The sequence below is a fragment of the Mustela nigripes genome, chromosome 11 (assembly GCF_022355385.1).
Source record: "Mustela nigripes isolate SB6536 chromosome 11, MUSNIG.SB6536, whole genome shotgun sequence".
Taxonomy (NCBI): domain Eukaryota; kingdom Metazoa; phylum Chordata; class Mammalia; order Carnivora; family Mustelidae; genus Mustela; species Mustela nigripes.
Window position 1 is genome coordinate 26,642,648 of NC_081567.1, and position 141,508 is coordinate 26,784,155.

At 51.6% G+C, this 141,508-nt stretch overlaps 3 protein-coding genes across 7 annotated transcripts in view; 1 reads left to right on the top strand and 2 right to left on the bottom strand.

Annotated features, from left to right (window-relative positions):
* Window positions 1-2,805: 2,805 nt before the first annotated feature.
* LOC132026872 (BOS complex subunit NOMO1) lies at window positions 2,806-57,478 on the bottom strand. The gene is made up of 31 exons (XM_059415243.1): window positions 57,236-57,478; window positions 54,854-54,943; window positions 53,335-53,380; window positions 50,272-50,372; window positions 49,015-49,121; window positions 46,836-46,908; window positions 44,942-45,094; window positions 44,266-44,403; window positions 43,857-43,946; window positions 41,078-41,183; window positions 40,526-40,676; window positions 35,853-36,027; window positions 34,101-34,242; window positions 32,730-32,861; window positions 31,583-31,719; window positions 29,999-30,086; window positions 28,657-28,720; window positions 27,548-27,643; window positions 24,798-25,016; window positions 24,625-24,707; window positions 23,387-23,546; window positions 23,141-23,267; window positions 21,542-21,655; window positions 20,571-20,698; window positions 19,235-19,376; window positions 15,833-15,916; window positions 14,529-14,639; window positions 12,394-12,495; window positions 10,822-10,941; window positions 6,165-6,257; window positions 2,806-3,452 (listed from the first exon to the last, which is right to left on the bottom strand). The coding sequence occupies exons 1-31, from the start codon at window positions 57,398-57,400 to the stop codon at window positions 3,321-3,323; spliced, it is 3,669 nt and encodes a 1,222-aa protein (XP_059271226.1). The 5' UTR covers window positions 57,401-57,478; the 3' UTR covers window positions 2,806-3,320.
* Window positions 57,479-60,420: 2,942 nt separating this feature from the next.
* On the top strand, window positions 60,421-105,966 carry ABCC6 (ATP binding cassette subfamily C member 6). 5 transcript variants are annotated; one of them, XM_059415244.1, is made up of 31 exons: window positions 60,425-60,583; window positions 61,665-61,847; window positions 63,677-63,802; window positions 63,941-64,069; window positions 65,710-65,835; window positions 66,994-67,055; window positions 69,600-69,731; window positions 74,019-74,222; window positions 75,683-75,860; window positions 78,946-79,107; window positions 80,570-80,662; window positions 82,025-82,228; window positions 83,437-83,583; window positions 84,213-84,300; window positions 84,711-84,786; window positions 86,471-86,597; window positions 86,794-86,970; window positions 89,191-89,358; window positions 89,807-89,981; window positions 91,416-91,491; window positions 91,599-91,725; window positions 93,188-93,395; window positions 94,221-94,531; window positions 95,921-96,120; window positions 98,131-98,257; window positions 98,985-99,086; window positions 99,838-99,984; window positions 101,688-101,846; window positions 101,927-102,093; window positions 104,769-104,963; window positions 105,324-105,966. In XM_059415244.1, the coding sequence occupies exons 1-31, from the start codon at window positions 60,548-60,550 to the stop codon at window positions 105,430-105,432; spliced, it is 4,521 nt and encodes a 1,506-aa protein (XP_059271227.1). In that variant the 5' UTR covers window positions 60,425-60,547; the 3' UTR covers window positions 105,433-105,966. The 5 variants fall into 5 exon arrangements, with proteins under 5 accessions (XP_059271231.1, XP_059271227.1, XP_059271228.1 ...); XM_059415245.1 differs by lacking the exon at window positions 74,019-74,222 and having other exon boundaries at window positions 105,324-105,965; XM_059415246.1 differs by lacking the exon at window positions 60,425-60,583 and having other exon boundaries at window positions 61,720-61,847; window positions 63,715-63,802; window positions 105,324-105,965.
* A 4,578-nt stretch (window positions 105,967-110,544) lies between these two features.
* ABCC1 (ATP binding cassette subfamily C member 1) overlaps window positions 110,545-141,508 on the bottom strand; it is a 128,834-nt gene continuing 97,870 nt past the window's right edge. Inside the window, exons 19-31 of the mRNA XM_059415249.1 lie at window positions 140,187-140,370; window positions 130,878-130,968; window positions 128,685-128,820; window positions 127,053-127,260; window positions 125,572-125,882; window positions 121,330-121,529; window positions 119,698-119,830; window positions 119,072-119,173; window positions 116,738-116,884; window positions 114,787-114,945; window positions 113,958-114,124; window positions 112,695-112,889; window positions 110,545-112,192 (exon numbers count right to left, since the gene is read on the bottom strand). Of these exons, the coding sequence (XP_059271232.1) occupies window positions 112,084-112,192; window positions 112,695-112,889; window positions 113,958-114,124; window positions 114,787-114,945; window positions 116,738-116,884; window positions 119,072-119,173; window positions 119,698-119,830; window positions 121,330-121,529; window positions 125,572-125,882; window positions 127,053-127,260; window positions 128,685-128,820; window positions 130,878-130,968; window positions 140,187-140,370 (2,142 nt within the window). The 3' untranslated portion in view covers window positions 110,545-112,083. The remainder of the gene's footprint in view (window positions 112,193-112,694; window positions 112,890-113,957; window positions 114,125-114,786; window positions 114,946-116,737; window positions 116,885-119,071; window positions 119,174-119,697; window positions 119,831-121,329; window positions 121,530-125,571; window positions 125,883-127,052; window positions 127,261-128,684; window positions 128,821-130,877; window positions 130,969-140,186; window positions 140,371-141,508) is intronic.

Here is a 141,508-nt window from a genome sequence, read left to right on the forward strand (position 1 = left end):
ATGTCGCCTGGGGCTGCACCATCCAAAGGCTTGACTAAGGCTGGAGGGTCACTTCCAAGGTGCCCCACATGGGTGGCTGGGAGGCAGGATGGGCTACTACCCATAGGACTGCATGAGGACCCCAAGCCAGGGAAGCAGGCTGGCTGCACCCAGAGCCAAAGTGGGAAGTATGACGCCTTTCCTGACCAAGCCTGAGAAGTCACATATCACCACCTATTTCTGTCTCATTCCATCAACCACACCAGGCCAGCCCCAATCCAGCATAGAAAGGGACCACATAGGGTCCCTGGGTCCCCTCCTGAGGCTGGTACCTATTCCAAATGCCTACCACATGCTGGGGGCTGGAAATGCAGGTGGCTAAGACAGGGTCCGCACCCATCATGAATGCTCAGCCTCAGACTCAACAGAATGCAACCACTTTGTCCCCCAGATCCTGACTAACTCTTCCCTTCAGGATGCTCCAGCTTTTAAGGAAAGGGAAATCCTATTAAGGAACTGGATTTAAGTATCCAGTCATATAGTTCTTTGGTCCCAGAAACAATGCTGACAGTCCCTCCCTGACCCAACCCTCTGTTGCACACATTGCTACGTGTCGCCAGGCCCTTACTGACTTCACCATAGGTATGCTTGTCTCTCCTGCACACGGTGTTTCTTCTCTAAACCCCTGAACGAGCCCCAGACAACCCAGCATGGAACCACACCGTTGCTTTTGTGTAGCAGGGGGCAACAACTCTTGGGCCTGGGTTCAAATCCCAGCTCTGCCACTGAGTAGCTGTGAGATCCTTGAGTCTCAGTGTCCTCCTCTGTCAAATGGGACTGAAACATGCATGCTTCACGACATCATGAAGTTCCAATGAACCACGCATGTGGGGGCCCAGCGAGCACAGTGCCCTGCACAGGGTGGCCACTTTCCTGCCAGTGTTCTTCCCCCAGGACAGCAATCACTCACCTCAGCCTATTCTCATGAATCTTCTTTCCTCACAGGGAGACCCTGCAGAGTTAACACAGGACTGCCTCCTCCCTCTGTCCTCATGTGCACCCACAGACCCCGGCCCCCACCAACAATCCACGTGGGTGGCTTGGTAACATTCAATACAAGGAAACCCACAGGAGCCGAGGGAAGCCAGGACCTGAGAATCACACTTCCCTGAAGGTATTCAGGGGTCCTCCGTGAAGTTTTATGGACACTTCCATAAGCAAAAATGGACAAGTAGTGGAGTGAAGAACCCACCGTTTTGAACATTTAAGAAATTTCCCAGGGTGGGGGGGAATCTCTTGGGGACCCTTCGGTCCCATTCAAAATCCTCTAACACCATTAACCTGTCCACCTCCCAGGGGGGAATCATAAGAATTCAGTCCAGAGATTGCCCAAAAATGAGAAAATTACAGGCGACAGAGTAAGCCCACTTCAAGTGGCCTGAGAAATGCGTCCGCTTTCCTCCCCACACCAGGAGCAGAGCCCTTTCGAAGTGCCGGCCACACCCAGGGTGACCCGTGACCAATGGTGGGGGAACACTGCCACTTACCGGCAGCGGCCGGAACTGGCTGGAACCTAGTGACATTTCCTATTATCTTCCACAATCTTAACCTTTACACCACGTCAATAAAAGGCCCCATTAACATTTGAAAGGGATGTTTCTGGGTGTCCACTTGGAGTAAGAGTTAGAAAACACTCCAAGAATCGGATTATGTAGCTCATCTGTCCCAGATCTCAGAGAGTTGACTTCCTGTAGTAAAAGAGCGAGCCCAGGAGGGGTGCCTGGCGGCTCCTTGGGCAGTGTCTGACTCCTGATTTCCAATCCCATCATATCTCAGGGTCCGGAGATGGAGCCCCATGTCAGGCTTCCCGCTTGAGCATGAAGCTTGAGATTCAGTCCCTACCCCCCTCCACGCGCTTAGGTTCTCTCTCTCTCTAAAGAAGAAGACAAGCAAACCTATGAAATGGCAAACAGCCAGGAGCCACCAGCTAGAAATATGGCGACCACCAAGGTGGCCACCGAGACCGGGGAACCCCCAGGCTGACCTGCACCGGTGACCGACACCTAACCAGACTTAAACGGCACGTCCAGGAAGGCCCCGTAAGCCCTCAGGGGGATTCAGACCTCTGCTCTGGGCCCAGACCCCCACGGCCACTTGCACTCCCTCTGCCAGGAGACCCTCAGGTCACCACACGACCCTTGTCCCTTGAGCGGCAGGTCTTCCACTGGGTGATGGGTGTGCTCTGCGAAGGCAGGCGCCATGTGCCCACCGATCTGCGTGTGCCTGTGTGCGCTGGTCCACTCCGTACAGATGCTAGCCCATACCACGCACTGGGGATACGATGAGAAACGAAGTAGACATGGTCTGGGCCTGAGTGTCGCCGACTCCCACCACCTTCGTATCCCCAGTGCCGGTCAGCCACGGTGCTCAGTGAACGCTGGGATTTCCTATGGATCCCTTACACAAACACGCAGGCTTCAAGCCTCACCTGTCTCACAGATGCATTTTGTTCAGTTTGTGTGTGTTTTAATAAACTGAATTGGTCACTAAAATTTTTAGTTTCACCCAAAACATGAACAGCGGATACATGAACGTACCTTCTGACAGAGCACTGGAGAGCTGAGGCCCGATGCTCCAGCACCTTTAGAAAAGGTGGGCACAAGCCTCATGTTGCCACAAATCCTTCCCTCCCCCTTTTCTCCTACCACTGAAACCAGAGACAGCTGCCATGGGTCACTCCCCCTTGCCAAGCACTTTCCTGCCTCTCAAGGCAACAGTTTACGACCCCTGCTTTATGCCTGTGTCACCGAAGAGATACACCCAAGATGCACTACAACACACATGAACGGGGACTTTATTGATTTTTACCTCCTCACAAACCCTCCTAGTAGTAGCTACAGGCCGTGCGGTTTCCAGCAGGGATCGCAGACGCAGAGAGAAGTCAAAGGACAAGGTGAATCCAATAGGTCCTTCGTGAGTGGACCGAAACCTGTAGTTCACTGGAATTCCTGTAAACTGAATGCTAAAGATTAAGGGATACATTCTCACACCACTAGCACAGCTTAAATACTTTTTGACAAAAAATAATAATAATAAATTATCTTCAACTCAGAAAATAAATTGTGCTCAGCAGAGTGACAGGAGGGTCCATTCATTGCATTGCACCGAGGGGCTGGACAGCGGGGGACGGGGAGGGCAGAGCTCGGGCAGTGAGGGCCACGGTCTCGTGGGGCAGACGGCTCGAGCCGAGCTTGGTCGAATGCACACTTGACGCCAAAGGCAGGTGGCGGCCCCTTGGCAGTGGCCCGTCCCGACTGAGATGCACCTGCCCCTCTTCCTCCTCACGTCCGCCTTGTCTTCTGTTTCTTGGCTTGTCTCTTTGCATCTTCTGGGCCGCTATTGTCAGAGGCTGTCTGGCCAAGAGCTCGGACGCCCTGCAGTCGACTTGTCAGCTGCAACAGCAAGGGAATGAGCTAGAAAGAAAGACAGAGAGAGTGAGAGAGGGGGATGCTGGGAGAACACTTCTGCCCAGGGGGACACTGGAACCTCACACATCAGGGCACCTCCCTCTGTCCGGCCACCACCCAGGTTCCAGACAAAGCCGAGACCTCTAAATGGGGAGGGTCAGCAGAGACAGGGCCACGGAGCATTAAGGAAGATGTCACCAGAGGTTAATGGCCTTGAAAGGAGGCCTGGGATTTGACAAAGTACTGCACCCTTTCTTGATAAAAACCCTCAACAAAGTAGAGCTGGAGGGACCATACCTCAACATCATAAAAGCCACATATAAAAGACCCACAGCTGATATCGTCCTCACGAGGGAAAAACTGAAAGCTTTTCCTCTATGGGCAGGAACACGACAGGGATGTCCACTCTCACCACTTTTATTCAACATAGTACTGGAACTCTTAGCCAGAGTGATTGGACAACAAAAAAAGAAGAAAAGGCATATAAATTGGCAAAGAAGAAGTCAAAGTTACACTAGTCACAGATGACATGATATTCTACGTAGAAAACCTGAGCAACTCCATGACAAAATTCGTAGAACAGATACATGAATTCAGTAGAGTCAAAGGAAACAAAATCAATGCACAGAAATCCGTGGCCCTTCTATATGCCAACAATGAAGTAGCAGAAAGAGAAATCAAGGTATCTATTCCATTTACAATGGAATACAATGTACAATGGTTTTTTACAGAAACCCTAACATACCTAGGAATAAACCTAACCAAGGAGAAAAAAGACCTGTATCCTGAAAACTATAAAACACTTATGAAAGAAATTGAAGAGGACACAAAGAAATGGAAAAACATCCCATGCTCATGGATTGGAAGAACAAATATTGTTAAAATGTCTATACTACCTAAAGTAATCTCCACATTTAATGCAAACCCTATCAAAACACCACCAGCATTTCTCACAGAGCTGGGACAAACAATCCTAAAATTTGTTTAGAACCACAAAAGACCCTAAATAGCCAAAGCAATCCTGAAAAATAAAAGAAAAGCTAGAGGTGTCACAATTCCAGACTTCAAGCCGTATGACAAAGCTGTCATCATCAAGGCAGTACAGCACAAAAACAGACACACAGATCAATGGAACAGAATAGAGAGCAGAAAGGGACCCTCAATTCTATGGTCAGCTAATCCTTGGCAAAGCAGGCAAAAATGTCCCATGGGAAAAAGACAGCCTCTTCAACAAATGGTGTTAGGAAAATTGGACAATTACATGCAGAAGAATGAAACTGGACCATCCCCCCTACACCACACACAAAAATAAGCTCAGAATGGATGAAAGACCTAAATGTGAGATAGGAAAACAACAGAATCCTAGAGGAGAACACAGGCAGTAACGTCTTTGACTTCGGCTGCAGCAACTTCTTGCTGCACACGTCTCCACAGACAGGAGAAACAAGCAAAAATGAACTATTGGGACTTCCTCAGGATAAAAAGCTTCTGCACAGCAAAGGAAACAGTCAACAAAACGAAAAGGCAGCCTACGGGAGGGGAGAAGATATTTGCAAATGACGTATCTGCTAGAGGATTAGTATCTAAAAATCTATGAAGAACTTATCAAACTCAACACCCAAAAAACAAATACTTCAGTTGAGAAATGGGAAGAAGACATGAATAGACATTTCTCCAAAGAAGACATCCAGATGGCTAAGAGGCACACAGAAAGATGCTCAACACCGTTCATCATCAGGGACAGACAAATCGAAACTACAGTGAGGTATCCCCTCACACCAGTTGAATGGCTAAATTTAGCCCAGGGAACAACAGATGCTGGTGAGGATGTGGAGAAAGGGGAGCCCTCGTGCACCACTGGTGGGAATGCAAACTGGTGCAGCCACCCTGGAGATGAGTTTGGAGGCTCCTCAGAAAGTTAAAAACTACCCTACAATCCAGCAATTGCACTACTAGGAATTTACCCAAAGGATACAGAAACACTGATTTGAAGGGGTGTGTGCACCCCTATGTCTATAGCAGCATTATCGACAATAGCCAAATTGCATAAGCACCCCAAGTGTCCATCAACTGATGAATGGTTAATTGCGTGTGTGCACATGCGCGCGCACACGCACACACACACACACACACACACACAGGAATACTACTCAGCCATCAAAAAGAATGAAATCCTGCCATCTGCAACAATGTGGATGGATCTAGAGAACAGAAGGCTAAAAGAAGTAAGTAAAAGAAACACCAATACCATATGATTTCACTCATATGCGGAACTGAAAAAACAAAACATATGCAAATGGAGAAAAAAAGAGAGGGAAAGGGAAACCAAGAAGCCGACTGGTCACCACAGAGAACACGCTAAGGGTTGCTGGATGGGAGGTGGGTGGGGGCTGGGGAAACGGGTGGTGGGGATTAAGGAGGCACTTGTGATCAGCACTGGCTGTTGTGTGCAACTGAGGAGTCACTAAATTCTACACCTGCAACTCCTATTACACTGTATATTAACTAACTAGAATTTAAATCAAAACTTGAAACATTAAAAAATAATAAAAATTTAAAATTTTAAAAAGAAAGATAGCAAAAGAAAGAAAGACAGGAAGCTGGGAGACGGGACTTGAGGCCTTCGCGTAACTTCCATAACACGCGACAGCTGCCGGTGGTGTGGGACAGCGCTCCCCCGCACACGGTGCTTTCTCACCAGGCCTCTGGGTTTCCTACCTTGTCGTGGTTGTAGCCGGCCAACAGGACAAGCAGCGTCAGAGGCAGGGCGATGTAGGACCCCTGTGCGATGTCTTGCTCAGGCAGTTTCCTCTGCAGACACCAAGAGAACTGTCACTGCTTTACACACTTGCCACTCCTGCAGCCCACACCCCCTCTCTCCCCACCGCACTGCTTCCGCCCACCCCGCTGGGAACCCAGGCACCCCGTGTGACCCAGCTCTTGCTCTCCACAAGCAGCAAGGGCAGTGACCGGGATACACTGTCAGGTGACTCTGCTCCCCACACTCTCCCGGCTTGCTCTGTGCCGCTCTGGGGCAGACCGAGGCCGGTAACCAGGCACGTTTCCTCCCCTACCCGAGGAAAGCAAGAGCTGTGGAGAGCAGGCCATCCCCGTGGCTGAGAAGGGCCACCTTGCGCAGAGCCCCAGCCACACACAGGGGCTCTTTCCTACAAGGGAGTACTGGGAACCAGGGGTGCTAGGCTCAGGTCCCCAGTGACAAAGGATATGGTCCCAGAGATTAATCCCCATGAGGAGAAGAGGCAGGCTGCCACCTGTGGCCTACTGGCCACTTGCTCCTTCTTCCAACAGAACCCCAACCTTCACCTGGGCCATCAGACTACACACACTTCCCAGCCTCCCTTGCAGCTAGGACAGCCGTGGAATTCGGCTAAGGCTACATGAACAAAAGTATTCCGTAACACATCCATGCCGTTCCCTAGAAGAGCAGTGGTATGTCCTCCCCTCCTGCCAGTCAGATGTGTCATCTGTGAGAAGGGGGAAGTGCCATGGGATGACAAAGCCCCAAGAGAGGGGGAGGCTGGGTCCCTAATAAAGTTGGGGCTTCCACACCATCCCGGGACTCCTCAGTCCTAGATACTGACAGAAGACAGAAACCTCCATCTTCCTAAGCCCCCTGAGATGCTGAGTCTCTGTACTGGCAAAGGAACCTGCACCCTAGCTCCCTCCACCCGCACAAAGGGAACAAATAAATGGAAATTTTCAGATAATTACAGAACAAATTAAGGGGACAGAGCACTGGTCCTCAAAGTGTGGTCCGGGAAAGCCCTTTCAGGGGATTTTTCAAGGTGAAACTATTTTCATGGCTATGCTAAGAAATCATGCGTCTTTTTCACTCTTGTTCTCAAACAACTGAACAGTGGACTATTCCAAAAGCTACATGATGACTTCGTCGCTCTGACAGCTCATGGAATATAATAGAGATCACACACACATAAACTAAAGCTCTCTTAGATTCTCAACAACTTTGAACACAGCAATAGTATCCTGTGACCAAAACATCTGAGAGCATCTGGGCTGGAGAATGACGATGGGGCCATTTTACCCGAGACGGTTGAGGCAGAATGGGATGGTCTCTTAAAAGTGGAAGAATCAGGGGCGCCTGGGTGGCTCAGTGGGTTAAAGCCTCTGCCTTTGGCTCAGGTCATGATCCCAGGGTCCTGGGATTGAGCCCCACATCGGGCTCTCGGCTCCGCAGAGAGCCTGCTTCCTCCTCTCTCTCCCTGCCTGCCTCTATTGCCTACTTGTAATCTCTGTCAAATAAATAAATAAAATCTTTAAAAAAAAAAAAAAAAGGAAGAATCAGGGCAGGAGCAGATTTCCACCTCCCACTGCCTACTCCTGGATTATCCGACACGTCTTGGGTCCCAGCACCTTCTCCCCGGAAGTAAATACTTAATGGGGACACTGCAGAGGGATACAGGCTTTTGGGTTTGGCCACGTGACCTTGGGCACTCATGGGAAGCCGCGGTTCATTCAGTCTTAAGTGGCCCTGATCCGAACAACACCCACGGCAGGGGAACATGAGGTTCAACGAGACCAGCTACGTAAAGTGCCAAGTAGTGCGTGAAATACTGAGTAAAAACATCAGTGAGGTGGCTCTCGGTCTGCACGTCAACAGAAGAGGAAAGCGGAGTGCTTACGTGTGCCCTCGTAAGCGCACAACACGGAGCCACCCGTCACCAGGCTGCAGTGTTCCAGACACCGCGGGATGTGAGACAAACCACGTCATTCTGAGTCCTGGCTTTGCTGATGAACCGCAGGGACATTACTTATTCTCTCTGAGCTTCAGTCAAATGTGAGCAACGGCACAAGGTGTGCTGCGGGGATCAGCAGTGAATCCCCTGCATGGGCCCGGCAGGAGTAGGCACGCCCTGCACCTGTCACTTGGTGCCCTGGTCTCACATGCAACCAGGTGACAGACACATTTTTGGCCGCAGCTACGGGACATGGGGGCTGCCCGTGTTCCCCTGGATCCAGACGCCCCTGGGGGGCGTCTAGGGAATGTCAAAAACAGCCACCATCCGTGCCCTTCACGGGGACTGTCTGCTCTCCCAGGCCTGGCGATCTGCCTCCACAGGGACCAATAGTCCCTACATACTCATCTCTTTGGCACCTTCTAACCAGGTGTCCACCATGGACAGCAAGGAAAATGCTTCCTCCTGGAGTCATCAGCAAACTCTACTTCAGGTAAAATCCTATTTGCCAAGTAACTGAGCACAAGTCCCTTGTCAGAGACGCCCAGAAGGCAGCAGAAGAACTGTATTCAAATCATAGCTCTGTTGCGCACGAGCAGGTGACCAGGACGGCCCAGTCTCTCCTTGGGTCCCATCGACAGATGACGGAAAATAATTCTTTCTACCTCCCACCTAGGACGGTGTCGAAAAGCACAAAAGGGTACCGTGATTGCACATGGGAAAGATCACTTTGGAACTATTCTTCACACCCTACACAAGGAAAAACTCCAGATGGACAGAGATGGAAATGTACAAAAGGATACCATACACGTACCGGAGGAAAAAGAAATGCCTCTAAAATCTGGGAGTAGGGGAGACTTTCTGAACTAGGACTCAAAATTCAGAAGCAATGAAAAAAAAAGACTGACATATTTAACCTAAAAAATAAAATAAATGTTTGCATAATCAAAATGAAAAAACAAATTGGGAAAAAAATAGGTACAACATGTATCACAAAAGGGGGTGAGACTCCCTTTTTGACAAAGGGCTTCCAAAACAAATGAAAAAGACCAACAATCTAGAAAAACGTCAACTGTTTCCAGAAAGGGAACACAGAAGCGGTTCTTAACCACGTGGAAGGATGAGAAACGCAGGGGACAGCGGTGCGGAGATGCCATTTCTCATGTACCAGACTATGAACATTCTTCAGTCTGACCACACGCTCTGCTGGGGGAAGGGCTGCCATCATACACTGCTAGCGGGAATGCAAACCGGACAGCCCCACGGAGGGAAAGCAGCCCCGGCCAGCAAGATTCCAGATGCACTGACCCTGTGATCCTGCCCCTCTACTTCTCCGGGTCTGTTCCATAGACAGATTGACAAGCACTCAGACACACGCCTGCACAAAGGCAATCACTAACGGGTTATCTGGAACATCAGAAAACCAGCAGCAACGCGAACTTCCATCCAGCAGGGGCTAACTGAACGTACTGCGGAACAGCCACATGGAGGAGTGCTTTATAACGCAGCTGTTAAAAAGGAACAAGGAGTAGCTAAATATGGTCCTCTGCACACAGTTACCTTTTTAAAAAAATAGAATTCTGACTCTTCACGCTGAAAAGACCCACTGACAGTGACCAGTGCAGTAGCTCGGAGGCCAGACTTCTGTTTTATTGTAGCTCTGTGGGCTGTACTCTCACTGCCTCCCAAGTTCAGGATCAGTAGGTCTGAGGTTGGGCCCCGGAGCCCATTTTTAGGACTTCTGTGTGTGTAATCCTCAGGTGATTCTACTGCATGCCAGCTTTGGGAAGCGCTGATCTAAATAATCGTCTCATGAGTGTGTGGTTTGTTTGTCCTGTGGTTTTTTTAGTGTGTTTGACACATGATCCAATGAGGTCTACATATTGCAAGAGGCTGGTAAAATGAGCTAGTTCTGGGGCACCTGCGTGGCTCAGTGGGCTAAGCGTATGACTTTGGCTCAGATCATGATCTCATGGTCCTGGGATCGAGCCCCTCATCAGGCTGCCTGCTCAGTGGAAAATCTGCTTCTCCCTCTGTCTCTGCCCTCTCCCTGTTCATACTCTCTCAAATAAATAAAATCTTTGAAAAATAATTTTAAAAATAATAAAAATTTTGAAAACAAGCAAGTTTCTTTTAATCTACAAGTATCCCACCTATTTGTGCTGTTTTTTTCTCTCTCTTGCAATTTGTCGAATAAATCAGGTTCCAGGGGTTAATGTCCCCCAGTTTCCCACAACCTACACTTAGTTCACTACATCCCTGCAGCATCCTTTATAGGCTTGTGTCCTCTCTATTTCCTGTAAACTGGCACCTGGTTCTAGAAATCTGGGCAGGTCAGGGGTCCTGTGCCTCCTGCTGAAGGACCACAACACCCCAACCACAACAGAGCGGTGACCATTCTCCCAGAAAGTCACATCTGAGCCACTGACCTAAACACACTGTGTCCCCTCACTGACAGCTTCCCTCTCAAAGGGAACTGAAGACACCAGAACTCGAAAAAGTAGAAAAGCATCTAGAGAAATCCAGAATGCAAAAGGGACCTGAAGTTCAAACAGCCTTCAAACAGCTGCTCTCCCTCGCTAATAACCCGGCATGGGTCGTGCAGTTTTCCTTCTCTCGCCACCCTGATCGGCTGTTTCCAAACTCTCCCTTTTCCTTACCGTGGGATTAAAAATCAGGGTGATGTGTTTATGGTAGCCCACAGCCGTGAAAGAAACCTGAGGCAAGACGTAGTCATACTGGGATCTGGGGAGCGTTGAGTCCAACAGCACAACGTAGTTCTGTGCACAAGCAAAAGAATTCACTTTTACAAAAGACTTTCTGCGTTTAAAGAAACCCTTCGGTTTACACATCCAAACCAAGGTCGCTAACTTCAGAGCAGGAAGCTCAGTGGGCTATCCTATCAGTGACAGCCGATGTCCCCAGCATCTTGGAGATGGCATCTTCTGGTAAAGCTCTCAAAGCCTGGGGCATTACTGTATTAGCATATTCAACAACGATGTAACTGTGGTCCTTTGAGGATCTGACTTTATGAAACATAGAAAGTTATTACGAGCCACTTCTGATGAGGGAGATACACGATCCAACTGAGAAAGACTTCTTTCAATCCAAAATGAGGTTGACTTTTAAGGGACGGAACTTAAGTGGCTCATTAGCTGGCCGAGTTCTAAGAACACAGCATCTCTGGAATGATACCAGTGGTGGTCCCAGCCCTGCATGCGGAGCCCCAGTGGTGTGCTAGACGCCACGAGCACTACATGAGGCAGACACCTGCTCTGCTCTCAGCCACGGACAAGGTCAGGTTTACTGCTCCCATCTCACTATGGACGGTGAGCCCAGGGGGAGTCTGCCCCCAAAGCCCATGCTATTTCCACAGAGCTGTGCTGCCTACGATGGCGAGTGTAAAGGGCATCTTGAGAAATGGGGAACGACTCCAAGGGTCCATCGGAATCTATTTCATTATTTTACAGCCATTTCCTGTCCAAAAAGGGTCATAGTTTATGATCCCTGGAGCAGGTGGTAAGAAACCGGGCCAGAAAATGTCTTAGGTAGGTTCACTACTGATAAACCACATGCCAGGCCCACCAGGAAAGAACAGAATTCTTTACAAAGTTTGCTGTCACCATGACAACTGCAATAGCTTGTTCTGTCCAAATACAACTGATAATAAACATTCCATAAGCAGTATAAATGATGTCCACCATTAAGGGCTTAGCTAAATAAATTATAGCATTTCCTGTATTAGAGACTATTGTGCAACCACAAGAAACCATGTTACAAAGGTTTAAGCACAGGGAAAAGACTTCTGATATATTCTTCATTGAGAAGTACAGACTATACCGAACAATGTACAGAAGAGTCCCAGCCTTGCATTATTACAATAAATATACCTGTACATTTTTATTTACAGACACATAAGCACACAATGGAAAAAGACGAAAGGATACCCATCAGCACATGAAACCCCATAGGGGCTACTTCTAATTGATGGGAACCTTTCTGGATGTCCCCTCCCCCACCAAAAATCTCCTGCATGGATGTATATGATTTTTTGTAAACAGATAAAGAGCCAATTAAGAAAACAAACTCTATAGAACCCAACCTCCTCTGATCAGAGAGCATGTCAACCATTTCTGCAAAGAGGTATTAGGAAGGAGAAAACTCCTTCCTTAAACACAGAAGCCGAGTTAGACGGAGACGCGGGCTGGAGCGCAGCCACCGATGTTAGTTACCTGGCCGTCTCTGAGCAGGGGTGGGAAGTGGAAGAAGAGCGACTGGCCCAGGGAAACCGTCTGGATCGGGTTGTCAAGGTTTTCACTTTTGTAAAGCTTTACCTGAAAAGCAGAAAACAAAGCAGGGCGTGCTTTCGAAATGAAAACACAATCAACATTTCATTTCAAATACTTCATTTCTTCCTCAGGATGGCCTAGCTCTTGGCAGAGAGAAGGATCTTTGGGAACGCAGATATCTGAGAGAGAAACCTCCCACCCCCAGCCAGCATACATAATTCCTTTGATCACCTGAGACTCCTAGTTCCATGACCTGCATAGAAATGTTAAGATTTTAAAATCGATTGTGGCAACTTAGGTTAATGTTTAAGATGGTAACAGTTAATATAACGACAAGAGTAAAAGGAAGTTTCTACTACAGCTATGAACGCTGGGGAAGCAAGAGGCACTCTGCACACATGCCGTCACTAACACTGGCTCTGAAGGGCATCATTGTTACCGTAGGGAGGCCCCGAGACTGTACCTCCTAAAGTTCCACAATTTGCACATGGTGGCACCTGGGGCTCAAGCCACATCACTGAAGGTCAGGCGCCACCCAGCATGGCCTCTCCACATGCTGGACCCTCAACTCCACCAGTACTCCTTAAGCTCAAAACATTCCTTTCGCATCGGCTTGCCTAAGCTGCTTCCAGGAGTTCAGTCCTGTTTCTAGCCTTTCTCTCTGGCCTGTCCTCATTGTCACTACTGCGAGAAATGAGACAGGCAAAGGAGGGACAGTCCTGGCTGATGCTGATGTCTATAGGGGCTCCGCCCAGCACCTGCCAAAGGAGGAAGCCAGAGACGCCCCTCCCCAGGGCCCAAGTAGACACCTGTATACAGAACACACGAGTCACAAGGCGTTTTCCTAAAATAAAAGTCACAGACTGGAGACCAGGGGTCACATCCAAGACCATGTATGCATTCGTGTGCCCTATATGGTGTTCCGAGCAAATGTGAGCTCACTGGCCATGTTTAAAAAAACAGATGATTTCAGGTAACTCTAATTTCCAGCCTCTCTGGGAAATTGGGAGGTGACCCCACCGTGAGCCAGGACTCCAATAGGACAACAATCACACGGAGACGTGCCATCCCTTCCTGTCTGCTACAGTTTGTCCCACAGCCCACCCAGCCCGCTTTGCTCTGGCCCTGCCCTTCTGGTCCCCACAGGCAACATGCTTGTTAAGCTGGAAGGAAGAGGAAGCTCAGAGGGGAGTTAAAACCTCAGTGCATGTTCTCACCCAAGCCAAACACGCCATCGTGTATAAAATTACAACCATCTCTGAAAAACACACTCCTGTGGCAATTCACGGACATTTCTGAAGGGATACTAGAGCAGGGTATAAACATTTCCTTAACGGCACACAAGGAGATTTGGTCAGGAGCTGAAGATATCTTGAGAGGGCGCAGAGTCTCAGCTCTTGCCTTTCACAGCGGAGGAACCATGGTCTACAAGAGCAGAGTGACTGCCCGTGGCGGCAGGGTCAGCAGGACGCGGCTCAGACTGCCCGATACTAGTCCCCCACACCCCACTGCCTCCACCAGGGACAGAATTTTAAGAGTTACAAGGCTCAGGCGCGGGGGTGGCTCACTGGGTTAAGCCTCTGCCTTCAGCTCAGGTCATGATCTCAGGGTCCTGGGATCGAGCATCACATTGGGCTCTCTGCTTAGCGGGGAGTCTGCTTCCCGCTCCCCGCGCCTGCCTCTCTGCTTACTTGTGATCTCTATCAAATAAATAAATAAATAATCTAAAAAAAAAAAAAAAAAGAAAAGAAAGAAAGAAAAATCCTGCTTAAAAAAATTTTTTAAAAATAATATAGAATAAAAATTACAAGGCTCTCTGCCTTAAAATTACCTCTCCGCCATTAGGCTGCTACCACAATGCTTCCAAAGACTTATTCTGTAGCTAAACAAACAGTTATCTCTAAGTACGAAGCCTTTCTCCCCAGGCCATCAGCAAGCACTCTCCCAGGCACATGCTGGGATCTCAACCTCAGCCCTCATCACCTCTCGCGGGTGCTGGGCAGGTCTACATATCCTGCTCCTACTCTTCTCAGAGCCAAAAAGAATGCAGAAATTTCACCGTAAAAAGCTGGCCTTACCCATAATGTAGGGAGATACTCGGAGGAAGTGATCACATTTCCACTTAAGTCAAATTGATTGATCTGCCGGAAAACTATAATGCTCACATCATCGATGTCATTATTGCCAACCTAGAAAGAGATCAGGAACAATGTTGGTGGCAACGAAGCCGGGAGAGGAACTTCTACTCTAGTGGGTGACATCCCAGGTGCTGTTTCATAGCAAACTTCACTATTCAGTTGTCTACACCGAAGTCCAAGGACACAAACTGGTAGTAGGAAGTGGGGCTACAGCGAGCCCACGACACGTTCTGTTGGACTAGCACAGAACGTTTTTTCCTAAGTTTCCATTATTTGCCAACAATTTAAAGATAAACTGCATACACATAAAAAGCCAGGTTTTCCAGCCTCTCTTGGAACCTGAGACAGATGTGTTTGCCTGGCGGCCATCAGCAGGGGCTGAGGCACAACTGCCCCACGGGTAGGTGTGTGCCCCTCCCGTCGGTCCCTTTCTCTGTATCTGCCAGGCCGTGGTCTTCATGACTTTCCGTGACCCTGCACTTAGCCACTGTGGCAGGGAAACACGTGACTGTAAGATGCTGCCCTCACAGCCATTTAAAATGCCAGATGCCATAAAGACATCAAGAAAATCCACTTCTTATCCAGATGGTCCTAAATGGCGCACCCCTCTCCTGGCACCTCATAACCGTCATGCCTACTGCCACCTAACCAAGCCACCACGAGGCAGCATGTCCCACCCCTGCCATCCCATCCAAACCCTCCAGTCAAGCAAATGAAAGTCACTCCATGGGAGAAAAGCTTCACTTCACATGATTCCTGGGCTCCTTCCTGTGACCTGGAGGGAGAGCTGCCTCTTTAGGGACCAATAAGCTAAGTCGTGACCCAGAATAGCAAGAGATTCCGCCCACCTAAAAACACAGTCATCTGGATATAAGAAAATCGGGGGCCCTGCCACCAATTAAGCCCATGCTGTCTTTATTACCCTCCCTTGATCTCAAATGCCACCTCGACCTTGAGGTCCTCAACTTGGAGAATAATGATCCGAGTTTGCCAGGGTCGGGGGGAGAGTGAGGAGGCAGCTGCTCAGACTTCTCTGGATTCAGGACAGCGATGCTGCTCACTAAAACCCTGCAGGAGACGCTGCTTGTGAAGATGACACCATTCTAAGAGGACCCTTAATTGGGCCCCGGAGCTCCCCGCCTCATCAGAGGAAAGGCAGCCACCCAGGGGAGCCCTAAAGTGTTTCTGATCGGGGGAGAAGAACTCATACTGCTCTCCATCCGCCACAGGGTTTCATGCCTTACCGTGATGACCCGGTGGTGGGGGAGGGCCCGCTCGATGTGGTCGTTGCCTTCTGCCTTGAGCTGCACATGGTACACACATCCCGGCTGCAAGCAAAGTCAGGCGTCAGGTGTCTAGAGGGGCCTACTGCCCGAACCTCACCCAAGCCTGCTCCAACAGCAGGCCCGCAACATAACCACGCCGCCATGCCTACCCCACCTCCGGTCCCTGTCTGCGGCCTGTTAACCTTCTTAAGAGTCCCTTTTAGAAATACCCTGTAGAAGAAACATCTATCTGGAGGTCTGTAGTTCCTTCAAGCTCCAAGAAAAATTAGATGTGGCTTCCTGCTTCAAAGCTGCTAAGCACAATATGCTTATTCTGATAAAATCAGTCTCCCTGGATGTCCCACCCCACCCCCACTCCACACCACACCCCCCACGCTCCCCTCTCCCCACCTGCATTTACACTCAGAGGGGCATCACCCATGATACTCCCAAATGCTCACCACGGACATGACTTATGCCAAGTGAGATCTGAGAATTTCCTTCTTAGAAAAATCAGTTCTCAAACCTTTTATTCTCTTGCTCAATTTTACATGCGGACACAAAGTTTACCAAAGAAATCATCATTCTAAGATGCTTTTCAAGGAACCGATTCCCGATCAATGGCACAACTGAGCCGCTCACAGGTTAGGATCTAAAGCACTGGGCCGAGTTCCGAGGCGTCTATATGCAGCTAACAGGGGACAACCCTAAGATCTAATCATTGATTTTTAAACTAGCATGGATAAAAAGGTTCTGGTCTCCTAAAATACTGTGTGCTTTGATAGCTATAGGGTGTGTTTTTTCTCTTTTAAGATTCTGACTGTCTGGATACGTTCCTTGAGCTATTTCATAATGAGCACATGGCACCTTTACAAAGACAATAAAGCCATTACTTTTTTTAAAACTGAGAACAAATTTATGATTGCCGGTAGACACATTCATCGACTTTACAGCTCAGTGAGGGCTGGCAGTACTGGGTTCAGCTCAAAAGAGCCATTTGTGCCCTAGAGAGGAAGGGACGTGAGGAGTCACCTGGGCAGAAAAGGGACTGCCCAGTCCTCCTGCGCCTGGGTCACTGGGAGCCAGGCAGCTGATCCACCCCAACCGGCCCCCTCCTCACTCGAGGCCCAGGCTGATGGACTTGGGGATTTGCCCTCATCCCTTGGCAGTGGAATCGAGTGTCGCAGCTTCTCGCTCAAGGTGAAATGGATGAACGAGTCCCGACTGGGGCCGGGAAAGCTCCAACAAGGGATCTCTAGCCTGGTGTCCTCCGGGAGACTGGCAAACTTGATCCCAAACACTGGATGAGGAATGGCCCAGGATGTCCCCCAGAATTGTGGCCTGGCACAGGCCAGGGTAATTCTAAAAACTACCAAGAGCGCTAATAAATTACCACATATTAAAAGGAGGAGGAGGAGTGTGTCTTTAGAGCATCAATTACAACAGAAATCTACTGCACCGGAAAAGGAAACTAGCTCTCTGTGGTTTAATTACACAAAACGTGTTAAGCTGGTGAGTTTAGAAGAGCACGTCCGGGCCAGCAAGACGCAGGAAGAACCAAGAAGGGGATGTAGATTTTGTGTTCCCGCAACCGTGAGAGTGAAGCAGGCCAAGAACACAGAGTCCACCCAGGGTAAGGGAAGCTCACCTAAGCTCGACCTACACAGGCACCCACCAGACCCCTTCTCAAGCTGCTGGCCCACAAAGCTACAAACCAAGACCTGAGCTGGCAGTGTGGATGAGGGCCCTCTTTGGGGGAAGCCGTGTGTGTCGACGCTGTCAATTACTCACTGAGTCCCAGTGCCCGACTGCCACGTGTGCCAGAAACACCGACTTACTTAGCACCCACGGCCGAGCTCTGAGGTGGACCTCACTCTCATCCTTGTCTTACAGATGATGAAGGAGACACAGAAAGGACAAACCCCTTGCCTGAACGTAAATAGCTAAGCGATGACGGAGGCGGGGTTCACACCTAGGCAGCTGAGAGCAGAAGGGTGTCCGTGCAGCCAGCAAATGACGGAATTGCAAAGACTGGGCCTGCACTGGCCTCATGAGGCCAAGCACCTGACTGCCACTAGCGGAGGCCTCTCTCCTACCCTGGCTGCAGTGGCTGGAGACTACAGCCTCCCGCCTGTGAGTTCTCAGAACCACTGCACAGGAAGGCAGGGGCCTGGAGGCCACGTGTTCCTAGGGGGCAGGGCTCCCCCCAAACACAGAGCAGGGGACAGCGAGAAAGGAGCATTGCGGTAAGACTTGTGCAGACTCGAAGCCTGGCAAGGTAGCGGTCATCTTGATGGCTCTGCTGAGAACATGCCATGAGAACATGGAATGGAGTGATGCACAGAGCCCACCCAGTTCGTGTGCATCCAGCCGGACCATCAGAATTCCAGTCCTCGGCACAGCCAGGAAGACCCCGCCAAGTCCATTCTCCTCCACCCCAAGCTCACCAGGCAACCTTCCGACCTGCCTCCCAGGTACCCCAGTATGTGACCCTGGGATGCTTTTTGTTTGGGGGCAAGAACAGCCGTGTCCCAACTAAATATCTAAATAAACCAGGAACCTGGCTGACATTTCAGCTCAGATGATCTGGGCAAACAGGAGCCTGCTGCGAAACTGTGCGTGCCTGTCCATGCGGGCAGCTAGGAGTATCCTGTATGTGAGAGTGAAAACCCGGGGAAGGGGCCCAGTGCAGTGGGTGCGGTCCAACCTACACTCAGACAGCGACCACGCAGGATATGGGTAATGTCTGCCGAATGAGCAAGCACGTGAACACATGAGCACAGACTGAGGAAGCACCAGAAACCCTGAACCGAACATTGCAACTGAGCCTCCAAAAGGAAAAATGAGCTGGTTGTTTGACCCACACAAAAAAGTTGTGTGTTTGTGGGGGTTTTTTCTTCTTAATTACTTGTTGACACCTAAAAATCAGGAGCTTTCACATGGAAATCTGAACTTCTGACTTGTCTTTTGACAATTCAAATGATCTGGCAGTGCCTGCCCTCTGGGCTTCACCACAGTCCTCACCACTCCCTAGTGCACACCCAGCATCCTCCGCTCCAGCCATTCACATGCCTCTTCCGGCCCCACAGACGTTTGGTCTGAGCGCCCTGGCCTAGGCCACAACCACCCAATACCAGGCAAAAGCTCCAGCAGACCCACCGTATTCCTACTGTATTTGGCCACAAAACCCCAACCCAATGTGTGAGCTCAATGAGAGGTAAACTGTGCCAGGTAAGACAGGGACTAGGAGGATTCTAGAGCCCTAACTCCCCAACCCTAAGCCCCTTGCCCAGCCCATTCATACCAGTCTTGGGGGCACCACAAGACACCTCTGCACACAGTGTGAAAGGACCCACTAACAAAAAACGTCCCAAGTCTCACCAGCAATCCACGTAATCTGAACTTCCCGTCCTCATCTGTCACGGTGTCTTCTCCATAAATACTACAATCATTCTGTCCCACTGCCTCCACGGCTACACCCTGCTCCGGTTCTCCGTTTAGAGAAGAAACAGTCCCGTAGCAACTAGAGTGACAAGAGAAGACACAGACCATGGTTAAGTCCCATGGTTTTCTGAAGCACATGAAGGATCTGCAGTCAAGTGTCCTGCATTTACCAGCAATTTACGGTGTGCTGAACAGTCCAGAGAGAACTGTCACTGGTGACCCAGGCAATTCAGTCCAGGCTGGGTCACTTCTGGATCCAGCCTTCCTGCCCGAAGGCTTGAGCCAGCCAGAAGACTGTCATCAATGGCTCTTCTTTACACGTTTGAAGGAATGCTCCAGAAAATTACAATTAAAAAGGGCTAAGCCGGGCGCCTGGGTGGCTCAGTGGGTTAAGCCGCTGCCTTCGGCTCAGGTCATGATCTCCGGGTCTTGGGATCGAGTCCCGCATCGAGCTCTCTGCTCAGCAGAGAGCCTGTTCCCTCTCTCTCTCTGCCTGCCTCTCCATCTACTTGTGATTTCTCTGTCAAATAAATAAATAAAATCTTTTAAAAAAAAAAAAAAAGGGCTAAGCCTTGGGGCTCCTGGGGTGGCTCAGTGGGTTAAGCCTCTGCCTTCCACTCGGGTCATGATCTCAGGGTCCTGGGATCGAGCCCCACATCCGGCTCTCTGCTCAGCGGGGAGCCTGCTTCCCTCCCCTCTCTCTCTGCCTGCCGCTCTGCCTACTTGCGATCTCTGTCAAATAAATAAATAAATAAAAAGAGCTAAGCCTTAATTTATTCCACCTGGTCTTATTTTCATTAAGTTGTATTTTAAATAATGAAGCATCCCATGAAACGGAATCAGTTTCTCTCTTGTTCCACATACTCATTTGAAAACGGCCCATTTTTCCTCAACTTTCTGATTAATCAGTCTTTATCTCAAGTGCTTCCGTGTACCTTTACAAATACATAAGTGTGGTGTGTGTACACGTGTCTATACTTATAGCTCCATTGGGCTAACATAGCTGACCCACAGTGTATCGTCTATGCCTACCAGCATTTGTGCAAACCATCTTCTCTGAAACACTGGAAAATGTGAGTGGCCGAGAGACAAGGAATGGAGGAAAACTTAACACTTCTTCCTCTCTCCAACATCTGGAGGCCTTACTCAAGTGAGTTCATTTCCTCCTTCTGTGACTCCCGAACAGGGGGAGGTGGGGTTCCCAGGAAACAGAGGCCTGAGTGGGACTCCCCAGCCCAGGCTTGGACGACCAGGGAGCAGGTGGGCCGCTTACCTGTAGGCCGTTCGGTAGCCGGTGACGGTGATCTTCAAGTTCTGTCCCTCCTGCACCTCGATCATTTGCGAGGACGGCTCGAACCGGAATTCCTTCATCATGGGTTTGAAGTAGTACTGGCCAGGGCTCTGCCGAGAGAAAGCCCAAACTGAGTCTCTGCTGCCACCTCTAGGTGTGGCTGAACCGGGGACACTAAAGGCATCAGGGACAGGGATGTGGCCACCAGAGCTCTGGCACTTCCCGCACAGACAGAAACAGTGACTCTAACTCCCCTGTAAATGGGTTATAGTGACAACAATGACAACAGAATTGGGCAGAATTAGGTGCCCACGGTACCTCTGTGAAGTAGCAACCAACCTGAATTTTATCAAGAAACTAAGGCTCAGAGAGGTCAAGTAGCTTCCCTGCGATGACCCAGCAAGGAAGCCCCGGAGGGAAGATTCAAAGCTGCCTCACTGCCTGCGGGCAACGTCCCTGCAGCGGTCGCTTTATTCCCACAACTCACAGAACGGCCTATGAACGTACACTTCTAGAGGCCCCACCGGCCAGGGCCCCGGACACCATCTCGTGGGAGACGGGGCTATCCTCCCACCATGCGGACCACAGTCTGCAGAAGAAACACAAGCTAACCCCCAAATGAGCCTCGGCATTGTCAACAACGTGACGCCGTGGTCTAGCAGAGGGATGCCGAGGACAGGAGCCGCTGCGGCCACGGTAATTAATTACACTGTCGTCGTGACAAGCCGGCGGCCGGAAGACAAGACGCGCCGGCGGAGGGAACATGAATCAGCAACATTAAGTTCTAGTAAGAGCAATACTCTAATTACGGCTGGTCCCCTAAGAAACGTAAAACACTCCACACCGGGGCTCTGTTCTCACGTTGTCAAGCACCACAGAAGTCACGCAGGCCGTTCCCCACGCTCTCGGGGAGGGGGGCTAACTGGCGGGCGCTAAACCACAGGTCACCTTACCAGGTTGGAGAAAGTCAGAATGCCATTGTCCTGAGTCAAGAGGTTGGAACGGAACACACCACCGCTGAGGGACAAGAGGACCCCGGGGAGGGGCTGGTCGTCTTCGGCCTTTATCTGGGGGCGAGAAGGGAAAGCAAGAGCAACATAGACTCCCATTCCCCACTGAAGACGACGTTTCAAAAGTCAAGAGGCATCTCTTCTGGGTTGTGTTTCTTTCATCGTGATCTGCTAGGGGACAGAACGTCTACTCTTTGACCTCAGGGGTAACTCCTGTTAAGAGTCTGGCATGCAGTCTTCCAGAATTGCCTCTGTGCCCACACGAGCGTGTAAACACCACAGGCTAGTGTTGACTGACAGGCAAGTTCACGGCAGGGGAGAGGGGAGGGCAGGTGGACGGAGCACAGGACCCTGCCACACGTCCCTGCACCCCTTCTCCCCGACCACTGGTTCTGACTTCCCGCACTGCCAGGCCACACACGCCTGTGCACTGTGTCCTCACGCACAGCACCCTAAAGCAGGGGGTGGCCGACCGCGGCACACAGACCGGCAACCTACTTTTGCAACAGAAAAGGAGGAACCATCAAAGCGTCCCAAAACAGGTGTATCTTTGTGCACTTGTGATTTCCTCTATTACTAGGGGAATGGCCGGGACATCATGCCCTCTGAATTCAAAATGATGCCACCATACTGTACACCGAAGTGACGGGAGCCACCTCCAGTTCCATGAATCATCCATGCCCAGGGCCCTACACACGATCCAAAAAATGGCCATTGTCTGAAGCACTGCGAATCTAACCTAAAACTCAGTGTTTCTCCCCTAACTTCCTTTCCATCTGGTGAAGTTGAGTGCTGCTCCTATGTTTACTAGTCACTTGGATGACTTCTGCAAATTGCTTTTTCCTAAACTTTGCTGTTCTTTTTTCTATGGGGTTTGCCATTTTCTTACAGATTTTAGCAGTTCCTGATAATCCAGGGTATTTCTTATGGCTCAACAATTCTTCCCAGTTGGAATGTCTTTTGATATACTTTAAAATGCATCCTGCACAAGAGAATTTGAAATTTGTACGAGAGGTCATCTGTACTGCTTTTCCTTGAACCTCTATGTTGAAAAGAACCACACTCAAGGACCTTGAGACTGGACTCTGGGCTCCACACGGCACATTTCTTCCCAAGAAGAATGGAGGGAAGAGAGAATGACCTCAAATACCACTCAAGGAACATTCTCTCCTTTTACACACAGCACAGTTAAGGGTGAGAGCTTGAAACCCTTGCCAAAAGGTACACAAACAAGCTAAAGTCAACAGGTCTCCAAATTATACCGGGTGGAAGGAAGCCCCCGAAAAGGGAACACTCTGTATGATTCCAGCTGTGTAAACTCTAGAAAACGCAAACTAACCCACTAGTGACAAAGAGCAGGTCAGATCAGCAGGAGGGGTGCAGCGGGGCGGGGCGGTACAAGGAAACTCAGTGGCGTGGCAGACTGTCACTGTTTTCAAGGGTGTACCCGTGTGCTAAAATAATCAAATTTTAGGCTTTATGTGCAGTTTACTGTATGTCAATTATTATACCTCAATAAAACCACTTTTTAAAACGTGTTACCTCAAAGCTGACGCCGGCCAAAGCATACGCCTTAAAGTCTCCTATGGTTCCTTCCACCGCAGTCAAAACATAGCCTTCCTTCTGCGAGGACACAGTGTACTCCAGGTCGCTGTGCAGGGGCCCCACACTGGACAAAAGCAAGGAGATGCCAGGTGGCTGTGTGTCACACCTGCGCGAGGCCTCATCAGCCCCGGAGCCTGGGCTCTCCACCAGGTCTCAAGCAAATACTTCTTCAGCAGGCCTTACCTATAGGCGCCTCTGTCATCAGTGAAGACTGTGATCAGGGGTGAGCTCGCCCCCTTTTCACTGATGACGATCTCGACTCCCTCCAACTCTGGGTGGATCTGGCCTTCCAGAAATAAGCCAGCTTTCCCATGGATCTCAATCAGCTTTCCTGGGCAGCTTTCTAAACAGAGAAGAAACAGAAGAATGGGACCTAGCTGTCGTGGGAGGGGGCATTCTGGCTGGGGGCTTCCCACTAAAGAGGGGCCTGAAATGGAGGTATCTGAAGCTAGCTCCAAATAAGGTTGTTTAACATTTAACAGAAACCACAAGAATCAGGGAACCCATGCCTCTATCCTTGAAAGGCCTTGCTCAATGACTGGGAATGTCAGCAGATAAATCTGACAAAGGCTGGGTTCTTACTACCCCTCTCTCTGTTGTCACAAGGCCTTTCTGGCAGGTAAGAGGCTATGCAACTGGACCTGAGGTAGGAGTTCACTCCAAATGGGCTGCCCGCAGGGAAGTCCCGCTATTCAGTACACCCTCCTTCCAAACACAGATCACGTCAAAGCCCAGGACCTAATGAACCCATAACATTAGACAAAACGATCAGTGGGCCCCTGGGTGGCTCAGTCGGTTAAGCCGCTGCCTTCAGCTCAAGTCATGATCTCAGGGTCCTGGGATCGAGCCCCACATCGGGCCCCCTGCTTAGCAAGGAGCCTGTTTCCCTCTCCCCCTCTGCCTGCCTCTCTGCCTACTTATGATCTCTCTCTCTCTCTCCGTATCAAATACATAAATAAAATCTTAAAAAAAAAAAAAAAAAGAGGAAATGATCAGAAGCCAAAATACAAATATTCCACCAGCCATAATTCTAATTGTCTGAAGAAAACCCTCGCTCACCCCTACCAACAAGTATTAACACCACGAAGAGTTCAGACATCTGGTGGCGAATGCTCACATTTCTGTAAGCAACGGCTTTGTTTTTCACCTGCCTTTTGGTGGCAAACTAAAAATGCAGGGAAGACAGTGGGTAGTCCTTCTCCAGAACGATGGCCCAAGTTCTAATAACCAGAGTCACTTTCATCGACAAAGACCTTCCATTCACTCACTCACTCGCCAAGCAGTCACAGCTCTGTGCCAAAGGGGATTTCAGAAGCTGTACAGAGACGGTTTCATGAGAACAAATACACAGAAATGTTTTTAAATGCAGGTCAAGGAACGGCTGCAGAGACGGGTCGCTGGCTCCCCGAGTGGACGCTTACCTCCACTGACAGTGGCTTCCATGGAAGGCGGGTAGAAGAGCAGCTCTTTGGACGACGGTGTGACAGTGATTTTCTCTCCAGACCTAAAACAATGAAAATAATTCCATGCAGCTGGTGCTGCCCTCCGTTAGGAAGGCGATCAGAACGGAGGGCAGTGGAGAGCGCGAGCTTACCGCGCCCAGTAGGAGAAGTCATAGGAGAAGGGGCCCTGGAGCTCCTCTACCATCTCCTGGACGGGGGGCTTGGTCCTCCCTTCCCCCACATCCTGCTTGCCGCTCTTCTCCCGCTCCTGCCTGCGGCTCTCAATCTCGGCCAGCTGCTGCTCCCTCCGCAGCTCCTGCGCAGACTTCAGGGGGCCTAGGACCAAGGCGGGTTCACTGTCAATGGAAGATCTGGAAGAAAGGAAGGAGCCGCCCAGAGCAGGTGGTCACTTATCCCTGCAGTCGGTGGCAATCTGACATTTCAACAAGGAGTCATCCACAAGTGAAAAAGCCAACCCCCTTATAAGGCCACCACAGTGGCACACTCCAGTTCAGTTTCGAACATACCAATCATTTCTTAAAAGAATAAAAACTGAACTTCTTTATGATGGCAGCAGATCTAGGAGCTCTCGGCTGGGATGAAGTACTTCTGACTTGAAGAAAGTGTCAGATTTCCCGTAGGATGTGCAAGTCTTTGCACACCACCATCTTTTTTCATTCAACCCTAACCGAGAACACTCTGCTAGAGAACCGGTGCGCTGGACAGAAGACATTCCCTGACTGTGTGGAATCCGCATTCCAGTGGGAAGAGGCAGAGGGCAAACAGAAAATGATGTCAGGTAAGCACAAGAGAAAAACAAAGCAGCATGGAAGGATAGAGTGCTGGGAACATGGGGGTGCTGTTCTTCATTGGGCTCCCTGGTGAAGGAGCATGGTGGGCAAGAAAATAGCAAGTTCAAAGCCATTGGAGCCTGGGAGGGTGCTTTCTTGGGGAGACAGCCAGAAGACAGAGGTGGCCTGGGAAGAGGGACCCAGGGAAGAACCAGAGGGGTCAGAGGGTCACCGTGGAGCAGGTGTCAGAGTAGGGCTTTGCAAGCCTTGTTGTAAACCTGATTCCACTTGGGGTGGGACGGAGAGCCACTGGAGCTACAGGCAAAGGCATGACATGATCTCTACTTCAAAAGGATGAACTCTGCCTTCTGCATGGAAAACACACCGTCATGAAGCAAGAACGCAGACAGGCCAGGGACGATGGCTGTAGCCACGATCCAGACAAGAGAGAGTATGTAGGCAAAGTGCTGAGAAGGGACAAGATGGCAGGCATCTTTCACTGTACGGCCAAGGATCTGCGCATGGACTGGTTGGGTATGGGACGCGGGAGAAGGAAGAGTCTAGGACCATCTTGAGAGAGACAAAGACTGGGTCTGTGGAGGGCAACAACCAGGAGTCCAGTGTGGGACACAGTGAGCACAAGAGCCCTGGGAGGGATCCAGGCAGCCATGTCCCGCCGGTACATGCATCTCATACAATCCCCAGCACAAGCAAATGAAACAAAACACCCTCTGAGGTTACAAAAATGGATTCAATAAAGACTGAAAATAAGAGAAGACAGGGTCATGACTGGTAAGAACATGAATTTCTAGTCCCACCAGTTAATTGCTACTTTCCAAGCAGGAGAATAGCAAAAGGCGCTATTCCAGCACCGGGCACAGTTCTGGGTCTGCAAGAAATACTCCCAAGTCCATCTCCGAGACACCTGGCTCCCCTGAGGGATGTGGGGCCCTTCAATCCACTCTCCTCCTGACCCCACTGCTCGGTGCATTGCCACATCCTGTCGGTTCTATCTGCTCAACAGCCCTCCCGGCCGCCCACTGCCCCCCAGCCCACTACCATCTGTCTGGCTGAACCCCCATCAGCGCCTACCGGGACTCCTGCCTCAAGGGATGTCCACCCGTGGGCTGCTTCTACTTGTTCACTCAGCAGCCAGTGGGAGCTTTTTGAAGCAAAAAGTCACCCCCCTACTTAAAACACATCCTAGTGTCCCTGGGATAAAGCAAAGACCCTTAACACGGGCTGGGGCTACTGGCCTGCCTCCCCTGCGGGTCCCCCCAATCCTCACAGGGCCCAATACAAAGCCCTCATAGCAGGTGCAACGTAACAGTTCTGTGTGCAACACCTGGTCAACTGTCCGTGTCCCCTGTGGCTTCTAAGTCCCACATATGCAGGGGCTGGCCCTGAACACCAAAGACTCTCCACAAACACTTTCGGCATAGGAGGACAAGTAGAAAAGGCAGTGGACAGAGAGATGGAGACACAGTTAAGAAGGTCACTTAAGGTAAGGAGGGGAAAAGTTACTCAGGTTTCCATTCTATCTCACAAAGATAGTCACATGGCCAAAATTCTCCCATTTCTTGAGAAAATTAGGGTGTTAGACGCACCTTGCCACACTGTAAAATTTCTCTCAAAGATGACGTTCGCATGAACCTGACCCTCGGTGAAGGACTGCCTTTCATAGACCTTCTCCCTCATGATCCTTCATAAATCAGGTGCCATCTCTACTTGCCCAGCCTTCAAGAAACGGTCTCAAGAAAAACAGGCAATTTCTCTGAATTTCCTAAAACACTTGAAATATAGCGAACAAGGTAGAGAATTTTTTCCCCCTTAGCTGAGCCAGGAAGTGTAAAGGGTTCAAACAGAAATTTAAGGCACAGAAACGAGCTGTCAGAAGGCTCTTCCTCAATCCACAGTTAATTCCGGAATCATAAAAGGAGAGATCAAGGCTATGGTGAATTTACGGCTATGTTGTGTAAGAGGAAAGGCCGTCTGTACACAAACCCAGAGATAAGAAATCAAAAATAATTTCCAGAGTGTCTGCTGGAGAAGTCCCCGGGCCTCGTCCACCACCCCACTGTGCTCAGGCCACCGCAGAGCACGAGTCTTACTTGATCGTCACAGTGACATCCATCATTTTGTCAGTAGTGATAGTTCCAAGGACATGGTGGCGAATGGCTGTCAACGTCAAGATACTAGGTGACGACCTATAAATCAAAGAGAGAAGAAAACACCAGTAACATCACCTAGTTGTTCTCAAAGGATCAGAGACACACCCTTTATGGGCAACCGTTTGGACCCTGAAATATACTACACAGAATTGCTCTAAGTTTCGGGTGAGGTACTCCTGACATGCCTATCAGTGTTTTAAAGAATAAACTAGGGGCGCCTGGGAGCTCAGTGGGTTAGACCTCTGCCCTCGGCTTGAGTCATGATCTCAGGGTCCTGGGATTAAGCCCTACATCAGGCTCTGTGCTCAGCGGAGAGCCTGCTTCTTCCTCTCTCTCTCTCTCTGCCTGCCTCTCTGCCTACTTGTGATCTCTCTCTGTCAAATAAATAAATAAAATCTTTAAAAAAGAAAGAAAGAAAGAATAAACTAATTTTCTACTCCAAAATTTGACACCTCCAATTCCCAGTGAAACCCTCCAGCGTTTTTAAGAAATGTAAAAATGGGAGTCTGGAGTTTGAGAAACTCCCATCAGTGAAGGCTAGAGGATTTAACCAAGAAAGTTACGCCACTTGAAAACTTCAGCCTTCCGTCCTGGGTTTATAGAATTTCAAGGAAAGAGATCTCAACTCCATTTACTCAATAATTTATCCAAGTGTCAGGGGGCCTGGGTGGCTCAGTCAGTGAAGCACCCGACTCTTGATTTCGGCTCAGGCCATGATCTCAGGGTCATTAGATTGAGCCCAGTGTGGGGCTCTGCATTGGACATGAAGTCTGCTTAGGATTCTGTCTCTCCCTCTGCCCTTCCCCATATTCTGCTTACACTCTCACTCTCTTTCTAAAAATAATAACAACAACAACAACAACAATAATTTATCTAAGTGTCTTAAAATCCTTACGTGGAAATTCTTTTTTAATACCTAATTTTACCTCTCCCAGAAAAAATACAGAAAAAAATCTCCTTTTGGTTTTCAGAAATAACTGAAGAAGAGGTGCGCGCCCACTCTCCTCCAGAGGCTCACACACACCACAGGCGGTGACCACCCAGCTTACGTGTCGTAGGTGTAGAACGCTTGCTCAAACCGGTGGCAGGAGCGAGGGGTCACCTTGTACACACCTGCAGCCAGGAAATCAGAAGTCACGTTCAGAGGAGGGTGTCTATCACCCTGGGCATGTCCAGCACTGAAAATCTACAGGCAGCACCTCTCACTCGAACACAAAACACACAGCAGATGTACAGTAATGAGATCCCAGATGCCTTTTCCGCTGCCTCTGGCTGCTTCTTCACAACGACCTGGTCCATTTCCTGACCCCTCACAAGCTCAGGATTTCATTTTCCATAACTGAACAGCTCACATTAGTTTCAACTGCCCAGACCAAGCTAACAGGGATGTGCACACGGAGAACAGGAAACACGTTTCTACCATTTCTACCACAAGTGAGACCGAGAATTTTCCACTTAACAGATTCTGTTAGAGATCCAAGAGATAACCACCTTCTTACACTCAGCCTGACCTCCTTCCTAGAAATATTCCTAAAATGGGGCATGGAGCAGAAGAAGGCCCAGAAATTTATGGAACGATTGCAGAGGACACTTGTATGCCATGAACTTAGACGGGGTAACAGCTAAGTCGTTTGCTGGAGGAATACAGTCAGTTTCAGGAAGATTCGAATCCTCACGATTTATTCCCCAAAACAGTCACTAACCCATCTGGTGGCCATGCTTCCTACTAAAACCTGAAATGAGATCCACGCACCTCTGCTGTGATTGCACGTATATGAAATGTCCAAAAAAGGCCAATCCATAGACACAGAAAATAGATAAGTGGCTGCCTGGGGCTTGGAGCAGACCTTTACTGGAAATGTGCATGAAGAGTATCACCAGGTGATGAAATACTATAAACCAGATTCTGGTTATGCTTGCGTAACTGGGTAGGTTTACTGAAATCCTTGAAAGGATTTTTTTGTGTGTGTTGTAAATGAGTGAATTTTATGGTCTAAAATGGCACCTCAGTAAAGTTGTTCCAAAGGGAGAGAAGCCACTGAAGGATATCAAGCAAGGTGGGAGATGATCCAACTCTTATCTTCAAAAGATCACTCTTAAGGAGAGGTCACTGGCCCACGGTATAGTATTTCTCGAGGGGAAAGGCCCCAGCTGCCTCTACCCAATTCGAATCCTGGAGACCAGGAATGCTCTCCAGACCCCCCACTCTAATTCTCTGAGTCGAAATACCGCGTCCTCCAGAGGAAAGAGACAGAAAAACCAGGGTACAACCACAACCAAAATTGATAGTCTGACGCAAACAGGACCCAGAGAGGAAAAAAAGGCCTTTATCACAATCCTCGGTGCCTTTCCATTCTCCAACTCAGAGCCCATCAATCCTTCCAGACTCACCAGGCTTGGACAGGCAAAATCGGTTGACTCCTTTGGAGAGGTTATAAATCCCCACGTTCTCAGGTCCATTTCCATCCTGATAAAATTCCTAAGAGACCAAAGCCAATACAATGACTTACTAGGGGAGATGAAGACACTAAGATGATTAATAATATTTCTGTTTCTGAACCAGTCATGTGTTTTAGCCATTAATCATTTGAGCAGTTGAGTGCCATAGGAAAATTAAAAACCTTCAAAAACTTCCCACAAAAACATGCTTTTCATTCAATCAACTAATATTTATTGAGCACCTGCTATGGGACAAGCCCAGGGCTGGGCCTTGGTGGCTGACGTGGCTCCTGCTCTCAGGGGGCTTATATTCTAATACAGGAAGACAGAAAATCAATGTGGTCAACAAATAAATGAGATTTCAGTTAATAAGTAATAGAGCGGTGGGCAAAAACAGCCAGGGAAGCAGGCTAGAGCAGGAGCGTGGCAGGGACATCTCGGCTGGCTGGACTGAGGGCAGGATCTCTCCTGAGCAGGCAGCATTTGGGCTATAGCCTGGATGACGACAGAAAACCAACCACGCGCACTGCTGGAGAAGATGCCGCGGTCCAGGCAGAGGGAAGTGCATGTGCAAAGGCCCAGAGAAGGAATGAGCCCGGTGTGAAGGTGGAGAGAAGGCGGGCGTGCCAGACACCAGGCAGCGAGGTAGAGAGAGGGGTAGGGGGCTGGGGGTGAGGGAAGGGCCTTGCTGGCCACTGTTATGGAATGTGGATCTCGTCTGAAGGGAAACAGACACCCGCTGAAGAGTTGAAGGACGAACGGCGTCCTAAATTGTCTACCACTTACTCTCAGCTGGGTACCAACAAACCCATCGCCTGCAGCCACACTGCTTGGGGAGCACCCGTTGTGAAGCAGGTAGGGCAGTCACCTGGCACTGGAAACACATGCTGCCATCGCTCCAAGGGTCTAACATGAGCCATGGCTTAACTGCCACTTGCCTCAGTTTCTCCATCGGAATCTGACGATGATGTGTGCCATCACCAGAAGCCAAAAAGTTCTAGAAAACTCATGAATGGACCTAGACAGGCCTACACACCTGTTCTCTTCCCTGAAACCCAGGGGGCACTGACTGTTAGGGAGACTCCATCACCAAGACAGTAAGATCCAAGCCACTCTGTCCTTTGCCCCAGAATAAATATACCAGAGAAACTGACTCGGCAGGACCTACCAAAAATAATAGCAGAATACACCAAGGAAACCAAACACAGAAGAGATTTACTTAAACTTCACTAAAACCCCAAGAAGTGTGTATTATGATCCCAGGGCTACCAAAAAACTAATGTGCTCCACATTACAGCTGTGCCAAATCATTCATTAAAGTTAGAATTTCATTTGGGGCCAGGACAAGAAAATCTCCCAAACAAAGGCATCCTTCCTCTAAGGGGTTTCAAAAGCTCACTGGCTATGCTTTCCTAAATATGGGAGTAAGCGGGGCGGGCAGAAAAGGCCATTTGACTTAATGATGATTATAATCTCCTTTGCATGCCAGTACCTTCCCACTTTCCAAACAAGAGAACCCTTACGAGGCAGGCATACCAGAGTGATTGCGTGAGAAAGAGAACATCGCAGCATGTAGCCCGTCTGCCTAAACTCAATCGTTGACACGTCATCTTCTAGAACTTCCACCTCCAGACTTTTGTTTTTCCAGCACCAATCTTCATGCATGATGCTTACTGGAAAAGCCACAACACAGACACACATGGGCACAGAGCACATCACCTCCCTGAGTAAAAATTACAGTGATTTAACTTTTTAAAATGTGTATGTGCATATACATGCACACACACACACCATATAACTAGTAATGCTTAGAAAAAAATAAGAACTAAAGAGAAAAATGGAACTTGTGCTCATTAACATTGGTAAGAAAGAAATTTGATGGTGTCTAAAGAGCACACTCACAAGTAAAGATATTTAGGGGGCAGTAAACATTTCCTGTAAAGGGCCAGAAAATACATACTTTCAACTCTGCAGGTTGTGCAAATATTCAACTCTGCCTTCACAGCATATATGCAACTATAGATAATACATTAGCAAATAAGTGTGGCTGTGTTTGAATAAAACTTTATTTATAAAAACAGGCAGTTGGGCCCCCTGCCCTAGTGCCAACACCAGACAGAGGAGAAAATATAACTTCCCAGATAAAATAGCCTACTTGATAAGCTATTCACTGCCAGTGGCTCCAAACTGAGCTTTGAGAAAGCAGAAATACAGCCCATGGGTGACTTCTTGAGAGCAGGAGGGAAAAGAGAAACAGTGCTGGCCGGCACCTACTGCTTCCCAGGCACTATACAAACTCTATTTCATTTTGTTCTGCACTCTACAGAAAGTCGTATCACTCCTATTTCAGAAGGCGAAACTGAGTCTCAGGGAGATCACACAGCTGCTAAGTGGTAGGACACCAGTGTCATTCTTTCATGCACTTGGAAATAAAATGGCATGAATGAGGGCACCCTCCCCAAACAGAAGACTCGTGTGGGTTGTCCTGACAAAGTGTCAGTGAGGGCAGGGAACAGCAATTCTTGCCTTATCACCCACTGCTAAATAACACATGTTCAAGGTCAAGGGGTGAGGAAGACAAGTAAAGGTATGCAGCTGGGATGCAAACCGAGAGCTGGATTTCGGAAAGTTTTGAAAGACAAGAAGTACATGAGGGCCACGAGATGCCATCTTTGGGTCTTACTTTTGTATTTTCCGGGCAGCACGTTGTCAAAGGTGAACGTCATTGAGTTGACCTTGCCAGAGAGCTGGAGGCTCCGCTTCTCGCCCTGGCGGCTGAGGGACTGCAGCGTCACCAGCAGGTCACCACAGGTGTCTGCAGAACAGAGACAGGAGCACCTCCGGCAGCTGCCCTCACCAGCGATAGCCCCGTTTTGAACCCTCCACCTCTGGGTGTGGCTGGCCACCGCTTATGTCCCAAAGGGCAGCGACAGCACAGGCTTCCTTTCCTGCCTACATGCATCTGCTCAGCCCTAAGACACCTCCCCCCATGCAGGTCATCAGTACCCAACAATGGAGCCACCAACAGTGAAAGCCACCCCGTCATTTATTGAAAACCCCTGTGCGAGCACAGGAACCAAAAGAGGCAAAACAATATTACAGAGCCACCTGCGATGTCAGATGGATGGTGAAATGAGGGAAGAAGTATTCATGGAGCACCAGAAGCCACGGGACATGTGGGGGGCTCAGTGGGTTAAAGCCCCTGCCTTTGGCTCTGGTCATGATCCCAGGGTCCTAGGATCGAGCCCTGCATCCGGCTCTCTGCTCAAAGGGAAGCCTGCTTCCCCCTCTCTCTCTGCCTGCCTCTCTGCCTACTTGTGATCTCTGTCAAATAAATAAATAAAATCTTTTAAAAAAGAAGAAGAAGCAGCCAGAGAAAAAGAGAGAAAGAAGACAGAACATCACTGAGAACTCATTTCATTCCAGGCACAGAACTGGGTCCTCTGTCATTGTAGTAATATTACTCATGAAAGAAAAGATTTATATGGCTCTCGCTATGTCCCAGGCCCTCACACATGCCATACAGACACTAATTCCTTCGCTCCTCACAACCACCCTGCAAGGCAGGTACTGTCACTGTTCTTGTGTAGTACAGATGAGAGACTCAAGGCACAGAGAGGTTAAGTAACTTGCTCCAAGTCACACAGCAAGGGAGTAAGACCATGCAGTCTGATTTCAGACTCTACGTTCTTAACATCCGTGCCGCATTGCCTGATGTGGCTGTATTAAAGCCTCTCTAAGACCCTCTGAGAGCTGTAGTATTCCCATTCTACAGAAGCAAAAACTGAGGCTGAGCTCACTGTCTCACAGCTGGGAAGTGACAGAGCTGGGAAAAAACCCATGTGCTCTCTTAGGAGCCAAAGCAAAATTACTTCAAGGGAAACGTTTCCAGTGACTCGCTGTGTGGCACGTACTCAAAGAACCGCACTCAAAACGGACTTAAAAACCATTTCCAGGTGTGGTTTTGGCATTCACCTTGAACACTGCCCAACAGGGAAAAACTCACCGAAATCCCTCCAAAACTATTTGTTCTCAGTTTTAACTGACATCTTACCCAAACAAGAGACTTTCCCAGAAACTGATGCCAAGAACTGCACAAAGGCCACGTCCATCACGGGCCTATCGGTCACAGCAAGAGGGAACGTCTGGGGCTTCAAGGTCAGCCCTGCTCTGGTCTCCGCCTCAGGAACCATCACCTGCAGGGACACACAGGATAACATCAGTGTCTGTGTCAAGGCTGCGGCTCCCCGCACCTACAGTGCACCAGAACATTCACCCAAGCCAAGGCTAAGTACTTAGAGGACAGACAGAGGTTCACTTCTAGGCCTAGTCTTATAATCACAACCAATCCTCAAACGGGCCATGGGAAGGAAACGTGTTTCTACTCAGATACAAAAGAACTAGCCTTCAGCCCTGCCACCAAGGGCACGAAAGTCTATCCGGCATAACCTCACAGACACACAGGGCTGTCATCAGTCATCTGTATACTGGGTGCAAACCACACTAAGACCCAGAACCTTCTCGTGGCTTGAGATCACTCGTGACATAAGCTTTGAACCTGTCAACGCAATGTGGATGTCCCCCTAGAAGAATTAAGCCACTTTCCTCTTTTTCTTTTAGGTTCTTCCTTAGGCTAAGAAGAGGGACTGGGGAAGAGGGCAGAGGTCACCTACGCCCTCCCTAATAAAGATTACACCCCAAAGTTGCCCTTCCCTGGAAAAGACCCTCATGCTTCGAAAGGGTTTCCAAAGGCTTATCGAAGGCCAGCCTCCCAAGAGCTGGCTGCCTGGTAAAGGAGCAAAGAACAGAGAGTGCTGTATTCGGGGGAAGCAGGGAAACCCCTCTCCTCGTACCCCATCTGCTCATGGGGGGGGTTCTCACGTGCCCTGGAGGAGAGCACCATCTGGGCGGGCGGGGGGCCCTTTCCAGCCCTCTCCGTCCCCTCACCTGCCCTTTGTCAGGGACAAACAGGACAGACACGAGACAGCTCCACTGAGACACAGTCTACCCTGCAGGCAGGCCCATGGCCCTGAGGCTCCGTGGGCTGACCTCTGGCTGTCTTCTCTCTTGCCTGCCACCCACAACTGTGCTCCGGCCTTCACCCTCATGGCGAGACCATAGGCCAGGGTCACCCCAGGTCTTCCACCTGCCTCAATGGAGAAGTCAAATGGTGGCAGACCGGCCATCCTCAATGCAGGGCGAGGTGAAGAAACACACCAGCTCTATTCCGGCTTTGGGTACCAGAAGCCATGCGCTGTGGATGTGCCACTAATAAATGGTTCATCTGGGGACTTAGGGAAATTCTACAGTTGCCAAAAGCCTGAGAAAGTGGAGGACGGATTGGCAGGCTGGAGCTAACTCCCAATAAACATCAGGACTGGAAAAAAGAGAGGCCTGTGTACCCTTTCCAAACTGGGTGCCTGTCTGCTCTACAGTGACGCGCAGGAACATGAAGTCCTCAAACTAAGAAACTGGGACTAGAGGGGCACCTGGGCGGCTCAGTGGGTTAAGCCTCTGCCTTCGGCTCAGGTCATGATCTCAGGGTCCCGGGATTGAGCCCCGCATCGGGCTCTCTGTTCAGAATGGAGCCTGCTTCCCCGTCTCTCTCTCCTGCCTGACTCTCTGCGTACTTGTGATCTCTCTCTGTCAAATAAATTTTAAAAATCTTTAAAAAAAAAAAAAAAGAAAGAAAGAAAGAAACTGGGACTAGAAATGTTCCCTCTGACACCCCAATCTGGCTAATAATAACCCTTTAAAAATCACTTTTTTTCCCCCAATGTCTGAAACAGAACAAAACCCATCATACCTGGACTTTGTAGGCCCCTGGTTTTGCTTTAAAACAAAATGATCCATGAGCATCCGTCTCCACGGTGACCAAAGACTTGTCCTTGTCTTGAGACGACAGGACAACTTTGTATTTACTCATCTGCTTGACGGTGTCAGGGAAGCGAAGGATTGATATCTGGCCACAGACACTGAACCTGCAACGAGGGGACCATTCATTCCAGCATGAGAACTCAATTATCGCAGGAAAGGCACTTACTAGCCCGAATGAAGCATCCCTCTTCCTGCCCGGCTCCTGGGGACTAGTTTAACCCTAATGAAGAGGCAGAAAACAGCCCAAATGACTCCAGCTTCAGAAAGCAACCTCTGGAAGGAAGATTGAGCCTCTCTCTGTATAAGGGACAAGGCACAGAGGAGGCCCACGGCTGGGTGGTTTATGGGTTGTGGGTGACATCCGGTGTTATCCCTGGCTGCGAAAGCAATTTCCAGAAAACCTGTCGACGATAACAATGCTCCAGGTAAACTGGATCGTTGGTGCAGCTGCCTCGGGCTGAGCACGTCAGCAGCCTCAAAAGACGTCAGCAGCCTCAAAAGACGGGCCTTATCCAGGGGAAACGGGGCGGGGGCATCTAAGACGCCTTCCTCGCCTGGGGTTATATATAATTTGTGGACAAGAGCGATCAGGGCAATGGGAACAGAAAAGGTCATTAAGTTTAAAATAATTCCAAAGCCAGAACTGAACTCCACACGAGCGAGGAGGCACAGAAGTGACCTATGACTGAGAGGCCCCATTCAGGTAACAAGTCGGACACGTGGCTCTCAATGAGGAGTACACGCTGCCACCAAGAGCTCGTGGAACAGCACGTAACAGGCAAGTCCCCAAGCTGGGAAAGATCAACAGAGACTGTCAGCCTCAAGGGACGATCTCCTCTCTGGAGCTGCTCACGTGTTGTAGTGTAAAAAGAAACCACAGCTGGAGGCCACCCCTGTATCCTCAGCTGGCGAAAGGTTCTATTTTCTAATCTTCAAGATCATTTTGGATAAAAATCCGCTGCTTCTTATGATGGAAAGATAAGGAAAGGTGGCTTCGATGCGGGATAATTAGAGGCTACCCTCGACGCTGGAACTCCCACCCTGCTGCAAATAAGAAGGGGCAGAAACCAATAAAGGGGTGGGAGACTGTGTGTGTGAAATCTGAGAATGAGGACAAGCCAGTCACCTCACTAGAGTGCAGTGACCAGCCCGCCACATGAGCTCACAGTCCTGAGCAGGGGGTAAGGAATGAAGGCCCACGTGCTCGGTCCAGCTAGCCACCTGTTTCTGTAGGACCATGGCCTAGGAAAGCTGTTCCCACTTTTTACCTCCATCATTTTGGGGTGTGGGGGGAGAAGGCAGGAGAGGGAAGAGGAAAAGGGAGAGAGAGAGTCTTAAGCAGACTCCTCGCTCAGTAAGGAGCCTGACACAGGGCTCAATCTCACGACCCTGAGATCACGACCTCGGCCAATATCCCGAGTCGGATGCCCAACTGACTGAGCCACCCAGGTGCCCCTACTTCCAAACTTCTGAAGGGCTAAGAAGGGGCAGAAAATCTAAAGAATAATAATATCCTTACACCCAAAAATCATATGAAAATCACATTTTAAAGTTCCAAATAAAGATTAATGGGAATCAGCCATGCCTGTCCACGTACAAACTGGCTATATGGGTTTGGTCATAGAGGCCGCATGGCCCGTCTGAAGCCTGCAGGTATTTACTCTCCGGCCCTCTACAGAGAAAGTGTGCCAGCCTGTAATGTAGATTTGAAGGCACACATCTTGGCTCTCATTTTCCTCTTCTGGGCACTTAGAGAGTCAAAGGACAGAGAGGGAATGCTGAGGAGTTATTCTTGAGGACTTTTCATATTCTCTCGATTTGTGTACATGTCACAGGGAGTGTCGTCTTGTTTGTTCCAAGCTGAACCTCTCTGCTTCTCTAATATTTTAACAATCCGGCCTGTTTGAGCTCATACTCTCAGAGAGAAGTGTCCAGTTACCCCAACCTCGAATGTAAGCTGGTTTTAGTTTTTTTTTTTTTAAAGATTTTATTTATTTATTTGACAGATAGAGCTCACAAGTAGGCAGAGAGGCAGGCAGAGAGAGAGGGGGAAGCAGGCTCCCCGCTGAGCAGAGAGCCCCATGCGGGGCTCGATCCCAGGACCCTGAGATCATGACCAGGGCCGAAGGCAGAGGCTCAACCCACTGAGCCACCCAGGCGCCCCTAAGCTGGTTTTAGTTTAAAAAATAAACTGAAAAGCTGGTAGGACAGTGTTTTTTCTGCTGAGTCCCTTAAAAAGTGATTTGTGTCAACAAATTCCTTCACTGGGGTTTAATACGTTTATGGATAGGAATTCAAAATTCTGGTGCATTGTGAGAAGAGATTACTCTCTTCTCATAATCATTGGGACAAAAGTCAAAGCACTTCCTTCTCAGATAAATTGGGATTTTTTTTTTTTTAGGTAAGAAATATGAATGAATTAAAAGGCAAATGCGCTACGTTGGCCCAAAAGGGAAACGAATTTTCCCAAAGATGCTCGACGAGTATGTTTCTTCTTTCTTCGACCCAAATGTTCCACTTCAAGGAAAAAAATGAATACACACAAGAAATCTGGGACCCCAGAAGCACAGGGCCTACTGACTCCCTCCGCACATCACCCGCAGACGCATCTACTTCTCTCGCCCACCCTGCTGCACCCCGGTCCCACCACCACTACGTCTCATCCAGATACTGTCACAACCTTCCCTCGAGTCCCTCCACTCACACCCTGGCCCCCCTGCAATCTCTTCCCACACAGCAGCCACAGGAGAAAAAAAAATTGTTGTTTTGAAAACACCCTGATGCTTATCGCTCCTTTGCTTCCATTCCATTTTGGGGGGAAGGCCACCTCCACAACCCGCGGGTTCTCCAACCTCACCAGCTCCTTCAGCCACACTGGCCACCTTCCAGAAAGCACCTCTCCCTCCCCTCGAGGCCTTGGAACATGCTGTTCCTGCTGCCTGGGAAATGCCTCACTTAGCTAACGGAGTCCCTTCGGCTCAGAGACCCAGTGAGGGCCCCGGCCCTCTTCCCTGCACACTTACCAGAATTCACCATACTCAGCCCAAGTCTGTCTCCCCAGGAAGACAAAAGCCCCGTCTCTGTCATGCTAGTTGGGTTCAGAGCTACACACCCAGCCTCTGTCATGGTTCCTCACCCCGAGGAGGTGCTCAAAAAGGTTTATGAAGGCAAAGAAGGCAGGGAGTAAATCCAAAGTGGTTTTCTGAGCCCCATCACAACAGAGACAAAGTACTGGGTTCCACCTGCGTACTTCCTAATCACCCAGTTGTCGCAGAGTCCTTGACCTCGACCCCTGCTTGTCTATAGAAAACGTCACCAATGCCTCCTCAATAACCAAGCCGACAGTATGCTTTCAGGACTCAGCTCCTGGGCCTCCCTGACAGTCAGGCGCAACCTTGTACCTAAAACCCACTGCCTGGATCCTCCCAAGGCCAGCCCTCACACCCCACCATTTTTGGCCTGCTGTTCTAATTCTACCTGCTGACACCTCTAAGGTTCCAGCTACCTGGCAGCCCGGGCTCAATCTGTCCAGGCATCTGTTGAAGAGCGCCACCTAGTGGTCCTGCTGAACCCTCAGCTCCTCTCTGGGCCTGCAGCCGGGGCTCCACAGCCCCCCTGCTTCTCCAACTGGGAACCCCTAAATACTTCTCCAACCCGCCCCTATTTTCCCTATCAGGCAAGCCCTCAACAAGTCTGTTTTCATGCCCCTTGCGTCCTAGTCTTGTCCCCTTCAGAGTCATCTCCCACCACTGCTGCCAGGGAGCCTCTCTGCAAATAAAAATCTAACCATGTCACCTCCAGGTTCAAAATGGATCACTGGCCCCCTGCCTCCTGGGGGAGAAAGCCCCGTTCTTCCAGTGGGGCATGGGAAAAGACCCTCTGAGACCTGGCCCTCCAGCCCAGTCACTTTCCTTGGCCTGCCCCACGACACTGAGTCATATGCCGCTGTCCACAGACACCATGCTGCTCTAGGCTGCGTGCCTTGTTCATGCTGCCTCTCCCCAGGAAGGCCCTACCCCGGCCCTACCCCGGCTCAAGTTAGAGTTCAGTGAGCACCCAGGGCCGTCTTGGAGAGAGATGGCGGCAAGCCCATGCTACAGGGTGTGTAACACGCAGCAGTGAGAAGGAGCTGAGATCCAGCGATGAGGCCTGGGTTCTCTGCACCACACGGTACCACTGTAGGAGAAAACTACATAAACTCAACCACCGGATGTCCCTTCCTGTCCTCACAGTAAGTGGAGAAAGCAGGAAGAGCTGTCGCAATGACCAGACACAACTTAGGACAAACTTTCTTTCAAGCAACTACACTATCTGCGAAAGTCAAGAGTTAAGACACGGAAGGTCTTACCGATGGGAGGTCAGACAAGAGCTCTTCTTCTAACTTAGACCCGTTAACTCTGAAGCAAGATCATGTTCCCTAAGCGGCCACATGTACCTTCCATTTCTAAGACTTGGCAACTATCTTTCTCAGGGGACCAGCCTGACCTTCTCACAGGTGTCTAAAAGCTGTTGTGGATCCTCAGCAGAAAGACACAGTCAGACTGAAGGTAATTTCCTCCCCCAGCAAGCACCCTGGCACCTCCACACCCGGACAGCCCTCACCCTGTCGCAATGATGTCAGCCAGCTGCGGCGTGTTCGGTGCGATTTTGATGGTGACAGTTTCAAAGTAGAGGTGTTCTTTCTGAGCATGGATGGTGTATGTCCCAGTCGTGATGTTCTCCAGGCGGAAAGAGCCATCAGCTTTTGTTTTGACTGTAAAACAGAGAGAGGCAAACAGAAGATGAGCCAAACACAACTGCGCAACCCCTCCATCTACACAAGAATACTTGAGACAAAAAGTCGGCCTATTTTCAGTCATGAAGGCTGTTTCCTTCTGGGCACCTGGCTGGCTCAGCTGGTTAGGCGACTGCCTTCAGCTCAGGTCACGATCCCACAGTCCTGGGCTCAATATTGAGTCCCATATCGGGCTCCCCCTGCTCTTCGGGAAGCCTGCTTCTCCGTTTCCCTCTCCCCCTACTCCCCTGCTTGTGCGCTCTCTCTCCGTCAAGTAAGTATATAAAATTAAAAAAAAAAAAAAAAAAAAGACTGTCCCCTTTCCAATTCTTTCCATGATCAAGCGGGAAAGAGTTTCGGGGGCTAATGTGGCTGCCAACCTTTGATCTGGTTATTCAGAGTGACAACAGCCTCAGGGACACCTTCTCCTTCGGGTCCATTCAAGACCCTCCCGGTGACGGAGAACCCCATGACATGGAACACGGGCTGGAAGACGAAGAAGAGGAAGAAGGTTCACACGTGCCCGAGCGCCAAAGCCTTCCTTACTCACGCACGCTGCTGCCCTGCACGGCCGCCCCCTCTGGAGCCCCGCAGGCCAGCCAGACCCCCTCCCAGCTCCCCCAGTGCCCCCAGGTCGTGCTGCTCCCACACCACTGCACTCTCCCCAGGGCTCTGTGTTCTTCCACTCTCAACACATACATATTTGTCAAATCACTGAATAAAAAGGATCTCCAGGCTTACTCCCCCAGTTAAAGATCACAGGGCCAAGCTTGAGAGGGCCACCCCCACCACCCTCGATCGCATTCTGCCTCCTCCCCTCCAGATGCCCCCATTCCGGGGAACGGTACCACGCTCCTATCTCCCGACCCCTAATCACACCGTCACCTGGGACCCCTGCCCACGCTCCAACCCTAATCCACCCTATGCCTCCCACCCCACCCCTGCAAGGTGTCCCATCTCTGCCACCACAACCCGAATTCGAGTCGCCCTCGTTCACTCCACCGAGGCCACCGTCCTCACTCACCACGGGGCTCTGGGCTTGGGTTACCGGTGTCTGTGCTCCCACTCGCGAGCGCCATGGCTCTGCTCTACCCGGGGTCACTCTGGTCCAGCCACCCTGATCTCTGGGTCCCCAAGGTGACCACATGCGTGCTCACACCAGCTGCCCTCTCGGCTTAGAGAGTTCTCTTCCACACGTGGAGAAGTTTGGGGAGGGGGCTGCTCCTTCTCATCACTCGGGTTTCAGCTCAAACCACTGCCACCTCCAAGAGGCCTTCCCTGACTATCATCCCGTCTCAGGGGCCTCTGCCACCGCCCCCCATCCCAGCCTCTCAGTTTCTAGGACACTAGCCTCTTTTATTAGCTTCATTAAACTTTTACCAATACCTGAAATGTCCTTGTTTGATTTATTGTTCGTCTACCTCCTTTTAGAATGTAGGTTCCATGAACACAGTGACCTTTCATGTATTAATCAGCTAGGACACAGCAGGCACTGAACAAATCACGCACTCATGAATGAATGAATGAATGAATGAATGAATGAATGCATGGATGCATGCAGACATACAAAAGCATTTGAGAGAACTTCTTCAAAATTAAATGGATTTTTAAAAATCCAGGTAGCCCTTCTTGATCCTTCTACAAAGACGTGGTTTATTCATGTGCTGATTTCCTCTCTCCAGTCAACGACTACTGTGAGCAGACACCTACTCCATGCCAGGAGCTAAGTCACATCAGAAATACGTGAAGAATGAGGCATTCCCGATGCGCCTGACCTCATGCCACTTACACACTGCTCCCTGGAATTTCATTCATGTCTCTGCTTAAAAACTGGTGTTTGGTCAAGATCTGGGAATGCCCCCATCCTTCCATGCAAGTCCCCTGAAGCAAGCAAGGACACTTTCTCACCCGCACCCACGTCCAGTGTGCACAAAACCATCAAGCACTTTACAGAACCCTAAAAAAGCCATGAGAACCCCACGAGTGCGTGACCTAAAAGCTTGTTCCTACCAAATGCAGCTTCAACGCAGTGCTTTCAGATGCAACATTAAAAGAAAGCGATTAAAATCTAATTTTTTTCAATAACTGTAACACTGGGAGGTCCATTTATGAAAGACTTATTTTCTTTGGGGGATTTGCTCTATCTGGCAAATTTTCTACAGTAACCATTATCTACTCCTGTAATTAAGGATATAAATGCAAGAGAAAACACACTCGCTGTCTTATTCTGGATCTAGGGAGTTTGCCAGTTGCACCACTCCATCCGTCACCCCACCTCTCACTCCCCTTCCCTGTAGCCCGAGCTCTCAGCTCTCCTTGGTGTCCGGCCACAGCCTCCTAACTGGTCCCTCGCTCACACCTTGCCCCTGCCAACCTCTTCCCAACATGGCACCCAAAGGCTCACATCTCTCCCCCTCAGAACTGCACACAGAGTGGCCCATCAGGTCCTGTATGATCTGCCCCATCATCTCTCCCTGCCTCATGCCCTCTCATGCCCTCCAAGCCAGCCACTCTGGCCTCCTTGGGGTCCCCCACGCTCTCTAGGCACACTCCGGCCCCAGGATCTTTGCACCTATCACTCCCTCCGTCTTAAACACTCTTCCCATAGATGGCAGTGCGGCACCCCACCTCTCCCCCTCTCCCAGCAGCTGGTCGCTCAAACGTCACCTGCATGGCGAGGACTTCCTGAGAGCACCCAGGAAGACTGCAACCTGTCTCAACCGGGAAGTGTGTCACCTCCATTTTCATTTATTTTTCTACAGAACACCTTCTAATACGCCTAATTTATTTATTTATAAACGTATTGTCTCTTTCGGCCCTGGAACGCCAGAAAAAAAAAACAGAATTTTGTGCTTTTCTGGGTCCCCCACTTCCCACCCACCCCTGGAACAGTACCTCATGACTGACACTAGCACTCAATAAACACCGTTCACTGAACAAAGCAGCTGTAACTCGGGTTCCACCTTCTCCACGTGGAGAAATTATATGAGAGTGGATCCCGGCTAAACTGGAACACAGCACAAGACTGTGGTTTTCTCCAACGGCCCAGCCCTTCTACATAAAACATTAGTTGTCTTCTTCTCAAACACGTTTGCAACACCGGTGCCCAAGGATGGGAAACTCAAACACCTGTCCCTCCAGAAGGCAGGGAGGTCTTACCTCAATTTTCAGGCTGTCATGTTCCACCGTAAAGTCACGTCTGGAAGGAGCAACATCAAAGGTAATCCTCTCCCCTCTATAGAAGGGAATCTGAAAGGAAGGGTCTGTCCGTTACTCAGAGCCCACAATATGATTCAATAGTAATAATCGACCCAGCAGGCCACAAACGACGAGGGGTTTGAGGCGAGCCCAGAGAAACTATTAATCGTAACTGCTGCTGATCGTAAAAGAGGAAGGCCCAAACTTTTTGCAGCCACTACTGAAGGGTCAGTCTCATCCTAAATAACTACACTAAAAATGGTCACACAACTGCAGGGCCATCATTTATTCCTCTTAATGCTCAAATGGCATTGGCTCCTGCTGTGTCTTAAGTGTCTGAAACATACAGAAAACCCCAATCTCCACTCACCACAGTATAGTCCCCACTTGGCAAGGAATAGAAGGAGAACGAGCCATCTTCTTTGGAGACCGCGTAGCACAAATACACGAGGCTCTCATCTTGGGGCTGGAAGCCAGGCACCGGTGAGATGTTGCAGCCCAAGACATCCTATGTCAAGGGAAAAGAAAAGGACATCCTTTCTCATTACTATGTTCTGATTACTATCAAAGAGCCACATTTCAGGAAAATTCTTGCAAGTTTTACATCACAAAATACATATTTCTGAATAGGGCATAGTGGTGGAGATAAAGCAAATGACAACTTCTCCACTCCAGTTTGAGAAGTTAAAAACTGGCACAGACTTCTTGGGGAAAAAAATGACGTCACTGTCCTTCGCTATACGGGTCGCCATTCTGCAGACAAGAAAATGGAGCTCAGGAAGGGCAAGTGGCTGGCCCACTCAGAGAATAAGAGGCAGAGCTAGCATCTGTCTGCATCTGGGTCTGACTGTGCTCTTTCCACCACAGTCCACTCCCACCACAGACATCCAATTCCTTGTGAGTCAACCAAGAAATGCAATGCTCTTCAACGTTGAGACAAGACGTCCCCCTGACTGGCGTTTCAACAGTGTGTTCTTAGTCGGCAAGCACCCTTCCTCCCAACCCCCAACCTCCGCCTAGTCTGTTCTCCACTGTTCTTTACTTACCTCTTTGGAAACCACAGAGGAAAAGAGAAGAAACTTCACCCCTTTCATGGGCTCCCCATCGCTGCGGACAGAGCCAGACACATTGTAGCCGGCCACTATGAGGGGACTGGCGGCGTTGGCGTTGGAGTTGGTTACCCGCACAGTGGTGCTCGCCTACAGAAGAAGGGGACTTTACCTTCCCAAACAACAAACCCTCACAGAGTGTTAAACAACCACGAAGACATGTTTCAGCTAAAATATGAACACAGAATATTGGGAACGTAGTAGGATCAGAGCCACGTGTTTGGGAGAACTGAACGGAACTGAAAGGAAATGTGGCAAAATGTCAACCACCAGGATGACTTCCTTTGCACAGCTGACTTTTACCTCTTTTACACTTTTCCACCTTCCAAATTTTCTACCTGTGTTACCACTCCTTGGCGCTGTTTGATCTGCTGCGATTTTTGAAAATGAGTGTGCTTTATTTTTTTCCATGTTTAACAGTGTGTATGCATGGAATTTTAAAGCTGTCAAAGCAAAGTTTATAGAGAAGAAAGTGCACACAGTCTAGGGCACAGTGCAGTGATCTTCACAAACTGAACACAGCCTGTAACCAGCAACCAGGAGCCCCCTCACGCTCATTTCCAGGTACCAGCTGCCCAGGACAAGCCTCACACTTTCAACAGCATGCCCCACTCGGGAACACAATCTTATATTAATAGACTCAAATCCCCTTATCCATACAATTAACAATATAAGACTTAAAATTTCTTTGAATTGTAATGTGTAAGCCATGAGTTTTAAATAAAACATTTTTAACCCCCTGAATATCCAGTTATGAATAGTACACAGTGAAGTTGATATACGAAACTGTCCCATCAATTATAAATGCTTAAAACCTATAAAGGAAAAACTGACATAACGAGTCTAATAGAGCCTTAGCAAGAAGGAAACACAGCCTCAAATCCAACATACAAGTTAATGTCTCAGAATGTCCTTTAAACTTTATCTCAATTTGTTTTCTTATAGTGATTACAAATCCTCACCTGGTCTGTTTCTTCCTTTTTTTGATCTTTTATCATAAACTATTTCTGTCCAACACTACTCTGAAGAACACCTGTACACACTCAAACCAGCTAAAAAAAGAAAAGCAGAAGTACCACTCGGGAGCCGAGTGGACCCCGACCTCCCTTCCTGCCTCTCTCTGTAGATGCCAGTTTCATAATGAATACGGTGTTCGCCACTCCCATGCATGTCCCCATACCTTTTTCTACATAGGACTCTGTAAGTGCAAGTACCCTGAGTGTTTTTAATTACTGCAGAAACATCGTGTCTCTTTACCTTTGGCAATTTGCTTTTTTCCCTCAACATTATGTTTTTAAATGTACTCCTACTGATCTGTGGAGCTCTGGTTCACTCATTCTTGCTGTCCTACAGGCTTCTGTGTGACGAAACCCCACGCTACTCTCCACCTAATGGGCATTTAGGTTGTTTAAAATATTTTGTTCGTACAAACAAAACTGCCACGGACATTCCTTCACCTTCTCCTTGGGCGCACGTACAACTGTTTCTAGAATGTTAAGTATATTTATAGGTTGCTGTTTCAGACTGGAAAAAGAACAACAAATAAATCTCATCGGGTCCTTCTGGTGTTGATTCAGCTTAAAATAGCTACAGTTAATAACAGACCTATTTCACAGCAGGAAAACAATATTGTCACCTAAAACCAAAAACAACAGAAGGAACATCTGCTACAATGAGTTTTATCTTATAAATACCAGTGAACCAATCCGCAGCACTGTCTTTTTCTCATCTACTTCCAGAGAAACCATAAACCCTTTTCACATCCTGAACGGGAACCCCTATGCTTGTTCCCAAACCTGAACACTGTCGGCACAGCCGTCGACACACTCACCTCTTTCAATGCCCAGGTTGGATGAGTTGCAAGAATTTCATAATCTCCAGGAAGAACTTTAAAAAATGCAAACCTAAGAAATACAAAATACCAATTAACTTTCTCTCAACAGCCTGAGTGTTCTAATTAATGGCTAATATTGGAAGCATTAGAAAATAAGGTCTGGATTATCACCAACTTGCCATTAGTTGGTTAAATGAGCATAAACAAAATTCAGTCCTTCACTGTACAAATCCACATTGGAGAGCACTTATTGAGTACCTACTGTGTACAAGAACAGGTGTTCCATGCACTGACAGGAAGGAGGTTTTATGTTTCCCTCAACCCCAAGGATATCTGACCTTAAAAACCAGTCACTGTGGTTCAGTAGGGATTAGTCACAGAACATTCAAGTGCGTTTTGGCAGAGGTGATAGGCATGAACAGGCAAAGAGAAGAGAAGGAAGTATGCAGAGGACCAGAGATGGGAAGGGAAGCATCCTGTGTGAAGAAGAGAGAACAGAGCTGACAGCCCGAGGTCTGTGTTAACACAAGACGCTGCTAATGGTGTGGGCAGGGAAAATGATAACAAGCTTTGAAACCAATACAGAAGAGATGAGGTCCTTTACCAGAAACAAATACAGTGTGAGCCATTCTGGGCTCTTGCACAAACTACGATGACCAAACCAGACTCCAGTGAAAACCAGTTAAGTAACTATGGGCAAATCAAGACCAGAATGACAGGAACTAAGGCTGGAAACCCTGGCCCCAGGATTCTGATACACTTAATCCTTCACATGTGCGAGCACCAGACAACAGGAGGGCTAATTCTAGTGAAATGGACACAAAAAAATCCACCTAATTTCTTCTTCTGTGGTGGTATCATATAAAGTATTGCTTGTCATAACTGGACACAGCTTGGAAATCACTTTGCTACAGTAAAATTGAAATTACTATGGGATTTTGGCCTTTGTGCATGTTATGATCATTGTTTTAGTCTGTGCCGATGAAGGAGATTCAACAAGTTCAAGTTCCTTTGCCCAGTGAGGTCAACAGCAAACTGCTGCTAGCCTAGAGAAAATGGAAGCCCTGTGTTCCTCCTGCAGGCATCCATCAAGCAGAACTAAATGGTATCCCCACACTGAAAAAGAATTTCAACAGTCCTCATTGAAAAACTGGATAGCCTACTGACAGACTCATTATAAATTTCTAATTTGCAGTTAAGTCAGCTTTGTATATTGAAGGAGTAATGATTTGAACACTTTCAAAATTATCAGTTGGAACTACTCTGAATTAATCTTGGCACATCTGTTAACACTTACAACTCAACGATATAAATCCATTAAATAAATACTTTAAATCTGACTCAACAAGGTTAATTAAATAGTTGTCAGTTCCCGCTACAAAATAATTTTGATGTAATAGTGATAATATGATTTTTGAAAAATCACAACTGAGGGGTTCCTGGGTAGCTCAGTTTGTTAAGTGTCTGACTTTTGATTTTGGCTCAGGTCATGATCTCAGGGTTGTGAGATCGAGTCCTGCATTGGGCTCTGTGGTGGGCATGGAACCCACTTGGGATTCTCTCTCCCTCTGGCCGCCCCCCCCGCCACTGCATGAATGTGGGAAAATTTTTAAATTCTAAATTTTAAAATTAAAAAAATCATAATTGAGCAAATCTATATTGAGCTAACGCTATTAAGCACATACTCCATGCTAGGCAGTTTGAAATAATGTTAATTTAATCTTCCTATTAACCTTAGGGGGTGGGTTCCACCATCATCATCATTTTTAAAGACAAAAACTGAGGCCCAAAGGTGTTAAGTAAAAACACCTTTACTGTTAACACTTTACTGTTAACTTGTCCCAGGTCCAACCCGATTCAGCGGGGGAACCAGGATTCAAACCCAAGTTTCCAGGTTCCAGAGCCAAACCTAACTGTTAAATGTGGGCCTACTATGTGCCAGGCTCTGCAGTAAGTGCTGTACAGACATTAACTCATGTTTAATCATCCCGTCACCGAGAGAGCCAAGGGCTCAGATGACTTCCATTTTACAGATGAACAGCTGAGGCACTGAAAGCCATGAACTTGTCTGCAGGTAAGAGGCGAAATAAGGACTCGAACGCAGGTCTCCCAGGCCCAATCACTGGCTCCCTCCCTCCCATGAGCTGTGAGGCAACATGACACCGGCAAGACTCACTTTCCACCAGGCTGTGTCACTGTGGACTGGATCTTGGCTTCAGTCCCCGTATTTCTCAGGGACACCTGAACTCCGGCAGGGCCCAGGGGCTGCCCTTTGCTGAGAACCTGCCAAGGAGAAGGAGGTCAGGACCCAAACCAGCAGCAAAGTTCTCCTCCTAGCAGCACATCCCGTTCATGTTCCCTACATGGAGCTTGTACCCTTCTTTGGGTCAAGACTCCTTTGCAAAGAGTAGACAGATTATGGATACCCTTCCCGGGCACTGCTGAGGGGCTAAGTGACAGAAAAACACTTCATTTCACCGAATCTAGGACACTAATAGCTAAAGATGCACCGTTATTTTATAAGTGACAGAGAAAGAAAAATAACCCACGATCCTCCTCACTAGCAAGCAACTCACACATCAAGGCAGGATCACCTTGCCTCTCCAAGAATGGGCACCTCACTCTCAGTGTAGAGGCAGAGGAGAAATGAACTGCCATGAAGAAAAGGACAGCAAGGCAATTTACACATGTCCACCCTGGTGCCAGATGGAGGGAGGAACAAGAACTCCCCAGAGAATCTGAACTTGGAGCTGCCATTCACACAGGTTAGCCCTCTACATTCACACCATCAAGGGGGCCCAAAATACTCTTGGACAATCTAGTTCACTGCAACAGCTCCTGGGAGAGTGGTGGAAGCAAATGCAAACCCTATTTGCAAGAGACCGGCTTCATCCCCCAACACTGATTACAAGTTGCCCCGAGTCCTGGGGCCTGTGCTCAGGACTGCACCCCTATACAAGGCAATCCTTGGCAGTTAGCCACCCAGCCTTCACAGGGCATGACAAGTAACCTAGATCTGGCCCCAAGAAACACCCACTGCCTTTTACACAAAACTTTACCCCTTCTCAGACCCCCTTAAAGCTTATCTATGTATGATCCCTTGTGGGCTCAGAGCCCCATGTTAAAAGAGCCCTACTTTTTTAAAGGTAGGAGAAGACTCAGTACACAATACAGAGAAAATATAAAAAATAACAATGTTCTTGGGGCTCCTGGGTGGCTCAGTCGGTAAAGCGGCTGCCTTTGGCTCAAGTCATGATCCCAGGGTCCTGGGATTGAGCCCCACGTCAGGCTCTCTGCTCAGTGGTGAGCCTGTTTCTCCCTCTCCCTCTGCCCGCCTCTCTGCCTACTTGCGTTCTGTCAAATAAATAAATAAAATCTTTAAAAACAAAGAAACAGACAAACAAAAACAAAAAACAATGTTCTGAAGCCAAACCTTCCCGTTCACAGAGAATCCGGTGAACACAAAGTTGATGTCCCCGCCCTTTGTGCAGATGTCACTGACACCATCCACATAGAGCTCCACGTTCGTCGGCTCTGATTAATGACAGTGGGAGGGGAGGGAACAGGGGACAAGACACAAGAGCCGGTTTAGTTCTGAGACAAGGTAAACCTGTGTAGGCAAAACACCTTTTCTTGGTTAACTTTCATTTTCTTTATTTGTGTGTATTAATACACTCGCATGATTTAAAATCCAAAGGTACGCAGGGAAATCTCCCTCCCAGCTCCTCCCCTGGACTCCCAGACTCCTGCCCCAGAATGAAACAGAGTGTGGAGAATAATGTGCTTTTATAATAGTCTTGTGGCTGAGCGGTAGCTCAGAGTCCCATTGAAAATGCAGTAAGCACCAAACTGTTTTATTTATGGATGCTGTGCTCGCTTCGGCAGCACATATATTTATTGGATGCTTATGCTCCTCACAGCTACTTTAACAGGTTGGTAATGACATTTACAATGGACTGATGATCAAAGTGACACACGGAAAGGTTACAAAACGACACCCCCCGCCCCAAGTCGCAGAGCTTGTGAATGACGGAGTCCCAATTCAACCTCCAAAAGCCTGGCTCCAAATGGTCCCTTGACCAAGTGCAGGACCTCAGCCACATTAAACCAGGACCACAGATTCTAATGCCCACAGGAACCAAGTCCGGGACAGGCCACATGGGAACTATGGTAAACAGGAAAGGAAACACCACCACTCAGCTTTTGCCAAATATCAACCTTTTGAAGAAAAAACAGATATCTGGATTTTATGTGCCATCTCCTGATTTTTTAATATTAGCAACTAATTCACTTTGTCTAAAAAAGAAAAAAAAAACTGAAGAGGTCATCATAATAAGGGTTAAGGTTTTTTAAAGGTCAGAAGTGTAGAGTGATAAGTAAACCAAGAGAATTTCAGGGAAATGAAGAATTACACACACACACACACACACACACACACACACACACGGGAAGATGCCAATAAAAAAATGCACATAAGATTTGAGCAGATACCTCACAAAGTGGCTATCCAACTGGCCAGTAAATATATTTTAAAAAGCGTTCAAGGGGCGCCTGGGTGGCTCAGTGGGTTAAAGCCTCTGCCTTTGGCTCGGGTCATGATCACACGGTCCTGGGATCGAGCCCCTCGTCGGGCTCTCTGCTCTGCAGGGAGCCTGCTTTCTTCTCTCTCTCTCTGCCTACTTGTGATCTCTGTCAAATAAATAAACTTTTAAAAACTTTAAAAAAAAAGGGGGTTCAATCTCATTGACCATCGAGCAAATGCAAATCATGAAATACCACCACATTACCAAGGGCCAGTGAGGCTGTGGAGCACCTAGAACCCTTCCACATGGCTCTGAGAGCAGAATTTGCTACATCTGCCTTAGATATTTAAGACTATCTCCTAGAGCCAGGCATCTAAATGCTCTCTTGCCCAGCAATCTCCCTCCTGGGACAGACCCAAGAGAAATGCAAACACACAAAACCACGTACCAAAAGACAGGAACAAGGAAATTCGCAGGACCACCACCCTTAGTGGCCAATGTCGAGAAGAGGCCTAAATGTCCATCAAGTGAAGTGGGGAGATCACTTTATACTCACACAGTGATCAAATGAGCTAACTAAAGCCACACACGTAATACAGATAGATGAATGTCACTAACAATGGCAAGAGAAAAAAAAACAGACACGAAAATGTACCCCTTTAGAATCCTCAAGGGTATCAAAATAGACAGAACTCATCCAGAACTTCCGGAGGTGGGGGCAGAGGTCACCTGCGGGGTGGGGCAGAGCGGTTAGGAAGCGCCTGCGATGGGGCCCTACTGGGTACTGGTTCTACCTCGTGACCTGGGTAGAGGTTACATGGGCACATTCACTTGGGGAACATTCAAGGGATACCCATACAACAAGTACACTTTTCTGAAAACATAATTCAATAAAAAAGCTCCTCAAGAGAAAAAACACTGGCAGGGGAGCGGGGGCTCAAAGAAAACCCTCCCACAGGCCAGGGATGATCCGCAACCTCCCCTTTAGTGCTGTCTTGGGTTTCCTCCCCCTCCTGCTTTCTAGAACACAGAGGTCAGGTGCCACCTCTGATGAAGAGGATTTCCTGCATGGAGCCAGATGAGCTGACCTGAGCTTCACTTGGGCCTTCTTGATGGCAGGGACTCAATTCCTCCTCCTCTAACTCACAAGCCTGACACAAACAAGCATGCCCTCCCACACTCCCCCCAGCTACAGAACGGGGATCACACACATCTACTCTCTTCGGAAACGTCAGCGGTGACAGAGCAGAACTCTCTCTTCTTCTGTCAACCCCATTCCCACATCTCCGGCTCTGTTAAAAGCCAGATACATCAGAAAAGTTTTGAGCTTTTGTTCGTCTGGGTGCAGAATGCTTTCAAGTATTTATTCATTGCTAACTGTGTGCCAGTCTTCCCCAGCATCGTAAATATTCTGGCCCATTAATCCTCCAAGTTAGGCTGGGAGGCACCACCACCGTGCTCCTGACTCCCTAGCAAGAAGGCTGGACACCGACCCAGGAGGAAGTAACTTGTCCAAGGTCGCTGCAGAACCAGTAATACCCAAGGTTGCCAGACCTGATCTCTTTTGTGAAGCAGATCTGGATTTTCATGTGAAATCTCACAGTGTTTAATACTGCGGCCCTAAAAGGCACCAAGGGGTCTAAGAGGCCATCCTGGGACAGGAAAGACATCCCCGCTCCTGACCTCTAGATACAGTTCTGCCGCCACTTTCTGAATGGAACTACAAAATCAGCTTCCTGAGAGGGGTTTGGGAAAAGATGCCTATTTTATGAAAGAGGGCAGAAAACCCTAGAGCAGGTCCAAGATAAATCCAATCTACTCTAAAGTAATGAGAAAAGAAGAAAAAAGACCTGTTCCGCACTAGAAATGAAGCCTTAATATTTTAACAGTGTCTGCACTTCGCCAATTTAAATTAATATTCGGCATATAATCTGATCCTCGACAGAGTACATCTGGTTATTTCGTTCACTTACCAAAACTCCACCCTAGGGGAGGCTCAATCTTCAGAATGAAATCTCCCTAAGGGGGGGAAGAAAGATAGAGGAATGAAAACTGATGACCTCTCAGCTAGATTAACAGAGTTCAGTGCTTCTGTTTAATCTAGCATTTTTCCACCTGCAATGAAATTCTAAGCACATGTTCCAAGTAGCTGTGGGCTCCCTGATGGCCTTCAGATGCCGAGAGCTGAGGCCGGATGCCCAGGAGGGCCCACCCGACCAATCGGAAGATACCAACCCAGTGCCCAAGGAAAAGCTCTAAAGGGACGATACCCAGCCACTCTTTGTCTTCTGATACCAGGCGTACTACTAATGGAGTCTCCTATTAACCCCTTCTATGCCCAAGGCTGATAGCGTCAGCACATATCCTTAGAAACGAAAGTCATTTCTTAAAACTGGATGTTATGCACACACCCTGCTTTCTTGAGGTTGACATAAAGTTAAAAAAAAAAACATATTTTAAGACCCTACTTCTAGAAGTCAGTCCTATGTATTGTGCCTAAAGATGTACCTTCAAGAATATTTACTGCTGTGTTGTCAGTAGTAATTTTTTTTAATTGGGGAAAGCCTCTATGCCTACCAACAGAGAAGTGGTTACAGTTTTTATTTGATTCTGATGTGCTGTGCAGCCATTAATAAGAAGATAATCCATACATACTGATGTCGAAAGCTTATCAAGATGATCTCATAGGGAAAAAAAATCAAATTGCAGAATAACTCCTATTGTTTAATTCCATCTGACATAAAAAAAAAAATCAAAAGTATGTGGGTTTATGGATTATTTCTGCAACATGCTATAAATCTGTTTCCAAATAAAGAGTTGAGATGGGGAGAAGACACTGTGCGGGGGAGGGGGGGGAGACCAGGGGGGAACGCAAGCAGGTAGGCATGGATACGTATCTTCACACACGTGCACATATGTGTGCATGTTTATAACACAAAGAAAGCAGTCTTTTGGGATACGCACCAAACTTGTATCAGTCATTACCCCTACAGAAGGATGAGAAATTGGGGGGTAAAGGTTAAAATATACTTCTAAGGACCTTGTTTTGTTGTTTTCCACAAAGCTCATAAAATCATAGATCACTTGTATCAATTTTTTAAAGAATATTTTAAGCCGCTTGCAAACGTCACTCTACTAACTCAGAATTTCTCCGGGTTAGCTCTGCTGACATCTGGTCTGCCCTTGCACCAGGACAGGTAGCCCAGCTTCATTTCTGGCCTCTACTCACCAGATACTGTCGCAATCCCCCAACCCCAAGCAGTAGTAACAACCCAAAATGTCTAGGCATTGCCAAGTATCGCTGAGAACCACTGTATTCAAACCAGTTTAAAAACTGTCTCCCTCAAAATCTGGCCAGAATTGTCAAAGTCCACTTGTGACTTATAAAAGAGACCAGCGTTTGCTCATGTGGTGTATCAAGGCTGTCTGGTTAGTGCAGTCCTATGGGCCACACTAACTCCTTCCCATCATAAACAATTACAAGAGTCTTACCTTATCATACAAGGGGATCATAAAGTAACCATTATTAGGGGCACAGTCTGTCTGGTATTTCAAAGTCCCATGCTTGGTATACAGCTTTATCTAGAAGGCAAGGAAAGAAGAGAAGTCATAAGAGAATTAGCTACGTATCTTACGCCAAATGCAGGGACAGAGAGAAAGACAAGGTATCTTCAAATACTGTGATCAGATATTGTTCTGGCTAGAAACCATCTAAAGACTACCCCCCAAAGTTGTATTTTTCAGTTTATGTTTAGAGGCTCTCTCTATGTTGTTCCTATCTATAACGAATTTTCCAATTCACCATTAATAAGGTACTTATTAAAATGCAATCTCCAAGCCCCACTTCTGTTTCCAAACTAGGTCAGGAGGGAGGGCCAAGGATCTGCATTATTAACCGCAAATGATTCCCAATAATTGGAAGTAACACTCGTAGAAACTCTGAATTTTCTCTTCTATTTTCATTCTTGGGCAAAAACAAATCCAAAGACATTTAGTCCATATCTTCTCCAGATCTCTAAAGCTCTTGCATCCCAACACAATCTGTTACCCTTTTAAGATGTTCAAGCAAAGTCTGGGTCTTCCATGTACTATGTGACCTTGGGCAAGTCATTTAACCTCCTGAGATCCAATTTGTTCAGGGGTAAGAAAAGAACCACTCCCCTTCCTGGTGATTATACAGATTCTATGCCTATTAAGCACCTGGCAGAAAGGACGACTCAAAAAAAAAAAAAAAAAAAAAGAGTAGTATTCTTATTATTTGACTATATTACCGTGTTGTATTATATCATGTCTCTCTGCCTTCACTTTTCTCCGACAGCCCCAGGAAACTACAACCTGCAAAAAGCCTTGCAAGGTACTTTCTGAAACCACCTGTGCCCTCACACTGAGAGGCAATCTAGGAGGTGACATGGGCACCCAGCAGAACCTAGGGACCTTGCCACTACCAGTGGGCAGAGTCACTGAACACCTGACTTCAGATCAAAAACGGCACAGAAGCCACAGACAGACAGGTCTTGAAGGTGATAATTACCTTCTTCAGGAAACAGACCGTACTGGGCTCTGCTGTTTCTGTTCGAACCTCACCATCCTACAGGAATAAAAACTGGCATCTGGAACAAGGCCCAGTGAAAGACCTAGTGGGGTGTGGAACCAATTTTTGACCAGATTTGCTGAGAATCTCAGCAACCAGATTTGTAGAACATACTGGCTTAATCCTCCACGGCAGCCCTTCAGCTACCAGAACTGGAGAGGCTCATATGTGCTTTCAGTCAGCCTTTGGGATCTTGGGTCCCCCCAGAGTCCCTTCTCTTTGGAATCTCCTAGCCTCTTCCCTTTTTCTCTTTCAAATCCCCTTCTCCTGCCCCACCATCGGGGCAGGAGCCCTAAAATAGAGCCCGGGGCTGCATTAGGTTCTGTCCCATCTATCCTGACAAGTGACCTTCCTCTTCACAAAAGCTTTCTGGGTCACAGTCCCACTGGGCTGATAATCATGGATCCGCATGGTGCTTTACAACTTAATAAAAAGACTTCTGCACAAATCTCTAGTGTAATTCCAATAACTACCCGGTAAGGCAATCAGGGCAGCTGAAGACATTCCATTTAGAGAGGAAAAAGGGAGTCCCCAAGGAAGGAATGGGGGAAGATTAAAAATACAGATTCCCAGCCCCTGAGATGTCAACAGAGATGTACTGGGTCAGGTTCTCTGGCATGAGAATCAAAGCCCTCAAAGAGCATCCTGGGGGGTGGGGGGGGGGGGGGTGGAGAAGGAGGGGATTAGAACCTTTGGGGCTCCGAGTTCTTGGACTAGAGAAGACTTTGCAGTCTCCAGGTTCTGGAATATGGGCTTCAGGAAATCTAAGCTTCAGGGGGTCTGTGTTTTGAGGATCTGGGGTCTGGGTCTTGCTGAGAGTGGACTGTAAGAGATCTGGGGCCTGGATTCTGGGGACGGTCAGAGTCCTCTACCATCCTGGATGTGGATTCTGGATGTCTGGAGTTTGAGTTCTGAAGAACCTGGTGCCCTGATTTGAGGGATCCTTCGTTTTGAGTGACCCGATAAAAGTTACGAACCACCGACATCGTCCCCAAAAATGTCCCTCACACCCCCTGCGCGCACACCTCCAAGCCCCCGACCCCCACTCCGCAGCTGACCCCACGACAGGAACCCCCCACCCCAGCGGGGTGGGACGGGGCGGGCCGGGGCGGTGGAGAGCCCGCGGAAAGCGGAGCCTTCAAGGAGGAAAGGACTCCTAAAACGTGGAGCAGGTGGCAACCGCCTGGCGGATGAGGCGAGGCCACCGCAGCCCGCACAGGCTGAGCGACTGGCCCACGGTCGCACGGCGAGCTCCGGCCCGGGCCGCGGCGTGGGGCGCTCACCTCGATGAGCGAGTAGTTGATCTCCACGTCCGACTTGACGAAGCCCCCACAGCCCACCACGATGTCCTCAGAGCCGCGCGCCGGACCCACGACGCCCAGCAGCAGGACCACAGCGGCGGCCACCGCCACCGGCCCCGGCGGCCCCAAGCCCCCGCACGCCCGCATGGCCCGTTCCCTGCCGCCCGACCCGCCGCAGGCCTCCCAGTCCCGCCCCTTGCTCCGCGCGCGGCCCGCAGCTTCCTCCTCTGCCGCCGGCTGACAGCCCAGGCCCCGCCCCCTAGGCGCCGCGCTTGCGCGCTCCGGCTTCAAGCCCACCGCCCCGACAAATGAACTACGGCACAAGCTCAGCAACAAAACGAAATCATTGGTGCCCTCTGGAGGCCTGGAGGACTCCGCGCACCGTCTAGCAGGTGCTGTCGCAAGGTCCCGGAGTACAGGTACAAACTCCAAAGTTGAATTATACTTTGAAAGTCAATATCGCTGAAACTGGAGATGACGAAAGACTGTTGATCGAAGTATGCAACAACGTTTCCGTATCTTTTTGGCACATACATTTCGCAGACGATATATAATCTCAAAAAAACAAAAACAAAAACCCGTTAGGAATTTAAGTCGGTGCATTTTCCTGTGATAAACTATCAATACTTTTTAAAAATCAACATATAGGTCATTTAAGTCATAATAATGTTTAAAAAAGGGTATTTAAAACTTATTTTAATCTCATCTCTATTAACATTGGTATAAGAACAAATTTGAGGGTTTTCCTCCCATAAGCAAGAGATCCAAGCAGTTAATTTACTTTGCATTGTCTGTGACCTGAAGCATGAGTTGTCAGAAAATAAGTTCAAATCTCAGCATCCGGTGTTTTGTCCCAAGACCGAATGTATACTAGGATGAAAACTGTATTTAACTGCGAGTCACCACATCAAAATAGACAAAAATTGCTTTTCTGACCTAATATTGGAATTCTTCACTTTTGTCCTAAGAAAGAATCAAGTGCTTTATTTGGGTAGTTTTAAAATTTTGTTTCTACATGACCAGGTAAGAGAAAAACTTTCCCCCTGGAATTCGCCATTGTGACTAAAACTTAAGCTATATACAATTATGCATCACGGAGAGTTTAAACTTTGCCACGGTCAAAACTTTCATAGTGGGTGCGATGGAATGATCCACCCACTGAAGATCTCAACCACGAGCACATCTGATTTCAGTTTCTCACTCTGCATTCTCGAAATACAGTGGAATTCTCAACTCTTTGGTTATAAAGAGAAACTAGTTAAATTATTTTATTTATTTGGATTATTTACTTATTTAGTTATTTCAGGGAGGGGGGCGCAGAGGGAAAATGAGAGGGAAACGCTCAAGCAGACTCCATGCTCAGCGAGGAGCCCAGTATGAGGCTTAGTCTCATGACCCTGAGATCACGACCTGAGCCAAAATCTAGAGTCAGACACTTAATGCTTAACTGACTGAGCCACCCAGGCATTCTTAGGGTTTGTTATTCATAACTACAATCGAAACAGATGCCCTTTCTCCTCCCTAGCATGAATCCCTGGTTTGTCTTGGCAAATCTTCAGGGGGTTGAAAGCCACCAGTTAGGAAATGCTGGCCTTGGGGCACTTGTGTGGCTCAGTTGCTCGGGCGTCTGCCTTTGGCTGGGGTCATGATCCCAGGGTCTTGGGACGGAGCCCCACATGGGGCTTCTCCCTTTCCCTCTTCCATTCCCCTCACCCCTCGCTTGTGCTCTCTGGCTCTATCTCTCTGTCAAATAAATAAAATAAAATTTTTTAAAACAAACAAAAAACAAAAAAGGAAATGCTGGCCTGTAGAAACTTCTTACCTTACAGAATAGGAAACCAGCAGGTGGGGGAGGGGTTGTGAAGGGGCTTGTCTAGGGCTCTGCACACAGCCTCATACTATTCAGAGGACTGGAAAGAAGGCTCTGGAATGCCTGAGTCCTGTTCTTGGCTCACCCAACTGATTTCCTCTGTGTTCTTTCTCACTTCTTGAATATTCCCCCTCAAATTTCCACTGTTCCCCTCAAATTCATCTTTAAACATACAATAAAATAAAGCATTAGGACTGTGGCAATGCCATCTGGAGGCGGGATCACAGAGGGAGAGAGGGCTCAAGCCTCCCCCTAATTTCACCAGCTTCCTCCCAAATCAGCTCAAATAAACAGACTAAACTTGTAAATGAAAACAGCGGACCTGCCACCTTCAGCTTCAAAACTGAGTTTGTTCTTTGCGTGACTGCTCTTCGAGAAGACCCAGGCAGGAGGACAGCTGAAAGGCATACTGACTTGGACCCCAGACTAAGGTTAGGAAACCCCCAAAAGAAAGAGAGAACCCACCCAGTGGAGGGCATTCATGAGGACAGGGGTGAACACCTGCAGAGAAGGGACAGGACAGCATGCGGAGTGCAGACGACGTTGTCTGAAAAAGCTGTCTTTTCATTTCTACCGCAAGAAGAATGCGATGCTTGTGGCAGAAAGAAAGACATCAGAATAGGAAAGGAAAAAGAAGAGAAAATTAGGATTCCCATGATCACTGCTGCCGTGCATTTCCATTTTTCATCTATGCATGTATGTTACATAGAGGATTTTCCAAAAAGAGCTACTGGCTGGGAGCACACACCTTGCTTTTAAGACCCAGGAAAGGAAGGCCAAGATTTGACTTCTTTACCCACTTTCCCCAACCTAAGCATATACTTTTCTACTTTTTTTTTTTTTTTTTGGCAAAAATATCATAGCCTATTTTGTATAACAATCTTTCTTTCTTTCTTTCTTTCCTCTTATTTAGGATGTAGCAACCATCCTTCCACATCCTATTTCTGGTATGGCACTGTGATCCCCTGCTTAGTAGCCTAGGCATGAAATAACACCACCAATGCTAATAATCGCTAGTTCTTGTGAGCATTTACTGTGTGCTGCACACTGCGCTAAACTCTTTACTCGTGATCTGAAAATCTTCCCACCACCCTACAAACAGACAGTGTTCGTCCCACTTGTTGCGGGGCTGGAGGGTTTTACGGGGATGCCACCGCACTCTCGGGCCTCCGGGATCCCCTCCCCCGGTGCCCTCTCGGGCCACCCAAAGCGCCCCCTCCAATCGCCTTCTCCCACCCCTTCACGCCCCACCCCTCCTGCGCGGCGGGACCTTGCCCTGGGCTTGGCAGTCCCGGAGCTCAAATCTCAGAAGAGCCTGCCAGTCGCCGCCCCTTTCAGGACCCGGAGCTTGGCCGAGGTGGCTGCCCGGGGACCGACGGGCCGACCGCCGGGCGCACAGACAGACGGGCGCTGGGGAACGCGCGATGGCCGCGTCTGCAGAGCCCTGTGTGGGACAGGATGTAAGTGTCCCCCTCCTGCCCCAGTCTCCTTTTCCGGGCTTGGTAGATCTCTCCGACAGCTCTCTAAGGCGGCGATACTGGGGAGGGGAGAGACCACCAAATTCGCAGCCAAAGGAACAGCGCGGGGAGACCGACCCCTTTAACAGGTCCTGCACCCCACCCCCAGACCCCAGCACCGCTAATGGGGCCTCCAGACTTCCCAGCTGCCAGCAGGTTTTGACCTCTATTTGCATAAAAGCTTCTGGACCCCCGCCTCTCTGGCTGGCTTTCTCTTTCATCCAGGTTCTTAGCAAAGGACTCTGGGGAGTGACGTTCAGGGGGTGGGAGCGAGAGTCGCCAAATCCCAGGATTTCAGGGGCCAGATAGGTAAGGCAGGATTAATAACTGATGTTAATTGAGGGCTTACTTTGTGCCCAACGTCCTACTATGTGCTTTACTGGTATTAACCCATTTAATGCAACCCTTAGAGGTAGACTCTCTTCACACCACCCCTCTCCTTTTCAGGGGAGGAAACTGAGGCGCAGGGAGGTTGAAAGTCCCAGTGTTGGCCAGCGGGGAAATGGGGAGCAGTCAAGAAAGATAACCCACACCTCCGCTTTCCACCTGGATGACAATCACCCCAGCTATTTACTTTCTGGGCTTCTGCTTCCTTCTGTGCAAAAGCGCAGTGATAATTGCCTCTGCTTCTTAGGGTTGATGATATTAGCATTAAAGGAGTTGAGAATGTCGAGGTACTCCAAAGGGTGCTTGGTCCATTTTCATGTCAATGTTAGGAGTCCAAAAGATTGGAGCGCCTGGGTACTCAGTTGGTTAAGCAGCTGCCTTGGGCTCAAATCATGATCCCGGGCTCCTGGGATCGAGACCCAGATCAGGCTCTCTGCTCAGCGGGCCTGAGCGAGCCTGCTTCTTTCTCTGCCTCTGCCTGTCACTCTGCCTGTTTGTGGTCTCTCTCTGTGTCAACACATAAAGAAAATCTTTTTAAAAGGTGGGGGGAGTCCAAAAGGTTGCCTTGCCCCCTAATCAGGTGAGTTTGGAACCCCTGCGTTGTACCATCACAAGGGTGGCCCTGGTGTTCCCTCAGGTCTGGAACGAGACAGAGCCTGAGCCCACTGCTCTCCACCTACTGAACGTGTGCTTCCTGAAAACGGCAGGGGTCTGGGTGCCCCCTATGTACCTGTGGGTCCTTGGCCCCATCTACCTCCTGTATCTCCACCGCCATGGCCAAGGCTACCTCCGGATGTCCCTGCTCTTCAAGGCCAAACTGGTAACTGCTGCCTCTGGGAGCCTGTAAGCAGACAAGTGTTGGGAGGTGGATGGGGGAAGCAGGCTGGAACCAAGCTGAGACCCCCGAAGTGGGCATTCCTCCTTTTCAAGGAGCATACACAGTGTGGGGACAAGAAATTCATCAAACAGAGCAATACTCCAGAGGCTACGAAGGAAAACCTCTGAGAAACAAGATCCGCCCCACAAAGATTTCGTGATAATAAAATCCCCATTGTCTGCAAACACACCCATCTGGCCCCTCGTGGGTTCCTCGCCTGTTTATGGACACCTGGCATTCCCCCAAACAGTGCAGTGTCTCCTCCTGGGATCCACGGGGTGATTTTAGAATCGCGCCGGGATGAACTTTTTAAGTTCTTTAAGAGGCTTGCATGGATTTTCATGCTTCTCCACTCGCAGTCCTAAAAGCCAGCTCTTAAAATTGTTACATACTTGTTTTCCCATGCTACAAAAACACTGGCATTCCATATGCAAGACTTTCTGCTCATCCGCCCCCTTCCCCAAACTTCTATAAGAATGTCCTTCAAAGTTCATTTATCCCCTTAACACCTTGTTAATTTTTCTCCCATTGCTGACCTACCAAGTGGTTGCACACTCTTCCTTAAAGGGCCAGATAGTATCTATTTGAGGCTTTGAGGGTCACATGGTCTCTGCCCCAAGGATTCTGCAGCAGGAAAGCAGCCACAGACAACAGTGAATACATAGACGTGACTGTGTTTCAAGTAACATTTTATCGATAGTCACTGAAATTTGAATTTCAGATAACTTTCACGTAAAATTTTTGAGTTTTGTTTACTGATGGAAAAATGTCAAAGCCTGGTTGGCGCCTGGTTGGCCCAGTTGCTTAAGCATCTGACTCTTGATCTCAGCTCAGGTCTTGATCTCAGGGTCATGAGTTCAAGCCCTGCATTGGGCTCCACGCTGGGCACGGAGCCTACTTAAAAAAGAAAAGGAAAGAAGGAAACATGTCGAAACCATTCTTAGCTCACAGGTGATACAAAAACAGGCGGCCTGTCAAACTCAGCCTGTTGGTAGTCGTTGGAGCCCTGCTTTGGACTAACTGAGGTGCTCGCCATAGCTTCTCCAATGCACCCAGGTCCCGACTTCTCTCTCGCCTGCGTGCACCCTGTCACTTTCTTTCCTTCAAAAGAGACACCACCGCATCTTCGAGAAGGGTCTAGAGACCTACCAGTCCCAACCGAAAGTTTCTCTGATTTCACTGGAGGGTTCAAAAGGGACTCAGTGAAGCGAGTGGAACTTTTTTTTTTTAAATATTTTTATTTGTTTATTTGAGAGACAGTGAGAGAGAGCATGAGAGGCAAGAAGGTCAGAGGGAGAAGCAGACTCCCCATGGAGCTGGAAGCCTGATGCGGGACTCGATTCCGGGACTCCAGGACCGTGACCTGAGCCAAAGGCGGTTGCTTAACCAACTGAGCCACCCAGGCGCCCCACGAGTGGAACTTTTTCACCTGCGGAATGAATGTCGTTTCTGCCACTTTGTCATACTACAGCATTCCTCCTGCAAACCCCTTGGCACACCCCCACCCCATCCCTGCATTTTGGGAAATATTGGGCTGGCTCAGACCCCTGTGGCTTATTATTTATAGGACACTGACAGGTCAAGGTCCATTTGCAACATCCCTTAATGCTTTTTCTTAGCATCCTTTACAGTGGCACTGTTAAATCATAACACTGGGACCTGAACAGGTGCCCCATCCAGAGCCACTGTTCAATTGGACACAGGGTCCCTGTCCAGTTGGCCATCACCACCTTTCTTTTCGCCCACCAGCCTTACCTAAGCCTGTTTCCCAGGTGCTTGGGCTCGCCCTCATAATCCTCTGCACCTCCAGCGTGTCTGTGGCTCTTTGGAGAATCCAGCGGGGAACGCCCCAGGCCCCAGAATTCCTCATTCATCCCACCGTGTGGCTCACCACGATGGTAAGGATGACCCAGGCTTGTGGGTCTTGCTTCTGGCAGTGGCTCCCCCCCCCCCGCCCTGGTGGAGGGCATGGGGCAGAGCGGGGCTCCCTTTCTCCCTCCCCACCTCCGGGGGCCCATCCCAACTCTCCTGTCCAGAGCTTTGCCATGTTCCTGATCCACACGGAGAGGAAGAAGGGGGTCCGGGCATCCGGGGTGCTGTTTGGATACTGGCTGCTCTGTTTTCTCCTGCCCGCTACCAGTGCCGCCCAGCTGACCTTGCAAGGGGTAAGTGGAGGCCCCGGGGGAACCAATGGGGCAGTTTCAAGCCTTGGGTCCCGTCTTCCCTCCTCCCCTTTGCACACGTGACTTCTTGGCACATAGAAACACACACCACAGTTGTTTAAACTCTTAAACTCCAGCGATGTACAGATGCCCCCATCTTCCCAAACATTTCCCACGGACACAAATTCCCACTGCCTGACCCATGCATGTCACAGAGTTTGCTCGCACTGCCCTGACACACACCTTTTTATGCCCCGCTTCGCATATCATACAACCACAGACTGGGACACCTACCCCTGCACACAGCCGTTCCCACACTGGACATCCATTCACACATCCACCCAGTGCCCCCTCCCTCCAACCCTGGGCACAACCACACTGTCGGTTCACAACTGCGGGAACTTCCCCGGTGAAGTCTGCAAGTGGCCACATCCACAGAGGGCGAGGAGAGATGAAGCGGCAGGGCCCTCCAGACGGTGCAGGGCAGGGTTAGTAAGCACGAGGACTTACGAGGCTTATCCCAGGTGCCCCAAGACAGGTAGATCTCTGCACCCACCTTCCAGAACCTTCCAAGTTTACAGAGGCCTTAGTGGGGTTCAGTCATATCTACGTCCACGTGGTCTCCAGGACGTGTTACTCTCTCAAAGTTGTGTTCTTGGAAAGGCTCCTAGTGCGGGAAGAGTGGGTGGAGTGTACATTCCCAGGAAAGGGGAAGCAGTCAGGAGCCTGGATTGCCCCCCTCCTGTGATCTCCTCCAAAACACACCTATGCACGCTCTGTCAGTGTGTGTACGTTTCTGCTCGTTCTCCCGTATCTTCACCCATGCTCTCATCTACAGATACAAACCCATTCTGCATACCCGCCTGTACTTCTGTTACCTGTCCTGGGAAGTTGCATTTCCGTGTGAAGGGACACCATGCATCATTTTATCTGCAAAGGGAAATGCAGCCTACTTAAAAAAAAAAAAAAAAAAAAGAAAAGAAAAAGAAAAAGAAAGAAAGAAAAAGAAAAAGACTCCTGCATTGGCACCAGGCAGAGAAAATAAAAGCTCCATAAAACCAGTTCCCATCTACTTTTTAAAAAAGACTTTTAGATTTATTTTAGAGACAGAAAGGGAGCATGAGAAGGGGAAGGAGCAGGGAGGGAGAGAGAGAATCTCAAGCAGACTCCCCACGGAGCACAGAGCCCAATGTGGGGCTCGAGCTCACGACCCTGAGATCATGACCTGAGCCAAAATCAAGAGTCAGACACTCAACCAATTGAGCTACCCAGGCACCGCAACACCAGTTCCCTTCTTCAATCGGTCAACACCGGCCATGAGGAAACAGAATGGAGAAAAGCTGTGGAGAAAGGCTTTCCTGGGTGCACAACCGGGCTAAGGAGAAACCCCTGTGTACCATTTGTACAACCAGAATGCGTGTAAGTCAGGTGTTCATCCATCGGGACACCGGGAATGTGGGGGCCCTGGCTCTCAAACCCTGTGGCTCTGACTCCCTGTCAGGGCACTGCTCTTCATCATTTGACCTTGACCTTGACCTTCTTTTCCCTCACAGGTACCCTGCCTAGCCTGTGCTCTTCACAGGCCTCAGGCTGTGGACTTCGGCATGCCAGACTCAGTGGGACTTCCGCTCTCTCTCCCACAGGGCTTCCGGAGCGACCCTTTCTACCACCTGTCAACCTACCTGTGCTTGTCGCTGGTGGCGGCCCAGTTTGTGCTGTCCTGCCTTGTCGATCACCCCCCCTTCTTCCCTGAAGACCCCCAGCAGCCCGTAAGTTGCCATGCCTCCAACCCGGGGCCTCCCTTGTCCCTGTTCCTGTTCTGGTCTTGGGTTCTCCCCATGGGACAGAAGGGAGGTAGCCTAGAGCACAAGCCTTTAATAACGTTTCATTCAGTCTGTCATTCAGCACAATGTGTATTGTACATTTACTCTATGCCAAGGGTTGGCCAGTTTTTCTGATCAGAGCAAGACAGACAATATTTTAGGCCTTGTGGGCCATATGGTTTCTGTGACAACTTCGGCTCTGCTGTTGCAGTGGGGAGAGTACAGTATGTCAAAGGAACGTGGCTGTTCCAATAAAACTTTATTTGCAGAGACAGAGAGTGTGCCAGGATCTGGGCTGGGGGCTGCAGCTGGCCAGTCCCTGCTCTGTGCCCCAGCTAGAGGCTGAGGACTGAGGGTGAATAAGCAGATGTGGTTCCCATCCTCAGGCAGCTAACAGCCAGGTTGAGGAATCAGACATTCACCACATAATTCTACAAATGTGTGTGAAATTATGACTGGAGGAAGAACCCCAGAGGAGGAATTCTTGGCACTGGGGAGCCCTGAGCTAGCTTGTGAAATCAGGAATTCTCTGTGGAAGAGATCACCTCAATAACCTAAAAAATTTTTTTTAAAAATGCTCAGCTATGTGATTAATCAAGTGAAAACTAGGGTAGAGCTTCTTTGCTCCATGAGAATGGAAGCAAAAAATAAAAAATTGATAATGAGCCAAACATATGGTGAAATAGGCAGTCTTGTGCCCTATCAGTGAAGGGTATAGATGCATGAGAATTTTCTGGAGCAGCTGGCAAGATCTCAGGACTTCTGCACCTTCTCGCCATATGCCCCAAGGCATATTTTCGAGGATGTTGGTGTCTCTGTCATGCATGCTCCTGCCTTGAGAACTTCTTGGTCTCAGTATTGATAGCTGTTAGTTCTTGTGGATGCTGTCAGACTTGTGGCATAGTCCCTTTTCGCCTTGCCTGCTAGGAACCTCCAAGCACACTGGCGCCCACCTCTGACAGATAAGCAGGGCATACCACTGAGCAATTGGTACCAAGATCACGGTCCATTCATCCCGTCTTCCTGACCTTGGTTCCCTTGCCTTACGACCACCATGGAACGTGAGATCGAGTCCTTCCTCCACCCCATCTCTTGTCTTTACAGAATCCATGTCCAGAGGCTGAAGCTTCCTTCCCCTCCAGGGTCACGTTCTGGTGGGTTTCTGGGTAAGTACAGTAGCAGGAAAGGGACCTGCATTTGCTGTCTTATTTGTCATCCCAGCTCTCCCCAGAGACATTTCCTCCCAAGCCTAAGGAGGCCAGCCAGCCTCTCTTCCTCCCAGCCTCAGTGCTTCCCTGTCAGATTTCAACATGCCCAATATCACATCGCATTCCCATTCCCCTACTGGGGTGAGGTCTGGGTTTGAGTCCTGGCTTTCGCTCTGAGCCAGCCCATATGGCAAACAATCAGAGTCTCAGTTTGCCCCTCTGTAAAAGGGGAACAACTCTATCCTCATTACATGTAAATTGCTTTCTGCTGGTACACAGCAGGTGCTCAACAAAATCATATCAATTACTCAGCTTCATGCCTTCTGCCAACATCTAAGAAGCGCCTACTATGTGTGAAACACCTACTATGTGTGGAGCACCAGGGCTGAAGAGGTAAAAGACCACATCTTTACTCCCCAGAGGCTCCCAGGCTGGTGGAGAAGACAGATGTTTCTCCAGGGCCAGTGTACCAGGCTCTGAGGGTGTGCCCACCTGCTGGGTCCCCTCTTGGCCACACTGCAGTCAGATCTTGGTAGCACCTAGATTTGAATCCTAGCCCCACCACTTCCTGGCTGTGTGACGCTGGGCAAGCTACTTAACCACTCTGTGTCTCAGTCCCTGTGCCTGTAAAACAAGGATAATAATGGCATCTACCTTGGAGGGTTTTCGGATTAAGAGAAATAAATCTTGTGAGGCACTTAGCATAGCGTCTAGTCCTTAACGAGCATCCTACAAAGTAGCTGGTAAATACACAAAGAATTAGGATGCTGTAGGGGGTGAGGAATGGGTGGGAAGTGCATACAGGCTTGCTCACCAGCTCTAGAGAGGACCTAGCCCTCTGTCTCCCAAACATGGCATTTATGGACCATTCTTCAAGCTTTTTGCCTTACTGGAGTAGTATTTTCCTCTCTTAAAGTCTTTTTTCTTGAAATCAACCCACTTTTTTGACTTTCATAATCTTTTTTAAAAGGAAGCTTTCTATCACTGCAAGTTGGAAAAAAATCTCCTGAATCGCTTGCCATGTAGATCTCCTTCCCAAAAAATGCCAGTGAAAACCAAGCCAGGTTTATGACTTCTAGGTCAGCACGAGTTTGCCCTAGGTTCAATAAAAAAAAAGGAACTCAGAGGGGCGCCTGAGTGGCTCAGTTGGTTAAGTGTCCAACTCTTGATTTCGGCTCAGGTCATAATCTCAGGGTTGTGAGATCGAGCCCTCCATTGGGCTCCATGCTGGGCCTGGAGCCTGCTTAAGATTCTCTCTCCTCCCTCTGCCCTGCACCTCTCTAAAAAAAGAAAGAAAGAAAGAAAGAAAAAGGAATTTGGAAAATCTCAGATGGGGAGCTAAGGACCAGCACCAAACAAGACCTTCGCCTTGGTGTTATGGCAGAAAGATCACGGAGACCTGAGAAGTAAACAACACTCCCTCTAGAGAAGTCTATAATAATTAATTTCTTGCGTATGTATGTTGGTTCGCATACATACATATAGAAAGAGGCAAGCCATTCCTACTGGCAGGCGGCAGTTTTAATAAGTGAGGGAACTTACCAGGCTTGGCCCTGGGCGGCCACAAGACGAGTGGATCTCCACACCTGCAGGCCAGAATCTTAGTTCACGTGGAGGGTTCACTGCGGTTCAGTCACATGTACCGTCCAGACAGTCTCGACGACATAGCGCTCTCTCAAGGCTGCATCCTTGCAACGACAGGGTGAGCACAACACACATTCCAAGGACGGGGGAGGGGTAAGGAGGCTCCGATTGCCCAGGTTCAGCTTATGGGAGAACCAGAGGTCACGTCCTCTCCGTGCCCTCCTCCAACAATGGGCCACCTACAATCATCTCATGTCCTAGGCTTAAGTACTGGGAAACGCTCTCATTTTTTCAAGTGAGAAAACTGAGGTCTGCTAATGGGAAGTGACTTGTCCAAGGTCACAGAGCTGGTGAGTGGCTTCATCTGGCAAATCTTTTGCCCTGTGTTGGCCGGTTAGGATATAGAGGAGGAGGATAAAGGTAAATACACCTTGTCCCCTTGGAGCTTGCCCTCCAGTGGAGGAGAAAGACACTCAGTAAGTGATCAGACCAACAAAGTAAATCATAATTGCAGCCAGTGTTATAAAGAAGAGCTCAGGAAACGTGTGTATCATGGGGAAAGCTAGGGTAGAGTTCGGGTGTCCAACTCGGAGCTTCTGACCCCTGGGGAGGTTTATTTCCCTTGCCACGCAGGTTGCTCCTTGGTTAAGACACTTGATCTCTCTGAGCCTCTATTTTTTTCCCCTCATCTGTAAAATGGGTCAGTAGTCATCACGTGAGATTTAATGAGATGATTTTTGTAAACTGGAAAGTGCCCACAAATGTTAGGTGTGGTTCGGCTAATTGCTTTCGTTTTCCTGAGGGTCTAGCAGAGGCACAGAGGGGTGAGGTGACTTACTCAGGGTCACACAGCTACCATGTCAGGACCCGGCCGGGGGAATGGCAATGGGAGCTTGCTCTGGTGACCTTCTTTCACAGGCTGGTCTGGAGGGGTTACAGGAGGACACTGGGACCGGAAGACCTCTGGTCACTTAGCCGAGAAAACTCCTCAGAAGAACTTGTTTCCCAGCTCGAAAGGGAATGGACAAGGAACCGCAGTGCGGCCCAGAGGTGAGTGCATGAAAAATGAGATTGTGGCCCATACCTGGCCAACAAAGTTAATCATTTGGCCCTAAATACAACCCCGGATCCCACTCTGGGCTCCACCGCCATAGTTCCCTGCCTGCCAGTGATCTCACTAAGCATTAACCAACCAGGGTCAAGGGATGTTTCCTCCCAGAGGGCTGTGCAGGCTCCCTAAGGCCACATTGGGTGCTCCTTGGGGCCCCTAAAAGGAAGCTTAAATGGGGGGGGTGGCAGGCAGGAATCAGGCAGGGGCGGGGAGTGGGGGGAGTGGAGGGCTGGGTGGTGGTCCTTAAGGCGCACACATCTACTTACTACTTAACCTGAGGGGTTGGTTTCCTGGTCCTTGGTTTTCTTATCTGTTCAGTGGGCATCCCATTAGGTTCTGGCTCATTGCCCATGGGGGAGGGGAAAAAAAGGTTTTGGAAAAGAATTTAGTGATACCTCAAAAATGGTAAAAGCTCAAAGAGTATCCATTATCCAGAGGAAATTTCAATCAAGCTCTTTCTAGTCCTGTCCACTCTGCCTCCCTCCTGCCATCTGTGGCATCTCTAGAAACTTCTGTGGTCCCCTCTGACGCTGAGGAACCCAGTCTGAGAATCTTTGACCTAAAGAAAAGAGCAGGCAAATAGGATTCATTAAACATGGGTTAAATGAAGTCTTGCCTTTGTGTAGTTGATGACCTAGGACAAATGACCTGACCTTGGTGTTTCAGGGGACAGAACAAAGTGACTTAGCTCTGTAGGAAGAGTTATGGGGTTCTCTTGTGTACTCTAGGATTTGGGGCAGTTGTTGTAGATAGCTGAATCCTCCAAATTAGGGAAAGGGAGAGAGAGAGACTGTCTATTGGCTCACATAGCTGAGAGGTAGTCTGTCCTCAGGTGTGGCTGGATCCAGGGACTTGCATAATGTCCAAATTCTTTCTCTCCATTTCTCCCTTTCTCAGCTCAGCTGTTGTCTGTACCTCTGCCTGTCTCATATCCTGCTGGTGTAGCAACTCCCACAAAATGAGTGTCTCTCTGAGCATCCATGTAGAAAATGCTAAGCAAGGCCTCTGATTGGCTGGCTTGAATCATATGCCAAATAGGGACCAATCCCATAGTGAGAGGGCGGGCCCCCCATACTTGGTGGTTCCTTCAGAGCCTCAGTAGGGTGAGTGTGATTCCACAAAAGGGGTAAATGATATGAGCAAATCAAAACAGCAACTCATTCTCCAGGCCTAGCCTGGTGTCCTGCTCCTCCATTCATGCAAGATTTTAAGTGGCAGAATTCATTCAAAAGGGCACTGGAGGTCTTGCCCACTCTCTCCCATGCCTCCCCCGGGGCATGAGAACTTGGGATAGAATCATTCTTCTTTTTTTTTTTTAATCTTTTTTTTTTTTTTTAATAAACATATAATGTAGGGATAGAAACATTCTCTCTAGCAGTTTAAGAATCCACAGCAACTGACAGAAAGACAGGAAGGCCTGGCCAACTGAGATCCAACTCAGTTATTTTTGGCACAGATTACACATGGAGAGAACTTTGGTTCTTTTTCTAAAGTATTTTGCAGTTCTGGGGAGAAGGAAGAGGAGGTGATCCTGCAAGGTCAGGGACCCGCCACTTGCCAACCAGATGGGTTTCACAAGGGTATGTTCGGTCCACGTGGTGTTTACTGTTGTTATTCGGGGCTTTTTGTTTCCTTTTTTTTTTTTAAGTTGCCGACATTTAAAACATTGGAGACTACATGTAAAAAATCTGGAATTCTGGTCTCTTTTAAAGTAGACTGGCAGGGGACACCTGGGTGGCTCAGTCAGTTAAGTGTCTGACTCTTGATTTTGGCTCAGGTCATGATCTCAGGGTTGTGAGAGCGAGCCCCGTGTTGGGCTCTGTGTTCAGCGGAGTGTCTGCTCAAGTTCCTCTCTCTTCCTTGCCCTCTGCCCCTCCCCCCTTGCACTCACTCTCTAAAATAGATAAATACATTTTTTTAAATGAGAAAGTAAATGAGAAAGTAAAGGCATTGCCAGGTCACATCCCATCATGGCAACAGGGGAGTGGATCTTGATAGCAGCTGTCCCAGTGGACAGGGGACATGTCTTTGCCACAGTCCGCACCCCACCCTTTTGTTCCCCTGACTTGGACCCTGGCTGCTCACTCACACCCCCTGTCTCTCCCTGTGGTCATGTGCAAACCCTGCACCAAATGGCCTTCAGTCCAGAGACCACGGGACCAGATGCCATTCTAGAGACCTCCCCTGATGGAACATGAGTCCCACTGGGAAGGAGGAACCCAACTACAGAGCCCGCCGGTTGAACACAGAGATTCAGAATTCTGGGGCGAGCAGCCAGAGCAGAATGGAGTGAAATATGCAGCTGGAAAGAGGCCTTCACAGTCCTCTCCTGGCCTACCCCATTTGACAGATGGAAACACCAAGGCTCAGAGGGGAGGGGGACCAAGCGGGCATTTGAATCTGGGGCTCCTGGCTCCCAGGCAGGTTCTGTCCACCAGACCAGGCTGCCTGCCTTCCTTCCTTCCACACAGCTTTCCAACTTTATGCACCAGGCACCCTTATCAGGCCCTTGGCACCCGTCACACATCTATTTTTTCCCCATTCGTTTGGCAATTATTTATTGAGCACCTACTGCATTCAAGAGCCAAACCAGGGCAAAATACAAGCAAAGTCTACACTCCTGGAATTCTAACAAGACAAATTCATAAAGATGAGTGTAGGAGGGAGTTGGCGTGGCTTTGAAGGCAGTGAACTAAACGATGGGCTGTTGGGAAGGGCTGGCCAGGTGACAAGAAGGTGACATCTTTTTGGCATTCGAGACCCAAATGCCAAAATGTTTGTGAACAGCAGGCCATGCCCAGCTCAGTGACAGACCCTTCAGAGATACCAAACCAAACAAGAAGCTGGGACATGGGTCAAGGGGCAAGGCCTTGGCTTGGTGAAGGTCTGGCCACCAGCACTCACCAAGATCAGTTTTTTTTTTTTTTTCTTCTTTCTAAAAATGTTGGTGAGCGGGGTTCACAAACAGGTGCTCTGTGCATCACAAATTGAGATCTGGGCTCAAATCCCTGCTTGGTCCTCACTGTGTGACCTCAAGCCGCTGCCACCAGCTCTTAGAACCTCCGCATCGTAGGTCCAACAGGGAGCCCATGACAGCCACCAGGCAGGGAGGTCAAGAAAAATCGATAAGCTGTGGCAGGGAAAGGGCTGATCCCAGGGCCTGGCCCTGGGCCCCAGCTCTGTAAACACGCAGTGAAATTACTGCTAACCCCAGAGTTTGACAGAGCTGGAAAGAGCACAGGGAGTGAGACCAACTCTATCCTTTCACGCATGAGGACACAGACCCAAAGAGGGCAGGCCATACAGACCCAAGGCCACACCGCCCCTGGGCTCTCAGCAGCTGAGGACCTGCCCGGCTGCCTCTCCCATCCGCCCCCTCCCCCGCCCTTCCCCCAGCTTCCACCTGCGTTTCGTCCAGACTGAGAGTGCCAGGGCCACGGACATCAGCTATGATTCTGAACTGGTTCTAGACCAGCTCCAAACCACCTCCGGGCTAGCCAGTTGTGGGGGGGCAAGTGGGGAGCTGCATCTGTGGCTTGCCAAGTGCCTGGGCTCTGAAGGGACAGAGTTGGGATCAAATCCCAGCGCTTCAACTTCCCCACTGTGGGCCCTTAGGCAAGTTCCTTCTAAACCTTCATCTGCTCCTCTGTGAAATGGGCATAACACCTCGCCTGCCAGCTTCTTTGGAGGACTAAGGCGTGCCTGGCACACAGGAGAGGCTCAGGGCATGTGCATTCCCAGCAACCCCCATCATGCCTCAGGGCTGCCCCCCTGCCTGGCCTCTCCCCTGCCCAGCTGTCTCCTAAAGGGGCCCTCTGGGGTACAGAGAATAACAGGTGAGGGAACATGGCTGAATCCATGCCCACTCATCCCCTCTGCCAGAAAAACAGCCCTATAATGCCTGGTCTTGCTGGACACGCAGATGCCACCTCTGGGGATATTTAAAATACCACAGATGTGGAGTCTGATGGGGGGCCAGCTTCCTGCTTCCCAGATGGCTGTATCCGGGCTCTGGTCCTTGGTGGAAGGAGGAAGATGCTGTCTGGGGCCCATTTTATCAGGGCACTAATCCCATCCATGAGGGCTCCACCCCTGTGACCTCATCGCCTCCCCAGAGCGCCCCCTCCCCAGAACACTGGGGGTTAGGTTTCCACAGATGAGTCTGGGGACACGCAAATATTCAATCTACTGCAATGACCCGGAACCCATTCCTCCTATCCCTGAAGGCGCACCAAGGTGAGAGCAGCTAGAAAGAAAGGGAGCCGTGGGGTAGAGACCCCAGAGATGGAGCCCTTGCTGGAGCAAGAAGGGGGCCAGAGGGGCCCGTTGCTGAGGGCCATCTGGCAGATGTCCAGTTCCACCTTCCTCCTGGCGACCTTTGCCATTGTCATCTCTGATGTCTTCAGGTTCGCTGTTCCCAAGCTCCTCAGGTGGGTCCAGGCCTTTGGGGCCTTGTTGATGGTGGTCCTTTCCTTGATGCCGTCTTTCCACAGCTGGGGGGTGGGGGTGGGGCAGCAGCTCTTCTTCGGCCTCTGCCTAGTCCTCCAGAGCTCAGGGCCCTGGAGGTGGGTGACTGGAAAGGACACTGAGGAAGGGGAAAAAAATAAATGAGAAAGTCGCATTTTCTCAGAGAGAAAATGAATGAATGCTAACCTGACTGTATCGGTTAGCTTTTGCTGTATAACAAAACAGTCCCAAAGCGAGGGGTTAACAACCACTCCTTGGGTTCACAGTAACGTGGGTCAGCAATTTGGGCCGGGCTCCGCTGGGCTGGTCTTCGTTCCTCTGTTGGGTTCACTCATGGGCCTGTGTGGTCGGCTGGGAGGCCGGCTGGGGACTGGCTGGTCTCAGAGGGTCTCAGCGGGGACAGCTTGTCTCTGCCCCACGTCATCTTTCATACCCCACATTGTCTGCTCCGGCTGTTCACATGGCCCCTTAGTAGGGCTCGAAGACACAGAGTGAAAGTTGCATTTTCTCTTGACGCCCCAGACTTGGAGCTGACACGGTCTCACCTCCACTGGGTTTTCTGGGTCAAGGCTGGTTGTGTGACCAGCCCAGATTCGGGGAATGGTATATTTGTTTGCTACGGCCACCGTAATAAAGGATTACGGGCTCAGAGCCTGAGAAAACACTCATTTATCTTCTCAGAGTTCTAGAGGCTGGAAGTCCAAGATCAAGACTGATTTTATCCGAGGACTCTCTCTCCTTTTGCTGGGTCCTTAGATGGGCTTTTCCTTCATGCGTGCATGCCCGTTTTATCTCCTTGTATGCGCTAATTTGCTCTTAGAACGACAGGAGTTAGATTGGACTACAGTCCAACCCTAACGGCCTTGTTTTAACTAAATCACCACCTGAAAGGCCCGAGCTCCAAATACAGGTACATTCTAAAATGCCAGGGATTAGTACTTAGCATAGGTATTTTGTAGAGACACAGCTGAGCCCATGACAGATGGAGGTAAAAACTCACCTCTTGGGGCGCCTGGGTGGCTCAGTGGGTTAAAGCCTCTGCCTTGGGCTCAGGTCATGATCTCAGGGTCCTGGGATCCAGCCCTGCATCAGGCTCTCTGCTCAGCGGCGGGGGGGAGCCTGCTTCCTGCTTCCCTTCCTCTCTCTCTCTGCCTGCCTCTCTGCCTACTTGTGATCTCTGTCAAATAAAAAAATAAATAAATAAAAGCTTAAAAAAAAAAACAAAAAAAACCTCACCTCTTGGTCAAAGAAACAGCAGTCACCTTGGAAGTGAGTGCCCGTGGATGGTGGGGGGGAATCACTGCAGCCATTTTGGCAAAAATATCTACCATGCTATCTGACCCTCCAACCTTTACCAGGCTCAGGTCAAGGTGACAGCCACACATGCCTTCTCTCACCACTTGTACCCTCCCTCTCTCAAAAGCCTTTTTCTGGAGTTTATGGGAAATCCCACAACCCCGGCCTGGAAGGGCTATCTCCTCGCGGTGCTGATGTTTCTCTCTGCCTCCCTGCAATCGCTGTTGGAGCAATACTACATGTACAGGGTCAAAGTGCTGCAGATGAGGATCCGAACGGCCATCACAGGCCTGGTATACAGAAAGGTGAGCCCTGGAGGAGAGGGGTGGGTCTTTCCTATCCCCCTGACTTGTCCCAATTTATATATAAATGTTCTAGCCCCAAAGGGTCACATCGTATCATCTGTTCCTGAAAATGTACTCAGTGATTACTTTACTTATTCGTAGTTGCTCTCACTGACCTCCTTGGTTTTTTCCCTAAGACCTTGAGTGATCTGACCATGGGACCTCTCCAACTCTATCATATCACGTACCTCTCTTGTTCAACCTACTCCAGCCACAAACATACCAGGCAACCTCCCCCCTCAGGGCCTTTGCACTTGCTGTTCCTACTACCTAGACACCCTTTCCATTTCTTTTCATGAACCTACCTTTCCCCTCACCCCCATGAGGAGAAAGGGCTAATCTCAGGGCTGTGTGGAAACCGGATAGAGGTGGGCTGTTAGCTATGTTACCAGGTAACACTGCTTATGGCCAAAACGACTCCTGATCCATTGGTAAATTCATGAGGGCTGAAAATTCTGTCAATGGAGTACAAATACCTGGTGGGGAGCCAGAGCTTTGGGCTTCTCTCAGTGCAATGACTCTCATCTCCTCAGGAGTCCAGAAGCGAAGCCCACAAGACAATCTGGCAGAAGAGATATTGGCTCCTATGGGGTCTGGGGCACCCAAGCCTGGGCATCCCAGACCCCATGCGTCTCCTCTCCCACCTGTGCTGCTCCCTGGGGGAGAAGCGGTGCATAGGGAGCAGCTCCTGGATGGCTGTGCGTTAAGCACGTTAACTGTGTCTGACTTTCCACATCTAGTGTTTTGATATCCAGGGTGTTGGCAACCTTGGGGGGATGCCCCCACCACCCAGGGCTAGCCAGAGATAGTAAATGACTCAGTGGGTGCATTCTTTTCATCTGCCAATGAACCAGTCCAAAGCTCACACGCCCAGTTGCCCCCTTGACGGGGCTCTCAACACTCCGGGCCCCCACACACCTGCCCTCATCACCCCAGGGCCAGGTACCTGACCATGAGGGACAGCTCCTGCACCCCGGAACCCACCGAGATTATTGCAACCAGCCAGTCCTGCTTCCCGTGCCTGGCCTTTCTTTCCTCTGAAAATCACGATAAAGATCCTGGCCCACAGTCTACCTTGTTAATAGGTAACTGTAATAATAATTATTATTATTATTGCATAATATTACTAATGTTACTGAACGATATTTTAAAACAGTTCTTCCTAACACTTCTCATAAGTATCATTGAAGAATGAGGAATGGGACGCCTGGGTGGCTCAGTCAGTTAAGCATTGTCCAACTCTTGATTTTGACTGAAGTCCTGAGCTCAGGGTCCTGGGATCGAGCCCCGAATTGGGCTCTCCGCTCAGCCGGGAGCCTGCTTCCTCCTCTCTCTATGCCTGCCTCTCTGCCTACTTGTGATCTCTGTCAAATAAATAAATAAAATAAATAAATGTATATATTTTAAAGATTTTATTTACTTATCAGAGAGAGAGAGAGCGTACAAGCAGGGGGAGCAGCAGGCAGAGGGAGAGCTGAGCAGGGAGCCTGATGCGGGACTTAATCCTCGTACCCTGGAATCATGACCTGAGCTGAAGGCAGATGCTTAACCGTCTGAACCACCCAGGTGCCCCATAAATAAATCTTTTAAAAAGAGAATGAACTTGGGCGCCTGGGTGGCTCAGTGGGTTAAGCCACTGCCTCGGCTCAGGTCATGATCTCAGAGTCCTGGGATCGAGTCCCACATCAGGCTCCCTGCTCAGCAGAGAGCCTGCTTCCCTCTCTCTCTCTCTCTGCCTGCCTCTCCATCTACTTGTGATTTCTCTCTGTCAAATAAATAAATAAAACCTTTAAAAAAAGAGAGAGAGAGAGAATGAACTCTAAGTCTTTATTTAATTTTCCTCCCCAGCTCAAATTCTGCTCCTGGGAGAGCAAGCCACCTGTCTCTGCGGTTCACAGCCATATTCTTAGCTCTCGGTTCACTGGGAGTCTCAGAGTAGGTACTCAATAAAGATTTAAAGATTTTTTTTTTTTAAGTTGGCTCCATGCCCAGCATTGAAGCCCAATGCAGGGCTTGAACTCATGACCTTGAGATCAAGACCTGAGCTATGGTCAAGAGCTAGACGCTTAACCAACTGAGCCATCAACGTGCCCCTAAAAAGATTTTTTTTTTTTTTTAATTTTCTACTCAGTCATTCCGGGCTCACTCCTTCACCCCCTTACTTCTTCCCTCACACACTCAGCAGAGAAGATTGGAAATAGAACCTAGCATTCAATGGGCTGGATGGGGTCCACTGTGACCCCAGAGCCAGGGCACATCTGGGGCTGCCAGAGAACTATGTTGGGGTGTGAGGGGCACCTGAAATGCCTGTGGGGCTTGGTCTGCCACCCTGTCTAGCTCGTGTCAGTCCCTGTATCCCAGATTCCAAGCTTGGCCCAGACTTTAGAAAGTCCTCCAACTTTGGGCAAGTTGGTCAAGTTCTCTGTGCCTCCGTTTCCTTGGCTATAGAGTGGGGTGAGTCATTCTGCATTTCACTGATTCTCTGATCACTTTTTTAAACCTTCTGTAATCAAGATGTGTCTTGTGTGTTTCAAGTTAATTGCACTGATTTTTTTTCATCCTTAGTGATATAAAAATAGAGCGTTTTATCCTTGGCCTTGCAGATGGAATGAAATGCCACAGCCCCTCCTCCAGCTGGCTGTGGGATCTGCTCCATCCCAGAAAACGATGACATGGCTTCTTTAGCACAGGGCCTGGGACGCAGGGAGCACTCAGCAAAGGACCACCATTATCATCATAAACCCCAGGGTTTGGCGTGTTATGCTACTAACTTCTCACTCCAGTGCTCTGGGGGTCCCAGAGCATTTCTGTTTTTGTCGTCCTCTGAATTCTCCTGACGGCCCCTGGGAGGGCGGCTTGGGAGATTTCCTGGCCCACTTTACAGATGCGTGGACGGAGACCTGCCTCTACCAGCAAAGGGAAGACCAGCTTTGATCCAGGCCAGCCAGGCTGCTGTGCCCTTGTTCCGTCCGTGCGGGGGGACAGAGGGACGTACTCGTCCTGTCCCTCCCTCGGACTGAGATCTCGATCCTTCCACCCTGCCCAGGTCCTGGTCCTGTCCAGTACTTCCAGAAAGGCCAGTGCTGTGGGTGATGTGGTCAATCTGGTGTCCGTGGATGTACAGCGACTGATAGACTGTTTCATCTACCTTAACGGGCTGTGGATGACCATCATCTGGATGGCCATCTGCTTCATCTATCTCTGGCAGGTATGCCCTAATTCACAGACCCCTGGGCGGGGCTATCCATGGTTGTGGGCAGGGACTACTTCCCAATACCATCCAGGGCTATATGATCACTGTACGTCCTGGTGACTGTGTGTTATCTCCTCCTACTGTCCCCCACCCTGTGGGGCCTGGGGCCAGGACACCTTCTGACTTGCTCCCTTGTATCCAGGGCCCAGCATGCAGTGGGCATAGCTTCCAACAGTTCCTGCCCTGCAGTGCATAAATGTTAGATGTGAGCAGCGCCTGGTTGGCTTAGTCAGTTGAGCGTCCATCGCGTGGTTTCGGCTCAGGTCGTGATCTCACAGGTCTTGAGACCAAGCCCTGTGTCAGGCTTTACGCAGAGCAGGGAGCCTGAGTGAAAATTCTCTCCCGCTGCCCCTCCTCCTTCTCAGCATGTGCTTGTGCCTTCTCTCTCTCTCCAAATAAATAGATCTTTAAAAATACATAAATGTTAGATGTTATTATCAGGAAGAGAGAGGGCAAGGAGGAAAAAAGCAGAGTAAATGGGCAGGCGGACCCCTGATCCAAGCAAATCTGCCAAAGACACACCCATTACTTCCCAGGCCTTTTGGGAGCTGATCCCCGAACATCAGATGGTCCCCCCCGAAACCTGGCTAAGAGGGGGCAGATGGACATCGAGGTTGCCACAGGTAGCATTTGTAGCATGTTTCCCAAGTGATAACTGTTTTTGCCAGAGAAAGTTTCACCTTCCCCTCACCATTCTTGGATTATTTTTCCAACCCTGGCTGGGGGCTGGTGTTGGCCTTCTGGGCACTTCTCCACTTCGCCACTGGGTGGCACAATTGTGGCACAAATGATCCTGGCAAGCTCGGTGTTTCAAGATAGGGAAATAGGCTTCCTTCCTTCAGGCTGAGAGGGGAAACTGAGGGCCCTGGTCTGAAGAGGCGTGGGGTTTGTCTAGAAACTGGGTGCACGTGACCTCGGGTGGAATTTCAAATAGTCACAACCCCTTAGAAATCATTTCCGCCAACCCTACCTCCACATTTTCCAGATAGAGAAACCACAGGCAAGAAGGAACATAACTGTTCTAACGTCACCTCACCCAGGAGTCAGGGTCTGAGCTGCAGCTTAGGGAGGGTAAGTAATTTGCCCAAGGCCACACCAGTAAGTGGCCAGGGCCGGGATTTTGAACTCAGACCCTGACTCCGGAGATCCGACTTCACCGTTCCGGTCAGGGACACACCCTTGCCCTGTCCTGCCTAGAAGCATGACCTACTTGAATAGGACTCCAGCACCCCTAGGTGAGGTGGACCGTTCCCCAACGTGACAGAGAAGGATGCCATCCTCAGCAGGTGTCCACAGGCTGCTCTCATCAGCTTCCCTGCCGTCCCTTGCCTTAGGACCCAAGTCTGACCAAATCTCTTGGGGACGTCAGCTGGGCTCCTGGAGATGTCCTGTGGCATCCCTCCCTCTCTGTCTCCAGCTTCTAGGACTCTCTGCTCTCACTGCCATCGCTGTCTTCATGAGCCTCCTCCCTCTGAATTTCTTCATCACCAAGAAGAGGAAACAGCATCAGGTGTGACATTTGGGAGAAGGGACACGCTGGGTGGGAAGTGGGAAGGGGAAGCCCATGGGAATGACACTGGCGCAGGTTCGGGGAGGTGAGGAGGGGAGGGGGGACAAGGTGGCGTGAGCCTTTCACGTCACTCAGACCCTTGCCTTCCGCCCAGTAGCCCCATCTCAGTGGACAGCTGCTGCACCCTTCCAGCATTCAGGCCACAAGCCAGCCACGGGTCAGCTTTGATGCATCTTTTTCTCACATTCAGATGCATTCAGAATGTTGCCTCTGTCTCACATTCCCCGAGTCTCTGCTTCTGCCCTCATCCCTACCAAGGCATCTCCTTCAGAGTCAAAGCCAAGATCCTGCGGTGTGCTGTGATTTGGGCTCGCCTCGTGGCCCCCTGGCCCGGCTCACTCCACTCCCCCACTGCCCTCCCCCTGATCCTCAAGCTCTACTCAGGGCCTTTGCTCCTCTGGTTTCCTCTGCCTAGGACTAGCCCTCCCCCAAGAGCGCCCTGTCTTCCCCATCCCTGAACCCTCACTGGCCCCTGGTTACCATAGCAACATGTCCCTCCCCTTCATGCCCAGCGGCTAGGCTCCCCAACTTGGCCTGTGATGTCCGGTTCCATAGCACTTGTCACTTCGTGCCTGGCTCTTGGATTTGCTGTCTCTCTTTCCTGAGACTGGAACTTTCACAGCACTTGGGAATATGCACTGATGCGACCTCAGCTTCTAGGAGGACGCCTGGCACTTGGATGGAGGGAGGGGGGGAGGGAGGCTAGAGAAAGATCGGTCTCAGACAGTTTCTGGAGCCTCCTGTCTGGCCTCCTCTAAGGCATTCTCCACACCTGCTCTGGGGAGGATGCCCCTCCTTGGTGCAACACAGGGAAACTCAGCCAATGTTCCTCTGGCTGACCTCCACGCCCCAGTACCGTCCAGCCCAGCTCCCCCTCCCCCACACCCTCCTGGACCACACCGTCTGTCCTCTGGGTCATGCTGTCCCCTCTATCTATTCTTTGTGTGCTCAGTCCCTCCTCATCATGGCTCTCGTGGCCCTCCAGGCTGGTGCATGGGTCCGTCTCTTCCACCCCTACCCCAGTCTTGCGTCCCTCTGTGATGGCCCATGATCTGTCCCCACCACAATGAGGGCCGAAGCATGGGGGACAGGAGCGAGGAGGCACCAACAGTGGTCCAGGGGCGAGATGACCACAACGTGGGCCAGGATGGTGGGGACGGCGATGTTGAAAGGCAAACCGTTTGGGGCCTGGCGCGGGGGGAGAATCAAGAGCATTTGCTAAAGGCGGGGTGTGATGGTTTTGCAGAAGGGGAATTCTTGACGTTTCTCTGACCTCTGCCCTCCTCCTCCCTCCGGTGCCAGCAAGAGCACATGATGCGGAAGGATTCTCGGGCACGGCTCACGAGCAGCGTCATGGGGAATATGAAGATGGTCAAGTCCCACGGCTGGGAGGGAGCCTTTCTGGAAAGAATCCTGCGCATCCGGAGCCAGGAGCTGGGCGCCTTGAGGACCTCCAACCTCCTCTTTTCCATGTCTCTGGTGTCCTTCCAAGTGTCCACGTTTCTGGTGAGGTCACCCTGGCCTCTCCGCACAGCACAGACTAAGGGAGGGAGTGCTCGGGGTGGGGGTGGGGGGGATGAGGTAGGCGGTGCCCCTGCCCCCCAGATCCTGGATCCTTTCCAGGCCACCCCATCGCTCACATGTAGCTCTCCTGGATCCTTCCCTCTGTCAGGGATCCTTGCTTTGTGCTGAATCAACTAACCACTTAAATAATTCCCCTGAAGGTGGTCGTGGCTAATAAGGTCCGTCACTCTCCTGCAGCAGGTGCCAGGCATCTGCAACTGCTGCTGCTTTGGGCACAGGGACAGGGGGCTGGAGGGGGAGAGCCCCACGGCCACACTGACGCCGGCCACCACATGGCTGCCGCGGCCGCACACGGGCACAGCGCCTGTCCTGTCCTCCAGTTCATTTCACTCATTGCTGCCCAATCAGCCTTCCCAAGGCCCAGCTCTGACTCCAGTCATGCTGTTGCTAAAAACCTGCAATGGCTCACTGCCACATACATAAATAAATAATCCAAGCTCCTCATAAGATATTCAAGGCTGGTGGTAGATGGACCTTAACTGGTTTTTCCAGAAGAATGAGAACCCCCCACCCCAGGGAAGGGGGCAGGCATCCGGTGTTGCCGACACAGTCAACACTCAGAACCACAAGTACCATCACTCAGAACCGTGAGAGCTCCCCAGCAGGATGGCTGAGTCACCGTCACACGCACCAACTATCATGTCATCACCAAGTGACACCTAGAACTGAAACACTGCCAACACCTAGAACTCACATCACCCAGTGACATCCGGAACCACAGATGCCACCAGGGCTCAGGGCCCTCCCCTCAAGTGCTGCTGCTGCCCACAACTCCAGGGTTGTCTTCAAGGCATTCTAGAACCACAAGTCCCACCCATGTCTAGAACCTCCCACATGCTACCCAAATCTAACCTCATGGCGTCCCCAGATGCCAGGAACCAAACAAGAGTTGCTGGTCCAGAATGGGGGCTGCACACGTAGCTCCTTTCAACAAGACACTTGTACTTTTTAAGAAACACTGCACAGCTGCACGAACAAGGAGTGAGGCCGGAGGGTGCACAGAATTTGGGGTGAGGGGCAGATGGAGGGGAATGTTCCAACATGGTGGGCTGGGCCACACAGGCCCCCGGAGATGGCCCGCTGGCTCTGGTTCCTAGCTCATTGTCACTGCCCCTGTGTCCCCCGCCCAGGTCGCGCTGGTTCTGTTTGCTGTCCACACGCTGGTGGCCGAGGAGAACGCCATGGACGCTGAGAAAGCATTTGTGACCCTCACGGTCCTCACCATCCTCAACAAGGCTCAGGCTTTCCTGCCCTTCTCCATCAACTCCGTGATCCAGGTGAGGCAGTGGGGCAGGGAGGCTCGGCAGCCTTGGGGTTTAGCGGGAAGGCCCAACCCCATGCATCCCCACACTGCCCCCAGGGGAGGAGGCCAGGCGGGGGGAGGGGCACAGCGCAGGGAAGCAGGAAGGCACAGAGGATACAGCAACGCACCAGCCTGCCATTCCCTTTCCACACCAAGCATTATTTATGTGGACTGTCGTCTCTTGCTGTCCCCACTCACACTGGGCCGTGAAGGAGAGGAAGACAAGTGGCCTTGCTGACGCATCCCTATTTAAACAGCCGCCCCAGGGGGACAGTGTTTGGAATTCTTTCTGATAATGGTCTGATGACTCCCTTGGACAAGCCTCCATCCTCCTGCTGGGTCTCATCTGGGCAGCAGCCCCATTGTCCCTATTATGCTAATTAGGAGAGAGGAGCTGGGAGGTCACTGTCACCATCACGGTCCCCACCTCCAAGGACACTGTTTCCTGTGACCCACAAAGCTTTGTGCTAATGCCTTACAAATGTACTGGGCTCCGGAGACCGGAAGCTTTTCCACATCCTAAGGCATCAGACATCCGAAGCTCGAGGTTTTTTTTTTTTTTGCTCTTTGGGCACCAGTGACCTGGGGCTTTGGTTTCCCCAGGCCCGGGTGTCCTTGGACCGTCTGGCCGCCTTCCTCTGCTTGGAAGAAGTGGACCCTGGGGCTGTGAACTCAAGTCCCTCCAGATGTAGTGAGTGCAGACTTCGCCAGGAGGGGTGCGGGAGGGGTGACAGGACCGGCAGCTCCCCTGCAGCCCCCCTGACCAAATGCCAGGGTCCCGGCTGGGGGGCTGCTGGCGCCAGGATGGCACGTGCGGATGAGGCTGTCAGCCGTGTACTGTGGGAACAAGGATGGCGATGCTGCTTTCCCCAAGTCATTCAGCAGCGACACATGAGCACCTACTATGCGTCACTCTGGGCGTACGGCCTTGAACCCTCCAACCAAACCATGTCCTTGCCCTCATGCAGAATGGCCAGCGAGATAAGCACGGCAGAGTGTTCCTCAAGCTAGGAGATAAAATCAGAGGGGTTCCAGGCCCCGTGGTGCGATGAGACTCACCATGCATGGCTTACCTGGGGGTTTCCCCATTCTGCCCCGCAGCTGTTGGGGAGACCTGCGTCAGCATTCATGATGGCACCTTCGCTTGGTCCCGGGAGAGCACGCCCTGCCTGCGCAGGTACAGCCCGGCCTCCCTGGAAACGTCCTTCCTGTTGGCAGGAGGCAGACGCCAGAGGCTCCAGCAGCTTCCGACAGCTGGGCGCCAGAGGCTGGGTTAGTCTTTGCTGGGGCTGGCAGGGAGATCCATGGAACCAGCCCTGGGCAGAGACTTTTGGGGAAGCCAGACTCCTGGAGATGGAGGAACAGGAGAGACTCTGAGCCTCCCTGGTCAGGAAGGAGACACCTCCCCGCTCCTCAAGCTGGCCACGGTGGCACCGAGAGAGGCCTAGCGGAGAGGCGCCCCACAGCCCAGCCTCACCTGCCATGTCTGCTTCTCTCTCTCTTTCCTGTGTCAGTTCCTGGGTCATGGTCTCCTCCAGCCTCCCAGTGCTGGCTGGGTCTCTGTGACAGAAGATCCCAGTCCAATTCCAACACCCCATTAAGAAGGGAAAGAAAATACGCTGGGAAGTCTTCATGTAGATTGTCATCTAGTCACTTTGTAGTCGTTATTAAATGCTTGATGTGTGCCAGCCGCTGTGGGAGACCCAGGGAACAGAGTAGAGAGAACAGACACGGGCGCTGCTCTCTTGGGGCTGACCTTCTGATGGGGGCACCCAAATAAGAAATTAGGGCAAAGAAGTGATGTTGAGGGAGAGGGGTGAGTAGTAAGGTCATGATAAAGGGAAGGAATTAGCCTTGCAGGTATCTGGGAGAAGAGCTTTGTAGGCCATGGAAACAGTCAGTGCAAAGGTCCTGAGGCAGGAGTGTGTCTAGACCAAGGTTTCTCTACCTCAGCATTAGGGCTGGAGATTTCTTTGTTGTAGGGGCTGTCCCAGGCCTTGTAGGATGTTTAGCAGAACCTCCAGTCTCTACCCACCAGTTTCTAGCAGCGACCCCCACCAGGTGTGACAAATGACATGTGGGGGGGGGGCACAGTCCCTCCCACTTGAGAACCATTGGCCTCCGGTCTTTGAGAGAGGGGAGGTCAGTGAAGCCCAGGCAAAGCAGCTTAAGGGAAAGAGCAATAGGAGGTTAGGCGTCCTTCGCGAACGGCCGGGACTGTACCTTTTCTCCTGAGTGAAATGGGGAGCAGCGGAGGGAACCCATGATCCCCCTTGGGTTTTAACAGTCCCTCTGGCAATAGGGTGGGGGATGGGCTGTGGCCCACCGTAGGGGCATAGGGCACGTGATGAGCAGCCTGAAGCAGTAACGTCGACCCGAGCAAGGCGGGTAACCTCTTCTGCCACAACAGGGAGTGTGTGTGGATGCATGTATGTGGGTGTGGTGCATACGTGTCTGTGGGTGTTCACAGGTGTGAACAGGTGTGTTTGTGTAAATGCGCGTGCACTTGTGGGTGTGCTTACGTGTCCGTGTGTGTGCTCGCGTTCGTGTATGGGGCATGTGGGGTGTGCACGGGTCTGTGCGCTCGTCTGACTTTGTGGGGTTGGCTCCGTGCATGGACTCGTGGGCTGAGCGTGCCTTATGCGTGCGTCCTCGTGTGCGTGCGCATGCGTGTGCGTGCGTACGCACGCACGTGCGTGGGGAAGATGGCTGCTTGAGTCCCCAGACGGGGACGGGGAGAGGGAAAGACCTTTGGAGGAGTCACCCACCGGGGAAGGCTGGCTCCGTCTGGGCTTCCTCAGTCCTGCACAGACTCAAGCCGGGCCCTGCGCAGGGACATGTCTCCCCTCCTGTGTTGCCAGGATCAACCTCACTGTGCCGCAGGGTCGTCTGGTGGCTGTTGTCGGTGCCGTGGGGGCAGGGAAGTCCTCCCTGCTGTCTGCCCTCCTCGGGGAGCTGTCAAAGGTGGAGGGATCGGTGAGCATCAAGGTGAGGCTCCCCCGCTGCCCGTCTGCTAGAATGTCCCCCAATCTAAAAGCCCTCCCATTCCTCCCTGTTCCCCCCAATCCTGCCCCCTCTTCTAACTTTCTTCCTCCCTGTCCCTCCCCGCTTCTCTGCCTTCTCCAAAATCGCTCTTCCCTCCATCCCTATCAGCTTTTTAACGGCCAAATGAGTTGCATTGTAGGGTTCCGTGGCCTACGTGCCCCAGGAGGCCTGGGTCCAGCACACGTCCGTGGAAGAGAATGTGTGCTTCAGGCAGAAGCTGGACCCGCTGTGGCTGGAGAGGGTCCTGGAGGCCTGCGCCCTGTGGCCAGACGTGAGCCGCTTCCCTGCTGGGGTCCACACCAAAATTGGGGAGCAGGTGAGGGTCTCAGGGCCTTCTTGCCAGGGGGAGGCATTGGAGCTCGGGACCAACTGCCTCCCTGACCTGTGGGGGGCTGTGTGGAGGGAGGGAGGAAGAGGAGATAAAGGAGCAGGGAATCGGGGCAGACAGAGGGCCTCGCCCAGGGCCAAATGGGAGCTCAATCCATAGTGGCTAATAAGCGAGTGATTACAAATAGAGACAGAAGCAGAGGCATGGTAGGGACTGGTGGACAGAGGCTTTCAGCAGCAGGGGGTCAGGTGATCTGGGCTCCCTGCTCTGTTTTTCTGGATGACATTGGTCAGATAGCTTCCCTTCTCTGAGCCTCACCAAAGGGTCTGGGGCAGAGATGTCCAATAGATAGGATTTATGCATCTGGAGCTACAGATTGGACAGGGGTCAGCAAACTATGACCCCCAGGTCAAATCCAGTCCACTGTACATTTTTTCGAGTGCAGTCTTCTGCGGACATGGCCACACTCAATCATTTACCATGGTCAGTGGCTGCTTTGCATGACAGGGGCAGAGATGGGCAGTTGTCACGGAGACTGGGGTTAAAATTGTTACTGTGTTGAGGCGCCTGGGTGGCTCCGTGGGTTGAGCCTCTGCCTTCAGCTCAGGTCATGATCTCAGGGTCCTGGGATCGAGCCCCGCCTTGGGAATCCCTGCTCAGTAGGGAGCCTGCTTCCCCCACCTCTCTCTCTGCCTGCCTCTCTGCCTACTTGGGATCTCTCTTTCTCTGTCAAATAAATAAATAAAATCTTTTTAAAAAAAAATAGTTACTGTGTGGCCCCTTACAGAAAAAGTTTGCCTTACCTTGGATTAGGGAGTGGAGAGTGAAAAGGTAAGGGTTGCTATTAAGGGAAAGTGTGGGTTTCCTGGAGAAGAGGAGAGGGCCTCTGTGTGGCTGAGGGCTGTCCAGGGAGGAGGACAGGGCATCCTGGAGGCCAAGGGAGGGCGTTGCAGAAGGAAGGAGTGCCTGCTGCCCCTTACCTCTGTCCTGCTATCATATCCTAAAGCAAACCTGTGCTCCCCCAGGAACCGCCCACCCACCCTCATCCCCAGTGACCGCAGCTCCATCCCTCCAGAGCTCAGATCCCAAACCATGGTGTCATCCTTGATTTTCTCTTTTACATGCACCCATGTGTCTGGTCATCAGCAAATCCTGTTGGGTCCACCTTCGAAGCAGACCCAGAGTGTTCTGGTATTGTCCAACCACCCCTACATGGCTGCCCTACTTGTTTCTGTCTTCATGCCAGATAGGCTAATCCCAGTGCAGCAGCTAAAGAGATTCTGTTCAAACGTAGGGCAGACCACATCCTTTCTCTGCCTGGAATCTTCCAAGATTGTCCCATCCCCCTCAGAGTCAAAGCAAAAGTCCTGAGCGTCTGCAGCAGGCTTCTCAAGGTCTGACCCCACTTTTCTCTCTGACTCCGTCTCCCATCATTGCTTCCCCTTTTCTGTTTCACCCCAGCCACATGGATCTCTCCACGATGTTCATTAAACACTGAGAGCATATTTCCTACCTCAGGGCTTTTGCACCTGCTGTTCTCTCTGCTTGTAAAGCTCTTTCCCAGGGCTCCATGGGTCATCCCTTACTTTGGCCAGGTCTCAACTCAAATGTCCCCCAAGTGCAGAGGCCTTACCTGACCACCTTACCCAGCACAGCAAACCTGCTCATGCTGGTTCAACATACATGCTAATTCTACTTTGATACTCTTCATAGAACAGGTGATATATTTTACTTGTTTATTGATGACGTGTCTCCCATCCTCTCTCGTTAGAGGATAAGGTACATGAGAGCAGGGACTGGGTCTTGTTGCTTGGTGTATCCCCGGAGCACAGAACCCTGGGTGTATGGTAGCCATAAGTGGAAAACCAGAGTGGAATGAATGAATGAATGACCGAACAAACGAATGAAAGACAATAAGGACTGACAGGTTAGCACTGGGTTGGACAACAGGGAGATGACTGGTGTCCCTGAGGAAAGCAGAACTATACGATGGGGAAAGGAACACAATCCAGACTCAAGGGAGAAGTGGGTGGGAAGAGAGGATTAACTCCTCCTCCAAGCCCGGCTGGGTGGAGACCAAGGGGGACACTGGCCTGAGAGCAAGCGTTTGCAGCTGGCAGGTGACCCCATAGGAAGGGCATGGGGAGCTGGCCCTCACTCTGATGAGCAGGTGTGCACCAGGCCCCTGTCCCTCTCCTGTGGCCACAGGGCATGAGTCTCTCCGGGGGCCAGAAGCAACGGCTGAGCCTGGCCCGGGCCGTGTACAGGAAGGCTGCAGTGTACCTGCTCGATGATCCCCTGGCGGCCCTGGACGCCCACGTCGGCCAGCACGTCTTCAACCAGGTCATCGGGCCTAGCGGACTGCTCCATGGAACAGTACGTTCGGGTCAACATTTCAGCATTCACAGCCCAAAGGCAGGGGACGTCCTAACCCCCGTCTGTCTCCTCACCACTCTCCTCGAGTCTCATTTTCCTCTACAGTGGTTGGCTCTGGCTCTGACAATGCCACATGACAAGCAAGTCCCCATCTTGGTGGCCCACAGCGGCAGCTAATTCCTGCTTTTGGGCCCATGGTTAGACTGTTCCCAGCTCAGGCTCCCTCAGGTCACCAGCCAGGTTCAGGGGAAGCCTGAGTCGTCTTGTTTCCAGACACAGCTTAAAAGACACCCTCTGTTGCTCTGCTGGGACATACAGAAAGAGAGCAGGAGCACAAGAAGGGGAGCCCTGCCCACACTGAGCCCCAGGACGCTGCCTCCCCCTTCCACCCAGCTCGGGAAGACTGGGTCAAACACAGGAGTGTAACTTCTACCCCTTCCCCGGCCAGACACGGATTCTCGTGACCCACGTGCTCCACGTCCTGCCCCAGGCTGACTGGATCGTGGTGTTGGAAGATGGAGCCATCGCCGAGATGGGTCCCTACCAGGAGCTTCTGCACAGGAAGGGGGCCCTGGTGCGCCTTCTGGATGCAGCCAGTCATCCAGGAGACAGCGGAGATGGAGGTATTGGCTGGGCTTTGCTGGCTGGCTGTGGCTGGCATCTGCCACCCTTGGTTAGGGAGAAGGCTCCAAGGATCCCACTGGTGTGACTAGAATGCTCTGGCCACAGCCTTCATGGGGGCCCAGGCCTGGAAGCAGACAGCACTCTGAAGAGGCCACATATCCCCTCGGTTAGAGCCAGTGACACCTGCTGTGAACCAGGGACTGTGCTAAGGGCCTCTACATAACTTATCTCATCAGATCCGCACAACAGCCCTACGAGGCACGTGCAGTCTTCACTGCCCTATTTCTAATGTGCAAACTGGGCAAAGACACATGTTCTGAGGTCACAGGGTTAGAATTTGGGGGTGTTCAAATCTGCCGTCTGGGTTCCTAACTGCTACAGGGCTTGAGCAAGGCGGTCACCTGGTGGCTGGAGGCCAGAAGGCCTGTGACATGCTAGCTAGAGCCACTGCAGCTGTTTTTTGTTGTTGTTGTTTTTTAAAGATTTTATTTATTTGTCAGAGCGAGCGAGCGAGCACAAGCAGAGGGAGAAGCAGGCTCTCCGCTGAGCAAGGAGCCCAATGTGGGACTCAATCCCAGAACCCTGGGATCATGACCTGAGCCAAAGGCAGACACTTAACCAACTGAGCCACCCAGGCGTCCTGTAGCTAGGGCTTCTAATAACAGAAAACACAACGCGTGCTGGAAAAATGACCACACGTTAGAAGGGAAGCCACCGATGCGAGCCCACCCACAGTGAGTGGCTCCCATGTGCGAGCTCATCGAATCATCTCAGTGCCTCTGTGAGGTCAGGGCTGTCTCGCCTCCATTTCACAGAGGAGAAAACCGAGGTGCAGAGTAAAGGAATGAGCCCAGGCTTACATGGCTTCTAAGTGGGTAGTGCTGAACCCAAGCGGCTTGGCTCCAGAGCACGTGCTTTTTCATGAGTAGGCTGGACACTGCCCCCACCCTGAACCCTGCCACAACGACAAAGCAAGGACACAGTCAGGGGCCCCAGCCCCAGGCTCTGCCTTGTCTGAAAACATCTGGTGAGCCCTGGCTCACCCTGATAGAAATCCCAAGTATTGACTTACAGTGCTACCATCTTGAAGCTTGGAGATGGAACCTGTCTGGCCTGGGGGATGGTCGGAGGGAGGGTCCTTTCTCAGGGAGGTGACTCCTGGGGTTGGCGGGCAGTTACCAGAAAAGAATATTCCAGGCACAAGTCTGTAGCAGGTGTGTGATCATGTCTGCTGAGTGAATGAATGAATGAGTGCTTGAAGGACTAATGTTCCCAGAAGAACCCAGGGAGGATGGAGAGCAGTTGTAGGAGCCGGATGAGAGGAAACAGGTGCTCAGACAAGTGAATGCCATACAGCCAGTGGGAGTCAAAGCCAGCGCCCAGAACCCGAGTCCTGACCCCTATCGTGTGATAGGACTCCTTTGACCTTGCAGAAACAGAGCTCATGACTGAGGCCAAGGACCCCAGAGGCTCTGCTGGATGTGAGAAGCGCACAGGTGGACCCGGCAGGTGAGTCTGCTGTGGCGCTAAGCACAGGGAGTGCTACCAGTGGCCTTGAGGGTTGGGTGCACACACCTCCCAGACAGGAAAACTGATTGGCCCTCCTTTCCTCTCAGTGGCAGGTCCATGAAGTTAGCCCCTGGGAAGGATGGTGCCACCTCAGAGGCCCAGACAGGGGCTGCCCTAGATGAGCCCGAGTGGGCAGGACAGCCCGCAGCAGAGGACAGCATGCGGAATGGCAGGGTAACCGCCAGCTGCTCCTTCCCCTCTGCGTCCACTGTTATGGCGCTCACCTCCCCCCCAACCCCGCCACCCCTTGGGGCTCAAGACCTCCCATCCGATAGATACAGCACTGGGCAGGAGCAGGGAGACTCCCCTTTATTGAACGCCTGCTGTGTGCCAAGTAAGACTCCAGATACTTCATATTTCTTAATGTTTTCAACCGGTCCTGGAATTAGATGATAGCCCCATTTTAGAGATGGAGAAACTGAGGTCTTAAAGAGTTTGTGTTCGTCTAGCGAGCAAGGCACCAACCTGGGACTCAATCTAGGCCAGTCAGAATTTGCAGATTAAACTATTTTTTTTTCTTCTACGGCGCTGTGTCCACCCATCCATCCGCCTGCCTACTCATTCATTCCTCGGTCCCTCTACATTTCCACCCATTCACCACCCACCCCGCCCAGCCTACTCGCCCATCCATCCACCTCCCCATCTCCTCAGTCATCTCTCTCACCCAGCCCCCCACCCATTCATTTATCCAGCCGTCTACCTATCCATCCACTCACCTATGCACCCGCTCATCTACAGACTGACTTGTTTGTTCACCCATGCACCCAATCACCCTTTTCCCCACCCAACCATCCACCCACTCATCCACCCAGAAAACATGTACAGAACTCCCGCTCCATGCCAGGTGATGTCTCTGCTCTGGTGAAGACTGCCTACTGGTCGGCGGGAGATAGTCAGCAAACAATCAGGCAACTGAGCAAGGTGGTATCAGTGAATGATAAATGCTGTTAGAAAATAAAGAAGGGCAATGGGTTGGGGACCAGCCACAGATAGAGCAGGGGCAGAGCATTCCAGGCAGAGGGAACAGCAGATGCAAAGCTCTGGGGTGGGAAGGAGCTTAGGGTGCCAGAGAAAAGAAGGGGAGCCCATGAGACCAGCAAATCGTAGGAAGTAGATTAGAGAGATAGACTAGAAGTTTGGAATTTCTTCTGAAAGCAAAAAAAAAAAAAAAAAAAAAAGCCATGAACAGGTCAGCAACAGCAAGATCACTCTGGCTTACAGCCTCGTGAAGAACTTCAGATTTGTGGCAGCTAAACCTTAGGCAAGGGTCTAAACCTCTTTATGTCTCAGTTTCCTTATCTGTCAGGTGGGAATTAAGATGGCGACAGAGACATATGCCTATCCTATAGTATGTGCTCAGTAAATCACTCCCAAGCCAGAAAGTGCCACCACACCCATCCCCTTTACGGCTCCCACTGGCCCTCTGAGGGTTCTGCAGACAAAGGGGGTCTGGAGCCGAGGTGGGGGCCTCAAGGAGAGATGGAGCTCCAGGTGGGGGGCACCAAGAGAAGATGGATAAGGTCTGCATCCTGGTTCCATCTGTCTGTCAATGAGTTTTGAGAGCCTCACGTGGTCTTTCCTTCCTTCCTTCCCCCGGGGCCTCTTTCTGCCCCCGTCTCCCCTCCATGTGCTATAGGTGAAGGCCACCATGTACCTGACCTACCTACGGGCTGTAGGGGCTCCCCTCTGCCTCTACGTACTCTTCCTCTTCCTCTGCCAGCAAGTGGCCTCCTTCTGCTCCAGCTACTGGCTGAGCCTGTGGGCGGACGACCCCACTGTGGATGGGCGGCAGACGCAGGCAGCTTTGCGGGGCTCAATCTTCGGGCTCCTAGGCTGCCTCCAAGGTACCCCTTGCTGGCCTTCCTCACTCTCCATCCTCCCAGCCCCCTCCGAGGTGCTCAGAGATCCCTGGTCTGCCTGTCCGTGGCTTACCATCTCCTTCCTGAACATTCGTGCAAACACCCTGGCCTTGAGGGCAGACCTGCATCCATCCGCTAAGGCTTGGGGGCATGGGGGACACGGCACTTCCCTCCTCTCCTGGAGACCCCAGAGCCTGTACCAGACTCATCAACAAATAAATGCAGGATCTTGGCCCCCAGTTGTTAGGGGCACCTGAGGACTCGGGCAGGGACGGACCAACCACGGTGTTTGGGTTGGCTGGGGGTAAAGTCTGCCTCACCTCAGTGATGGGGTGGGAAATGAGTGATATCCCGAGCACACAGATCAGCATTAGGAGGAACGGGTTAGGTTAGTTTCCTACAGTTGACAGAAATTACCACAAACTTGGTAGCTTAGAACAATAGAAATGTACCTCTCGGAGTCCTGAAGCCAGAAGCCCACAGCTGAGCTCTCGGCGGGACTGGTTCTTCTCAGAGGCTCTGGTGGAGCATCGGTCCCACACCTCTCTCCCGCTTCTGCTGGGGGCCAGCAGTCCTTGACTTGCAGCGTCTGTGCCTGTCTTCACATCCCCTCACTGTGCCTCTGGTTGTCTTCTCTTCTCGTAACGATATTAGTCGCTGGATTTAGAACCCGCCCTAAGTCCAGAGTGGTATCATCTCTTCCAACAAGGCATTGTCAAGGTGGTCAAAACAAGATGGCCACCATGGGGTGGTTGGGGGGCGGTCTCAGCTCTCATGCTCTGACACCCTCTCTCTCTCTCCCCCCGCCAGCCCTTGGGCTGTTTGCCTCTGTGGCCATGGTGCTCCTAGCGGGGATCCGGGCATCCAGCCTGCTTTTCCAGAGACTTCTGTGGGATGTGGTGCCATCTCCCATTGGCTTCTTTGAGCGGACCCCCCTCGGGAACCTGCTGAACCACTTCTCCAAGGAGACAGACACAGTCGATGTGGACATCCCAGACAAAGTCCGGTCCTTGCTGATTTATGGTTTTGGACTCCTGGAGGCCATTCTGGCGATTACGGTGGCCACCCCGCTTGCAGCTGTGGCCATCCTGCCGCTGGTGGCCCTCTACGCTGGGCTTCAGGTAGGAAGAGACTGAGGAGGTTCCCAGGGCCAGCCCAAGTCACATCAGCCAGTCCCCTGTCTAAGCCAGATTCTGGGTGGGAGCTTCTGTCCAGTGGGCATCTGGGGACCGTCCCTAGAAGAACTCCCAGAGGCAGAGAAACCACAATGTGTTTTCAACACTTTTTACTCATCTCCATCTCCCAGACGTCCACCTCCAGGCTCTCAGTAGCTCACATCACATCGTGCTGCTGCTGGAATCAGCTTGATCTTTCCCAGTGATCTAGAAACCAAGAAGACACAGCAAGGTCTCGAAGGCTGTCGTATTAGGGTTGACTCTTGCTGTTGCCTGAGCAGTTGCCTCCTTAGGTTGGAACAAGAGGACAGAATCTAATGGCTTACGTTCCTGAAGTGCAGTGGGCCAGTGGTCACCAAGACGCTGTCCCATTCTTCGTCCTCACTCCATGGGTCTCCAAGTGGGGTCTCAGACCCACAGCATCAGTGCCAGCTGGGAACTAGTTAGAAACTCACATTCTCGGGCCCCATCCCGGACCTACGGACGCAGATACTGTGAGCAAAGCTCACCCTCCACCCCAGGAAATCAGAAATAGAGTAGGAAAAAAGCTATGGTCCTAGGACAAGGCTGTGGCTTCTCTGTTCTCTTAACTCAGGAAGGGACAGCCTTGGGGGCAGTGGAATGTCGGTCTGAATCTGGGCCCTTCCACTTACTTGCCATAGAGACCCGAAGCAGCTGCTTTATTCCTCTGGGCCCTAGGTGTTCTCGTCTATAAACCGTGAAGCCCACAAATGTCTACCTCCTATTAGTAAAGGCTGTTTGTAAAGAGCCTAACACCCAGCTTGGGTGTTCAGCCCATGCACAGCCTGCCGGCCTGCACGCAAACAGCAGCTCACACCAAATAACAGTCTTGTTATTTGTGTGTTGTTAGGTTCCCAGCACCTGGCGCAGGAGCTCCAGCTAAGAGAATGAGTTCCACTTGGCCACCTGCCTTCTATGTTCTTTATGGTTTTGTTCCCAAAACGACTGGCCCTAAGTGAAGCCGGGGCCTCAGAGCTGGGAATGAGACAGTCACACCAGAGGAGGGATTTCTCAGTCCTGGCTGTGCATGAGAATCACCCAGAAGGTTTTATTTAAAACACACCGAGGCCAAGGGGACCTCACCAGAGATTCTGATTTACTCGCTCTGGGCTGGGCCACGGGAGGGTGAGCTTCCCGGGAAAAGAACTCAAGTCATTCTGATTCTGCAAGGAATTGGGAGCCCAGAGAGGGGAAGCAACTAGCCCAAGGTTACAGAGCGAGCTGGTAGTGGAGCCTGGTTGGAAAGTGTGTCATCGAGGCTCCCCTGTGCTGCTGTGTCAGTGACATTTCTCCTCTACACCTGTCCTACCGCAGAGCCTATACGCGGCCAGCCTCTGCCAGCTCAGACGCCTGGAGTCAGCCAGGCACTCGCGCGTGTGTTCCCATGTGGCCGAGACCTTCCAGGGCAGCGCAGTGGTCAGAGCCTTCCAGGCTCAGCGCCCCTTTGTGGCTCAGAATGATGCATACGTGGACGAAAGCCAGAGAGTCACTTTCCCACGGCTGGTGGCTGAGAGGTAAGAAGAGCCTGGGGGGCAGAGAAGACATAGTATTCCATCTGGGAACCCAGATGAGTGAGACCAAGGGTCATAGGGTGTGGCCAGAGAGGCCAAGTGGCCTGCCCAAGCTCACACAGCAAGGCAGGGATAAAACTGAGGCTACATCCCATGGGGGCCCTTGGTTCGTGCCATGAGCAGATGGAATATGGCCTGCAGACACACTAGGAGCAGGTAGGCAGCGGGGAGGCATGTCAGCCAAAGGGAAGATGCCTCTGTGGCCAGGCCCCTGGACTGGCCTCCACGGCTCCATGCAGCAGCTACACAAGCATCCTCAGCCTCCTTTCGGGAACGCAGGCCTTGAGCACAGACAGGCATGGGCTCTTATCCCATCTCTGCAACTTCCTAGCGGGGGGATCTTGGGCAAGTTACATACCTCTCCTCATTTGTCAGAGTGGGATGGCTTTCATGGGGTGGCTGTCGGGATTTTGTAAATACACTCAGCTAGTACTTGTAACAAGCTTCCTGCATGCCCGACAGGGTTCTGGGCACTGTACATGGATCTATTCACTCAGTCCTATTACCTCACCAGGCAGAGACTGTTACAGAGATGGTGAACCTCAGGCACAGAGAGATTTAGGAATTTGCCCAGGGGTGCACAGTCAGTATGTGGTGGACTTAGGCTTTGAATCCAGGTGCCATAGTGTGGAGAGGGCCAGACACACAGTAGGCACTCAATAAATGTAAATTCCTTTCCCCTTTGTGCCCTGGGTCCCTGGCCAGCTGCGACTCAGGCCGTGTGGCTGTGGGCAGTGTCTCATTCCCATATGCCTTCTGGGTGATCTGTTGTGAGTCTTCCCAGGGTCCTGGCCTAGCGGGAAAAGCCCTTCTGAACATTTAGAAAGCGCTTACTATGTGGAAGGCCCAGTCATTTCCATGTCACATATGACACATCTCACTGAATCTTCTCAACCGTAAGGAGCCAGATGTTACTTCATTCCACAGATGGCTAAACTGGCATTTAAAGAAACACGAGGACTGTCTCAAGGTCAACCGTCCAAGAAACCGGTTACTTACTCATTTTTGGGCTGCTCCCTTGCAAATCCATGACCTGTTGGGAAAGATGCATGCTTTCTGGTATTGGTCAGGGTGATGTGGCTTCGAAGACTTGTTACGTGTGTGTATTTGGGCACATACCTAACTCTTCTGAGCCTTAGTGTCCTCACCTGTCAGATGGGGACAACCCCATTTTGCGGGGTTGTTTGGAGAACGAGATACTATATGTAGTAAAGCCCAGAGCTCCCTGAAGACAGGGGTTTCAAAACTGTTCCCAGCACCTCTAAAGCATGCATGGCATACAGTCGGGGCTTAATGTGTGCTTGTTGGATGAATGGTAGAGTAGGAATCCAGTAGGAGGGGTTGCATATTTATTCATCCACTCAGTATATTAGTCACTGAGCCCCTACTAAGTGCTGGGCCCTGTGCTAAAGTGCTGGGGACACAGTCATGAGCGAGACAAAGCCGTTGTCTGCGCCAAGCTCACGATCTGCTGATGGAGACTGATGGTCGAGGACTGAGTAAATAGTTTTCTTACAAAGGGTGGTAACTGCTACAAAGTTATCAGTTACACGTGAGAGAGGAAGGGGAGGAGCAAGCCAGGAGAACTCCTGGAGGGGGCAACGTTCAAGCCAACATGGGCACAAAGATAAAAGGGGGGTTGGGTTCAGGCAAGGGGAGCAAAAGGAAGGGATATGGCCAGGCACACCCCAGGGACAGAAGGTTGGCACCATGGCAACACTTGACTTAAGCACTTACGGCGTGCCAGGCTCTGGGCAGGGCATAGAAGAGACAGGAGATCATCCACCTCCCCCACCCACCAAGCTTGGGTGGGGCCCGGGGTGTGCAGGAGACCATGGCTGGGGACCCCTGTGGGACTCAAGCTGGCACGATGATGAGGCCCTGTGCCCAGAGAAGCCAGTCCTGCAGAGAGGGCCCCCCGCCGAGCCGGCTCTTCCCTGCCTCCCCTCGCAGGTGGCTGGTTGTCAACCTGGAGCTGCTGGGGAAGGTGCTGGTGTTGGTGGCCGCCACGTGTGCTGTGCTCAGCAAGGCGCACCTCAGCGCTGGCCTTGTGGGCTTCTCCGTGTCCGCTGCCCTCCAGGTACTCCCAACACCCGAGACCGACAGACCCCTGCCAGTGGGACCTTCAAGGAACAGAGTGCCAACCTGTGAGGAAAATGCAGCTGGGGGACCATCCTGGACCTTGGGCCAGAGTCTCCCCTCACAGAGCCTCAGTGTGCTCATCTGAAAAATGGGGCAGTCATCTCTTCATACCTTATAAAGGCTAGTTGAGATAAGGTATATAGAGAGAAGATATATATATAGAACCTCACTAAATTTTGTTAACTATTAATAACAATATTTAATGTCAGATCCTATCTGTGGGGAAAAATATACATATCTAAGTAGCATTCTTTATGAATGAAGCATTTGTTCTAACAGCTTGGCAAATATTAACTCGTTTAACTCTGCCCACAAGCCCAGCAGGGATATTACTATCCTCATTTTACGAGGCAAAATGATGGCAAATCGGGCTAAAAACCTCGCAGAACGCAAGTCAGTGAGCCCAGGTCCTGCTGTGTTTCCTTGGGAGGGCCACACACCCTCTCTGGTCCTTTCTCCCTACCTGCGTCCAGAGGGGTCAGACAAGCTCCTTTCTACTCTGCATACCGCAGTTCTACTGAAGGAAGAGGGGGTTCCTGGCGGCTGCAGTCAAACCCCATCCTCTTGTCTGTCCAGGATCGGGGAGACTGCCTTCCGGGTGGGGGCTGAGGCAAGCCTGCGGGATGGCCTCACTGAAGCCGGCCTGAGGTGTCTTCTCCCACCAGATGACCCAGACGCTACAGTGGGCCGTTCGCAGCTGGACGGACCTGGAGAGCAGCATCGTGTCGGTGGAGCGGATGAAGGACTATGACCGGACTCCGAAGGAGGTGACGGTGGAGGACAGGGGACGCGGCTGCAGGCCGGAGTCTAGATCTGTTCAAGGCATGACAGCCCTGAGCACCGAAGCCTAGAGGTGCAGCCAGCGCAGCAGGAATGCTTAAAAGCAGAGGGACTGGGGCTGGGACATATCCTGGTTCCCGTGCTTCTTCACTTGAGCAAAGCAGGTCATTCTGGGTGACAGGGGACCATAAGGAACAGCTGTGGGACAGCGCAGTAACAGCAGCGTGCTAGCAACGTCACAGAGGCTTCCCAGCGAATTTAGAGTAACACAGGATCCACTCAGGGAGGGACGAGGGCGGGCGTGCCAGGAGGGGCGTGGGAGACCCCATGGGGAAGGACTTCGGGCCAGGCACGCTACGGCCACTCCATATGGGCCCACTGTTCCTAGGGGCCTTCAGGGGGTGCCGGGCCCTGTCAAGGTCCCAGGAAGAGCCAGCAGCTGCTAATGACCCCTACTGCGCAATCTCGCCCTCCTCCCAAAGACGAAGGGGAGTGTCTACTCCTTCTAGAGGAAGAGAGGATATCATCTGACAATTAATAGTGGCTAATAATAATAGCCAGTGCTAGCATTATTTTTATAATTCCAGATACTAATTTGTTCCATATCCCCTGCAACCTATAAAACAGAGTAAACATACCCATTTTGCAAAAGGGGAAACTGAACCTCAAAGAGGTGGGCCACTTCATGAGACACCTCGGAGAGAGGCTCCTCTGATCCTGTGTCCCCTCCTGTCCCAGGCACCCTGGAGGCTGCCCACCTGTGCCGCCCAGTCCTCCTGGCCTCACAGCGGGGAGATCGAGTTCCGGAACTTTGGGCTGAGATACCATCCTGAGCTCCCGCTGGCTGTCCGGGGTGTGTCCCTCAAGATCCACGCTGGAGAGAAGGTGAGCAGCTCTCCCACCTCCTCCTCCTCATGGAGGCCAGGCCCAGGGCGAGCACTGCCTCCTCCGCACCCCGTTTCAGCTCCCCTTATCTATAGGTCTTTCACCCCCAACTGAATTTATATTCTCGCACAAACCTGCCACCATCTTGGTGGAATGCACCACCCGCCCACCTTGGTGTCCCAGCCAAGAGGCATCTCCCCGACTCCCTCCTTTCTTTATGTCTATGACATTAGTTGAACACCTACTATGTGCTGGGGTAGGGGGCTGAATGCTCCACGTGCCTTATCCAGTTTGCCTGACCTCAGTTCCTGGCTTTGCCATGGCTGACCTTGAGCAAGTCACTTCGTGTCTTGATCTCAGTTTTTCTATCTGTAAAATGGAAATCATAGTATCAATCTAGAGCTGTTGTGACGTTTAACTGAGTTAATACCTGGACACTGTCTGGACAGGGCCTAGGACATCGCCAATAATGCAGAAAGGTTTAACAATGGTTTTATTGCCATTTGCAGTTTTACTGTGACGGCTCTATGCAGAAGGGCTAGGATTACCCCATTTTTCAGGCGCTTAGTCCCATGGACTCCTCACCCAGTTGTACTTCCTTCCTGCCTCCCCCCCGGACAGCTCTAGGCCCCTGAGTCCCCAGCCTCCCATTTCAGTCCCTCTAGTCTGTTTTCCTATGATCTTTATTTGGTTATGTCATTCCCCTGCTCGAGACCTGCTTTCTGCTCCCACCTTCCCTTAGAGAAAAGCCCTAACTCCTGAGCTTGGCATTCAAGGCCGGGCCCAAGTGTCTGTGCATTGCCCTGCTGGGACTTAGCCAACACGGTGGGTCAGCTGCCTCAGCAGGCCAGGTGGGCACCTGGTGCTGCCCTCGGGGAGTCGACAGTCTAGCACTTAGTGTGGTTGACACGGAATCTTCCCCCCTCCCCAAACTCCTACTCATTTCGTCCCTCAAAATGCCACTCAAGAATCCCTCCACCATGAAGCCTTCCGTGGTTACTCTGTTAACCCCCGATCCCAGGCAGCTTCAGGCCCAGAGTCTGATTATAGAGGCGGCTTGTTCATTCCACTGTATTCAAATGAGGTGTACGCAGCTGTCCTCCCTCCCAGACCACCCAAGGAGCTCTTTGGAGCAAGGACTTCCTATTTCCTCTATTCCTGGTGGCTAGAGCAGTGTCTGTCCCATGATGGGTGACATGTGTCATTCACTTCTTAAACCGTGCCACACCTCCAGCGAGCGTCAGACGTTGAGAATGCAGCAGTGACCACTGAGGAGGGATGGGGGAGGGGGATGCAGGGCCGGGCAGCCGGACGGACGGATGGGCTCGGGCTGGCCTGGGAGGGACAGCGGAGGACGGCCGGGGTCGATGTCGCTTGAGATGGCGACGGAAGGATGGGTGAGGGTGGGAAGAGGGAGAAACGGAAGGGCGGGGGCAGAGCGGGAAAGATGGGAGAGGTGAGGGGAGGGAATGATGCCCAGAAAGAAGGCTGGAGAGAATGGCATGGGCCTCCGGAAAGGCAATCAGATGCCAGGGCAGAGGGACAGATGGAAGGACGGGTGCTCCGAGGATGATGGGCAGACGGATGGATCTTGGATGCAGGGGAAGCACCTTGCAGAGATGCTCGGGGACCCTCCAGCCCACGGTCTGCCTTCCTCCGGCCAGGCCGGGCCAGAACGAGCCTTGCCTCCCATCCCCCCACAGGTGGGCATTGTGGGCAGGACGGGCGCCGGGAAGTCCTCCCTGGCCGGGGGCCTCGTGCGGCTCCTGGAGGCGGCCGAGGGGGGGATCTGGATCGACGGGGTCCCCATTGCCCACGTGGGGCTGCACACGCTGCGGTCCAGGATCACCATCATCCCCCAGGTGAGGTCTGGGGGACCGGGGTGGGCGGAGGTGAGAGGCACGGCCGGGCCCCGCTCTGAGCCACTGCCCCTTCTGGCCAGGACTCCACCCTGTTCCCCGGCTCTCTGCGGACAAACCTGGACGTGCTGAGTGAGCACACAGATGAAGCCATCTGGGAGGCCTTGGAGACGGTGCAGCTCAGAGCCGTGGTGGCCAGCCTCCCGGGCCAGCTGCAGTATGAGTGTGCCGAGCAAGGTCACAACCTGAGGTAGGCTTGCCCCACACCCCTTGGGACCTGGGAGGAGCTGGGGGAGCAGCAGGTGTGGCCAAGGCTCCCCCCACCGCCTCAGCCCGGGATAACACGCCCTGGCAATCCACCTCCCCCATGGGACTACCCGCCCCGGTCAGTCCTCACGGCACGAATCCCTTCACTCAGCAGCAATCCCGGATGCCAACAGTCTCTGAGTAGCCAGTTTTTTTTCCCCTAATTCAGTTCCTACATGTATCTGGGGGAAAAAACCCAATCTTGACCCACTTACGGTTTTTCTTTATCTCATTCAGCATTTCTTTTGCCACAAAGGTAATGTGTTTAATATTGGGGCTAACCCCATGTGCACTGGGGTATTGAGTAAACATATGGAAGATGCTTTTTCTTTCTTATTTTTTTTTTTTTGAGAGAGAGAGTGCGTGCGAGTGGGGATGGGAGAGGCAGAGGGAGAGGGAGAGGGAGAGAATCTCAAGCAGGCCCCACGCCCAGTGCAGAGCCCGACATGGGGCTCAATTTTGTGACCCTGAGATCATGACCTGAGCCCAAATCAAGAGGCCCTGGCCTATGCCTTTTTTCTTTTTTAAAGATTTTATTTATTTATTTGACAGAGATCACAAGTAGGCAGAGGGGCGGGGGTGGGGTGGGGGGAGCAGGCTCCCTGCTGAGCAGAGCGCCTGATGCAGGGCTCAGTCCCAGGACCTTGAGATCATGACCTGAGCCGAAGGCAAAGGCTTAACCCACTGAGCCACCCAGGCCCCCCTGGCCTATGCCTTTTTAAAGAAATTTTAATTGTGGTAAAATACACACACGATTTAGCGTCTTTACCGTGTTTTAATGTACCTTGGTCGTCTTGAGTACCAATCCCCTCCACTGTGCAACCCATTTCCAGAACTCTGTCATCTCACAAAGCTGAAGCCTTATACCCATTAAAGAAGCAATTCTCTGTTTTCCCCAGCCCACAGCACCCGGCAGCTGCCATTCTGCTTCGTTTCTAGGAACCTGGCTACTCTGGGTACCTCAGTTAAGTGGCTGCCTTATTTCGCTCAGAACAGTGTTCTCCACATTGTAGCAGGTGTCAGAACTTCCCTCCTTTTTAAGGCTGAATGATGTTCCACTGTAGAGACAGACCCCATTTTTCTTACCCATTCATTCACTGATGGATACTTGGGTTGGTTCCACCTTTGGGCTATAGTGAATAATGCTGTCATCAGGCATACAGGTGTGTGCTTTTTTCAAAACCAAGGTGCTCTGGGAGCGCCTGGGTGGCTCAGTCGGTTAAGCGTCAGACTCTTGATTTTGCCTCAGGTCATGATCTCAGGGTCGTGAAATCAAGCCGTGCCTAGGGTTCTGTGCTCAGCAGAGTATCTGCTGGAGATTCTTTCTCTCTCTCTGCACCCCCCTTACTCTCTTGCTCTCAAATAAATAAAATTTGGCGGGGGGGAATTTTGTTCTGGATTTTGAAATTTTGTTTTTGAAATTCTGAAATTTTGAAATTTTGAAATTTTGTTCTGGATGTTCTGGATTTTGAAACCCATCTGCCCTCACTGGTGTTAGGGTAAGGGACTAAGGGTTGCAATAGTTTCCAGACACCGAGGAAGTGGTGTAGCTTGGTGCCCACTTGTTTAGACATGTCCCAGTTAGCAGCTCTGGGACCCTGGGCAAGTTAATCTTCTGGGCCTCACCTTCCTTATCTGTAAAATGGGAATATCTCTTTTCTGTAAGCAGTTAGAGTTCTTTGAGTCAAGTTGTTCAAACAGTGCCTAGATATAGGGAACATAATTCTTCCCTATAGTCAGTCCTCAGAGAGGCACTCTCCCATTTTGCGGGGGTGCCTGGGTGGCTCAGTCGTTGAGTATCTGCCTTCAGCTCAGGTCATGATCCCTGGGCCCTGGGGGTGGGCCCTTTGTTGGGCTCCTTGCTTGGTGGGAAGCCTGCTTCTCCCTCTCCCACTCCCCCGCTGTGTTTCCTCTCTCGCTGGCTCTCTGTCAATTAAATAAAGAAATATTTTTTAAAAAATTAAAAGAAATAAGAAACCCATTTTGCAGAATTGGCACAGGAGGCCTGAGGCTTGCCTGGGGTCCCCCAGAGACACTGCTGGAAGGCTCCACAATGAGAAGCAGCAGAGCACTGCGGGACACCCTTGGGTCTTGAGGGTCAGGGGTCTCACAGTCCGTGTGACCTCGAGCTGCAACTTCCCTGTTGGTAACTAGAGAAGGAGAAGCCCGCAGGTGCTGAGGGTCTTCTCTGTGGCAAGCACGCTGAGCACTTCTATGGGCCTTAAGTTGTCCTTAAACCCTCAGTAGTCATACAACTCATTAATACAGTAACCACCTTGGAGGTCATTGTGAGAAGTGACCCTGCACAGTCCTTGCTTATGGGTCCGGCACAGGGTGAAGACCCCAGGGTACAAATAGAAATAGTCATTTCACTGCTAGGGAACCTGAGGCACCGGGGTTTGAATGTCTCGACTCGGGTCACTGTGCTCAAAAATGCCAGGACAGGGATCCCTCCCATCTCTGTGGACTGGAGACCGACCACATGCATAGACGTGCATGGGCACACACCATCCCCTCAACTCCTGCGGCTGTCGGGGGAACCCCATCTGTGGGCAGGCCCCGCTGATCCTGACGTGCAGGCACACCAGTGTCCGGCCTGACCCTCCCACTCTTTCCCAGCGTGGGCCAGAAGCAGCTCCTGTGTCTGGCACGGGCCCTTCTCCGGAAAACCCAGATCCTCATTCTGGATGAGGCCACGGCTGCTGTGGACCCGGGCACGGAGCTGCAGATGCAGGCGGCCCTCGGCAGCTGGTTTGCCCGGTGCACGGTGCTGCTTATCGCCCACCGCCTGCGCTCTGTGATGGACTGCGCCAGGTACGCTGCCCCCCCCCGGTCCCCGCCACCCCCGCAGCTGCAGAGGAAGGCAGCGGGGTTCAGAGCTGGAGGGGCGCTGGGATGGGTTAGCGAGTGTGCAGGAGGCGGGGGGGTTCAGAGCTGGAGGGGCGCTGGGATGGGTTAGCGAGTGTGCAGGAGGCGGAACTGATGCCAGGAGGAGAGGGGAGGGAGGAGGCCCAGGACTCGGGCCCCGCAGAAGCCTCCACCCTGCTTGTTGGCATCAGGAAACCGCAGGGAGGGCCAGACTCGACCCCGGGCAGACACGCTGGGCTTTCGGCGTCAGAGTGACCAGGGCTGACTGGGCTGGTAAGAGTGGCTCGTTTCTCTCTACCCCTGCAGGGTGCTGGTCATGGACAAGGGGCAGCTGGTAGAGAGCGGCAGCCCGACCCAGCTGCTGGCCCAGCAGGGCCTGTTTTATAGGCTGGCGCAGGAATCGGGCCTGGTCTGAGCCCTCAACCCTCGCCTCATCGTACCTGCCCAGAGAGACTGCTGTGCCCTGGGGGTACACATGACCCAGGGGCCATCGGTGGCACCACAGGGTTGGGTCTAGACCCTTCTGCTCTCTCGGAGGAAAATGGCCGAGAAAGCAACCAGTCGTCACAGACCCAGGAGGACACAGCAATGCCCAGGTCGGTCTGATCAGGGCTCATCTGGCCCCGTCCACCCCGGAGCTGAAGTGGTCAGTGGCTCTCCACACTGGCTGCCCAGGGGCCGCACCTGAGAGACTCAAAAACCCACCCCTGCCGGGGCTCCCCGCCAGACACTGAAAATCACCATCCCCGGGACTGGGGCTGGGCCAATGGAGTGTGTACTTTCTTACAAATTACCCCCTTTATTTTGAGATGGTTGTAGATGGACAAGCCATTATAAGAAGTAATCCAGAAAGTTCCCGGGTAGCTTTACTCTGTTTCCCCGAATAACATCATCTTGGAAAACAACAGTATGACATCATAACCAAAATATGGACATTGGTACCATTGATTGATTCTGGTCAGATTTTCCCACTTTTGCTTGTATTTGTGCACGCGTGTGCGTGTCTGCGCATGTCACACGTGTTTCTGCGCAGGCTCCGGCCTTGCCACCACCGGTTGGGCTGGTGAACGTGTCCAGTACCACCAGGACCGCTCTGGTCGCCATATCGTGACCACACCCACCTTCCTACCGGCTGCAACCACACAGTGATGCGCTCTCCATTCTGTTATGTATTTTTAAAGCTCCCCGCAGGATTCCAGAAAATTCCACACCTCCGGCTGCGGTTCCTCCCCCCTTGTAGATGAGCCCCAAGGAGCGTCTTGTCTGAGCCAACACACTGGCCACCGCCCCCAGCACCAAGAACAGGCCTGCCCCCAGCACCAGCACATTGTGTGCCAAAAACAAGACTGGCAGAGCCAGGGACTGTGGGGCCCCCCACGGAGAGAATTTGCTCAGGGTAGACCTTTCATGTGTGTGAAAGACCAAGTTCCAGCTTTTGGGGTGGGGGAGGGTGGCGGGGTCAGGGGAGGCCCGCAGCAGGGGGACCAACCAGAGTGTCTGCGGGAGACCGTTGGAAGCCCAAGGTCCATGGCAGAGATGGGCCAGGCTTGCTTCCGTCCAGGGCCAGGACCAGCACCACGCACCATGGGGCTCGGGCCTATTTCCCTCAGCAGTTGGGAACCTAATACAGCGTGGCTAAAACTGGCGGCAGGTGCGGGGCAAGAGGAACGGAGTCTAAGACAGCCAAGCCTGAGGTCACGCAGACACACAGTGGTGAAGGGCAGCATGAGAAATGGGTCTCCGCCTCAGATGAACTTTCTGGCAGCCCAGGGATTTTCCGTGACCTCACAACGTCGCTGCGGGGATCAAGTTCGTATGTGGAAATGCTCCAAGCTGAGCTGGGCCCAAAGCATGGGCTCAGTCAACTTCTACCATTTGTGTCAGTGCTGTTCTGTTGGAGGCCCTCCTCGGGTCCTCTGAGGGGCAGAGGCCGTACACACCAGGATGTTTTTTTAACCGATCGCTATTGACGTGGGGCTGGTAATCCTGGGTCACGCGCTGTGGAACATTCAGCAGCATCCCTGACCTCTCGTCACTCAATGCCAAAGCACTGTCCCCTCCAGGTGTGACAAAGAGAAGTCCAGATGCTGCCAAGTGTCCCCTGGGGGATCAGCCACAGCTGAGAGGCACCGGGCTCACCCAGCCCAGCGGTCATCCAGATACACGGACTGTGGCTCTTGTGGGCACGTCCGGAAGGGCCTGGGGATGCCTCCCTACCACCCTGTCCCAGCCAAGTCACAGGGACTTTCTGCTGGTCCAGCCAGGGTAGGGATTTCAGCCCAGAGGAAATGAAATCTAGATCCAATGGCAGCTTCTCCGTCCCTCTGCCAAGGTGTGGCCATCGGCTCATTCGGTCGCCTGCCAAGTGGGGTCAGAGGGCTGCATCCCTTGCCTGCCCCCAGTCCGGCCTCCAGAGGGCCGGCCCCACCATGGCTAGGACCTACCAACTCTGTTTTGGCAATATGGAAAATGAGGCCCAGAGAGTTTGCAGGACCTGCCAAGGCCACCCAGCTGGTGAGCGCCAGGGTCGGGGGAGGTCTGTTCTGGGTCTATTTATAGCCCAAGGCATCATGTGGGGGTGCCTGCCCAGTGTGGAACGGCAGGAGGGAACACGATGCAGTACTTTGCTTGGAGTGGGGCCCCTGACATCCAGGCAGGGTGACCGCAGGCCAAAGTGGCAGCCGCTGTGTGTTTGGCCAACGCACTCAGGGTCATTTGAGGGCCACCAGGGCCTCTCTCAGGGACAGAGTGGCGTGTGTGCCATGGGAGCAGCACCGAGGAGGGTGCCGAGGAGCGCACAGCACAGCTCCCCAGACACCATGCTCGGGGGGCAACACCTGCAGGGAGAGCCACCTTCAGACCTGGGCTCAGTGCCCGGCTCGGTCGGCCCTTTACCCTCCTGTGTCCCCTCACATCACAGCAAACGCTCACCAAGCCCTGCCCCGATGCCCGCCACAGGCTTTCAGGGAATCTCTAAAACGGGGGAAGGAAGGCACCGTGGTGATCAGCCGAAGAGGACACTTTCATGAGGCCCCTTTTACAGACAAGAAAATGCACACAGAGCGTAAGCAGGGATCCAGAGCCCACATCCTAACCCGCTGCAGCCCTGGAACATCAGCTCACTGACAGCTGAATTCCACTCGGGCATCCCCCCCCCCCCCCCCCGGAAGGGAAGGAATGGGCTCTTTTCCCTCTTGAAACAAGGGATTTGTTCCCACGCGTTCACTGTGACTCCCAGCCCCTGGCACGGCGCATAGCATGTGGGAGTGCTCGACAAAGGACACCTGCAGGGACGAATGGATGGACAGACCGACCGGTGGATGGATAGGTGGACTAATGAATGAAAGGCATCACCATGTAGGACGGGGTCCTGAGGGCCAGGCAGGGCACTGGGTGCTTTACTGGGATCGGCTTCCTTCTTTGCACCTACCTGGCCAGGCGGACCCGATGATCCTGGCTGTACCCATGAAGAAACTGCAGCTCCTGAAAGGCACGTTCTAGAGGCCCTGATGATGTCACATAGGGCCCAGGGCCCAGCACAGAGAGCTCAGTCTTGGATTGGAGAATCTGTCGCCGGCCTTGAGCGATGTGCTCGGGGAGGGCATTCATTAAGGAGTAAACCGATCAGAGCCTTGCTCTCTGTGAGCTGCCACTGTGAAAGAAACGGGAGCGACCAGCCATGCTGATGTCTGGGGAAGAGGGAAGACCAGAGGGCGGGACCGAGCCCCGCATGCTGGAGGGGCCTTCGAGGTGGCTGGAGGGGAGCTCAGGGCAGAGGTCGCGGGAAGCCGGGTTGTGGAGGGTAGCTGGCTGCTGCCAGAGATGGGGACCACTGGAGGGTTGGGATGGAGGGGTTTTTAAAGGCGCACGATGTTGCTGGGTGGAGAACAAACTATACGGCAGGGAAGGAGAGAAGAGGGTGGCCAGGGCAGCAGGGAAATCGCTGAGGTGGATGTCACAGGGGCACGAGGGAGGGACCCACATGGCAGCCACCAGAGGGCTGAGAAGTGGTCAGATTCTGAGTGCTTTGCTAGAAGGTGCTGCAGGACCCACACAGGAAGCATCACTCCAGGTCCCCGCTCCCCCCTGACCTGGGGTCCCCCTCCCACGGGAGCAAGGCTAAGCACCAAGCCTAGGGCCTGGCACCCAGGAGAGGCCCTTTTGCTCCTTGCACAGCACGGACGCACTCACCTGGACGAGCGGGGGAGCAGGCACCCCTGCCCCAGCCTCAGGGCTTCTGACGCCACCCTCTCTGAGACTAAGGCTGCACGTGTCCTCCTCTTCAGGAAAGAGCGAGAGCTTGAACCCAGGCCCATGAGCCTCCTGAGGACTAGTCACCCCACAGAGCACACCCACAGGAACTCACCAGGTTGCACACTTGGGATTCCTGGTTAGGACCTGACCCGAGACCCCACCTCTAAAACTGACCTGACCCCCCATGTGGCACGTCCAAATACTTCCCTTCTCAGGGGAATAAGCTGACCAGCACCTCTCTGCTGAGCACGTTCACGCTCCAGGCGACACAAAGCACTGTTGGAGGGCAGCCCAGCAGGGCCAGGATGCCCGCTCTGTGCCATTACTTGGGGCCTGGTTTCAGGGTGCAGCCCAGGCTTGCTCCCCAAACACAGCTGGTTCTTCAAACTGAAGACACTGAACACGCCAGCCTCACTTCCCTGCAAGCCACAACTCAGAAACCACGGAACGACCACGGGGAGAGGTACTGCTCTTCCTTACACACTCCTGCATCTCCCAGCTTCCTTTGCGCTGGGGCTGGGGCCAGGTGACTGACTCTGGCCCATGGGCTGAGTGGAACGGACTTGTGTCGCTTCCAGTTTGGGGCACGAAGAAGAGGGATGCGTCATCCTGTGCCTGCTTTCCCCTGCCCTGCAGTGCCGATCTCCGGAAGCTGGCCCTTGGGAGGTGATGCTCTAAGACCGTAATAGCCTAGGTCTCTCTGTCGCTGCAGGGAAGACAGGGACCGGCGAGAGGCATCTGATGCTCATCAAAGAATGCATGAGTGAGAAATTACCCTGATATTCCATTTCCCAAGAATTCAGCACTAATTTGTTCTCACAGCCTAGCTAACACAAAGGGATTTTCTCAGTTAATTTTTGCCACGTGGGACTTTTGCCTGGCTTGTGTCTTACATGACTAAGGTCGTGTGTGCCACCAACATGCCACTGCTCATCGCCATAACAATCCCGCAGGGCAGGTACGATCAGGCCTATGTAACACACGCAGCGAGGGCACCGATGTCCAGTGACTTATGCAAGGTCACACAGTTAGCCAACTGCAAAGGCAGGGTTCAAGCCCAGGCTCTGTCCACCGGGCCAGGCTGACTCCCCACTAAGCCCCGCCTGCTTCTTCACCCCTCAGGTCCGTTCCCGAACAAGGGCTCCCACTGGAGACAATTGGTTTGCCAAAGAGAAAGAACACAAGCAGGCAAGAGGGTTACCCCGTCCCGACTTCTGAAGGACATGGCAGAACACTCTGCTAACGCCCCAAAGAAAACAGAACAATTGTTCAGTAAGAAACAAAATATTTTTTTTTACTGTAAATTATTGCAAATGTTCATGTTTCCAGTGTAAGTCATTAGAAAAAGATCCCCAAGAAAAACTTGGTTTATCTAATGTAGAAGAATGGTATAACTTACAAAAAAATAAATATATATGCCACCTTAAAGAAGGAAGGTGCTTCTCTGGGTGTGAAGTCAGCAATGTAATTCATAGTGAGTATGAATCTCGGAGCAGCAGTGACCTTCCTCTGCGTTTTGGGTCTCGCTCTGGTCTGAGAAACCACGAAGGACTCTGACTCTGCTTTTCCGTTTTCCTCCCGGAACACGTGGACCACCCGTCACCTGCCGGCTGCTGTGGCTCCTCCCTGGGAACGCTGTTCCTCAACCAGCACCTCTTCCCAAGAAATTAAAGTCTTGAAACTGTTTTCCCCCTTGGAGCAGCATTTAAAGCCAAAAAACCAAAAAAAGCCAGAAAAAAAAAAAAAAGAAAGAAAGAAAAGGAAAAGCAATCACTGAGAATCGTGAATGGGTCCTTTTCTTGTCCCGGAAGAGACTCAGTCACGAAACGTCAAGCTCTCCACGCTGCCATTCTTCAAGCTACCCTGAGGCCAGCGGCGAGGGAAAAAAAAATTCTAACCACACGGAGGAGACTCAACGGGGCTCTTTTCAGCCCCGACCGGTCCTACCTGGCAGTACCTAGCGCTCTTGGCCTTGACCGTGTCATCACCATCGGCAGATCTTCTCTCTCGGGGACTAGAGCAGTAAAGCCTTCCTAGCCATGGGGAGAAGGGGGGTGAGGAGAGCGAGGAGGAGACCGGCGTGGATGAAGAGCCGAACGACCAGGCTGGGGAGCCAGTGCTGACATGAGCCCTAGGTCCGGACGGCCCAGAAGTGCTGCCAGGTCCCGTCGGTGAGAAGTCTGTAGACATGGAGGCAGCCCCCCGGCCTGGGAGGCGAGTACCGGGGGAGCAGGGCTGAGACGTGGGGTCCCACGTCGGAGCGCCTGGAAGACCACATGGTTGGTAAGAAGAGTGTGCTTGGCCCTCAACGGATGGCCCCTCACCTCCTACCTGCAGCCCTAAAGAGACCGAGCATGCCGGGGGGTGCCGGGGACAGCCGTCGGGGTTCCGGGGAGCTTCTCAAAGACAGAACCCGTTGACTTTGGCTGGAGAGTCCTGAGGCAGTTGGCTGGATTTGGTCACTAGCGTATTTTATGAAACCACCTTCTCTGGCAGCTTGGCTGCCGAAACCTCCCCGCCGAGCACCAAGAGCAAGAGCGTGCGTTCCTGGGGGCCTGAGAACATCTGTGTGCATCTCGCAGGGCAACGGAGGCAGGGGTGGGAGAGTTCTGGGTGGGCTGCATTTCTGTGTCTCTCCTACTTCTTCACGCTGGCTGCTTTGTGTGTGTGGTTGGTTGATTTGTTTGTGTTCTTCTTTTTGGTTTCGGTACACAGGAGGTCTGGGTTCCCAAGGATGGTGCCGCAGTACATCATCCCCGGACGCCGGCGTTGTTGGCCTTGCAGCTCTGACCAGATGCACCAGCTCCAGGGCTCACACCAGGCCAGCATCTTTGGCCATGCTGTAGAAAAGACCTCTCTGCTGTAGGAGGTCGGAGGGGTGGCCACACTCCCGGATCTCTCCCTTGTCCAGGACGATGACCCTGCAAGAGCAGCAGACACAGACATGAGGGGAAAGGAAGGGGTCAGCACCTTGTGCCCCCAAGAGCCACCCCAACAAATCCCTGCTCTGGGTCAGGCCCCTCACACCTTCTGTTAGGACTGCTGCAGTAGCCTTCCAACTGGCTGCCATCCTCGACCCCTCCTGGTCAAAGCCCTGGGATGCTTACCCCAGGACAGGCTCTCTCACTTTCTCTGCTTCGTTCCCAGCACCATTAGCTTTGGTGTGTTCAAGTGTCTATTGCCTGTCTCTGCACCCAGCCCCCGAATGACCTAGAAGATCCTTCAGGCAGGCTCCTTGTCTGATACTTCCTTGCTGAGTCCCCAGTGCCTAGAATAGGACTGAGAACGAGGCGGGCACTCTACGTGTGTGTTGACTGAATACATGATGGAGTGATGTCAGAAACACCCAAGGGAAAGAGAGGGCTGTCCCTACACACAGGACAGTGCTGAACGAACGGGGACACCCGAGGACCAGAGCATCACCTCGTGTAGTCCATGATGGTGTTCAGCCGGTGTGCGATAGTCAGCACCGTGCAGTCTTCAAACTGCGTCCGGATGGTCGACTGAATGAGGTTGTCTGTTTCAAGGTCCACGGCCGCCGTGGCCTCGTCCAACACCAGGATCTTGGTCTTCCTCAGCAGAGCCCGGGCCAGGCACACAAGCTGGCGCTGCCCGACGCTTGACCGGGAGAAAAAGACCAGGAGACAGAGGGTCAAAACCACCCCTGACCCTGAGCCCAGGCAGGAGCTGGGAGTAGAGAGAGGGGACACTAGGTGCTGCCGAGGCCAGAGGAGCCCGGCTACTCCCCCATCCCCACGCCTGTGCCCTCAGCAGACGTCAGTGACTGCTTGGGACGTTCTCGCCGTGGAGCTAGAGTGGGGCTCTCGGCGTCATGTTCAGAACAGGGCTCAGAGGGGAGCAGCTCGGCATGGGCGGTGTGAAGGGTAACCAAACGGCCCCGTATCTGTGCTTTCTGTAGGGCCCTCCCCACTGACTCCGGACTCAACCACCTGTCTTGCTTTGGCCGACGGGATGCCGGCAAACGAGGCCAGCGGAGGCTCGCAGAGGGACTGCCCTCTGGGGTCCGCTCACTCCTGTGCCTCCGCTATCGCCGTGACCACACACCTGGGCGGGTCGGCTGGAGGATGAGGGACGTGTGGAGCCGACCTGATCTGCCCCGGCGGACCCCCAGCCCCGTGAGTGAGCCGAGAACCACAGGGCCGCCTGGCAGTGACCCCCGCCAAGGGTCTGAAGCGTTGAACACATCTGAGGTTCGGTGGGTGGTTGTCACAGGGACAGATGAGGCATGGGGGACGCGGGAGCACGACTTGGGCTCCCTGTGCCACCAGGCAGTGATACTTCAGTTGCTGGGTCATGGGGGGCATCCTGGGGATCCTGGGAGAGGGCCCAGGGCAGCGGATGGAGCCTCGGAGAGCTCAGAAATTTACTGCGCAAGAGAGAAGCTTTTCAATAGGTGAACAACTAACAGTCACACTCCATCGACTAAACCCGGCGTGAAAGGAACCACACTGGCCATCCTGGTGTTATACCTCATGCTACCATGAGCCTGGACTGAAGCCCACTTTACAGATGCTGAAACTGAAGCGGCAGGAGGGGAAGAGAAAATGGCTCATCCATGCCTCAAACCTAGGCCTGACACAGATGCAAAAGGACAGGATCTTCCAACACCTCGATGGAGGCAGAGCTGAGGAGACCCAGTCGGGGCCTCGCACCCCGGCTTCTTACCTCAGGTTCTCCCCGCCTTCCGCACACTCGTAGTTCAGCTTGTCGGGAAGGGCGGACACAAAGTCCTTCAGGTGAGCCAGCTCCAGGGACGTCCACACTTCCTCATCCGAGTACTGGGTGAACGGGTCCAGGTTCATGCGGAGGGAACCCGAGAACAAAACAGGGTCCTGTCCGGGGAGAAGACAGCAGACGGCAGGTGAGGCTCACGTCACGATGCCTGCACCCGGCGCCAACAGGCGCGACGTGAACAGCTCTGGCCAGAATCGCTCCAGATGGGGTTCCAGGGTTCCTCGGACTCGCTATTTCCAGAGATGTTAGTAATGCGGGGGGAAGGTTTGGAAAATCCTGGGTTAAGTGAAATAAAATAAATATCTTTTGGCAAAACTTCCCGGAGTCTCCAATACATGGAACCTTCTGACAGGGAGAAGCAGCAGTAGATAATTCCTAATCATAAAGTACTGTGGATTCCTCCCCACTCCCCGCCTCCAAAGGAGGATCTCAGAAGAAATTTTAGGAAGAACACCACGACAAGGCAACACGTGAGAGATTCACACCTACAGAAATCAGTGTGGAAAATTCCTATTTCTCTCCTGGCTCTTAAGAGCCTTATTCTTGTCCTGAGTGGAGCCAGCAGGAGTGAAGGAATGATGCCTGGTTAATTCCCGCCGTGATTTATATGCTAAGGGGAGATTCAGTGGTGAAGAAACAGTATTGGTCCAATGAGAACAGTGAAAATAATAAAATAGGAATATATTTATGTTTGTCCCCAGTACATAGGTACATCACTCTCCCCGCCCCAACTCACTCCCTCGCTGCGCCCAGACCCCACCTGCGGGATGATGGTGATCTTGAAGCGCAGATCGTGCAGCCCGATCTTGGCAATGTTGATGCCGTCGATAATGATCTCCCCCTCAGCGGACTCGTTGATCCGAAACAAGCCCAGGGTCAGGGACGACTTCCCGGCTCCTGTCCGCCCCACGATGCCAACCTGTGGGACAGGAAGGGCCCAGGGTGAGGTGGGGATGCTGGTGTCTGGGGGTTACCCCTCGCCTGCTCCCCGCACAGGGCCCACATTTCAGATGTCTGCCCTAAAGCAGTTCAGTCCTCTGGTCAGTCCCGATGTCCACCACACAGCTCTCCTGGTCAGCAGCTTCCCGGGGCCCCCTTCAGGGCCAAGACGGGCTTCCTCCTCTACGCCACCTCATTTTGTAAATTAAAATATTTGGCTCTCTTGATACGTTAGTACAGACCTCCCAAAGAGACAGGGCTCTGGCAGAAGGGATTTTTAAGAAAGCCCTTTTATTTTCAACTCTAGGTAATGTTAATAATCAGGTATTTTCCCCCATACTGTTTTTCAATCCTTTGATGATGAGTTCCCCATCCTGAGCTGTCCAGCATCTCAAAGACTCAGGCTGACCCCCCTGCACACCTCCTCCCTCCATCCCGGCTGCAGGAGCCAGAAGAGGTGATGGACAGGACCCAGTTTCCACTCATCCTCTCCTCAGGAAATGGGGCTCCCTGCTCCGTGGCCAACGACTAACATTCCTGCCATCCAGTTGCACCTCCTCGCTCCTCGTCGGGGCTCTTGAAAAGCAGGCTCCCTCCCGCCTCTAACAGGAATGTCACACAGCGGAGTCTCGTGATGGAATGTAAGCCACAGAGCCTCCGCGAGACCACCACCCGCTCTGTTCGTCCCCTTGGTGTAAGTTAGATTTCTCATGGGAACGAAACATTCTGAGCCTCAGGGTAGACACGGTTTAACAAACACGTATGTTCAGAGGCGCCTGCATGGCTCAGAGAGTCGTGATCTCAGGGTCCTGGGATCAAGTCCTGCTTCGGGCTCAGCAGGGAGCCTGCTTTCCCCTCTCTCTGCTTGCGTCTGTCTACTTGTGAGCTCTGTCAAATAAAATAAATAAAATCTTTTAAAAAAGGACACATGTGTTCAGAGATTAAAGAAACTCTGTCCTCTGGCAGACAGCCAGGAAGACCCTTCATCTGATTCCTAAGGAGGGTCTAAAGGTCTCAGAGCCAGGACGTCTTCTACAAACAACTTGGGACTAGGGATATATTCCAGAATTCTGACAACTTCACATGTTCACTAAGCCGTCCCTAGTAGTGACGATGGCATCTTTCGATTCTAGAGGTGGCAAACTCAAATGCCCATGGGGGCCAAGTAGGCACGTAAGTGAGATGGGGAGGGGCTGGGTGAGCTGGGAGGTTCTCGTCTTGTCTAGAAAGAACCAGGCAGGGAGTATAAGCCCCATGTTGCTAGATGCTTGATCTTTCAAGAAAAGCAGGAAATGAGGGGTGCCTGGGTGGCTCAGTCAGTTAGGCACCCAATTCTTGCTTTCGACTCAGGTCATAGTCTCAGGGTCACGTGACTGAGCCCTGCAACCCCCTTAATACTCTCCCTCTGCCCTTCCTCCCACCAGCAGCGGACATGCTCACTCACTCACTCACTCACTCACTCAAAAAAAAAAACCAAAAAACAAAACTAAAAAAACCCCGCAGGAAATGGATCTTTATCTAAGACATACCAGATTCTTCAGTATTTGCAATGTATTCAGATTTTTCAAAACTTACCTGCGGGCCTCATCTAGCTCTCTGCTGACAGTATGTAATGCAGCTGGGACACTCTAGCAGCTTCTGCTTCCACAAAGCCCCTGCTAGAAAAGGCCACTCGAGCCCCACGGAGTTGGACTTTGAGAAACCGGGGAAACGATGTGCCTGGCTGCAAGCGACGCCCTGCTGTGAAGGGTCGGGGGACGAGGCGCACCCACCTTTTCCCCTCCATCGATGGTGACATTGATGTTCTTGAGAACCAAGTCCAGGTTTTCTCGGTAGCGCAGGCCATAGTCTCGGAATTCCACTCGGCCCACCTGAGGCCAGGTGCTGGGTGGAGTCATCTCCGGGACTCGCCAGGGAGCCTGGGGGGGTGGTAAGGAGTGGGGTGTTGGGGAAGGAACCTTAGGTCTGCCTCAGGAGCCTCAGGACTACAAGAGAGCCGGCGATACATCCCCCTCTGACCTCCTCTCCCTCCCCGGGCTCACTCTGCTCCCCACGCACCTGTGTGCCCCGCTTCTGGGCCTCTGCACCCTCCTCGATCTCCCCTCTGGGCTTGCTCCCTCAGTGCTGATCTCGGGCCATGCAGAGCTCGCCCTGACTCTGTGCCCTCGATCCCCAACCCTGCTCAGATCTCCCTCAGACCACGTGGCACCTCCTACCACTTGAGGTGTGCTTTGATTTGCTTATTCTGTTGTCCATGCCCTCTGGAACGTCCACCACATACGAGGGTTGGTTCACAGTTCACTGTCACACTCCAGCCCCCTCAACCTGCCACAGCACACAGCAGGGGCTCCATGAATATTTGTGAACTGAATCAATGAAGGATTGGTCCTCTCTGACAGGCACAAGGGTAGAGGTTTTACTCTGGGTGCCTCCTATATTTGGAAGACAAAGCAATGTCTAATGCTTTTAAAGATTACTATCACATGACCTCATTTAATCCACGACAGTCCCATGAGTGGGGTCCTTGCACATGAGGAAATGGACACAGAGAGGGTAGGTAACTTGCCCAGGGTCACACAGCCCTTATTTCTGAAGAGTTTCTTAGCTAAATTCAACACTTCCTAAGCGCTACAACTGGATATGCTCGGGGCCAGGATCAGGGGTAGCTTCGGGGAAAATGAAGAACAGAGAGGATGAAAGAGAGCTTTCATCCTTTCTCCCCCATAAACTTGCTGTATTAAATTTTTTTTATAAGTATATTTCCCTTTTATAGATTTAGGTATATAAAAGAAGAGGATAAGCTGTAAGAACATGGAGGGCGCTGGAAGGAAGTGGATGGAACTTTCTAAAGGGAAAACACAGTCTATAAAACAAATAAATAAATATTTTTAGTAGTGGTAAGACCCTGGATGAGCTCTACTTTCTTTTATATTTTTCAAATATGTTATCCTAAAAACATAAAAATAATCAAAAGAAATAAAAACATGGTACTTTTTAAAAAATAAATTTCATTTCATACTTTACATGATTCACTGCATGGCATGTGAATTATATCTTATTTATTTATTTTTTTTATATCTTAAAAATGTAAAAAAATAAAATCAGTATAGTGGGAAAACCCCTGGTGTAATACATACTTATTTCCTCAGGGGGCGCTCACACCATCCTGAATGATGCTCTCTGATGAAGGGGGACTGGGCGCACCTGTCTGAGAGTGTTAAGGACAGGACAGCGCTCACCTCTGTGAGATCTGTCTTGAGATCCCTCAAGACAGTTTACCCAGGGCCATGGTCTCATTCCCAAGGGGCACGTTCTTGGGAGGCAGTGTGCCAACGGCACAGAAGCAAATTCTGGGTCAGCCATTTACCAGTCATTTAATCTCAGGCAAGTAACTTAACCTTGTGCCTCAGTTTCCTCATCTGTAAAATGGGGTCACAACAGAACGGGAGTTACAAGGCTACAGAAAGGTTGTATGAATTATTCCATGTCAGATGTGTGCTTTAGGGCCTGAGGCCCCTCTGAGGGCACAATACAGGCTGCTGTCATTACAGGTGGTGGCAGGGGCAGAGGTGTCTCTCTAGGCATGACTGTCACTATCATTAAGATCACTACCATCGCAGGCAGAAAAAGGCAGTTACTGAGGACAATGCGGCACAGAAGTCCGGACACTGGGGTTCTACTCCCAGCCGTTCTGACCACATGTGATCTCGGGTCAGCCACTTTTCATTCCTAGGCCACGCTTTGCTCCATCTATAAAATGCAGACCTTGGTTGAGTAAGTGTAGGGTTCCCCAAACTTAGGTCAATTCCTTCCCACCATCATCATTCTTACAATATGCATGCACTGGGCCTCTGGTGAGTGAATTTCCACGCTCTGAATCACCTCTCCGGTACTCAATTCTTAAACTTCAAAGAGGAAACAAATGTCTCATTTTCCCCAACAGCAGTCCCCCTCTCCCCACAGATACATGACAAGTAAGAGAAGACAAGAGATTCTTGTTGAACAAAGGCTGCCTGTCGAAGGCACGCCGGCTATGGCTCTACGGATGGTCTGGGTTAAGTCACACCAAAGAGGTCAGGGGAGGCCAGGCCGGCTGCTGCCTTTACCTCCTTCTCCGTCTCTGAATACTCCTTCAGCCTCTCCACCGCCACGATGTTGGTCTCCATCTCAGAAGACATGCGGACCAGCCAGTTCAAGTACGTGGTGATCTGTGGGTGAGCTTCTACAGTGAGTGCAAGTGGCATTATCTTTGGGAAGTAATTACGAATTACAAAATGCCCTAGGTAACCTAGGTCCAGAAAACATGAACCTCACATACTGCTATCACCCGGACGGGCTACACTGTGCCTTGTAAGGAAACACGTTTCAAGTCATCAGAAACGTCATCAGAAAATATTTCGAACCAGATGGTAAAAGGAAAATACCACGTATCCAAATTTGGGTGCCCAAATGAAAGCCGTGATGGGAGGGCAAGTCACAGCCAGAACAGCATTCTTCCTGTAGCTGGGGACACCCTGGCAGGCCATCACGGGCTTTCTTTGACTCAGGGGAATCCTGGCCACGTGCCTCCCTTCCACCCCAGCACTACTGGGTCACTGGGCTTCTCAAACGCCGCTCGGCCTCCAGCGGCTCCCCCAGCTCCTGCCCGGGTTCAAAGCAAAGGCCCAAGAATCCGACAACGGACTCCCCCAAGAAGAAAATCCGAAAATCTGGCTGAGAGCACCCCGCTTACCTGCAATGAATACGACACAGACAGGCCCACCAAGCCGGCGCTGAGACTGTGCCTGTGCCTGGAGATCACGGCGAACAGGGCAGCGAACAGGACGATACAGTTGCCTACACACTCCAGGCGCACGGCCAGCCACCTGCCCGCAGACACACAGGCGGACAGAGACACAGAGACACACAGAGACCTGGAGTCAGCTTTCCAGAGTTTCCGGTTTCTGGTTCATGTGGGCGGGGTGGGGGTCACGTTGCTAACTGCCGTAATTCCCCGAGAGTTCCCGAGAAAAGCTCGGGAAGGGGAAAGACGGCCGAAGGGACACGGCCTCGCTACTTCCTCATTAGTCCGACAACCCCAGGGATCAAAAGAGATTTCTCTAGAAGCCGACTTCCCAGGAAAGTGAAGCTTTAAAATATACCCACATACACCCATCTTTAAAATGATGTCCGGGAAAATTCCTAAATTCCTAAGAAGTCATCAACTGTAAGAGGCACCACTGATTTAAAATAAGCATGCCTTGGGGGTGCCCAGCTGGTGACCTCACGGAGCAAGATCCGTGGAGTGTGCGACTCTTGATCTCAGGGTCGTGGGTCCGAGCCCCACGCTGCATGGAGAGGTTACTTGAAAATAACCTTCTCTTGGTAGAGAAGCGGGGAAGGGGGAGAAAAGCTACGATTTTCAATGTTGCTCTCATGTTCCCAGAGCCACATCATCCCCCTTCTAGACATGTTAAAATGGATTACTTCACCTTTGGAAGTATAAACAGATATATTACTGGTTTAAAGCTAACGTCTGTAAGATATCACAGGGCGCTAGGAATATTAATATTTCAAGGCATGAAGCACCTTAGGGAGAGACAGGGGTGTTGATCTTTTTGTCACATACGGCCCTTCCGATTCCCATGACTGATATTCCCGGGTGTGTAGCTTCTCCCAAAGACAGAGCCAGATGTGACCCAGGCTCTAAGAATTCTGCAGGGTAGGAAGGGTCTCCAACAACTCATGGTCTCCTAGTCTTACGTTACAGGTGATACTGTGTATGACGGGGCTGACAGCTGGTTAGGATGGCCAACTCCCAGGGTGCTGCCACCCCCTCCCAGAATCTTTTATATCACGTCTCAAAACACGTATGAGGACAGCAGTGAGGAGAATACCCTTTTAGGGATCAGAAGCTTTTCTGAATTTAGTCAACAAGGAGTAAACTTCCATCCCGTCTTTTCCATTTGATGTTCTCCATCCACTCATGATCTTCGGGGCACAGCAATTTCAGGGGGGCCAACCTAAGACTGGGGAGTGGCTTCCCACGCTCATCACACAAGGGTACGGTGGGGGTGATGCCCTTCGGCCGAGAATCAGGACACAAAAATACTGGCGGAGTGTGCCCATCCCGGGTGATCTTACATCATCAGGACAACAGCGAACGGGTAGTTCGGCAGTGTTTCCTGACTCCAGGACAACGTGGTCGCGGCCCTCACTCAACACTTGGAGCTGAAGCGCTTGCGTCCGCTCTCAGGGGTCGCTGCGTCCTGTCCTCCCGCCCGGTGGGGAGGGCCCGAGCCTGGCTTCACACCCTCCTCCTCCAGGAACGAGGGCGGAGTTCTCAGGCCTCCACCTGCCCCCGAGGGGCCACGCGCGCGCCCACCTGTTGGCCACGATGCTGGGGTAATAGGCCTTCTGGTTCTCGTCCACCTTCAGATCGCTCTGGCGGATGAAGCGCTCCTGCTCCTCGAAGGCGCGGATGACGCTGACGCCCAGCAGGGTCTCGTTGAAGTGGGAGTACACCGGGGAGCGGCTCACCGACTCCAGGCGCTTCAGCTGCCGCGACGAGGCCACGTAGAACCTCTGGGGGAAGAGAACGGACCGGGCAGTGGGCAAAGCTCCTCTCATGCTGCCGGGTCCCCGGAGCTGCGCTGGAGAAAGCCTGGACCTGCACGATACCTCCGGGAGGTGGCAGGTGGGTGCTCGCCACATGCACAGAGGTGACAGTGACAGCAGCTAATGTTCAGGCAGAGCTCACCCTCCTAGCACAGTTCTTAATTTTTTTTTTTCTCAAAGATTTATTCATTTATTTGTGAGAGAGAGAGAGCCCACATGCTGGGGCAGAGGGAGAAGGAGAAGCAGGCTTCCCGCTGAGCAGGGAGTCTGTCGCGGACTCGATCCCAGGACCTTGAGATCATGACCTGAGCTGAAGGCAGACCCTTCACCGACAGAGCCAGCCAGAGGCCGCAATCCTAGCACAGTTCCAAGTAGTTCCAGAGATCGGCTCATGGGACTCGGACTGGAAATCCGGCAGGCACTCATTCCTGCTGATGCTCAGTAAACCAGAAAGATCGCTAGGCTCTCCCTTCAGGTCATGCGGCTACCAGTGGCCGAGCTGGGGTCTGGCCTCAGAGAACCTGGCTGTGAGGCGCGACAGTGTGCCTGACGCCACTCATCTCGGGGGGTGGATGGCCCCAGTGGAGGGCTTTGGGTACAGGTTTGGAGAACATCCAGGCCTCCACCTGACCCCATGGGCAGACGCCTATAGCCTCTGCTCCTGCCCTAACCAGACCAGACAGAACAGAAGCAACTCGCCCCCTGGACGCTTCGAGGAGCCATGCACAGAGCGCAGCCTGGTCCTTTGAGAACACTGAGTTCTCGTGGCCTTGGTCTGCCTGTCGGTACACACAGACCGGCGTCCCTGTTCCAGAGGTGCTCAAGATCTCACGTAAATGCAGCCGCCCCACAAGCGCTAGAGCCAGACAGTTGAGCAAGACCCAGAAACACAGGGTGGCCAGGGACATGGCCTCCCGGCCTCCCAGGGCCGCTCTGGGGTGGGGACCTTCCACAGAGAGCAGGAAACCTGTGTGGGGGGCTCTGAGGTCAGCAGCTTCCTTCCGGATGGCAGCGCACACGGTAACTGGCACCCACACCTGGGTGGCCTTCGGGGCCCTGACAACTCTTGGCTAACCCAGGCCCACGCCAGCCCGGGCGGTCCCAGGATGGTGGCTCTGCCAGCCCCTGAGGACAGGTCAGGTGACAGCTCACTGCCATGAACCAACTCCGGATGCCTTGGCCCTGCGGGATCTGCCCCGTGACCATCAGCTGTGACGCCTCCTCCCTCTGGCTTTCTTTCTAAATATCCCGGATGGAAGTCATTCCCGAGAGTCTTCCCTGTTCAACTTATCCCACTTATCCTGGGCTCAGAATTTTTACCACAGAAAGCTAATCTGAGATGTATTTGTGTTTAAACTCAGTTTTTTTTAAAAAAGAGCAACTGTTAGCTTCCCTTTTAAGCTCCATTCCAGGAGACGTAATTCACGCCCCAGACTCACTCACTCTTTCAGAGACCAAGGGCCTGGTGCTCCTGGGTAGGAGGAACGCTCAACACGCCCCTGCCTGAGACATGCGGCGCCTTGGGGGCTAAGCTGTCGGACCTGTGGCCGGGAGGCTTTCACGGATGCCGAAACAGCTCACAAACCAGAAATGTCTCCTTTAGGCAACAAGGAAGCCCCAACACAATTCCACATTGTCCTACCTCTTGCATCACCTTTATATAAAAATGACTTGCTTCTGAATTAAAACAGTAATGGATACCCATTTAAATGCTGGGAAGGGGATGATACAGATTAAATAAAAATTAAATACCCGGGGTGCCTGGGTGGTGCAGCCAGTTAAGTATGCAACTCTTGGTTTCGACTCAGGTCATGATCTCTGGCTTCATGGGATCGAACGCTACATCGGGCTCTGTGCTCAAGGCAGAGTCTGGTTGGGACTCTCTGCCCCTCTCCCGGAGTGCCTCCCTCCCAGTCTCTCTCTCTCTAAAATAAATAAATAGTTTTAAAAAAACCCTGTATTACATCCATGACTCTGAAATTTATTCCAGTCTCAGTGTAAAACCTTTAGATCTTTTCTGATGAGAGAGAACGTATGTACATCTAAAACCCACTTTTTCTTCAAGATACAGCATACATTTACATTACACTGGAAAATGCACCCAAATCTCCACAGCTTGGTGAATTTTATACTTAGTTACACCTGCACACCCACTACCTGACCAAAATCTACAACATCTCTAGCATCCGAGAAAGTTCTTGAGACTTCCGGGTCAAAAACCCCAAGGTGTTTCTCGTTTGGGGCTATCAGAAACCAAGATGCTAAAAATATTCTAGCACCCTCTTTTTTTTCTGGATGCATTCTCATTTCTTTTGCATATACACTAAGAAGAGAGTACAGGTGGGTTGTAGGGTAAGGACATATTTAGTTAAAAGCCATTTAAGAAAACCACACTTGGTGGCTCAGGTGGTTAAGTACCCAACTCTTGGTTTTGGCTCAGGTCATGATCTCGGGGTTACGTGACTGAGCCCCACGTCAGGCTCCAGGCTCAATATGGAGTTTGCCTCAGTCTCTCTCTCTCCCTCTGTATCTGCCCTTCCCCGCGACTCGCACACACACTCTCTCAAAGAGATATGTGAATCTTTAAAAAAAATAAAAATAAGAAAATTAAAAAATTCTTTCATAATCCCAGCCCTTAGAGACACGATATTTTCTTCTTGCTGTTTCCCTTTCCAGCCGTCACACGTGCTCTATGCCTGCTTAGCTGTCATGACAGGCCATATACAACAGGACCCTTTGCTGAACTGTCCTTGTTGTTTAAAAATAATACCAACGTTATACCAACAGCATCTCCCTCATCGTCCGGCTCACGGATAGCAGATCCCATCACAGAATGGCTGCACAGCGGCTCAAGGTCCTGCTGCTGGCAGCTGTGTGAGCTGCTGTAAATGCAGCAAGTGGCCCGTTTGGTTCTTCTGAACTGGGTGCCTCAGGGAAATGCACAGCAAGGGTATGAACAAAGGTCATATTTTTTGCAAATGCAGCAGATCGAAGTTTCTAAAAAAGCTGGCACCCGTTTAAGGATAACACAACGAGGGTGCGAGAACCAGACTCGCTTGCTGTGGTTCCACCTGCGTTTCTACTCCCCAACCACTGGGCCGCAACGTGGTGGAGTGTGGGGGTGTGGCGGGCTGGACCGAGGCCTCTGGACCTGGCACGAGCAGACACAGTGCAGCCTGAATATGGAGCGCTTCGCAGTTCTCACTCCTCTTCCGGGCTGCAGTCATTAGGCTCCCATCTAAACAACTAATCCCCTGGCAACTGTGCTGCTGCTAAGCTTTTCAGGGCAAAAAGGGGCAGTGCAGCATTGAGGTCACCAACACAACAGAGAGACGTGAGTTCGCACTCCCAGCTCTGCCACCAGGCCCTCGACACGCTCACCTACAGCTGCAAGCACCGTTTATGCTGCAGTAACCTAAGGGGCCACAAGGACTCAGCGGTCACATGCTCCCTTGCTCTGTTCCCTTTCCTTGGTCTTGTTTTCTGAACTACAGATTGATGGCTGGAGCTTTAGCAGCTGCCGTGGGCCAGGAGATCAACTTAAGAATGAAGGCTTATGTGAGGACGGGAGAAGAAAAAAAAAAAAGCAGTGATATTAACAGTCCAGGATAGTAAGAGACTTACTGTACCAGCCCTGAATGGCCCACTTCTACATTTCTACTGGGAGAGAGAAAGACAGATGTCTATCCTGCTTAAGGTGCTATTGCTCACATCTCCACTTTCTGCAGGGGGCTTACAACCTAAAGAATTTCATAACACTCTTAATTTTAAGAGTAGTATAATTGCTATACGCTATTTTTGTTATAAATTTTTATAATTTATATATATATACACACACACACACGCTCTGATAGGTATTTAAAGTGGACAAAAACAAATCCAACCTTCCTCCAGGAAATCCCCAACAACTCCAAGGTGGGGAAATGGTCAGGTGAAGTGAGCCCTTAGCTCACACGGAAGTAGTGTACACAGCCGGGGCCCTCCTGCTCCCCGAGACCCCACCTCTCACCTGGACGAAGAAGTAGATGAGGCCCAGCGGCGGGATGATGATGGCGGCCATGGGTGTGGCCAGCAGGATGATGATGCAGGCGCCGATGACGTTGAACAGGGAGCCCATGAACATCTTGATGACCTGCGGGATCATCGAGTCCACCGTGTCCAGCTCCTTGGAGAAGCGGTTCACCAGGTTCCCGCTGGGGGTGCGCTCGAAGAAGCTCATGGGGGACCGGAAGACGTTGTGTAGCAGGTCCAGATGCAGGCGGCGGGAAGCGAAGATGCCCCCGATGGAGACCACCATGGAGTAGCCGAACACCGAGATACCTACAAATACTCTCACGGTAAACACCGCGATGGGACAAGGGCCGGGGGCAGGAAGGAGTGGCCGTGCGGACACAAGCTTCTAAGACTCTCAGCTTCTAAGAATGACGACCATGACGAGGAGGACAGTAGTGCCTACTGTTTACTGAGGACTCACTATAGATTCAACACTATGCAGGAGTTTTACGTGCATCTACTTCTCACACTGACTCCATGTAAAGCCTCTTAGCACCCATTTTATGGAGGACACTCAAGGTCAGACAGGTGAACTCCTTTGCCCTCGACAGAGTCAGCCAACTGGCAGCAGAGCTGCGGTTCTGATCCAGGCAGCTGCTCCAAGGTCATGCTGATATTCCCTGTCCCACACTCCTCCAGGCCAGTGCCATGCAACAGAACTTTCTGTGATGTATTTCTAAAATGGGGGAAACGGTAGCTGCTACCTCTCGGCCCTGGTCTGCAAAAACCCACAGAAGTGTCCAGAACATAAGCAGACACTGAGGAAGGGCTCATAGCGGCTGTCACTATTAATGCTGCTGTGTTTGGGGACCTTAATGGGCCCAACGGAAGGGTAAACAGGGTTTCTCAACTTCCTCATTGCTGACATTTAAGGACAGATCATTCTCTGTTATGGGGGCTGTGCTGAGCACTGCGGGCTGCCCAGCGACATCCCTGGCCTCTGCACGCCAGGAACATCCCCAATCAAAGCGGTGATGGCTCTAAGGACCTCCAGACATGGCTAGATGTCCCCGTGGGACAGCACAGTCTGCACCAAGAACCACCAGACTGACCCAATTCCCACCCTCAGATGGCACAGAGAAGCCCACAAATTAGAGTCTACAGAAGCCCCTTGCAGAGCAACAAGGGGCGAGGGGGCATTGCCCGCCAATGCTCCAGGGTGGGTCAGGGGGGCTGCTGTTCTCAACTTTGCTCATCTGTGAAATGGGCATGTCGAGAGCATCTCTCCATCTCCTAGGGGCCTGTGAAACAAAGCACTCAAGAAATAATCATTCTGTAAGTATCTGAGTGTCTGCTAAGGGACAGGTACTGTTCATGTGAGTTTGGCTTAGTTTGAGGGGTCCAGAAAACACTCACAAACGGGGAGACTAAACTCCATAATAAGACATGGAAGAAACCGTTCCAAGTGTTCAAATTGGCCAGGGGAGGGGCCCCCACCTTGCGAAATGCCCAGGGCTCCATAGACGCTCAGCCGGACTTTAGTGTGCTCCTGGGTCCCGTTGACGATGGGGTCGTCGGTCCAGAGGCTGAGCCAATAGTTAGAGGCCAGAGCAGCAACGTGGTTACACAGGAAAAGAAAGATGCTCAGAAAGGAGATGAAAAGTCCGATCGCCTTCATGTAGTCCCAGTACACGGACAGCTTGACCTGCAGAGCCGGGGAGAGAAGGCTTGTGCAGGTGCTCCCGCCACCGCACCCCGAGGGCAGGCACTCCGGCAGCAGCTGGGCCATCCTGTTCCCCCGACCCCCACCTACGCTCGTACTCATGGCACATCCCCCTTAGTTACTTGACAAAGTCAGCACGAGATAAAGTCAAGGTCTCTGCCCTTATGGAGCTCCCAGTCAAGTGGCAAGACAGGCTTTCGGCGACCAGATCGACGCGTAATTACAGAGCAGGGCTGGCGCCGTGCAGGATTCCACATACATCCAGGCAGATGCAAGAGAAGCATCCCGACCTCTCGCGTTCCTGCGCCACCTCTCAGGGGTGGCTTGTTTCTGTGTGTACTTATTCTTCTTTTAAATGTTCTATTCCCTATTTTTTTTTTAAACATACCACATGCATTTTTAAAAATAAACTTGGGATCATTACCATAAATGGAAAATTACTGACAGGTGCCCAAAATAGAGGACTGTAAAACACATACAACAAAACAAGAGCTTGAAAGCAATTCTCCCGGTGACAGAGAGAAGCTGGCGATTTCTTAGCACTATGGACTTGAACATCGCGTCCCTCCAAGTTTGTGTGCTGGGACTCTAACCTCTGGTGTGATGTACGCAGAGGAGGGGCCGGTGGGAAGCGGTCAGATCGTGAGGATGGAGCCCTCACAGTGGGATTAGTGCCTTTAACAAAGGGGCTCCGGAGAGCTCCCTCACCCCTTCCCAACACTGAGGACACGGGCAGCAGACTGCGGTCCCTGAGCCTCCCTCGGAGCGAGCCCTCGCCGGGCGCCACAAGTGCTGGCCAGCCTCTAGGACGTGTGGGCAATAAAAGTGGGTTGCTCCTGAGTCACCCGGCAGCCCCAATGTTAGAGCAGCCCCAATGGACTGAGACACGCGAGAAAGATAAACGGGACTTTCTCACATTGGAATCATTAGGGCTGCCAGAGAAACAGAAGCACACGAATCCCACCACACACATGTACGTGCGCGCGCGCGCACACACACACACACACACAGTCACATGAGGTGAAGTGACAGAGGTGTTATCTCACAGAGAACCTCATCTGATCTACAACTTCCCGCACCGTGGGAAGGCGTGGTATAAAGCATCCGGGTTACCCAGAACCAGCAGAGGCCCCCAGCTGCTCAGAGGAGGTGGCGGTCAGTACGGCAGAGGCTCCAAACGCCGCCAGCCCTGGAGTCAGACCGCCAGGGTTCCCATTCTAACTCTGCTGCCCCTTGACTGTGACCTTGGGCAAGTCATCTAGGCTCTGCCGCCTGTTTCCGGCACCGGAAAAGAGCCCTTTCACAGGCTCGTGGAGAGACAAGATGCAACATCCACGAAGCGTTCTGCAAGGAGCTGGTGTGCAGTGACTTGAGCCACAGCCCTCTCCGGGGCAGCCGGCCCTCACCTGCCCTGTTTGTGCCTTGTCTGCCTCCACCAGCTTCCACGCGTCCTCTTTCTTGGCCCCGGCTTTCTGCAGCTCAGCCGTGCTGGTGTGGTGGTGGCTAACGTCCCTGCTGTAGGAGGAGGAGTTGCTGAGCTGTCTGGGGAAACCAAGGCACATGGGGTCATCAGCTTTATACAGATCAAGACACATTATCACAGATCACATGGCCCCAAGCTCTCTTTGGAGACCTCCTCAAGCCAGTCCATCCACCTGCCGATTTGTGACCCTGGCGAATGACACGGGTGGATGGGGGTGTGCTGTGTGCATACATGTGGGCACACGTGTAGGAACACCCTCTCTCGGCCACGGCTCAGACCCACAAGGGCAAAGGGACGGGGTGTGACTTCCATCCTGCTTGCTAACGCTCCCTTGCGCCTTCTTGGTTTGCATGTGTCAATGAAGCAAGCTCGCAGGCTGGAGGCCCGGGATGCTGGGAACAGGGGGCTCCAGTTAGGAAGCGAAGATGGTAATACAGGCCCCAAGGAATGGAATCCTGCCAACAGCCATGTAAGCTTCGAAGCGGATCCCTCCCCAGCCCTGTCTTTAGATGAGGCCCCAGCCTGGCAGACACCTGCTGTGACTTGTGCAAGGCCCAGAGTGGAGAAGCCAGCTGAGCTGTGCCCAGACTTCCCAAGCCACAGACTTTGAAGTCATCTGTTACATAGCAACCGATATGCCCAGTGCTACCTGTGCTTGTGCTCAGTCCACCCACGGTTCTCCCCAGCCAGCCTCTCACCGCCACCGCCCCTAGGTCCCAGGACCACTTGGAGGTGCTGCCTTGTCTCGGTTTTCCTAGCAAATTCTCAGAAGGCAGCAACCATGACTGATCCCACTGGCCACCTGCCTGAACCCCGGCAGTGCTCCTGCACGCCCTGGGCGAGACCCTATTCTACGTGATTCACACACATACACCCAGCTCACCACCCTGACAGGTGCACCAACAGAGGGGGAGATATTTCCACCTATCCCATAGGATAAAAACCAGAGTCGGGGCGCCCCACCCTTGGTTTCAGCTGAGGTCATGATCTCCGGGTACTGAGGATCGAGCCCCACACTGGGCTCCGTGCTAAGTGCAAGGTTTGCTTGAGATTTTCTCCCCCTGCCCCTCCAAACTCTCTCCCTCTGCCCCACTAGCACTCTCTCTAATAAATAAAATCTTGAAAAAAAAAAAAAATCAGATTCTAGGAGGGTACCGTGGGCAGTGTTCTAAAGGGCAGAGCTGCTCACGCCAGTTTCGTCTGGGTTCGTCCCCAGCCTCATTTCTGTGAAACCTCCTGACGCCAGGGAAGTGACTGCAGGCAGCCCCAGCACAAGCAATAGTGTGAGTGCTCTTTACTGGGTACTGAGGGAGGAAAAGCACTGTGCTAAGTGTGTCACATGCGCTATGCATGGAGGGCCTACCCCCAGCCCTCTGCGGTAGGCACACCACAGACCCTATCTGACAGGTAAGGAAACTGAGGCACAGAGCGGGTAAGCCACAAAGTCCACAGAAAGCTGCCCACTAAATCCTTAAGAATCTAGCTGAGAGCAACCTCCTTTACAGCAGCAAAAGCACAGAACTTGGGAGCGCTGGCTCAGAGGCAGGGCTTGGGTTCAAGTCCAAGCTCAGCTTCCGTCTGGCTGTGTGACTTGGGGAGAGCACTCCACTTGCTCACCTATCAAGTGGGTAGACAGGAGTCACCACCTGCAGGTTCAAGAGACTACACAGGGCTTGGCACCGTGCCTGGCTCCGAAGGGTACGTACAGCGTCATGGTCACTACTACTGTGACTATTTTGGTTCACATGCTGGCCCTAAAGGCCTGAACACTGTAGGCCCCTCTCAATGACTTGAGCAGAGACCCACCTCTTGCAGGGACCTTGAGCATCCCAAGTGCAGACAGACGGTTACCTCCTGAGGCCTGTGTGAGCCGTGGCCCCCGAGGAGAGCAGTGTGGCACCCTACCCTCCTTCAGGCCTCTGAAACATGAGGCCCCATAGCTATTTGGGGAAGGAGGCAGAAAACCTCCATCTTCCAGGACCCCGGGGAACTCAGGCATTCTTTAGTAGGTCACACAAGCTGCTGGTACCCTTGTTCCTTTTCTATCCCCGCAGGCAGGGGACAGAAGCAGGGACCTGCAGAGTCTACACCAACAGGTGTCCCTCTCCGCTCATACCTCTGCAGCTGTTTTCCTGCGACATCCGTCACCAGCATGCCATTCTCCATCTGCTTCCCCTCCTTCCCTGGACTGCTGACACTTGTCAACCCTGGCAGGAGAGAGGAAAGGGGGAAGTTGTGGTTTCCCGAGCTGGACGCCAAGACCACAGGCATTTAGGAAAACCTGTCACTTGGATGGGACATGGCAGATAACCTGGCCACCAGGAAGCTCAGGAAGCAAGACATGCTTGGCTGAGGCCACAGACAGGCTCCTGACACAGGGGCAAGAGGCCTGTAGAGCCAGCTGGCTTCCGTGGGGGCAGAGACAGTGACTTGCAAGCATCCCGAGGGTCCCAGGAGCGTCGGAGGCTGGGCCTGAGTATGTGGCTATCCCAGCGGCAGGCGACAGGTATAACATAGCTCGGTTGACAGCATCAGAGTCGCACAGAACTTAGTCCAAGGGGCCAGGATGCAAAGAGCCAGGTGGGGAAGAGCACACAGCCGTCTGGTCCCCAAGCAACCCAAACAAGGGTGATAGTCAAGCACCCCCCAGTTTTGACAAGGGCGTCAGCCAACAGGCGGGTCCCAGAGGGTACCCCGCCCTGCGCCCCAGTGCCAAGAGTTAACCCAGACCACGGGGAGGCCCAGAAGTCTGGGGTAGAGGTTACCTGGAGCACTGCCATTTCCTTCAACAACAGGTAGAGCCACCCTGAGGCACACCAGCCAGCCGGCGGCCCCAGTCCCAGGAATCACACCCCCGGCATCAACGCTCATCCCCAGAACCTCACTGACAGTGGCTAACACTGAATGCGTGGCGGCCCTGTGCTCTGCTGAAACACATCATCTCCCTTCATTATTCCAACCACTCAGGGATGCGTCATCATTACGCCAGCCCGGCTCTGATCTCACACTGGTGCCAGGAGAGAGAAAGCCTCCAGCAGAGATGTGGCGTAGGGCTCCCCAGAGCTGGCCCGGAAGAGGAGGGGAGGGTGTGCAGGGGAGAAGTCGCAGAAGGGGACTACTATGCAGCTCTGGCAGTGACAGGGTGACTCTGGGAACACGCTGACAGAACACGAACTGATATCAAATGCATAAAGACAGGCTCTTTCGGATGACAGTCACGGAAGAAATAGAAGAACAGACAGCGGGGCGGAGCACCATGGGGGGTGCGGTTGGGGGCGGGGCAACTCTGAACCGGTGATTTGCCATCTTGGTTGTGAACGACGCAGGCACCTGCGCACCCAGGGATGCCCCTGGCCCGGCTCTGGTTCCTGCCAGAGTCTGCGTGCAGCGAGGCCGGGCCCCCATGCAGAGTGAGAATGCAGTCAGGAACGGAGTGCTCTCTCCCTGTCTAGCTGTGTGTGGAAGGGAAGCAATAAACATCTCTGAGACTCGAAGGGCAAGTGACCACAGCTGCTCCTTTTGTAAGTGGGAGGATGAGTGAGGCCACATGTGGGCTTGGCACTACTCGCCTTATTAAACACGTTCTATGGGTAATTCTGGCCTGTAGCCAAGATAGAAATTCATCGCTTTACACGTTTCTTTTTTAACGGCAGCATCTTTTCTGCTTAAATTTAGAAAAATAGAGAACTAAATTTAACCAAAAAAGAAGAATAACAACAAGCAGGGCTTTCGATGCAGAGTATGCAGTCCGGGCTCACTGCACTGGAGGCGCAGGCCTGGCCTTGACCAACTCTCTCTGTGCCCGGGCAGGGGTGCTTGAAAACATTCCCAGAGACCTAGCCCCATGGCAGGGGCTCCAGAGAGCTCCTTGCTCCCACCTGGCTATGCAGGCCAGCCTCTGTAAGCTGCAGGCTTCCCTTCTGTTCCTCACTCAGGATGAGCCATAAGGTCTGTGGGAGACCTCACGGGGGCCTCCCATAACCCCCTTTCCCCACCCAATTAGCCCACAGATTGATACACCTGTGGGGACAGCTGGAAAATTCTCCTCTGCAAGGGGAGGGACCAAGAATCCTAGAAGGCAATGGGAACATGGGTCGGTCCACCTCTCCGTCCGCCTTCTTTGCAAGGAATCAGCTCTTCCCTCTTCCTACTGTCTTGGCAGACCCAAGGTCAGCCCATCTGAGTCCCTTCCCCAGGACTATGAACCATCAGGGGCCCTGAGGACCGAAGACAGTTCTGGCTGATCTGTCCTAAAGGTGTCTGATTCCCGGAGTTCCCATTTCCTGAGTCCTTGTTCCGTCTGGCCTCTGATTTCTGAGGGATCTGCTTCCCCTTCCAGGAAATACCCTTGTTGAAGAGGCAGGAGCCAGCTTCTGTGGCTTACAAAAGAGCCCTCTGACCCTCAGCTGCACGCTGCTGCGGCAGGCAGGAGGGATGGGTCCGCCCCGGCGGCTGGTTCATGCCTTTGCCTCACCAGAGGGATCTGGGGCAGCCTTCCACAGTGAAACTCTGCTAGAAGACATCCCCCACCCCCGTCCCCCTGCGTGCCCACGGCCACCTGTAGTAATTCCATCAGGCATGCATCGCCCTGTCCTACTTTGGTCTGCCGGGGTCCTGACCATGCCCAGGAGGTGACAGGGGGATCGTGATGGTCACACGGCGGGCCATTCACTGTCCACCCACTATGTGCCAAGCATTCTGCGAAGAGGATCTCCGCCAAGGCATGCTCATCACGGCCCTCTGACCTACAGAACAGTAACGCTTTGCCCAGGCCTCCCAGCTGAGGAACAAGAGATCTGGGGGTTCAGACCATCTCCCCAAGTGCCCACTGCAAAGTGTGGCACATAGTAGGTGCCCAGAAGTGCTGGATGAATGGAAGGGGACAGAAATACAGATGGTCAAGGGCCTCTTTCTGAATACACAGCACCAGGCCCGGTCTGCCCACATCCTCCTCCTGCAAGCACAGCTACTTGTAACCCCCAGGTCACTGACCTTCCCCTACCTCAACCACCACTTTGCCACCTGAGAATTCACGAGATCCAGGAAGTATTAAGAACCAAGCCAACACTCCCTCCTGGAACCGCCATTTAAATGCCCAGAGGGGATGGATGGAGGTCCTCTCCTAAGGCTGAGGAGCAGAGATGGCCAAGGCACCTGCCACCCTCAGTATCCCCATCCCACACGTACTGGGATGGTCCCAACAAGCACACTGCATGGGGCCAGCTCTTTCGCTAAAGATGATAAATGTGTTTAGACATAAGAAGATCTAGAAAAAGGCAGGCCAACCCTCAGACTCTACACCTGGTTTCACAGCAGCAGAAGGAAAAGAGTCAAGAGCTACAGCCGGGCAGGGCAGGTGTGGCGGCTGGGAGACAAGACAGCACAGGCCTTGGCTCTGGCTCACAACCTTCAGATCTTTGATGACAGATGCTGTTTATGAGCAGGGCCTGGGCTGTACACTGCCTTCTGAGCCAGACGCACATGGAGCCAAGAAAAGGGGAAGAGAAGGTGGTTTGGCACAGATGTTATCTTGGGCCCTCCCAGGCTGGGACGAGGATGCCTTCTCAGAGTTCTCACAGCCCCCCAGGCTTGCTTCCATCACTGCATTGAGCACCACTGCACCCTTGGTTATTTGGCATATGTCTCCCCCAATAGAGGGGAGACACCCTCAAGACTGTGAGCTCTTGAGAACAGAGTAGGTCTTACCCACTACTTTATTCTCAGCTCCAGACACATCAGATGGCCATGTGTGGTTGCACAGGATGTTCACTGTACAATCCAAGGGGAACCCTTTCACTCAGTGGCTCAAGTATCAGGTTCCCCATGGCACACAGCAGGCACTCTGCATAAACCTGATATGCACATGGACAGACTAACAAATGAATGGCCGAGTGAACAAGCAGAGCTGATCTTCCAGTGCTACAATGGGCACCCCACGGGCCACCATGATGCCATCATAAGCCCAGGCCCACAAAGCTGGTTTCTAAACCAGCCCTGGAGAAATGGTAATATCAGTGCATATTTTCTTCCAACCTGAGTATTTACACAGTTGTGTTAATGCCCAAAGCTTACATAGGACATGTCTTAAATAATCAAGGCATAATGTACTCATTTGTTTATTATCACACATTATACTGAGCATCTACTATGTGCCAGGCACTCTTCTCTGGTCGTGGGGATATAGAGGTAACCAAAAAGCCCTCATGGGGCTTAAACTTCAAGGGAGAGAAAGAGAGAGAGAACACACAAAAGAACAGATCCACAATTAGCTGTCAGGCAATGTTCAGAGCTACCAAGAAAACTAAAGCAGAGGAAGGAGGAATTGAAGGGGGCAGAGGCTGAGGGATGGTAGACAACAGTTAAGTTTTTGTTTTTGTTTTTAAAGCAAAGGCCCAAAACTTGTCATCTAATAAATGTTTCTTGAGTGCTTCCAGGTACCAGGTGTGAGGCTGTCATGCTGAGAAGCCTGGCACTGTCCCTGCTCTTGAACCTAGTAAGTACCACTCCCGGGTCTCCATGTCTAGCCAGTCACTTTGAGAAAGCCAGCACCTCAGAGCTCGCTGTTTATTCTCAAGAAGGTTCTGGAACTCTGCTTGGGCATGGGCCAGCAGGCCAGCCTCCCTCGAGGGAAGAATCCAAGTCACCGCTTTACAGTCAACGCTTCGTTTTTGACCAAAAACGGAATTGACCGGCTGCATCACCCAGCCCGATCCACCCGCGTCGGCCCAGAAAGTTCTCCATGCTCAAGTGGAAGAAATACGGCCACTGAGGACAGCCTAAAGGAATGTGCTGTGTGGACGAAGGACTCTCTGCAGCTGTTCAGTGTTTATGACAGATCCCGGTAATGGGGGGAGGTGCTGACGACCCACTGGTCAGAAAAGCAAGCAGGACTGACGGCTGAGAGTGCAGTGGATGCTGGTCCTCTCAGGAGGGAGGCCGAGGCAGGACGGACACTGACAGCCCCTCCTGCGGCTGGGCCAGGGGACGGACAGCCTTCTTCCTGGTTCTCTGCATTGTTCTGCAGTTTCTAACTGTCTAAAGCGAGCACGGGCTGATTTTATGATCAGTAAAAAAAGAAAAAAAAATCTTTCAGCAAAGATCTGAAAGACAGAGAAAATCAGTCACGAGCTTGAGGGAGGAATCGAGCAAGGGTCTGAGAGGTGGGCACACTGTCAGAGTAACAGTCCTTCTCCCCAGACCACAGGGAAGCACTGGGACACCGCGAGGCCAGGGCATGGCAGCGTTCTCAGCCTCAGCACTACAGATGCTCTGTTTTCTGGTGGGGGCGGGCCATGGGTGCTGTGCATGGTAGGCTACTTAGCAGCATCTCTGGTCTCTACCCTCTACGTACCAGCAGTCCATCCCCTCCCCCCGCAGTGGTCACAACCAAAAATGTCTCCAGACATTTCCATGTGTCCCAGGAGGCAAAAATGTACCCCGATTAAAACCACTGCTCCAGACTTTAGGTTCCTAATAAACCAGAGTAAACAGAAATAAATGTTCTTCACCTTCCGAGTACAAAGGATAATGAGGCAATATGTAACACTCTTTGTCACCTGGGGGCAAAAAAACAGGGAGACAAAAAGACAAAAAAAAAAGTTTCTGACCCATCAGTGTAATAAGTGCACCTGGGGAGGGGTCAGTATCTCCCCATCCTAGGCTGATTTCCTGGTACGTCTGCTCTCCCCTACCTGGGTGGGGAAACAGTCCCCCCAAACCAAACACTCTCCCCCTTCAGCCTGGGTGTTCTAAAAAAGACCTGATTAATCCAACAAGGGAAAAAAAAAAAGTTTCCCTTTAAGAGAAGCCAAAAATGTGGTTCCAACAAATCCAAGGTCATCGGCTCTTGGGAGTCAGTCTGCTGCAGTGGAACAAGAGTGGACCCTGATGCCGTATCGGAGGGGCCTCACTGCCCAGTCTGGGTTCAGACCCACAGGCCTCATGAGGGCTCATGTGCAAGGCTGTGTGTGGCTGGATTGGGAAAACGACCCCATGGCAGTGCGAGGGTGGTAGATAGCATTTTCGTTGCCAAATTAAGTGCTAATGTGGCCAAAGGGAAAAAAACGGGGGGAGGAAAAGGCACTGGCAGCAATCTGTGGTTCTGCACCAATTGCTTCGGGTCTGTTGGCAACGACAGAGGAAGGGAAGGGAGAGAAATCATCTGTGGTCAGCAGGGTTTAAGGACACTCCCTGGGCACCAGGCTAGAAGGGAGACGGACCATGCATTCTGGGAGGAAGATTCAGCTGAACGCAGACATATCGCTTGAGAAAGCACCCACGGTCATTTTTACCCAACCGAAGCAAGTCTGTAAGATACAGTGCTCCTGAGGTTGCCCTCCCCAGCACGACCTCGGCTTGACCATCAGAAGGCGCCAACTCTGCCACAGGAAGGAGGTTAAGACTTAAGGCAGAACTCCCCAGGCACGAAAGCACAGACATGCAGGAACTCATTCCGATCAGGAATGAAAAGCCGAAGAAACTTCTTGCTTCACGCTGGCAAAAAGAGATGCTTTGCTTTTAAGACCACTAGCGTTCATGGCAGCACAATTTGTACCAGCCACAACTGGAAACGACTCGAACAGTCACCAACCGATGAGTGAAAGAACAAAACGAGACGCGGTGGGCCCCCCAGGATCAGAACGACATGAGACACAGACACGCTACCTCACAGGTGAGCCACGAGAACCTCAACCCGGAGGGAAGGAAGCCAGGCATAGAGCACCGCACGGTCTAGAAGTCCATTTATGTGAAATGTCCAGAACAGACAGATCTTGGGAGAGATGTGGGCGGGGGGGCAGGAGAGAATGTGCAGGAATGGCTAACAGCTACGAGGTTCCCCGGAGGAGCGTCGAGAATGTTCTGAAGGTGATTCAGGTGATGTTGTACGACACTGAACACACCAAAAATCACACAACACTTTAAGTATGTGGATTGTGTGTTCTGTGACCTCTATCTCCATGAGGCACTTAGTACAAACCACTAGGACCCCCGCAGCAAACCAGAGCAGAGGAATGAATGAGGCCCCCACCCCACCCCGGGCAGACACGGAGACCACTGAAAGAAGCAGCAGAAGACCGAAGCTTAGACGCCAGACTTGAGGTCCCGACCCCACCAGCAGCCACCGTGCATCCTTGGACAAGCTGCTTCCTGCCTCTGATGTTCAGCAGCTTCTCCCTGCCTGGAGACCAAAATCCAAACACCTCACCCTGAAGGCCCACCTCTCCCCCCACCCAGTCTCCTGCCCACCGTGGTCTGGCCACACTGGGCTCTTTTTCTTTCCTTCAACACACTGACCTCACACCAGGCCTGAGGCTTGTACACCTGCTGTTCCCGATGTCAGAACACTGTTCCCCAGATGTTCTCTTTGCTGGCTCCTTTCCAAGCCACTGTCCCCGCCTTAGAAATAACTTCTCTGACCAGCCCCCTGGGCTGCCTTGTGCCAACCCCTCAGACCCCAGCTCATCATCCGCAGGTTTTTCTTTACGGCACTTCACGCTCTATGAAAGTGCTTCCGTGGTTCATTCCTGTCCTTCTCTCCCACCAGATTCTAAGCTCCGTGAGGACAGGGATTTGTCTAGATGTTGTTCACTTCTGTCTCCCCGAAACTATCAAGGGCTGGACTGCACCCCTGTCCCAAATTCCTACGTGGAAGCCTGAAGTGTCCAGGACCTCGGAACGTGACTGTATTTGGAAACAGGTTATTTGCAGGTGTAATTAGTTGAAAGGAGATCATGGGGGAAGGGGCTAACCCCACATAACTGGCGTCATGAGGGAAAGGGGACATTCAGAGACAGACTCCCACACAGGGAACACTGTGTGCAGACGAAGCAGATACTGGGGGTGAGGCCTCCTCAAGCCAGCGAAGGTCAGAGACTGCGCACAGGCCCGCAGAAGCTGGGGGAGGGGCGTGGAACGGACCCTCCCTCCGAGCCTCAGAAAGAACCAATCCTGCCAACACCCAGGTCTTGGGCTTCCAGCCTCCAGGACTGTGGGAGATTACATTTCTGTTGTGTGAGACATACCGTCTGTGCTACGTTGTCACAGCAGCCCTAGGCAAAGAACACAAGCATTTGACACACAGTAGATGCCAAATTTGAAATTTGGCTCAGTGACTATACTGATGAACCATAAATGGCTCTTTCTCAGCAACCAGGCCCATTCAGAGAGACGGGAACCTGGGTGTCCCTGGCAGAGAAGGGACCAGCTTCCCTAAGCCTTAGCTTCCTCACCAGGGAGCTGGGAATAACAATTCTACTCCTTCCTGAATTGCTCAAAGGCATCAAGGAGGTAACTCTCGCAGAGAACAGGAGCCCCGGTTAGCCCTCAGCAAGCATCCCATCACAGATATTTCCAGAACACCAGCAGCCCTGCCCCTGGGGACAGTCGCAGGCCTGCCTGGGGATGGAGTATGAAAGGAACGTGCCCCGGAGGCATGGGGAGTCTGTGATGAGCTCCGGGAAGCGGGAGGTCAAGGCAGGACCCGTGACCTCTCTCAGTGACAACTGAAGGCAAAGTAGAAAAGGTGTCAGATGACCTCCCCCCTCTCTGTGGGGTCAGAGCTCCAAGAAGAAAGGAGGAGCCTCCAGTCCGACCGAGGAACACACAGGGCAGCCTGAAGGTTGCAAACCAAGCCCCTGAATTTTAATCAAACTGAGAAGAAAGAAAAGATTCTTAGAAGTCTCACCACAGCAGCCTCTGCATGAGGACAGGGCGAGGCCCCGGCTTTCCGAGCGCTGGCTCTGGAGAGCACAGGGGGTGCGGCTGAGGGTAGGCAGGTCTGCGGTGACCTGGCCGGTGCCACGTGCCGGGGGTGGGGGGGTGAATGATGGGCGCTCCTCCCAGGAGAATCATGACAGCAGTTGTCGTGCATAGAACATTCTGTGCCGGGCACCGTGCCCAAGGCTCGATGGACGACATCGAGCACATTAACTCTCCACCAACACCAGGAGGTTGTCCTGTTATTATGTTGCTTTATCAGTGAGGAAACTGAGGCTCAGAAGGGTCTGGAGGACCCTGGTAAAAGGAGCAACAGGACTCAAATCCAGTCTCACCAACTGCCAGGCCACACACGCGTTCAGGCACGTGTCCCCCGGCCCCAGCGTCTGTTCTGAATGCCACATGTCACCGCTTCCCACAGCCTCTTGGGAGCCAGGAGGACTGTAATTCTCACTGTCCCCATTCCCGCCACGAGAACCCTGAAGCTCAGCTGCCCCAAAGCCACCTTGCAGCGAAGGATGAGGACCCGGGCCCAGGTCCGCTGCCGCAGCCATAGGGCACTGGGACCCCCTCTCTCAAGTCAGCCCCGAGAGCCGAAAGATGATCCTTCCTCAGAGCTCCTGAAGGGGCTGGCGAGGCCAGCTGGAGGGGGTACTGGGGGAACCTCCGGGAGGCAGTGGGGGGCCCGGCGAGGCACCCCGCGTCCTACCTTCATCCTGCTCAGCCTGCTCCTGCTCGCTGCTGGCGTACGTGCGCAGGAACTCCGCGAAGGCGCCGTCCCGGGCCAGCAGCTCCTGGTAGGAGCCCATCTCCGAGATCTTGCCGCTGGTCATGACGATGATGATATCCACCTGGGGCAGGTAGCTGATGCTGTGTGTGACCAGGAGCCGTGTCTGCAGGCAGAGCGGGGACCGGCGGGGGTCAGCACCCGGGCACGACAGGCATCCCCCAACACCTCACTGGCCCAGCTTGAGTCTGAGCGCCTGGGGCGCCCCGATCTGTGGGTGCCTTCATTCAACCCATGCCTGCCAGGAAATGGGGGGCAGTGGGGAGGGAAAACGGGCCCCGGGCCTCGCACTCCACGGTCAGGGGGAGAAAGGATGGAGAGATGTTTGACAAAGTAGGTGCTGGGTGTTGCACGAAGCAAAGGGGACGGGCCGAGGGCTGCGGTTGCAATTTTAACAAGGGTGATGGAGAAGCTGATCTGTGGACGACAATTTGAAGGATGAGGGGAAGGCACAGTGGATGGATAAAAGAACGAAGCCGATACAAAACAATTCACATGCAATGGCTTGTTTAAAGTAAGCACCCCCCAAAAAAGACGCTACAAAATTCGTACACGCGTGTGTATTTTATCCAATTAAGTCCAGGTTGGGCAGGACACTCAGCAAACTGCATGAGTTGACCAACTTTTCCTTAAAGGGCCAAATGGTAAATACGATCGGCTTTCTGGAGCCTCCAGTTGCGACGGGAACATAGCCGCAGCGGGAAGGCGGCCGCGCATAAGATGGGAGAGATGACCTGGCCGTGTCCCAGTGAAGCTTTCCGTACAGACACCGGCATTTCAGTTCAATGCCATTTTCATTTTCAGAGGTTTTAAAAGACTATTTTTCTTCGGATTTTGTCCCAACCACTGAAAAATGAGCTAAGACTTTTCTTAGCCCAAGGGTGGTCCAAAATCAGGAAGCAAACCAAACTGCTGACCTCTCAAGGCAAGAACTAGAGTGCAGGAGAAGGGAGGGACCCCCCCAACTTTATATATATTCTCATACGCTTTGATTTTGTTACCATGGGCATGTATCATTCTGATAACAAAAATTTTTTTAAAGATTGTATTTATTCATTTGACAGATCACAAGTAGGCAGAGAGGCAGGCAGAGAGAGTGGGGGGGGGGCGGGAAGCAGGCTCCCTGCTGAGCAAAGTGCCCGATGTGGGGCTCCATCCCAGGACCCTGGGATCATGACCTGAGCTGAAGGCAGAGGCTTTAACCCACTAAGCCACACAGGTGCCCCCAAAATTTCTTTAAAAAT

What these genes read in the sequence shown, in the direction of transcription:
- LOC132026872 (XM_059415243.1), bottom strand. Translation starts at nt 57,400, where the DNA reads ATGCGGGCGTGCGGGGGCTTGGGGCCGCCGGGGCCGGTGGCGGTGGCC. An exon ending in GTGACACAGCCTGGTGGAAA is followed by an intron (nt 46,909 to 49,014) that starts GTGAGTCTTGCC and finishes TGTATTTCTTAG; the next exon opens with GTTTGCATTTTTTAAAGTTC. An exon ending in TCAGATTACGTGGATTGCTG is followed by an intron (nt 15,917 to 19,234) that starts GTGAGACTTGGG and finishes CTTTGCTTGCAG; the next exon opens with CCGGGATGTGTGTACCATGT.
- ABCC6 (XM_059415244.1), top strand. Translation starts at nt 60,548, where the DNA reads ATGGCCGCGTCTGCAGAGCCCTGTGTGGGACAGGAT. An exon ending in CTGAAGACCCCCAGCAGCCC is followed by an intron (nt 65,836 to 66,993) that starts GTAAGTTGCCAT and finishes TTGTCTTTACAG; the next exon opens with AATCCATGTCCAGAGGCTGA. An exon ending in CCATCAACTCCGTGATCCAG is followed by an intron (nt 83,584 to 84,212) that starts GTGAGGCAGTGG and finishes TGGTTTCCCCAG; the next exon opens with GCCCGGGTGTCCTTGGACCG.